General features: G+C 40.9%; 1 protein-coding gene across 2 annotated transcripts; it reads left to right on the top strand.

Annotated features, from left to right (window-relative positions):
• The first annotated feature begins 6,867 nt into the window (after positions 1-6,867).
• On the top strand, positions 6,868-86,647 carry PXDN (peroxidasin). Of its 2 annotated transcripts, XM_032213418.1 has the most exons (23): positions 6,868-7,349; positions 32,262-32,333; positions 33,677-33,748; positions 38,661-38,732; positions 43,514-43,585; positions 47,199-47,270; positions 48,482-48,651; positions 49,934-50,051; positions 50,200-50,369; positions 52,187-52,459; positions 53,619-53,735; positions 56,383-56,541; positions 57,927-58,039; positions 60,266-60,422; positions 62,054-62,162; positions 62,743-62,900; positions 65,301-66,804; positions 69,879-70,013; positions 71,035-71,243; positions 76,483-76,603; positions 78,573-78,705; positions 79,966-80,079; positions 82,269-86,647. In XM_032213418.1, exons 1-23 carry the CDS (start codon positions 7,153-7,155, stop codon positions 82,392-82,394), a joined length of 4,443 nt encoding a protein of 1,480 aa, XP_032069309.1. In that variant the 5' UTR covers positions 6,868-7,152; the 3' UTR covers positions 82,395-86,647. The 2 variants fall into 2 exon arrangements, with proteins under 2 accessions (XP_032069309.1, XP_032069310.1); XM_032213419.1 differs by lacking the exon at positions 38,661-38,732.
• The last annotated feature ends 41,900 nt before the right edge of the window (positions 86,648-128,547 follow it).

Genomic DNA, 128,547 nt, shown 5'->3' with positions numbered 1-128,547 from the left:
CTGGCTGCATTTGCTGCTGGTTGCAGAATCCTGTGATCACATAATTGCAAATTGTGACTTTTTAATCCGTTTCTGGGTGCGGAAATTCATTTGGAAAACTGGGTTTGCTTACTGACTATGTGGCTCACAACAGCTGCAATGAATCACTTAACAACCATGGAAAAATGGTTGAAAAATCAGGACACATGATGATCTGCTTTATGACTGCCCTGATTTTCAATGGAAGTTCTAAACCCAATTGTGATCTCAAGTGGACAACTACCTGTATTTGTGCTACTGTGAGAATTTTATGCTTATTAACCTAACTTTGGAATGGCTTGAGGAAATGCGCTTTGTTGTCAGGATTAACCTGAAGCAAGTTAACCTGTACCCATGTGCTTTATATCTGATGGTCATATTCTTTGTGAAATTAAACTAGAAGTATTTCCATATGTTTTCATAAAAGCACAAGTATTAGATGAAGAATACCAGCAAGTGGCAGTATTTGACAAAAATCAAGACGAAGAGCAGGAATGTTTGAAAGGAAGTCTCATTTGTAGGCAAGGTAAAGAAAGTAGCAAGAATAGATTTTTATTTAACAAAAATGCATTTTTACTCCTCAGAGGTCTTACATTTGATTTATTTGACATTGTTTCAATTTTAAAAACCATGGACTAAGAGGAAGCACTCATTCGCATTAACGTGATTCTACTGTTTTGTGATACAAAGTAAGTAACATGTTTTAGTCAAGAAGCCAGCCACTCTACTTCAGAGGATTCCTATTTACGAGTCCAGATTTTTCAAAAAATCTTTTTTATTCTATACAATTGACTATAACATAATAATTAAAAATATTTTTTTTTCTCACCAATGCTCACATTGCAAAAGATATAACTAGCTGTTACCCTAGTTATATTAAAATTTCATCATGTGAACATATTTAACACTGTTGACTGATCATCTGCTCTGTTCCGAAGGTTGGGTATTATTTGTATCCTTAATGATAGGATCCAAGACTCCTGCTACTTAGATAGAAATGTTGTATTTCTACTTTGTATATCTGATCTGCTATGGCCACAACCTGCCTACGTTTGAAGACAGCAGTGATAGTGATGGAAAATGGTATCATAAAAGATTCTCCGAAAGCAAGAGAATCATCCCTTTCTCACACCCTTTGCCAATTTCTACCAATGTCTTTGAGTAATAGTAATAAATCCTTTTGGCCCAAAACATGTCTGCTACATTTCTTCTAGTTCTGAATACAACTTTAGACAATTGCAACAACTTCTAGAATGTCTTGGAAAATGTCTGGAAAACAGCTATCTTCCTACTTAGTATTAAATTTTGTTCCAGAAAAATTTAGTTATTTTCCTTAACTCATTGCTGATTAGTATGGGTCAATAATTAGTGGGAAGGCAGAGTGCTTACAGTAACTCTCCAACATTTCATCATGTCACAAATTTTATTAATTCAGGACGTCCTGTTTCAGGCTCAAGATAGTATAAATACAACTCCAGTTGTAAATTAGGCCTTTCCAGTGTTATTATTGAAGATTATTCAGCATGAAAATATATCATGTTGCTTCTTACTCCCACAGGAAACAGGAGCCAAGGCCCCCTTGTGCGTTGCCAGCAGATTATATATAAAGTTAAATGTAAAACTGTAGCATCTGCTCAGATTTGTTCAGTATGCTTACAAATAGCACCTTTGGCAGCCCTGCTTATTGTACAATCATCAGAAGATAAAGTTCGCAGTGACCCAGCAACAGCATTAGACTTTATGGTATTTTGTGCATAATACAGTCTTTTCTGATGAATGAATGGAATGTCACCTAAGCTGGAGAAAGGCTTTGTTTTGGAAGACAAATGGGACTGGAGCAGCCACAGATACACTTCTACAAGCACCGCTTTCAATCTTACCTTGCAATGGCAGCTGTAGTCTTAGTATAAATCACTGAACTGTGAAAATACTCACAGACCTTCCTACTATTCTGAATGTTGATAAGCATTGCTTACCAAACTGAATATTCAAAGATGCATCTTAGTTCTATGGGAAGGTTTCTAAAGCAACCAAGTCTATGGTGACTGTTTAAGTGGTTTCCACATTTCCCTTCTTCAGTGTAGCTCTATATGTGGTGCATAGAACCTCTGTGTCGATTTGCATTCATAGCTTCAAGTGTTTTTTAAAAAAATTATAAGCTGCCTGGAGCCATCTACGGTGAGCTTGGTGCTATATAAATTTGTTTAATAAATAAAATAAATTCTGATAAACCACCCCCACCCCTGAAAAGCAGATACCTTTACCTCAGGGAGTGGATTTATGTTTCCCATGGGAAGCTATGGTTAATTTTAAGCCATTAAATGTAAATTACATAAAACATGCCATCCCTTTGCTTATGTTTTCTGCCGCAGACATCAATAATCAGATGGATAGTTGGAAGAGAAGCTTTGCTATTGCCAGAGGTGGGGCAAAACATTAACCGTAATTAAATTATTCTGTGAGGGAAAAGTCTACTTCAGACAACTTTGGCTGTTTCAGACTTGTATGGTATTTTTTTTCCCAAGTAATTGATCTAAAAACTCTGAAATGAGAAGTAATAACTGCATAGTATTTTATTGCTGAAAGGCCACAATCATTTCCAAAATTCCAAAAAGCATCATTTTTCTTTGTATATCAGAACTTTCAGTTTCTCTGTATGTACTGATCAAACCTCATAAAATACAGGTAGTGAGTCCAGAATTTATCTTGCTAAATGAGAAATTTGTTAAGTGAGTTTTGCCCCATTTTACGATCTTTCCTTGCCACAGTTGTTAAATGAATCACTGCAGTTGTGAAATTAGTCACGTGGTTAAGTTAACCTGGCTTCCCCATTAGTCAATGCTCACCAGAAGTTTGCAAAAGGGGATGACATGAGCCTAGGACACGGATCATCAGCAACACGAACCAGTTGCCAAGCATCTGAATGCAAGTCATGTGACCCTGAGGATGCCGCAATGGATGTAAGTGTGAAAAAGTCACTTTTTTCAGTGTCGCTGTAATTTTGAACAGTCACTAAATGAACTGTTGTGAGGACTACCTGTATGTGTTTTTTTCCAGAACAAATAATGTAGTCCAGATACTTGTGCAGAGTATAGATACTGAGTAACACATACTAACTATACCATGTTCATCTGCATAGGAGAACTTCCAATTCAACATTTTCTTGAAACATCACCTCCATAATTACTTTGCCACGTGAAGTATTTCATATTGGATTTCCCTTAAGATGAATATAGGAAAGAAACTTAGCAAATGAATATGCTATCTACCTTGCAACACGTATTCCCACTCAGTTCACAGTCTTAGCTAGAGCCAGGCTTAAGAAAAATCTGGGTGAAGAGTGTAGTCATGACTAACCTTCTTTCTAGGGCGTGCCAAGAGCAGGGGAAGCGCAGGGGAGTCGTGAGCGGGCGTGCCCACACCCGTAATGCTATGTGTGCGACCCCAGCGTGCATGTGCAAGCCCCCCCATGCGCATGCACAGCTCGACAAGTACTCCCCCCCACCCCCGCTTTTGGCATGCTTTTTTCACCCTCCCCAGGCTCCAGAAGTTTTCTAGGAGGGCAAAACAGCCTCTGCTGCCCCTCCGGAGGGCGAAAAACGGCCCAAAAAGAAGACCGAAGTGGAGCTTACAGGGCAACGCCTGGCACGCCCTAACAAATGGCTACACGTGCCACCTGTGGTACGCGTGCCATAGGTTCCCCATCACGGGTGTAGGGAAACCAGCAGCTCCGGTTTGTTGCTGCATAAAAGTAATGCATGAATAAGCATTTTCCTTTGGCACATGTGGGATTTGGAAAGCCTGCGATACTTGAAAATGCTGCCCCGGGAGCCTTTTCTATTTATCCCCAGAATATCTGCTTCACAGCTACCTTCGCAGGCTGGGCAGCTTCAAAACTAGGATGTTTTCTATACCAATGTAGAGATATCCGACTCTCTTTCTGACAGCAAAGCCAGTGGCAGAAGCTGAGACTTTGCATCTCCTGGCTTATCCCAAGGGAAGCATCTGATCAGTTCTGCACACAGCACCTGGCTGCTTATTCTTGCTCCTGAGGAAGTTCTTCAGCAGCCCAAAAGCTACCCCACTGCCAACTTTTCCCTCAAATACGAGCTGAGAAATAGAAATCCTTTCACATGTAATCCTCGGGTCATGACTGTTTCCTTAGCGAACATTCGAAGGTATGTGATAAGCACCCCTACCGTTTGCGAACAAGGCCCGAAAGTACGAATCTTGCAACACCACAGCAGTTGTTCGCCTAATGGACAGCCGCAGAGGTTCTGCAACATTTGCCCTCCACGTTGCTGGCCGATACGGAGCCGCCCCTCAGGAGCTCAATTTGGGCATCCAGAGGCCTCCCCTGGCCTGCTGCTGGCTGCAATGGAGCTTCTGAGGGCCTGATCCAGCCCTTCAAGGCTCTGTCCAGCCCTCTGCAGGCCTCCCCTGGGTCTTTGCCCACCGAAACGGAGCTTCTGAGGGGCAGATCCCTGGCTCCATTTTGGCCTGTAATGGACTGGGGGAGGGCCAAACGGATCGTTGGTCCTACTGGATTTGCCCCTTAGAAGCTCCATTTCAGGCGGCAACTTGCCAGGTGTGGCCTGCGGAATCCCGAAGAGAACTGCAGAGGGGCGCATGCGACTGAGATGCTGGAGGGGAGACTGCCTGCTAGACCTTCACAAGGTACGTGACCTGGAGTGACAGGTTGGGGGAGGAAGCGATTGTGGGGAGCGTAAGGTATTTCAGTGAGTCGTGGAGGCCTTGGTGGTCTTAAGGCAGGTGGCCTGTTCCATCAGTGGGACCTCCATGGCCTTCACCTGAAGTATCTGTTGTTCACTTAATGAGCCTCACATTTGATTAGCAAAGGCACGGGCGAAAGGATCCTGTTCGAGGTACGAGACTCACTCCCACGAATCCTTGAGTTACGAACGACATGGGCAAGCTCCATTACATTTGTAACTCGAAGATTACCCGTATTTAGTTATGATCCTCCTGAGTTTATTAACAAATCTTTGAGAACAAGAACAAATCTACAGTTGTTCAAAGATGGGGAAGAAGCTGACGGGGTCCCTATTTGACAAGTGGACAAATCCTAGTTTTGTTGTTTGTTAAATGGGGAACTTTCAGCTCTTTGAACAATCTGTGCTATTAAAACTCTCATTGTCAGGATCTTTAACTGGGTAAATCAGTGCATCAGTTTTTGAATTGAGTTATTTCAAATGGGCTTAGAGAGAGTGTTCAAAATCTGGGATTCACGTTTCCTGGTTGAAGTTTGGAAGCGCGGCTGCTTCAGTGCTACTGGCTGCTGCTGCTTCGTTGGACTGCTGCTGCTGGGGGGGGTCATGTGACCTTCATTTTCAACATACCGTGGGAGTTTCCCAGCCACTCTTGCAATCCCTCACTTTCTCCACCACCTGGGAGCAAGGAGTTGACTCCTGCAAGATTGGGCACACCAACTGGAAAAATGAAAACAACTTTGACAACTTTCGTTCTCTGCAGCCACAGCTTTCCTATGAAGTAATGGGAGCATCAAGGAAGGTAGGAGGCCTCCTCAAGCCAAAGTCTATGATGTCTCTTTGGCATCTATTTTCGTTCCAAGTCCCAAGAACCGATAAAAGGTTTCCTGAGGAAGGTTCTTTAGGGGACTTGAAAAATAGTCAGTGGTTGAAGAAGAAAACAGAAATCATGTGGCCAAGAGGCTTGGAGGCCTTTATGTGAGGACTCTCTCTTGTGACACCGGCACCTGAGGATTCTAACCCGGGAATTTTCCTTCTGCAATGAGAACTGTTGTATTTATTTTTATTTATTTATTAGAACATTTACATTGCTGCCTATTTGCACGTGGCGACTCAAGGCGGCTTACAGGCAGGGGTGAAATTCAGTAGGTTCTGAAAAACCAGTGGTGGGCAAATGCCATCTGTGGCTGGAGTGGGGTGAGAATGGAGATTTTGCAGTATCCTTCCTCTGCCCCGCCCACCAAGCCATGCCCACCAAGCCCCGCCCACAGAACCGGTAGTTAAAAAATGAATTTCACCACGGCTTACAGGGGTATAAAAATATCATATAGAAGTTTTCGTAGATTTTCATGGGGTGTAGGTATGCTGGCCTTGTTGTATTCGGGTCTTTTCCCCTGTAAGATTGAGATTGTCTTGGCAACGTTTCAGCGGTGTCTCACTCGCCATCTTCGGGCTCGGTTTTGGGCTTAAAGTGTGATCGGAGCTGCCGTCTTTCTACAAATCTTGGTGGGGGTGTGTGGAGTGCTGGCTTTGTTTCAGTAAGTGGAACGATTGGTTGTGTGGTTGTATCATGATTAGTCGATTGGTGCTGGCTGTGTGTCTATTGTGGTTTCGTGTTGTAACGGCCTGGGTGGTGGCCGTTATATATATATAAAGAAAATAAATACTAAAGCAACATAATAGTCCCCCCCTAAGGACACATGCCCTCCCGCAAGCAACCTTCCTTCAACCAGCGTGAACTGGGGGGACTCGGGCGCTTCTCCTCTTCCCAGTCCAAACCAGGAAGCCCAGGGGGGAAACCCTCCAGGCCAGAGGGGGGCCGGGAGAGAAACAAGAGCCAGCCCTTTCCCACGGGAACAAGGCTTCCCTCCTGGAGGCTTTGAGGAATAGCCCGGCCAAGCATTTGGCCGGGATAAAGTCTTCAGCCTGGCGCGAGGGGCCTGGGCGGGAGGCTGGACTAGAAGACCTCCGAGGCCCCTTCCAGGACCTCCGTCCTTCGCCTCCAGCTGCGGGCGAGGGGAGGGGGAGCCTCTGGGCGCCGCCTCTCCTCCTCCTCCCGGCGCTCCCTCGCAGCTGGCGGGGAAGGAGCAGCCGGGGGGGGGGGGGACGGGGACCGGCCGAGGGGCCGAGAGCAGAGGCAGAGGCGCGCAGGGGAATCCGCGGCGGGGCCAGGCGGGGCGGTCGCTCCAGCAGCCCCCTCCCCACCGCCTCCTCCTCCTCCTCCCCCTCCTCCTCCTCCTCCCCCTCCGGCCCGAGCGCTGCGGAGGTTCTCGCTGCTGCAGCCTCTCCGTGCGCGGCTCGCCCAGGCAGCGCTGCCAGCGGGGATCGCCAGCCGGACAGCGCCAGCTTTGCCGCCGCCGCCGCCCCTGCTCGCCCCCCGGCAGTCTCGCTGGCCCTGGGCGGCATGGCGGGGAGCCTCCCGGGACTGCTGCTGCTGCTGCTCCTCTTGCCGCTGGCGTCCCCGCAGCCGCCGCCCCCGGCCTCGCTCCAGCGGGGGAGCGTGTGGTGCCCCAGCCGCTGCCTCTGCTTCCGCACCACCGTGCGCTGCATGCACCTCATGCTGGAGAGCGTCCCGGCCGTGGCCCCGCAGACCTCCATCCTGTAAGTGGGGCCGCGCCCGGGGCCGGCGGGGAGGAGGAGGAGAGCGGCGTCCGCGGCCCTTTGTCTGCCGCCCGCGGGGCTCCTGGGGCTGGGGAGGGGAAGGGGGGCTCGGCTGCGGCTGCCTTTTGTTCGCTCCGGCCGCCACTTTCGGCTCCGGAGAGTCCGCCGGCCGCCTCCCCCCCCCCCCCCGGCTCCAGGGCTTGGAGGGCGGGCAAGAGACCCGGCGACGTTCAGGGGCCTGAAAGGGAGTTTTGAGCGGTGGGAAACTCGGAAAGGATCCCAGAGTCGGCGACTTTCCGGATCAAACGGAGCCTTGGAAAGTTCGCCGCCTTTGGGACTCGCCTGGATTGCCCCACAAAGGCCGGTTGGGGCTCCGCTTGAATCCGCGCTGGGCTTTTCACGCCCCGGCAGAAAAGGCCGCCCGGGATTTCGGCTCTCGGAGTTGTTTGGCGTCGCCTTTCTTTTCTGAGTGGTTGACCCGCAGCTTCAGGTCTTTTGCCTTTGATTTCTGCCCTGAAGCCCTGAAGCCCCTTCCTCTTTCCCCCAGTCTTTGAGAAGCCTTTGTTGCACAGTAGCGACTTTCCCCTTCTCCTGAATCCAGAATATCTCTACGAAAAGATCTGGGATATCCCAAACATCTTACACCCAGGCACCCCGTGATCTTTATGCATATTCGTATCCTCCTTATGGGAATGTGAGCTTTGCAGGTAGGGTTTGTCTTCGGGCCAAGGAGAGTTTCACACGTGAAGCCTTCAGAGGTTTTGTAAACAAAACAGTCAGACATTAATATTTGTATATGAATTCTCATTTTGCCCCTTTTCCCCGTTAGAACCAGTTATGGGATGTTTTAAAACATAAATCTTATCAGTGGCTTTAAGTATGACATTTTTAATCAGAGAGGGAAACAATTATGGGGAATACTCCATTGAGTGATGTAAGGTCTCTCCTCTCTCTCTCTCTCTCTCTCTCTGTGTAAAAGTGAATAAAAAGACAAGCCTAGTTGAACAGTTAAAAATGGTGCAGAATTCTGTTGTAACATCAGTGCTTGACTTCATCTGTTTGTATGCAGTTATCTGGAAGTGATCCTGTAGTTTCCAAAATACTGAAATACATCTGTATCCATTTCAAAAAAAGATGCATAAACCACCTTCCACTTATCTTTACACTTATATGTGTAGATGTGAACAAGATAGTTTCACATTTGCTACAAGCCAAGTCCTAGTCACTTAAGAAACACATTCATATAGTTAACTTGGCAGCAGTACAGAAATGACTGGTCATTGCCTTCTCCAAGTCTCTTTTGTTGTTTTCCTGCCTAACTTCCAGTCCGGAGATTAACAACTAAAGACATCTGCTTTTTCATGTTGTAGTCATTCTCTGACAAAAAGGCATCGCCTGAATTGACTTTCCCCACTTCCAAATGGGATGGACTGTGACCCAGCATTTCCAGCACCCAGCTATATTGGCTGGGAATTTAAGCTATGTTGTCCACGGATGTTCCAGCATATTTGGGCAACAATGGAGAATGGTATTTGTGTACTCCATATGGAGAATTGCTTCAAATTCACAGGAGTTAAAGTCTGCAAGAGCCAGTTCCTTAAGGCTGCTATAGAAATATTTTAAATTTTCTGGCAGTCAGGTATCTGGGATTTTCCAAGAATTGTCTTTTGGCATTTTCTTTTTTAAAAGTGTTTTTCAACTCTTTCTTCTTTACTATATATATATATATATATATATATATATATATATACACACACACACACACACATACATACATACGTGTGTGTGTGTGTGTGCGCGCACATACATACACACCCACACACACACATATATATATATATATACACATACACACACACACACTATATATATATATATATGTATACAAAACCATTGATTCTTTTTTATTATTTGTAATGTTCACGTTCTTGTACACTAACAAACTGCAAAGCTCCAATGTTCAACTTTACTTTCAGAAGTATTCCTGAAAGACAATTACTTTTTCATTCTTTATTTAGAAATAATTCCTCTACATGTTTCAGGATAACTTTTCCAGATAAATATGCTTGGAACTGTGTTTATTTGTGAATGTTACAATAATTAACTATACTTCCTAGTGAAAAATTGCTTTGAGTTTAAATTCCTCTAAAAATATTTTCTTTTGTTTCATAAAACCAAAAAATAAAAAGTGCTATTTTGCCATTAATTGAGCCTTGGCTTCATACATGAGCTTTTCATTGGATGTTCTTCAAAATCCTATAACAGTTGTTAAATAACTGACTAATGTGGAAAATGGGTGCTTAATGTTTCTTGCATTGCATTGAAAAACTACACTGACAGAGAACTTTTGTATTGCTCAAAACGTTCTTTGACATTTCCTGTCATTCCCTTTTGCAAATGAACCTCAATGAGGCTTTATGTTGAAATTTTCTGTCAAGTCAGAAGATTTAAATAGATGTATGAATAATAGTTGATTGATAAAACTACTCATACAGCTAGTCCTTCACCTACGACCCCAATTGACCCTGGAGTTTTGGTTGTAAATCATTGTATTAAAAAGTCTCGATGTGAGCCAAAAGTCATATTCTGTAGATCAAGAATTGACAATCTGGTGATATTACCTAGATGCTTTGGACAATAACCAACATCATCCTAGATTGTAGATCATGCTGGTTGAGATTTGTGGGACATGCAATGCAAAATATTCAGAGGGTATCACATCGCTTACTCCTGATGCATAGGAACCAATTGTTGAATAATGAATAAGCAGGATTTGTATGCATATCTGCCCAATAAATATGAAACACCATTATTTTATCTTCCATGTTACATTATCATAGAGTCTAAGTTTTAATTATAACATGGACTTCGTGATAACATATGTGTTTTCGACATTAAATTATCACCAGATTTAAAATATATGAATGTCGTAAACTGGGTGTGAAATAATCAGGTTTCATCTTCCATACTACATAGAACAGAAGAAATTTTATTTATTTTTTGTTCCGTCTAAAGCTTGTTCATGATATTAGATGTCATAGTTCGAAGGCAAATCTCTGTGACTGAGACAGGAATGAATCATTGTAAGCATTCCAGCAGAAGGCATTCTGTGAACAAAACCACTGTCTTTTATCTCATCGGTTTACAGGATGTTGGAACAGCATTTTATGGCTTGTTAAGTGAAGTGTTATGTGTGGAAACAGTCTTACAAAATAAAAGTAGGAAATTCTTTGTTTTAAGTCTAGATTGGTATAAAATTGTGTAAGATTCTGGCAATCTTGAAAATTGAAGGAGAAATATAAATGCATTCCTCTTCATATTTCTGCAACTTTCTGCAGTTTGAGTGAATTTTATGCTGATGACATAAGATTCCTCCTCTTTCTATTCTTTTAGTCTCTGTGATTGAGGATCGCCAAATCCCATGTTTTCCCAAAGAAACATGAAGGGGTGACACATGGGTTGAAGGTTTTCAAAGTTCTCAGTTGGTTCTCTCTGCACCTCAGATGTCAATAAAATATTAAGGGGACCTTAGCAGGAATTAAGAAAAATGCCAAAGTTGAGTTCTGGTTTAATCGTTTCATTACAATTTGCAGTGTGTGTGTGTGTGTGTGTGTGTGTATTTGGTCCCCCTGAATTTTCTCTGTAATATTATAAGTAAATTAGTCTTTCTAGTAAAGGTTGCACCTCGCTTATTATTGTCAGATCACTAGTAGGGACTTTTATCTTGTTCTGACAACTTTTTTCTATTTCTTCATCTTTGGCAACGTCTTTTGATATTCATCCTTGATGCCTTCTTTAGGTTCATTCCACGGTTCCTCTGGTTCCTGATCAGTAAAGTTCAGGACTTCAAATGATGATGTTCTCTTTGAAAAGGATGGTTGTGTGGTTAAGATTATATCCCAGAAACTTTAGCTTAAATTTGATCTTTCCGTGCTCCGTCTGCTGATATCTGTACAAATAAGCGTCCTTTTGGTTGTTTCAATTGCTGGGATAATAATAAAAGCAGCCCCAGTCACAGTGGAATCCTTCTGGATCAAATTAGGGGAGTGGGAGGAACATTCTTGTGGTCGTCCTTTCTCCAGGATTGTTCCAGGCTGTCTTGGTGCAGGAGGAAAAGTCTTTGCTGGATTCCAGGCACTCCACCTTCTCCTGTCTAATAACTACACGAAGTTCCTGGGTGAGATTGAATGAATTTGAATAAAAGTTCAATAAAAATATGGTATGCAATCTGGAATTTTAAAAGAATGAAATTAATAGAACAAAAAATAGCTGTATATTTATATCACAAGACAAGCTACTCAGAAGAGTTTGGCTAAATTGCCCAAGTGTTCTTTCTTGCTCTTTATCAAAAAGGAATTTATTCACATGTTGATGGAGAGCAGACTCCTTTATTAAGTGAAGAGCCGTCCAGGGAAACATAAGAGCAGCCAAAAAGGAGCAGCCTGATTTCCTTATCACACAAAGAGAGTTACCTTTTTTATAGAAAAAAAAATATGTCTATCGGTATGTGTGAGGGGAGGTTCAATGGCCTCTTGTACCCAGGTTGAGAGAAACCCAGGTTGAAGATAAGCAAAAAAAAAACCTATGAAAGAAAATAGGCAAAACAATTATTGGAGGGAACAGAATCACAACATCTTGTTGTAATTGATTCAGAACAAGGGTGACAAATGGAAATATTGATGCTTTAATTTATATAGGTGTCATGCTTACATTATGTTAAGTATGTGCATTTCCATACAATACTTCCATATTAACCATCAAGTTTGTACATTTGATAAATAAATGCATTTCCACACATTTTGTATTCTGAGTCTGCGCCCCAGATCTTTTCAGTAACTAACAATGCTGCTTCTGCATCTTTTTCTATTCTTTCCCTATTCAATCAAATCCTCGGAGCGCTGAGCAAACAGATCTAAGGTACAGAGCTTGTCATGTGCTTTGCAAAACTTTTTCCTCATGCAGTTAGAAAAAGGAGAGTGCTCTTATTTACGTATTGGTGTAGAATCCACCATTACCAGACCTCATGGCAGGCATGGTAGTAAATACTCAATTATGCAGACGCTTCTCCCTGTATTCTGGAACTTACTAACAACAGGAATTCACAGGCATGGATAAGATGCTTTATTGCCGACAAGATTTAAGCCATATGGATGCAGGAGGTCTGCCTACCATAGAAATTGGAATCTAAATTGATAGGTAGGTTTCTCATTCAAGTCTAGGATTTTTGTCTCACCTGTTTCAAATATGTGGCTGTTCTTTTCCTGGTGTTGAATGGGGAGAGACATTATTTAGTATTGCAGTAATATAAAGATGGATCTAATGGTTCTCAACCTGTGGGTCATGACCCCTTTGGGGGCCGAAGGACCCTTTCACAGGGGCCGCCTAAGACCATTGGAAAACACACATTTTTGATGGTCTTAGAAACCGAGACCCCCGCCTGCCAGTGTTCGGAGCCAGGGGAGCGGAGGTGGCTGGTGGCAGCAGGCGCTGCCTTTGGAAAGATAGGAGACGGGAGCTGGAATTGATCATGCCTCACCTACAGGGGTGGGGCTACTCATAAGCGTTACAGACCTAAAGTTAAGTCATGTATTTTCCGGCGTATAAGGCGACTGGGTGTATAAGACAACCCCCTACTTTTCCTGTTAAAATATAGGGTTTGTCCTATACTCGCCGTGTAAGACGACCCCTCTTCTGAGGAACACCAAGTAAAAATTAAAAAGCATCAGATTTGATTTCAATAGGCTAATTTTAATTCAAGTGTCTCTGACATATAGGTATTTAGCAGTTAAGCCGTCACTTATAAAGGCTGTTTGTCATCAAACATGTCATATCAAACATTGCAAGTGGATTAAACTTTTCCTAATTCACTCTAAAGCTGAAAGGAAAGATAAGATGGTAAACGGGGGGGGGGGGGGGTGCAATGCTGTTTGTTTTCTAAGCTGTCAATCAAACTGGAACTGATGATGAGAGGGGGAAGATGAGGAACAATGGAGACAGAGAGCAACTCCCTGGTGAGTCAGCGACACCTGTCATAGCCCCCCCCAGGCCCCCCGCAACTCAACCGTTGCCTGCTCTGAGTTCTTCCCAGCCTCTTTCAACTGGTATAGTTTGCACTGGGCCTCCCAAGCCCCCTCTGGCCCCCTCAGCTGCACCCCCCTATTCGTCATCTGGCCCTATGACCACTTCTCATTTAATGACTTGTATGTCTTGGTCACATGATGTCGTGTTTTTATGACCACATTCAATCCCTGTCCCAATTCCACTTCTAAGCCCAGATTCTCTGCCTAAAGAATCAATGGACTCTGTCCCTTTGAATTCCGTGTTAGCAGCTGCTATTCAGCCACATCTGTGTCTGTAGCTCGAAGGCTGCTTCTGGTTTTCAAACAGCGGTTCCCAACCTTGGCAACTTTAAGACTTGTGGACTTCAACTCCCAGAATTCTCCAGGCAGCAGAGTTGAAGTCCACAAGTCTTAAAGTTGCCAAGGTTGGGAACCACTGATTTAAAATATAAACTTCCGAGGGAGAGAGAAAAAGGCCAAGTCTATTCAGGGTCCAAGGCTAAGATTTACCTCAGGAAAGATTGGTAAAACCTGTCTAGTTTGCAATATTGCATAAGATGATTTTGATTCTGGAGGGTGTGTTGGGCCTAATCTCTGACGTCCCTCGTATTTCTCTGCCTGCACATACTCAGTAAATGGTGTGATTTTTATACCTCCTGGCACCCTCTTTGATCAGATACTTTCTTTGTTGGCAGATCCCTCATCTTCTGCCTGCCAAGAAGGTTCTCTTCTCCTTGAAGGTTTTCTGTGGAAGGTCCCATTAAGGCTCTGGCTGCGATTTTTATTCCCCTTACTCCTCGATAGTTTACCTTCGACTACTTGAAAATGAGAAGGGGGTTTTCTTGCCTTTTTAAAAAAACGAAGTAATTTTATTGATTGCTTGTAAGATTGCTCCATCTCCAAAAGAAAGGGGGCTGTTTTCCCCATCATGTGCTGCAAAGATGGTGTCATAAAAATTATTTCATTTTAATCATTTGGGTGGGTGGGGGACGATACTTGTCTCTAAGGCTGTGGATGATGGGACTCTTCTTCGTTTGACATGCTGGTGCCAGGGTTAAAGATTTCCCTTGGCAGGAGAGGTAACGGCAGCAGTGAATACCAGGTAGGTAGGAAAAAGGCGGCCAAAAGGGGTAAAACCCAGAGTATTTTGGGAAAGGGGGCAACTGAGAGCTCCTACAAATGTCTTATGTTCACAACCAAGTGCACCCATGTGCATAGAGCCCCATACTCTTTCTTCCCCTTGTGCATCTCTCTGGGCGAGGTGAGGCCAATGGAAAGGAACCTTTCTGAGTGAGCCTGGGGCATCTCTTGGTGCCAATCAATGGGAAGAAATAGGATGCTAGAGCATCGCTGTAGTAAAGCCCTCCACCCAGTGACAAGGCTCCGTTTTCAGGATTTCAGTTAGACATAAGAGAAAGTGGGGGAAATATCGCAATGGCCATAAATTTCAAGGTGGTTCCAAGCAGAACCAAAATGAATCCTGGCCCAGCAGGGACGGCAGGTGTCGGAGGTTGGGGGAGAAGAAGGCTCCTCCTAGGCCACCAACTTCGGATTCCTGTCCTTCTGGGGCTTTTGTTGCTGAGCTGAATAAAGGACTGAGACCCAACCGGAGAGATGGAGAAAGATTTCCTTTCATTTGGGCAGCTGAGACACGACAGTTGTTGCAGCCCCCTATTTACCTTCTGCTAACATTCTTCTAATTTGAGGGAAAGTTATTTTTCATCAAGTAGTGCATATAACACATACAATTCTCTTAGAAAGCCTAGAATGGAAGAGAATTGTATGGTGATGAAAGGTAGGGAGAAATAGCATTAAAGGGCCGACTGCAGTGCATTAACCTTCTATTGAAGGACTGTTAGAACCTATTTCGGTTACTGAGCGGGATTCCTCTGTTAGAATAGCTTGCTTTGAAATTTAAAGTTGGGGAAAACTCAGTCCACTAAAGTCTGCCTCTCGTCACCTTAGAAATCGTGCTGTGGAAAGGGCCACTGGTGCCTATTGCATAAGCCTCCCTTATGTGTACACAGAACGAGGGACGCTATCGGGTCAGGATCAAGAGCCAGAGATGAGCTCCATCCTGCAGAAGGAAGAGGATATGGACTCCAGGCGTTTCAGAAATCACCTGCTGCCACGTTGATGTGGTAAATCCCCTACGTGACCATTAAATCTAGAATTAAACAAATACATAATGCTACTACGGTTTGCCACCTGCTTGCCTAAACTACTTCTGATTGCAGCTTTACTTACTGATGAGATCTGTTAATAACCTTCTATTGTCAGATCTACTTGTTAAGCTTCATTGCTAAAATACAGTGAGTAATATCAACAGCACCTATCTGCTGACTGAACTTCATCTGCCAGAGAATGGATTCTTTCACCCCTTTGTTGATGAAATCTTCAGATTTACTGGGACTCTGATGTCAGCAAAGGGAAAGGGGGGGGAGGAGACGTTTGGAAAGTCTCTTATGAAGGGAACCTAGAGCCTCCATTACATTGTTTGTAAATGCCCCATTAGCATCCATTCCTTTTTTCTTTTCTTTTTAGAATTATCCTGCATGGTTAATTTCCAAATTATAATGATGGTATAGTTAAAAGTTAAGAAGTTGCACCATTAGCAACCCAGGTTATAAATTGAGGACAGATAGTCCTCAATCCTGAGCCGAGGTGGCGCAGTGGTTAAATGCAGCACTGCAGGCCACTTCAGCTGACTGCGGTTCTGCAGTTCAGCCGTTCAAATCCCACTAGGCTCAGGGTTGACTCAGCCTTCCATCCTTCCAAGGTGGGTAAAATGAGGACCTGGATTGTTGTTGGGGGCAATATGCTGACTCTGTAAACCGCTTAGAGAGAGCTGAAAGCCCTATGAAGTGATATATAAGTGTAACTGCTATTGCTACTGCTACTGCTAACTTATGGCCACAGTTGAGCCCAAAATTTATGTAAGTGAGTTTTGCCCCATTTTATGACTTTTCTTGCCTCAGTTGTTAAGTGAATCACCGCAGTTGTTAAATTAGTAACCCAGTTGTTAAGTGAATCTAGCTTCCCCATTGACTTTGCTTGTCAAAAGGTTGCAAAAGGGGATCACGTGACGCAGGGACACTGCAACCATCATAAATATTAGTTGCCTGGCATATGAGTTTTGATCACATGACGGTGGGGATGCTGCAAAGGCGGTAACTGTGAAAAACTGTCATAAGTCTCTCTCTCCAGTGCCATTGTAACTTTGAGTGGTCACTAAAGGAAATGTTGTAAGTCAAGAACTACATATATTTTGTAAGCAAGTTGAACCAAGTGTGCTTGAGGGAATCATCTCTTCATGAAGCACCAGGGCATCGATGCAGTTCAAGTGAGCAGCAGCATCTGGCTAAATGTGGTCCACTTGGGGAAAATTAAACAAGGAGAGAGGGAGGGAGGGAGGGAGGGAGGGAGGGAGGGAGAGAGAGAGAGAGAGAGAGAGAGAGAGAGAGAGAGAGAGAGAGAGAGAGAGAGATATTCTCCCAATTCTGGGAGTTGACGTCCAGACATCCTCAAGTTGCCAAGGTTGAGAAACACTGATCTAAGCTCTCTTCCAGCTTTGATCTTAATGGGCTGTGATCCATCTATATGGCAAGCAAGTTGCAGGATCTTGCCTTCATCTATTGTCACTGGTTTAAGAGGTGGATCAAATACTGGAGGCTTTTTAGGTTCTGAAATGTGATAACATTAAGAAAGCAAGAGGAGGAAACTAGTGAGATTATCATTCATCTTAATTTGGCATCATATGGAATTCCGATTCCATATGATGTTTGGCATCATATGGAATTCCGATATTTAGTGAGGATGTTTTAAGATGATATACAAAATGTTTGAAATGCAATATCCACTGCCTATCTTTTATGCTAAATGTAACATGAATATTCTCAAGAGGAAGGTCATTTTAAATGTGGAAAAAAATCGTAGATGGATGAATACTTCTAGCTGGGTCATCGATGGGAGACAGTGAAATCAATGTACATTTTATTGGCATACTTTTAACTATAGATGCAGATGCTGGTGAGTCATAAAAATTGCATGTATGTATGTATGTATGTATGTACATAGGAATTCTGGGAGTTGAAGTCCACAAGTCTTAAAGCTGCCAAGTTTGCACACCCCTGGGGGTTTTTTTCCCTAAAGGGTTAGGGGTGCAAAGGTCTTGTAACTTGACAGCTTTAAGAATTGCGTGCTTCAAATGCCAGAGTTTCTGAGCCAACATTTTGGTTACGAAGCAAGAGTGTTGTTAAGTGAATTTCACCACAGTTTGCAAGTTGGCCACGCCCACCCAGTCACATGACTGCCAAGCCACTCCCACCTGGTCACATGGCTGGCAAGCCACTCCCACCCAGTCACATGACCACCAAGGCACTCCCACAAAACAGGCCACACCTACAGAAGAGGTTCTAAAATTTTTTGAAACCCACCACTGCCCTTGACTCGCAACTTTTATTGAGCTACTGCATTTCACAGTTCTGCACTCAGGTTTTGTTTTCTTCATAGCCAAAAACTTTAGTTTTATCTTCCACTTTTCTTTTTCTGTAACAACCATTCAATCAGCTTTAAAGTTTATGTCTGGTGAAACAGCTGCATCGTTCTGATATATGAAGTATTCTTCTATTCCACAAAATCAGCAACTTGCATATTTGCATTTAATTCTAATCTTAGAATACAAATGTTTGCATCTGTTTTTGACCTTCTTAATCGTTGCCAGGACACAAGTTGTATTGTTGAGTTGCTTGTTCTAATTTGCACTCAGGCACAGTGGATTAATAGGCTCAGGCTGTTAACAAACGTATATGAGACTAAGAAAACAATCTTGGAAATGGCAGAGAGCGCGGTGGAATTTGCAGGAGTCATATTTTCCCCCTGGCTTTTTCCTGGGGGAGAAAATTCTGGCAGGTTGAGAAGCAAATGATAAAGAAGAGCCTTTGTGTAGCACTGAATTGCTCATTTCTCACAGTTCTAATGGAAGTGGGATATTTCAAACGAGGGAACTTTGAGCTACAGTAGATTCCACCAACATGCTCCAATAAAATGACGCTCCAGCCACCTTTAACAATATCTTTGGATAGACTAGCCACCTTTATGTTAACAATACATTAAAATGATTTGAAGCTTTTTATATAAGGCAGTGATGAACGTTCTTGATTTTTTAAAAAGCTGAGCATTTTCCTTAAAGTTTACCACAGCAAAATACTGTCCTGGAAATAAGAAAAGGGCTTATCTTGATTTTTTTAAAAAAATATTTATCCATCTCACGAGAAGATGCAAAGCGAATGTATTCCCTGGTACTCTTCTTCAACAAAGGAGACGCTCGGTTAAGGCTAAACACATCCGTTCAGATGATAAATTAATAATAATGATATAAAATTGAGAATTACTAACACTTCTATAAAGATTTTGACTGGTTTCTTTAAATTCTGGAACTAAAATAACTATATTTCTTCACCTACTGGCGATGTCTGTTTGTCTTTTATAGAGAATGTGCACCGTGGAAGAACTCTCTTGACTATTGCATTTATTTCTTATTTTGATTGATTTTATAATTTGATGAAATTGTAGTCCACCAAGACTCTTTTGATTATCATTATAATTAAATAAATTATTTAATGGATGAGTGGGCAGATGAATGAATGAATGGATTGATTGATTATTGTTTGACTGTGTGCCAAAAAGTCATTTTCAATTCCTAGCGATCCTATAGACTTTCTTCAAAAAATAAAAATATGGGAAGACTTGATTGCGAAAGTCCAGTGAAAACGATGAAGACATTATTATATTTTCAAATGGTCAGAACTTTCTCCTTTTCCGAGTACTTGAGGTACATAATCTAGTAAAAGTATGGATTATTATACATGCAAGGTTATTGGACGTTTGTGCTAATCTTGCTGCCTTTCTGCAGAATCCAGAGCTACCCAAAATGTCAGATAGGAGGAACAATGGAAGAAGATTATCCTCAGGCTCTGCAGGAGAAATTCTTAGATGAATCGGGAGTTTTTGATATCAGGCAAAATCAACAGTAGCTGCAGAGAAAGTGTGTTTGTGACTCTGACTTTTCAAAAAATAAATAAATAGTGGTCTTTTGCTCAGTGTAAAATCTCCTACTAGCTAGGTAGATCAGACAATGCTAAAGTGACAAAGATTCTTGGTCCTGAGGTTAGTGAAAAATAAATAGTTGTGAGTAGTTATTCCTGACAGATGTTAGTGATTATAATTATTCATGGTTCATGTTATGTGTGCAAGAGAAACACGTTATGTTTTTATGCATGAGAAAGAGAGAGAAATGCTACACTGATTAATGTATTCTCCCTTTGGTTCCCAATTTGAATATAGGAAGGAGATTAAATCTACTCTATTTGATTCTTTCGGGACTCCAATGCTTGACAACTTAAGTTTGGGTGGTGCCCAGCTTTATTTCACATATTCAGAGGTTAGAAATTACATTGATGTGGAAACTTTTCTTGGGGATATCTGTTTCCAGATGATGTATACTTGGGCTAGATAAAATTTATTTTTGTCCTTGCGTTTTCCTCTCAATTAGCTATGGGCATCAGTTGGTGATGACACTGATACAAAATATCTGGAGGGACCCAGATGAGGGAAACTTGCTTTGTGTCTGGAGAAACAACACAGCTGTCTATATAATGGAACAACTTTATTTGCAGCTGGTTATGGGATATTAGCTCTTTTGTGTTGTGCAGCTTGGGTTCCATGGAATTACTAAAAGAATAAAAAGTAAAGTCCTCCCGCAAACTAAGTTTTGTTTTTGGGGTCTATATGTAGAGATTTATATGATCTTTTTGGCAACAATATGGAAATGGTTTCTAATTGCCTTCTTCTGACATATTTTTCAACTTTGCAGGCTAGGCATTTGGGATTTCCTGGTAATGTCCCAAGTTGATCTACACTTATTTAATTTCATATCAACCCAGCTAGGCCAGTTGCTGTGACATAATAATCTCTACTGCAGTACAAACATCTTTCTGTGCTGCCATGGCTCTGCTATAATGTCTCTTTCATTATAATTTCTGGGATTTCTAGGAACAAGTACAGGTATTCCTCACTTAACAATCTCAATTAGAACTGACAACAGTTAAGTGAGACAACAGGAGACAGTGACATACAGCGTCATGGTCATTAAACTGTCACGGTCATTAAAGGGATAACTGGACTATTGAGACATCGTCATCTGAGTGCAACTTGTGATTTTACTGTCTTTATTGACTCTCCTTAGCAGAAGCCATCTGCGAAGCATTCAGATGAACATGTGAACATGCGGCACTGGAACAGTTATAAATGCCTACTGGTTGGGAAGTCCGAATATCAATTACATGACCATAAATGCCAGCACCAGTTGCAAAGTTATTTTTCAGCATTTTTTTTTCATTTGTAACTTCAAATGGTGGCTAAACAGGGCAGTTTTAACTACAGACTCCTTGTGATGTAGCTTTTACATTCGTGGAACCTTTAGAAATTATGTCATTGACTTGCTTCATAATCCAAAATTTCTTTAAAATGCCCAGAATGTTAGTAGTATTTAATGGTAATCTGAAGACTTTGAATTCTACAAACATGTTGTTTGTTCATTATTTAGTATTGACTGCCTAGGCCAAAAAGTGGAATATAAATGTTTAAAAGGAGCCAACTAAATATTCTCCAAATTTCCTTTATTGACAACTTTTGTGCAATATTTTAGAAATGAATTAATGAACAGACAAACAAACAAACAAATTAGTTGTAGACTACACCTAAACTCTCTTGGCATATGCTGATGTGGTGCTTTAGGATTACAGTATTGGCAATGTTTCTCCTATGCACCAAATCTATGCTGCCTCAATTTTTATAGGCCTATATTTGTTTTTCTGCACCTGTGTCCTGTTTCCATAACGGTTAAAAAAAGAAATTCTGTTGACAAGAATTACGTTCTTCCCCCTTCCCTTGAGCATTTGGTGCATTGTTGACCAGAATCCTTTTTTTATTTTTGTTAATTTTATTTCTTTGAGATTTATGTGTGATCCAATAATGAATCACCTAGCCCAGTGGTCTCCAACCTTGGCAACTTTAAGACCTGTGGACTTCAACTCCCAGAGTTCCTCAGCCAGCAAAGCTGGCTGAGGAACTCTGGGAGTTGAAGTCCACAAGTCTTAAAGTTGCAAAGGTTGAAGACCACTGACCTAGCCTATATAGCTTTTTTTTCCTAATTTAGTTTTTCTTAAAATTAAGTTGGAATAAAATAAATTGAAGCATCAATGCTACTGACAGAGGGAATATTTGTATGTAGAATTCTTGGGGTAAAAGAACACTTTACATTTAAGTTATTGTAGGGAAATGTCTACAGCTGAGAAAGTCTTGCATGCCTATGTTGGATATGTGGGAGAAGTAAGACTGATCCTTGTTATTGTGAAAGGGAAATAGCTCTGTAATCAGTGAAGCAAAATAAGAGGAAGGACACTTGGGAACAGGAATGTAAGGAGCATAAGGATGCCGGGTCAGAACATCTGGCCTCTTGAAGCCCTAAAGATTCCTCTCTCAGAAGAATTCCTAGGTCTTGTTTGTTAAGCCCTTCTTTTAGGCGTCTCCCTCCCACCCAGAATGATTGTGGAACTTCCGTCTTGTGATGCTTTGCTTGGAATTGGAGAGGATTGTTAAGAACAGGAAAGCTAAGAAGCAGGTGAAAGCTAAATTAACATTACACAAATGCTTGTTACGTCTTAAAGATTTATTTGCTAGAAGAATTATGTTTTAGATAAAAGCTAAAGGCACCCTTGAGTGCAGGTCTGTTCCTGTTAATGACTACATCTGTCCTGTTTTCTTAGCAGCATTGCAGAAGTGGTATATTATTGCCATCCTCTCTGATTGATTATTGACTGATTCAGTAGCCTTGGAAGACCTAGGGGGGGGGGGGAAGCAATGGCCCTTTTATGACTTGGGAACTCCCAGAATTTCTGAGCCAGCTATGATGGTCATAGTTCTCCATCTCTGAGTTAGGCAGTCTTCCATCCAACTATTAACCAGGGCTGACTCTTATTTAGTATTTGAGAGCAGCCAAGGTTGGTTAAGTGCTACCACATTATATGGGCCTCCCTATTGCATTACTGTATTTTTGTGTGAAGCCACAAAAACTCACGTCCATAAATTTAATAACATTTCCAATTGCTGGAAAATTTAATCTGCAAATATTGTATGTGGTTTCTTGAAAGTAGTAGAGTAATATGCTAAAACAAACTTTTAGAAGGAGTAAATGAAATAAACTGAACACAGGTTTAGAAACCAGAATTACAACGCAACCAGGGTTAAGTAGACCTTTCTTGATGAATATATTGTCAGTAATCAAAGTTGCTTGTGTTACGAATCAGAAGTAGTGCGATTCAAGGACTGAAGAAGGTTGCTTTAATGGGGGGGGGGGAACTTGGATATATGGACTAGGCCTAGGAAAAAGGTAAAACCAAATGTCTGAGCTGGTAGAATACTGGCTGAAATTTTCAGACCATCAGAAAGGTCTGTATTTTCAAATGCAGAATGCAAGTTCTACCATAGTTGGTAAAGAAGCTATAAAGATATCAAATAAAGGAGAATATTTGTAGCTCAAGGTTCCCTGAGGGGCCCTTGGTGCTGATCTCTGAGCTTGTTTTGTGTTCTTGCAGGTGTTTCATTACCCAAACTAGTACTAGTAAGGAAACTACTAGCACTGATGAGGCTACCTAGTTTGGGTAATGAAATGTCTGCAAGAAAACAAGGAAGCTCAGAGAGTACCGTATTTTCACGACTATAAGCCGCACTGAAAATCCTAAAATTTGATCAAAAACCGGCAGTGCGGCTTATAACCCGGTGCGCTTTACATATGGAAAAAAATCGAAAATCTCTCCCTCCCGATTTTACGCTCAAACTTGAAGCTCGCAAGCGAATGACCGCGCGCAGGCACGCACACGTCCCTTGGGTCTCTCCCTCTCAATTTTACGCTCAAACTGGAAGCTCTTGCAAACATTGAGAGGGAGAGACCCGAGGGACGTGTGCGAGAGCTTCCAGTTTGAGCGTAAAATCGAGAGGGAGATTCAGATTCAGTTCGCGGGAGGTATTTGGTGCGCTTCTTTGAAAATCTCCCTCCCAATTCTGCCCAACGCCGCCCCAACCTTACTGGACGAGTGGTGCGGGGGGGTGGGTGTATCATGTAGTGCGGAGTGCGAGGAGTGGCAGATGTTGCAAAAAAAACATGCGGCTTATAACCCGGTGCGCTTTATATATGAAAAAAGTTTGAAAAATTAACGTTAACTGATACTGCGGCTTATAATCCGGTGCGGCTTATGGTCGTGAAAATACGGTACTCAAAGTACCACTCAAAGGTATCAAACTCTAGGTATACACAACATTATCCATCCACATTGGATTTATGCCGGCCTATGACTAAAATGAAGACCTGACTTGACATTTAACCAAAATGGAGCATTCTAAGTTATTTAAGTTACTGGTCTTTAAAATGTGTGTGTGTGTCTGTGTGTATGTGTGTATGTGTGTATGTGTGTGTGTATTATAAACTTTAAGTCTTGTTAACATTATTTAAAACTATACTTTAACAAATACTTTCAAAGTAGCTCACCAAATCTAGCATACTGACATCATGTAGTTACGTTGACTTGGTTGTATAACTTACTTTCTCTGGTTTTACATGGACTGTTCCGAGTCTTGTTTTTTACTATCCTCATGTCTGTTTTTCATTTCCTGCCACACTGTCCTTGAATGAAAGAATAAGCGGACATAAGCAATGTAGACTCGCTGTCTGGGAGCTGGAGATCTTTTATCATTCGCTGCAGAAACACAGCGAAGACATAGTGAGTACATTGGAAGGAGGGGAAAAACCCCTTTTTTCATGTTGACATTATTTTTAGTTGTTTTTTCTTTCATTCGCTCCCACAAATGGCAGATTATTTAATCTTTCTTCCTAGGAAGGCTGTGCTGCAGGGGTGGGTTTCACCAGTATGCTTGAACCAGTTGGTGAAATTTAGCATGCCATTGTCACATTCCGGCGTTCACGTTGCATACAAACAGAGATTCAGTTTGTTTGCTGAAAAACTTTTATCTCTATCTAACAAACTACGTGATTACCAGAACTAAATGACAAAGGTAATCAAATCCAAGTCAGTTCTAACCAAGTTAACACCAGCGCCCATGCATATATACCATTACCCCACCCAGCTCCACCCACAACTCCACCCAGATGACACCCACCCACCACCACCAATCACCATGACCCCCACCCTCAGCCCCACCCCGCCACTCAGTGTCCTCATAGCCCCTTTTCCTGGTTAGCCCCATCCGAGCAAAAGAGTTACATCGGAGGAGGCAGTTGCACCCGAGTAGAAGAGCCACGTGCAGCTACAGGCTCAATCGACATCAGAGAGGCAGCATCATTTGCCCACCAGGGGCAAATATTTCACTACCAAGGGCAAAGGGGATCCCCTTCACCCTCGGCTATCACATGCCTCCTTTCTTTCTTCGCCCGTCCGAATGAGCAGAAAAGGCGGGCCACTAAACTGCCCGCCCCCTCCTCTCTTTCAGCCTGGGCTCTCTGGAGGGGGAGGGAAAATCCTGGTGGCACCCCAGCAATAGCAGCTGAGCAAGGGAAGGAGGAATTCTGGGAGTTGAAGTCCACAACTGGACTTTCTGCCTGTAGCCTGGAACTGAGTACCCGGGATTGTGTTTCAGCCACCCAACCACTTCGGTTGCTGCTGCACTGCAGCCACCAGAGACTTCTTCCTCGCTGCCACTTTATTTTGGGCTGAGAAGTGGAAAATCTCCCCTCTCACTTTCCTCAGCCTGTGTGCTATGCGGGGGGTAGGAGAAAGTGCCCCTTGGCTGCCCCTCCAGGAGGACCACCACATATCCTCCACGGATGGGAGGTTGAAGGGGCGATGGCAGGTGGAGAACGCCAAGGGGTTTTGGCAGTGTGAGAGAAAGACTTCAAAGTCAATGGAGGTGCTGTGTGGCTGATGTGCTGTTCCAACTTTCCCCGGGTGCAAAATGTTTAAAAAAATAAAGTTTTAGGTTTTGGGGGAGGGAGGTTGAAAAGGGTTAGTGGTGCAAGGGTCTGGTAACTTGACAGCTTTACGTCCTGCACACTTCAAATGCCAGAGTTCCTCAGCCAACATGACTGGAGGAGGAACTTATGGTAGTTGAAGTCCACAAGTCTTAAAGCTGTCAAGTTTGAACACCCCTGGGGTTGTTTTTTTTCTAAAGGGTTAGGGGTGCAAGGGTCTTGGAAGTTGACAGCTTTAAGACTTGCGTGCTTCAAATGCCAGAGTCTCTGAGCCAACATTTTGGTTGCTAAGCAAGAGCATTGTTAAGTGAGTTTCACCACATTTTACAAGTTGGCCATGCCCACCCTGCCAGGCCATTCCCACCCAGTCACATGCTCACCAAGCCACTCCCACCCAGTCACATGACTGCCAAGCCACTCCCACAAAACAGGCCACACCTATAGAAAAGGTTCTAAAAATTTTTGATACCCACCACTGCTATGCTGTAAGATACAATATCACTATAGTTAATGTATATAATATACAGTAGTTAATATAACCTAACCCTTGAAACTTGCAGTGTTATTATTTTAGGATACAGTTTTGAATTTTTCCAGCTAAAAATATTTGGTTTATGTGAGAGAGAGGGAGTGACAAATTTGCATTTTTTGATAAAGGGGGGATTGGCATGTTTAAATAGCTTGTTTTGATTAAGAGATGGTGATAGTGATAGCGTCTTCTTCTTATTTCTTACGAAAAGAGATGAATGTCAAAAATGCCCGCAACCAATATTTTAACCTCAGCTTTACAGTTGTGTAGCACAGTTTTTAGGCATTGAACACCAGCCATTTTGACTGATGAGTGCCAAAGTAACCAAAGTAGTTAGAAATGCTAAAATCATACTGTATTAAAGAATAATTCAGTAGCATGAAAAAAGAGAATAATGAAAATATTGGCTGGATAGATATTCTTAGAATGAATTGCAGTCCTAATTTGTTCTGCCTTGTTATGAAGAATTAATTTGGGGACATTTGAGCAAATAAACATTTGGGGAAAGCATGTTTGTGTGCATGCATAGATTTAATACTTGTTAAATTTATATTGGGAGGAAATTTTTTGAAGGGATATGAAAAAATGACTAAAAAACAAGCCGGCAATGGCAGCAGGGACCAGGGAACCAGCTTGGGGGCATGGCCAGCCTGCCGTCTCTGCGGGTTTGGCAACCCAGGCCCAATTTCCACTGCTGGTTTGCCCAAACCGGTGCGAACCGGTAGCAACCCATCTCTGGAGACATTTGTTAATTGAGTTTTGCCCCATCTTATGACCTTTCTTAGCACAGTTGTTAAGTGAATCACTGCAGTTGATAAGTTAGTAATCCGGTTGTTAAGTGAATCTGGTTTCCCCATTGAGTTTGCTTGTCAGAAGGTTGCAAAATGGGATCATGTGACCTTGGGACACTGGGACTGTATAAGTATGAGTCTGTTGTCAAGCTTCTGAATTTTGATCACATGAACATAGGGATGCTGCAAAAGTCGAAACTGTGAAAACGGTGATAAGTCACATTTTTCAGTGCCATTGTAACTTTGAATGGTGACTAAACGAACTGTTGTAAGTTGAGGACCGCCTGTATTTCACGTCCCAGACTTCTGAGTGGAATATATGTTCCCAGTCTCTGTGTAAAATGTTGTTGTCTGGTTCTGATAACTGATAATCGTTGAAGTATCTTTAATTAAATGCAGTGGAAAGTCAAGATAATTTTCTATTACATATTATTTAAATTATTTAAATATTATTATTTTAAAAATTTGCAGTTTGCTGTCAGGAATCCCCAGAGCTGTGAGCTCAAGAGAACACCATGAGGAAGAATTACAGGACCGTCAGTCCTGAAAGAGCTTTCTTCCCTTTATTTTGGGAAATAAGGTTGGTTCCTGCTGTAAAGTAGGATTGGGGAAAGAGAGAGACAAAAGAAGCACATGTATTCAAATTGGGTTTGTCAACTTTTATGATTTAGCACCTTGTATCTTATTATAATGTAGGAATGGGACGCTATGTCTTATGATCAAGATCTTTATTGTAGCATCTTCCTTATTGACTTCCACCTCCTTCATTTCACCATTCAATCCATCATCATCATCAAATCAATCAATCTTTATTCACTCACAGACCAGAAAACACAATTAAATTCTGCACAGGAAGCAGTGAGGCCATTGAATGTGACGCTAGAGCTGTGTTCAAGAGCTACTCGTGGGTTTTTCTTCTCATTGACTCAGTCCTCCTTCCCCTGAACACAGGATACTCTCTTTAGAGCCAAGGTGGCGCAGTGGTTAAATGCAGCACTGCAGGCTACTGCTAGATCAGCAGTTCAGCAGTTCAAATCTCACCGGCTCAGGGTTGACTCAGCCTTCCATCCTTCCGAGGTGGGTAAAATGAGGACCCAGATTGTTGGGGGCAATATGCTGACTCTCTGTAAACCGCTTAGAGAGGGCTAAAAGCCCTATGAAGCAGTATATAAGTCTACTGCTATTGCTATATTGCTATTTAGGACAGGAAGCAGGAGAAATAGCTGAAGATGCTACAGCATTAAGAAGGAAAGAGAAGGGAAAACAGATGGCTTTTAAGAGTAGGAATTGCAAACTTAGTCATAGGTCTTTTGTATCCTGCAGCTGGGAGGGGGAACATTTCAGTCTGGTGACATACAACAGACAGAGCTGCGCACAATCCTTCATGCAACCTTTCCTAATTTGGACAACCTGCAGATTTCAGTTCTTAATATCCTCAAGAAGGATCCTGTTATCTGGTGAATTCTGGAAGGTGGAGTCATACATCAGGAAGGCACCGTCTTGAGGAGAACTGCTCTGATTCAACCGTAGCGTCTATTTCCTGCGGAGGAAACAGAGATTAGGCAGTAGGGCTTCTTCCACATGCTTCAGATTCAAAGGGAAACAATTGGAGTAATACCTGTCAGCCGCTTCTTTTAACAGCTGCTGATTTTTCCTAGGACCGGACAAGGGCCTTCCGTGACTGTAGTACAGAGGGGAGGGAGGGAGAAGAGGAGGAATTGGTTGAAGGAGTTGCCCACACACTTCCCAAAGCACCTTCTTTCCTTTAAGTTAAGAGTACCGTACTCCACGGGGCTAGTTTGCAGTCAGGCAAACGGGCTGAGCTGAATGTAGTTTTGACGTACCTTGGAGAGGCATCACACATTAGTAAAGCACACACCTCTGACCCAGAGGGTCTCAAGTTGAATCCCTGGCATCTTCAGGTAGGGCTGGAGGAATTGTTACCTGTAATCCTGCAGTGCTACAGGCACTTACGGCATCTTTCAAATGAGGATCAAAATCTGACTTTTTGGTGTTTTTAGTCTGCATCGGGGGGGCTGCTGGGGGTTCGCAGGGGTTTGGGAGAACCTCTAGCTAAGATTCTGTCCATTCCATTCGCTGAACCCCCAAATCCCACTCCTGGCTGGCCCCACCCATCCTGCCCCTCCCCTCCCAGGAGTCCCCACATAGCCCGTTTTGGATGCAGGTAAGTGGAGGGCGTGTGTGGAGGCCCTGGGGAGGGCAAAAAAAGGGCTATCAGAAGTTCAGGAAAGCCAGAAACGGGCCTCTTTCCACCCCTCCGGAGCCAATTTTCACCCTCCCAGAGGCTTGAGGAAAGCGTCCAGAGCCCGGGGAGGGGAAAAACACCCCCTACCATGGTGCAGGAGGCTGACTAGGCCACGCCCACGTAGCAGCAACCCAGCAGAGAATCCCTTGCTAAAACTTTTGAAGCCCACCCTTGGTCTGCATGTGGCAACGTTCTGCCTTGCTCTGTCCTCCAGGTATGCTGCTCCGTTGATGCAGGGCATCCTGCCCAGCTTAGAAAGTTTTAGAGGGTTTTGTCCACGTGCTGCAATTTATTTTTGATTTAAAGCAGGAAGAGAAGCAAGAGGCTGCATAGTAATGCATTGCAAAATCCCAGCCTTCTGTAAAATTTCTAGCTCAAGATTAAATTGATATAGAAATGGTATTCCTCTGGGAATGAATAGCAATAGCAATAGCAGTTAGACTTATATACCGCTTCATAGGCCTTTCAGGCCTCTCTAAGCGGTTTACAGAGAGTCAGCATATTGCCCCCAACAATCCGGGTCCTCATTTCACCCACCTCGGAAGGATGGAAGGCTGAGTCAACCCTGATCCGGTGAGATTTGAACAGCCGAACTGCAGAACTGCAGTCAGCTGAAGTAGCCTCCAGTGCTGCATTTAAGCACTGCGCCACCTCGAATGAAGATAAAAGCGTTGTTTCCTTTCCCTGGTAATGCAGTATAAACCTTTTTTTTTTTTTTTAAGGATAAATTTTGAGAGATGTATTCATTGACTATTTTCTTCCAAATAAGGTTTGGGTATAACTGTCATTTTATGAAGCTAATATGAGAAATAAAGAAGGTTAAAGAGGGAAGAGTTTGTGTTTGTAACCAGGATATAGTGTACATCAGGGGTGTCAAACTCACATCGTCATAGTGGCATCACTTGACGTATTGAGACTTTCCCCCCCTTCCCCTAAACCAGGGGTGGGTGTGGCCAGCGCACGATACATCTGCCCCGCGGACTGCAAGTTTAACAGCCCTGTTGTAGATTAAACTGGCCTTTCTCAACAAATCTTATTAATGTGATAGTACATTGGATAGGTACCAAGAGCTTATCTTTAAAACCCCTTAATGACCTTTCTTTAATCTCAGTTCTGTACAGAGATTTTGCTTTTCTCTTTTGAAGGAAGTTTTTTTTTTTCATGCTACGGTGACTCTTGAAAGAAATATCCTGGACTCAATCCCCTTTGAAGTAATAAATGCTATAAGTGCTTGTCTTAACATTTGCTCTGAGTAAAGTTAGTAACATATTCTGGATTGCTTTTGTCCTGAAATTGCCAGGAATTGAAGAATAACTAAAACAAGCGATTATACATCATGCCTGAACCTTGGCATACAGATGGAAATAAGTTTGTCCTCCAGGCATTTTCTTTATTGGAAGAACAAAGAATGTACAGGGGGGGGGAGATAAGATCCCTGATTATTTCCAGGATTTGGAGATACCATTATCTGGAAAATATGTTGGTGCATTCCAGATTTTCTTGCCAAAAGAAAGATTTGTTTATTGATATTTATTGTTACTCTTACACTGATAGCAATGTCTAAAAATACTTATTCATTTCATGTAGGGTGAAAAAAGGTGATGGAAAATATGGTTGCGTTGCAGCACCAGAGGACCCAGGATGAAATAGATTATCGGGAACCTTTTCAGTCGGGTTTCAGGCCAGGCTGCAGGGGGGAAAAAACATCTTTGGTAGATAAACTCTGGGAAGAGTGGGAGAGGGGCAGGGCATCCTTCTTAGTCCTTGTTGACCTCTTGGTAGTTTTTGATATCATTGACCACTGTATCTGTTGGAGCCAGCTGTAAGATTTGGGACTGGATGGGCAGTTTTGTGCAGGTTTGGCTCCTTTCTCGAAGGCTGGTCCCAGTTAGTACATTTAGGGAGCAAGGAGTCCACCCCATGGCTGCTGCTTTGTAATGAGCCACAGGGCTCAGTCCTTTTGCTCATTTTTAACATCTACATGAAGCCACTAGGTGAGGTCATATGGCAACACAGAATGAGGTACCATCAACTCTGCATCTCCGTTCCAGGTGATGCCTTTTCGCTGTGCCTGGAGGCCTGGGGGGAGGATGTCTAACCCTAGTCCCAACAGGCCTCAGCTTGAGCCGTGGGAAGATGGAGTGGTTGTGGATCCATGGAGTTTATCCTCTTTGGTCTTTGATAGGGTTGCTGCACTCCCTGGGGTTTCTCACAACTCCTACTCAAAGAGCAGGTGGCAGTCATGTCCAGGAGAGCCTTCATTTGATTTTGTGTTGTGTGTCAGTTGCGCCATTTCCTAGGTCATGAGGCCCTGCACTTAGTCATTCATGTTTTGGTCACCTCTTGTTGGATTATTGTAAAGAACTCTGCATGGGGCTATCCTTGAAGCCACAGCTGGTATACAGAGTGCAGCTGTGCCGATGCTTCTGGAGGCTTCTGGGGTGGTGCATTTAACACCAATGTTATATGAGCTGCACTGGTTGCTGTTTGTTTCCTGGACCAATTCAAGGTGTTGGTTATTAGAAAATCTTCTGTGCAATTGGACTAGGTAATTTGAGGAATGGTCTTGCCCCACTGGGCTTGGCCCCTTCCATCCAGTCAAGGAATTGAGTTATGGGGCTTGAGGAGAAGAGCTTGGTCTGCCATGGCTCCTGCCCTCTGGGAAATCTTGCAGCCAGAGGTGAGAGTCCTTTGCAGCCTTCTGGAAAGTCCTTAAAACCAGGCTGTGCCAGTGACCTGGGGCCTGGATGATGGATTGCTATGTTAGTTGGTTGAGTAAGAGACAAAAACCCACCCGCTTACTGTCTGTGATCTAGTTTCTCAACCTTTATTTTAATGGTTAATTTTAATGCTTTTAATTTTTTATCTTTATGTTTTTATGCCATTGTAAGCTGCCCAGAGTCAGTTTGGATAGTGAGATGGGGCAGGGGGGAATATAAATTTTGTAAATAATTAAATGTAATTCTTAACTTTGTTTCTTCCATTTTTTTGTTTTGTTTTGGAACAGGGCATACGGAAAAAAAATAGAATAATCTGGAATTCCAGATATAATTTTTTTTGTCATATCACACTTCCCCCCCCCCCCTTTGGCTTTAATTAGAGAGAAAAGCCATCGAAAAGGATGTAATACAATTATTACCCAGTGTTTATTTTCAACTTGTTGAAATGTTAACCATAAAAGATATGACAGTAATCAAGGAATTTTTTTCTCCTTTCCCTAACAGAGATCTTCGGTTCAATCGAATTAAAGAAATCCAACCTGGTGCATTTAGAAGGCTTAAAAATTTGAACACATTGTAAGTTTTATTCTTCTTACAACTTTTTTTTTTGCTTTTGTAAGCTGTTAATCATTTTTAATTGTATCTCCATTTGTATTTTGTCTCATTAAGACTTGTAACACTTGTTTCAACGTACATTAAGTTTTCCTTTCCATAGATTTCTGAGTTTTAAAGATTTTAAATTTAATCAGTGTTTTGTGTAATCCACATGGAAGAACATAAGAAATCTGTCCGTCTGTAATTTTTGTTGACTTCCATATAAATTTATCTAATTTGCAATCATGTAAAAGAATTGACAGCCACTGATCCACCAACAGATATGCTAGGGATCCACCATAATCTATCAATCTCTTAGCACTTTTACCTAAACCAAAAAGTGCAATATATTTTTGAATATTTTTAATTTTTGAAAATATTAATGTAGTGTTTCCACATAGGCTTTTCTAAAGATAGCAGAAATAGTTTATATTCTCATTCCTATTGTTAGTTCCATAAAGACGTATCAGAACTTGCTCATCTAATTCATAATACAGGTAATCCTCAACTTCCAAAATTCATTTAGTAACTATTCAAAGTTACAATGACATTGAAAAAAGTGAGTTATGACACTTTTTCACACTTGCAGCCCTTGCAGCATCCCCAGGGTCTCGTGACCAACATTCGGACACTTGGCAACTGACTCAGATTCATGAGGGTTGCAGGGTCTTTGGGGGGGTGGGGGTGATGTGATGACATTTTGTAAACTTCTGACAAGCAAAGTCAATGAGAAATACCAGATTCACTTAACAATGATGTTAACTGATTTAACAACTGCAATGATTCACTTAACAGCTGTGGCAAGAAAGGTCATACAGGTGTCTCACTTAGCAACAGGAATTTTGGGCTCAATTGTGGCCATAAGTCGAGGACTACAGTATTGATAGATATTATTTCAGTTTCCCCTCTCCGGTGTCCTCCAGATTTGTTGGGCCAGCAACTATTTCAGCCACAGTAAGCAATATTAATAGAAATCACCATGGCCAAAATAGAAAGCATATTTAAATTAATCCAACCAAATGGTTACTAATAAAGTGAGCAAGCTTTTTTCAATTTTCCAATATTCCCATCAGATGATAATAATATTCAGAGAGCAATAGTAGTAATTTTGCCATTGAATGTAACAGCATACTTTGAATGTTGTATCTACTCTAGTTATCTTTCTGAAAAAGAGGTGTCGAGATTGATATTTTGGAATAAAGCATCTGGTCCATATTTCTCTTTTTCAATACATCATTTTAAGAAAATCCTGTTATTGTTATTTTGTAATTAATTATTACAGTTCTTCAGTGGAAAAAAATGCCTCTTTTTGTTTTCTATCCTAGACTCCTCAACAATAATCATATTAAAAGAATTCCAACTGGAGCATTTGAGGACCTTGAAAATCTAAAATATCTGTAAGTGAAAACATTCTCAGAGATATGTTGATACAAAACGTTTTTTTGTGCACTGGGTCTGTGCATGTTGACTATTGTTTGCTTAACGAAGGATTATTTGGTTTCTTTTAAGCTTCCTCTTAGTCTTTGCTGTAGCCAGAAGTACTAGAGATGGCAACCTCTTCTTAGCACTTCTAAATGTTTTCCCAAGCTCTGTGTAAGAGCTGTGTACATCCAGAAGTCTCTTGGCTTTTGAAACTTATTGGGGTGCTGAGGATGGTTTGCAAAGCAATTCCTTTTCACTTTTAGCCGTACCATCTATGCTGTTTTGTGAATTAGCTTCAAGGAAGAAGTTGACCCAAATCTTCACAAAAGCCAAATGCACCTCAGAATTTCCACAGGCCAATTAAACAGTGTGAAAACCCCAAAGAGCTTTAGATGACAGAAAAGGGCTAAGATTACTATAGACTTTTCTTAATTTTTCTGCGGATTTTTCTATTAATAAAGATTAGTATTTAGGATTATTTCTTAAGGCCTTAAAATAATGTTTGTAGCATAGCATTTTCAAAGCATCGTAAAGGCTTAATTTACATCGTAGTAAAAAGTAATAGCTAAGTGAATATATTAACATTAATGTTAGCATGATATCATAGCAACCCCAAACTATGTTATGTGAGTTTCTGAGTTTTCCATTTATGGCTTTTAAGTTAGGGTGTGAGAGTAGTTTATTCTCCTTCAATGATACCATTGCAAAGACAAAAATTAGACATCGGCTCCATGCCCAGAATATATGAAGGAAAACGAATCTTGCATTTGAATGTAAATAAAATTATTTGCATGATGAGGGACCCTAAGAAAGAAGTAAGCAGTAAATTGGATAAAACTTCCCGTTAGATCTCCCTGCTCAACATGGGAGAGCTGGGAATGAATCAGTTGGATGGATGTCTCTGTGGGAAGTAGATTCTTCAGAAATGAAAGGCCTGCATAAAAAGTTCTTGTCTATGATTATATAAAAACTAGTAAACGCAGGTTTCCAAGTATTCAGCAGAAGTTAGAGCATGGGAAAAGGAGAAGGAAGCTTGATTTATGACTAAAGGAGAAATCCTGGAATTAGTATGCTTAAATTAAATGCATGGCTGGGTGAAGGAGCTTTAGCGAATTCGAAGATTGCTCAGTCCCCTCCCCAGGAAAATAGGAATGCTGTCCTGTATAAAGAAGATGGGTTCCAATGTGCTATTTCTGCTGATTAACCCGAGTACTTCTGTGGTGGCCTGAGCAAGATTTTCAGGATTTTTCCTGTTAATTCTTTCCCTACAATTTTGGTAACCTGTCTGCATCATTTGTCTATAGTCTACTCTTCCTTCTATTTTCAAAGGTGGCTTGTTTAAATATGAGCTGGTTAATAACCTCCTTACACAGACACACTGATTTTGTTACCTGTATCACATTTGTCTGGATAGCTTGCAGTTCCACATTTTAAATAAACTTCCATTTATCTTGAATTTCATTCTCCTTGAATACTTATATCTGTTGGACTAGGAAAAAATCATTAATATCTCAGCTTTTTATTTTCTTAATATCCTAAATCTTAAGGTGAAATGTTCACTTCAGACAAAAGTCTCCACTACTTTCCAACCAATTATTTCATATTAGCGAAAGAAATTTTGTGATAGCTGATCTTCCGGTTTATTGGCCTACCTGCAAAAAGGTGAATTTGTTAGCAGATCAAATGAGAAATTTACTACCTCCTCTATATTTTCAACAGAATATTGGAAATCTCTTGTGTTTATCATGCTTTCTCATTGCAGAAATTGGTAATCTGACTTTGGAAAGTATAATACTAATAATCTGTCTAGTATGGTACTCTATGGCAAATGCATGGAATTATATAGCAATTATTATTTCCTGTTCCTTTTATTTTCTTACAAATGTACTTTCTTACTCTGATGTGACTTGGTGTACTATCATGGATATGGTTCTGAATATACGTGCATTTACAAAGGATATTCAAAATGAGTACTTTTTTTTCTTTTTCAACATCTGATTGTGTTGATAACGATGTATCATACTTTCTGTGCCATCTCTTAGAAGCAGATGACCACATCTCTTCATTGGGGTGCTTCAAGTGCATTTCTGTAGAACATTAATTGGAATAAAATGGCCCTTGGGACTCCACTCATGTATCTACTCCTATTACTGTACCTAGTTTATATTTTTGTAAGAAAATATAGTAAGAAGTGAATTACCGATTGACCAAAAAAACTGTGTAATGGTAAATTGGCTAGATAATTTCACAATTGGTTCAATAACCTCTTCCATAGAATAGTAATAGATCAGCAGCATCTTGGAGAGAAATATCAAGTGAAGTACCATATGGCTCTGTCTGGGCACTCTTCAGTTCCATACTTTTATAAATTACTTAGCGAGTTTGGAACTCTGCTATCAAATCTGCAGAGTTAATACAGTTCCAAAGCTAGGAGTGGTGGCTAATACTTCAGAGGAGAGAAAATTTAAATGTAGATGTACAACATTAGACTGAAAAGAATATGATCGAATTTAACAAGGAGAAATATCACGTTGTGTTACCTGGGTAGTAAAAATAGAAGACGTAAGTGGAGAATGGGGAAAACAAAGTTTGTCAGGGTATAGAAAGAGATCCGGATGTCCTTGTAAGACTGTAAGTTAAATAAGAGCTAGTAACATGATGCAGCTGTCCCATACCCATAAGAGCCTCTTTCCCCATCATAGGAAGTAGTTGTTCCATTCAGACTCCACTTACTGTAGAATGCAGTAGCCAGTTCTGGGCATCCCATTTCAGAATAACAGAGTTGAAGGGGACCTTGAAATCACCTGATCAACCAGGAGATCCCCTTCCATTCAAAGTGGAGTCTGTCAAGTTGATGAGAGTTTATGAAGAACAAGTAAAGAATGGAGGTGTATTTAGTCTATAGAATATATTATTGGGGGGGAGATAGGGTAGCAGTCTTTACATATCTGTATATAAGATACGTGACATAAAACTCATGTCACAAAGTTGTTAAGTTCTAAAAAATTGTAGAGAGCTAGGGAAAGATCCCTCGAATCCCTTTAGAAGTATTGCACAATACTTGTTTAGTTAATTGGTATTTTTAACTATTTAAATGCTGAATCTTAGATACAAGATTACAATCAAATTATCATAATTAAAAGAAATGGCATAATGTTTTTTAAACTGCATATAGTAGAATTTTCCCTTTAGAATAAGTTTTCAAAAATTTAAATCCAATATGGCAATAATATAAATGTTTTTATTCTTGTTTCTAAATATTCCCTTTCTTCCCTGAAAATTCATCTATTTCTACAGTGTATCTGAACCTGGTTTCCAGCAGGAGATTTGAATTAAATTGGTTGAATTGAAAATACAAAAGTGTACGAAAATATTTTAAATACCAGAAAATGTATTTCTAATCTTTCTTGGTTTATAGCCCATTTTCTCAGATTTTTCATTTGTTAACCTGAGAAAGAAAGAGTTTTTCAAGTTGCAGATTAATGAATGATAACATTATAGGGAAATGAAATCCATAAAGTATATAATGTTATATAATAACAGTTGCTATTCATAAAACATTAGGTGTGATAGTGATATTAGACAACTTATTAACACATATATTATAATAAAAATATCTGTTTAATCTGTTTTGCTTTCCAGAAGCTGAATAGAATTTCTACCTCTCCAGCCATTCCCCTTGACTGCTGATTTTCTTCTAAATAGAATATTAATATCATTGTCCTGATGGTACTAATATTTAGGAAAATGCTATAGTCTGCAAAAGTCATAAAACACTGTAATGAATCTTTTAGATAAATGTATTTATATAAACTTGGAATTGAGTTTTTCAGACAGAAGAACAGCTTCAGTATGTAATTGACTATTTTGAGATCGAAATATTTTAATCCTATCACAGTTGTTTAATATTCTGTGAGCAGGAAAGAAATTTTTTTAAAAATTCTATGAAAAAACCCCACCCCAAGCGTAATTACCAACATGCTTTAAAACAATAAAGAAGCTAGACTTGATAACAAACAAATCTTTCATTTCTGGAAACCACTCTGCTGCTCTATTTATTTAGCATTAAGTTATCTTTAAATTATTTTATTGATATGATTGAACAATCAGTCTATTTAATAAATACAAAAGGGTTGTGATTGTGCCCACCGTTAACTGTTTTCACTGTGCTTCTTGTGATATCTATTTACTTTTCATTTGTATTATCATATCTCCTATCATGTCAGAGTTTTTCATGCACTCCTATGGTAAAGTTGTACTCTATTAATAATCAAACTCTTGTACAATTACATTTTTAGTCGACTTCCTAAATTCTCCCCAATGACATTTTTTGATCTGCAATTTCTTTAACTTTTAAGATTAAAAGTTAATTATTTTGATAGAATTGTTATGCTTCATATCTGATAATGTATTTATTTAAACTTTTCAAATTATTAATGTTTTGAAGAGAAACAATTAGTTCAGGGAAAATTCGTTCTCCATATTGAATAGTACTAGAATCATGGTTACAAGAGATGAACATACATTACCTTAGTCCTATGAATTCGTGTACGTACCTCTGTAATCACACGGATGGAAGCTTAAGTCGTCATTATCTCAGTTCTATGTCAAGATGGTTCCCAGGCCTGTTCTGAAGCTGCCTTCTCAAGTAGAAGTGAAAGCTACTTGGTGACTACATTTGAAGTCCAGCACAGTTTTCTGTTTGTACCCTAAAGCTTCTGACCAACACTCTCAAATGAGAAATGTTCTGTTGTGTATACATGTCTCGTTTTGTTGCTTTCCATTGTGTATTTGAAAAACTGTCCTCACATTTCAACTTAATTCCTTCACACATTAATGTAACACTTGTTTGTGTATACTAATATTACTGATTATTTCTTGTTTCAGCTATTTGTACAAGAATGAAATCCAGTCAATTGACAGGCAAGCATTTAAAGGACTTGCCTCTCTAGAACAACTGTAAGTGCCTTTTCTCTACTGTGCTGTCATCTGTTTGGTTGCCTCAGAGAAAAAGTGCACGTTTCCCAGCATTTCCTGTCTGCATGCCTTCTTGCATGATTGCACGGAATGGGTTTATGGTCCAGCGTGGTTGCAATCCCTGGCATGCAGAAAAGCATATTTGTCAAGTATGTCATTTCTGTGTTTACATTTGATTTGATATATTATTTCTCCTTCAAGACAATCATGTGGCAGTTTCCAAAGGCAAGCATAATTTTAGCACCAAAGATAAATATTTGTGCATAAGAATTAGGGCTCCTATTTCTACAAACAATTTATAGTTTTGATAAATAGAGCATAGAGAATAGATACATAAATGAGCAAAATCCAGACAAATACTCCACTCTCTACGGCTTACGTATTCGGCTTATTCCATTAGTCATTCAAATGGTTGGACTGTTTCTGGATATCGAGGGAGTAGGAACTTGTGTTGAAAAGATAATTATACCCTGTAATTTTTATATTTGATGAGAGATTCAATTATAATATTGCAAATAGTTGGCTTAGAAAAAAAGCAGGCCAACAATATTATCTTCCTACCTCAAGATAGTCACAGGTAATAGGAATAGCAGTTTGCACACAAAATTCTTTAGAGTTCATTAAAAGGACTTGATTCCACATTGCCGATTTCTGTCATTTAGTGCCATCCCAATAAAAATGTTTAACTTAATAATATATAGTATATATGATGCTTATTTGAACAAACTGCTGCTTCAAGGAAGGCTTTGCCTTTGAAGTGCCCATATTAGTGGGCGTAAGCAAACGCCTGTATATTTTTTGACTCTTATTGGAAAAAAGAGAGCTGTGATTCTAGGGGTCTGGTAGAAGCTACAGCGACAACGTGAACATCATAACATTTTTGAGCAAGTCATTACATCATTTAGAAAAATAAATTTTAGAGCCTGCTGAATATATTCTACCCAATTAGCTGTATTTTAAAATGGTTCCATTTACATTGATTGGCACTTCTAATTCTGATCACTTCAACATAGTGAGAGCAATGGATGGTCAGAATTTGTATATCATAAAACTAACCAGGTTTCCTTCTAATCCATCCCAATCACTCTGAAAATAACCAGGCACATTCCCAGACTTTCCCTCTATCTTCCATCTTCTGGTTGCTAAACCAGCCAAGGAATAATCATAGATATTTCATTTGGAAATTATACCCAAACCATTTTTTGGGGTATATTTTTTTTACATTACTGTTATTTCTTAAAACGTGGAGTCTACATTTGCACAAAATAAGATTGTCATTAGCATATGTGTTTTGAAGGGTTTCATAGTTTGCATAGGACTTATGTGCATTTTAATAAACTCTATTATGGTGCAGACATCCTATTTTTTCTTGCTTGGATCCATCCAGTAGCATGATCAATAAACCATCTATTGCTTAACATATTATCCTACTGTAGCATCCTTTTAAACTCTCTTTGCAAGCTAGAATCATAGAATGATCCTTGGCTGACAAACCTTGGCTTTTTGGGAGCCATAAAGCAGGACTTGGCATGAGTTGAAGCAAGCAATTTCCTTTTCCTTGTACATTCTCCAAAAGAGCCAAATAAGAATGATTCCTTGTAACACTGCATGCAAATGCATCACACAATGTAAATTGAAGAAATATTACAGCATTAAAGTCTTCCTAAATTTGGTATAGTTTATGGATATAAAAATATATTGTTATTAGTTAACAGAATGGCCATGGATATGTTTTAAGCACGAGTGGTTTAACTCCAGTGACATTCTCATGAGGTTGATCTCAGATCTATCAACCTCATTTCCTTTGTAATATAATCCCAGACACTTAATTCTGGCATGGGCTGTTTGATAATTAGTTTAAAGGAAAAAGCAGTGTATGATTTTTGCTACACTTGAAAAATATGCTCGTTACTCAAAGTAAATCCCCCTATTTTTCCCCATTTGGATTTTTTCAGGTTTTGGGAAATAATAATACAATCTTTAAATATGCATGATAGTACTTTAAATTGCATGTAAGATAGAAAGTTTCAGAAACAGCACTGATAGAATCTGTCTTTATTCTCTTGAATATTTACTGCCCAAGGAATGTTTTGATAGTCATTGTTTTCAATTATTACAAAACTTCCTTCCTGAGTTTATTCACTTTCATTTAATAATCATGGAATAAATGAAGTAAATGCATAAATGAGGTTGATTGTAAAGGCAAATGTTCTTCGTGAATCTTTTGTTTTCAAAGTGTCTGAATTCAAAACTTTGCCATAAGAAATTTGCTGCTTATTTTGACCTCTTCATCATTCCTTCCCTCCTACAATTTTCAGGAAGATACCAATGAAGAAGCCAAATTGAAATTAATATAATATATCACTTTTCTTCCCCTCTGTCACAGCAGCTTTATATGGTAACGGGAATTTAATGATTTATTTTGAATCTCATCCTCAGTTCAGAAGTGTGCAAATATTTGCTTCCTAACATGTACCTCAGGTTGTGGTTTCTGATCTTAAGGCTGTTTAATAAACCCTCAATTTCCCCTTAACATCTTCTACACTTCAGGTGTAGCTATGGTGGAACTCAAATAAAGAAACTAGTAAAAAAATCTGGTAAATCTGTATCTAATTTCAGAATTAGTATAGAGAGGACAAAAAATGTGTCACATGGAGGACTTTATTAAGATTACGCCACCCCATCTCATCTACTTCACTGAGTTCGTATTTTCTTTTATTAAAATAGAAGGTATTTCTGTTGTGCAACTTCTGCTTGCAGCCTGATGAAATGCTATCTTGGTTTGCCAGAGAAGTTGGCTGAGACATACCTCTTATAATAGTTAAGGCAGGATACAACAGGCAGAGGGGAACGGCAAGCTGACCTTTCCTTGTCCCCCTGTGGAAACTTGCAAATTCTCCATCAGTAGCAAGCCCTGAAGAAAAATGATTAACTAGTAATATAGATGTAAAGATTGAATGGAAGTAATTAAACATCCTTTCTAGACTTTGCTTCTGTAAGCATCCCTGAATTTGTGTTATTTCAGCCACACAGATTTGCAAATAGATATTTGCTGTGGATAACATTTAGTTCACTCTTTGCGTATCTTTCCTTACTGTGAGCAAATTTTCATTATATTTTTCTACTTTGGATTTACCTTTTTTGCTCTTCTGAGGAGAGAAAACTAATATCTACCAGACTTGCAGCCAATATCACTTAAGTCAGTGTTTCTCAACCTTGGCAACTTGAAGATGTCCGGACTTCAACTCCCAGAATTCCCCAGCCAGCATTTGCTGGCTGGGGAATTCTGGGAATTGAAGTCCGGACATCTTCAAGTTGCCAAGGTTGAGAAACACTGACTTAAGTGACAGTACTAGGAAGAGACTTTTGAAGGCTAAACAATGCTCCTCTTTTACCTGTTCAGGTGTGTCCACAGATGTGGTATGTTCATTTCAGCTTCTTTTGCTAGACTTTTGGACTTCCTCACAGGGAATAGAAAGAGTTGGGATTTTATATCTGATTGTTTAAATGCAAGAAAAATCCTAAGGGGATTCTGGTTCCTACTAGCTAAGAACCTTTGGTTTCTGTAGCAACCTAGGGTAAATGTGAACACAATGGCCTTTTAGACATTAGTGTTCAACCGAGTGAGATTGGGAACAAGAAAAGCAGAGCTTAAAACATTTGGGGGTGGGACAAGTTATTGACCCCCCCCTTCCATGCTTTTTCCACATATTTTCCCATCTTGTCTGGGTATAATATCTAAAATTATCATCATAGCCACCAAAATGGGAACACAGCTCTTCATCCCATAGAGCTGAACTGCAATTCATAGCTTTTGTTCCATATTCTGCTTTATAGCATAGCAATAGCACTTAGACTTATATATACCACTTCATAGTGCTTTAATGCAGTCTCTGAGCAGTTTACAGTGGCAGCCTATTGTCCCCAACAACCTCGATCCTCATCCTCGGAAGGATGGAAGGCTGAGGCAACTTTTGAGCCGGTCAGGATTGAACTCCCGGCCATGGGCAGAGTTAACTTGCAATGTTGCATTGTAATCATTGTGCCACCATGGCTCGATTATTTTCCTATACTTGATTATTTTTTCTTGTTTTGAATATGTAAATGTTTCTTATGTATAATTCACGTTCTATTCAATGAAGAATTGGGTTTATATATCTAAACATATTTAAGCTGAAGCTTTCTGACTAGAGAGGAAATGTACACCTGGCTCACAATGCGAACCCTTAGTTGGTTTTGGCTTAACCCTTTGTGGGAAGGCAGCCAGTTGTAATTTGAGAACCGTGGTTTCATGGGTTAACCTGTTGCATTCACTCAACTAATTGGACTTTATTCAATAACAATTAATAAAACACCGATAATGTGATATGGAATCCCAGTCATACAATTACATTTCTTATTTGTTTATCTCTATTTTTAAATATAAGCTGGGGATAGAAATCTCAATGGGCAGAATATATTTATCAACCATTAAAATTATTCTTACACAGTATATAAATTGCTAATATAACTATAGGTTCACTTTCACCATTATTTTTAGTGTGTAACCTTAATTCTCAAGCTATTGGTAATGTTTCTTAATTATAATAAATTTGTGCGGAATGATATAAATATGAGGTAGTCTTTATATTTTATCACTGATGAGGCTAGGATCTAACTATTTGAACATTTTTAAAAATAGGTTTTAATTTGCATTATTATCATCATCATATTATTTCTTTTTCTATATCCTCTTATTTTTTCTCTCTCTAACTTTTTAACAGATATCTGCACTTTAACCAGATTGAAACATTGGAGCCAGAATCATTCACTCATCTTCCCAAACTTGAAAGATTGTAAGTGTTTGTCTTTTTCATTTTCTTTTACCCATATGTTACCTTTTTTTTTTTTTTTTACCAAGTAGCGCTATTTCCATATAACACTTGAAAACATTAAAATTTCTGTTCAAACGTGGCTTAGATCTAAGCTTTCAGGATCTATGCAGATGTATTTTTAATAGTAGTTTTATTAAAGATTACAATTAGAAAAACAAAAACTTACAGAAACTGAAAACTTGGATGAATAAAAAGAAAACTAGAATATGTGGAAAAGAAAGAAATTAGAGAGAGAACAAGAAAAGAAAGAAAAACAAGAATAAGCTAAAGAAAAAGGAAATATATAAAAATGACTTTTTCCCTTCATCACAAGTGTAAACAATTTTAATAACATATCATCATCTGTTAAAATATAGCACTTGATCTCTTCTTTCCATATCCCATCTCTGCATCCTCATATTTAGCCTTGATCAAATTCAACAACTGTACAGTCCTTTCTTTTACTTCCAACAATCTTAATCTCTATTAATATAGTATTATTATTTATTAAAATTTTATACCATCCATCTTCCCTATAAGATGACTCTGGGCAGCTTACAATTATAAAAAGATAAATAGAAAAGTAATAAAAATATGACTATGCAAAATGTACAATAAAATGGGACTAAGCGACGGGCAGCACAAGGATGATGCCTCCTCAGCTGGTCAAACACCTCCAGTGGTGGGCGGCCCCTGAGACCCCTAAACCAACCAGTAAAACCAAATTTTAATACCCTTCCGGAAGGCCAAAAGAGCGGGAACGGTTCTCACTTCTGGTTATATTATTAGAATCTCTTATTTATATGCCAAAATTAATAACAGATATTGTAGATTAAACAATACTCCTAATCAGTCAAAATAGCCATTAACTTTCACACCAGAAGAAATTACCTATTAACCATAATCAAACACGGTTCCCATTTGCTCTTCTTCTACCCAGCAATCATTAAACCCCACGCCATCCATAGAATTCTAAAATTCGCTTTCTCTCAAAGCCCTTGTCAATTTTATCCAATTTTATCATTTGTAGTTTTAATCTAGCCTCACCAGTCAATCTCTTATTTTAGTTTACATAAATAATCCATATAATGTTATAGAACTTGCTATCTGTTAATCCCTCCTCACAAAATTCTGCAAAACTTTAACAAGTCTCTTTTGTAAATTATTTAGAACACTCTTGGTTTGTTGTTTGTGTATCCCTTTTCATTATAAAGACATCAGCCGATTTCTATTGTACGTCTAGTGTAACATCTTTTTCCATGCCATTTTTGTAGCCTGTCATTTTTGAATCCACTTTGAATTCCATTGCAATCTTGTTAAGTAGAACATGTTCTTCTTCCATAACATCTTTCAGACACGGTCTCACCATAGAGGCAGATGCTATTAAAATTAACTTCTAAAATATCCTTCGATGTGTTCAATGTTAAAATACTTTACTTCATTCTGTAATTGTAAGTCGAGTAAGTATTCTTCTTCTTTAATTATAATCTTTACTTCCCTCTAGTTCCCGCTAGTCTCCAACATTTAAAATCTTACTTTTTTTAAAAAAAAGTTAAAAACAAAAGCATTTTCCCATAGGAAGCTTTCTTTATAATTAATTCCAAAATTTCATTTCAAATTTATCACAATGCTTAGACTGTTTGCAACTTTTAGAAATCAAAGTTTTAATTGCCCTTTTGCTATTTATTAAAATAAAATTTTAGATTTTAAATAAAATATAGCTAGTATTGTAAAATGTGTCAATCTAGAGGTTTCTAATAGCTGAAAAGTTGTTAGCAAGCTGTTTCCAAAAGTGATTTAAAAAGGAAGTATGTGAATTTAGTATCCTTTCAAAGAGATGGTTGCATTTTTACCACAATGGGTATTGCATTGTCTCCCAGGGCTCTAAACCTGCCAGAGATGGGATGTGATGGATGTGTTGTCGTCTTGTCCAGAGGAGCAACTCTCTGGAGCACTTGTGGCTGATCTCAGTTCTTCCCTTTGTTTTGAGAGGAATTATTAAAGAGATGGTTTACTCACCATCTCATCATTCTTCTGCAGTCGTCTGCTTTTCGCTGAACCATCTTCAGTCCTCCAGTTCTTTCCCAGAAACCCGTATTCTATTTGGATCTAGACCTACCCTTACTTGAGTGAAAGATAGTGATGTAAAGTGCAAAGTTTCACTTAAAACATACAATGCTGGTTACGTCTTTCTTATGATCTTACCATCTGGGTAACTGAATTGTTTGTATTTATTTATGTGTTAATTTATTCAGATTACCCAGTACCCTATTCAGTTCCTCTGATTCTACATGGTAAAGGAATCCATGATTGTGGCCCAAGACTTACCTTACTCTTATTAGTAGACTCTATCAAATTAGTAAGGTAAAGGTTCCCCTTGCACATATGTGCTAGCCATTCCCGACTCTAGGGGGCAGTGCTCATCTCCATTTCAAAGACAAAGAGCCAGCACTGTCCAAAGACATCTCCGTAGTCATGTGGGCGGCATGACTAAACATCGAAGGCGCATGGAACACTGTCAAATTAGTACCCATTGCTTACCAAAAGGTCCTGGGACACTGCAACCGTCATAAATATGAATCCTTTGCCAAGCATCTGAATTTTGATCACGTGACCTTGGGGATGCTGCAACGGTTGTAAGTGTGAAAAACGGTTAAAAGTTCCTTGTAACTTTGGACAGTCACTAAATCAACTGTTGTAAGTCGAGGACTACCTGTGCACTCGTTTACAATTAACTAGAACATGCTACAGTTCTAACTGTTCTGCATGAATAAAAACAATAATGTAGCTTTGTAAATCAAAGTTATTTTCTCAACTAAAGCTCTCTACACATTTGTGGTGAAGCCCATTGAATTTAGTAAAATTTAATGTAGTATTAAACATTCATGAGTTTGCACTAAGCAGCACTTTTATTTTGCATTAATATCATTCTACTGAATATGTGTGTGTGTGTGTGTGTGTATGTATGTATGTATGTATGTATGTATGTATGTATGTATGTATGTATGTATTTAGTGTCACAACCCCTGGTATGCCCAAATATGGGAGGAAGCTAACTGCTTCCTTTCTCTGTCTATCGGCTCGTCACAAGAGACCATCCAGACAGAAACCCAATATTTTTACTGTTGCCTTTGTTACTCAAATAGCAATAGCAGTAGACTTATATACCGCTTCATAGGGCTTTCAGCCCTCTCTAAGCGGTTTACAGAGAGTCAGCATATTGCCCCCAACAATCTGGGTCCTCATTTCACCCACCTCGGAAGGATGGAAGGCTGAGTCAACCCTGAGCCGGTGAGATTTGAACCGCTGAACTGCTGATCTAGCAGTAGCCTGCAGTGCTGCATTTAACCACTGCGCCACCTCGGCTCTTTGGCAACTCAATGCCTTTGAGTTGCCTTTGTACACAAATACAACACACACACACACACACACACACACACACACAAAATAGATTAGCCGGAATTCTTCTTATTAGCATAACAGTTTAAGCAGGAAGGTAAGTTCCTTGTTTATATGAATGTGATCCTATATAACAAGAGACCTTGGTTTTCTTTAGTATCAAATTTTTCATTTTTAAATTCATTTTTTTCAACAGATTTTTACACAACAATAGAATTTCTCATTTAATTCCTGGGACATTTAGTAATTTGGAATCCATGAAACGTCTGTGAGTAAACAAAAATCTTTAAACTTTGCACCTGGTATTTTAAACATTTGTTTTATGAAACATCACATTTTGTTTTCCTTATCATCTATTAGTCATTCAAAGTTCCTGATAATTTTGGAATTGGTCGTGTTTGTTGCCTCTGAACAAGCAGCTTTTTCTGGAGTTCACGATTAGACGTATTTAAAATAGTTGGGTTGAACAGAAGCATCCTAGCTATAAACATGTTTCCATGTCTCCTTTTTTTGTTTACGATGATCTGTTCAAAAATATTTCAACAGGGAAGACATTTCCAACCTTGAAGCCTTATTTTGTACTTGCTGGAAGTGTTCCAAAAAATGGAAGAAGCATTTCAGTTTTATTCCAAATTTGTTTTGATTTTATAAGATCAGGAAACAGTGGTAAAAATTGTCAGGTTTGAGTAGGGTGGAATGTCTCAGCCTCAGTAGGCTTTTCACAGCTCCGATCACAAAATGTAAATGGTAGGGATGAGATTATTTTATTTATTTTATTTTTTCAGTATGATTCAATTCAATTTAGGTGCTGCCTGATTCCAGACAGACTTTGGGCAGCCCACAATAAACAGATATGAAGAAGACAAGTAAACAAAAGGAGATCTGGCCACTTGGCATCAAACCATCCGCCTAGTGCATCCACCACGCGGTCCATCCATCCTAATACAAATCCTTGGAGAAGATTCAGCTCTTCAAAGCCTTCTGCAACATCATCCTGATGAGAGCCAGATGGTCTCCAGAGCGATCTTTGTTCCAGAGGGCATGTGCCATAACAGAGATGGCACACCTTCCTTCTCTCCTTTCCTGAAGTTTGGAAAGTGACTGAAATTTTCCTTGGGGTAGCATTTACTACCTAGACACGTATTTTAATATGGCACAGGCTTTGCTTTCTAATATCCCCAATCCTAATTCAGAAAAGAAAGCCACAACGAAAGGAACTGGATTCTGTTTTCACATGCATCTGATTTGTAAGCTGACGTAAGTCTTTTGGGACTTGGCAGCATACAAACACAATGAAGTAACTACATTTTGTACGTCCTGGCTTTTGAGTTTTTTCTGTTCTTCAGTGACTAGGAGGTATTGTAATGTGGTTAATAATATGACTGCATCTCATAGTTTTCTAAACAAGAGTCATAGAACAAACATGTGCAGTCCTGAGCCTTGTAAGTAGAAACAGTGATGATTTCTTGTTTTATCCAGACGTCTGGATTCCAATGCACTTCACTGTGACTGTGAAATATTATGGCTGGCAGAGCTGTTAAAAACATACGCCGAATCTGGCCATGCGCAGGCTGCAGCCACATGTGAATATCCAAGGAGGATCCAGGGAAGGTCTGTGGCCACGATAACACCAGAAGAACTTAACTGTGGTGAGATTGCTTTAAAGTTATGGATATGCTTTCTCCGTATTTTATGAAAGAGATCATATATTTTAGAGCAGGGATCTGCAACCTTCACAACGTTTAAGACTTGTGCACTTCAATTCCCAGAATTCCTCAGCCAGGAAGTCCACAAGTCTTAAAGTTGCCACGGTTTTAGACCATTGTTTTAGAGCCTGTCTTTAAAATGCAAGTTATACATATATAACATGTATGTGTGTGAGTAAAAATCAACAACTCATTAAGTCTTTTGATGCCAGATGGGAGAAGACTACCGAATGTCTTTCGGGCAAGGTAAGTCCTCGCTTGGTTATCACAATTGAGACCAGCAGCTCTGTTGCTAAGTGGACCATGATGGGCTTACAAACGTCACTTCCTATTCAGTTGTTAAATCCCACAGTCGTTAAGTGAGACATCACTTCCTAACCCTAACCCAACTTCTCTGTTGACTCTGCTTCTCAGAAGCTGGTTTTGAAGTAAGCAGTTGTAATCCTAAGTCTGCAGGACACTCTAGCAGCCATAAATGCAATCTTGGGTTTTGTTTTGTTTTTACACTTCGAATGGTCACAGCAGTCGGTAAGTGAGGACTACCAGTATAAAGGCTATACTGGGAAGGAAGGCATTTTTCTAGAGGAGGTTTGCTCCTTGTGTTTTAATCTGTTTACGACACTACATTTTCCTATGATAGCAGCTTTTAATATTAAAAAGTCATAATAATTCAGGAGTGCTTAGGCGGAGAAAATTCCAAGCACCATAGGTTGTCACTTTTGCATTAAGTGGTTGCTTTTGGAATCTGGTGATAGAAGAGGGATGTTTTCTCTTTCTCTTTTAACTTCTGAACAGTGTTTTTATATTATGAAAATATTCCATTGTGCCTTATGCAAAAGCTCCTTCTCAGCAGCGATATCATTAAAGAAGAAATAATGTAATGAAAAATCAAGAATTGTTGGGTGGTTTTTTTCTCCCCGCGCTTTAATACTAAAAATAAACATTTTGTTACAATGTCTCATGATTTATGATTTATTCTATAAAGCTAAGTACTCATCTAGGTCCAGAAGCTCTGATAATATTCAAGGATTACAGAAAATCTGAAATTGGGCAACTGGATACTTTTCTACGGAATTGTATACATTGGCATATTCCAGTGTTTATACTAATTATCACACCAATGAGAAACAGTGATTGATATCCTACTTTAAAATTAAGAACTAAACTGTCTTTAAATCCCAATTTTATAGAGCTTTCTTTTCATATGCTTTGTTGATAAATCCAGAGAGGCCAAGAATTACATCAGAGCCTCAGGATGTGGACGTAACCTCAGGGAATACCGTCTACTTCACTTGCAGAGCTGAAGGAAATCCCAAACCAGAAATCATTTGGCTTCGCAACAAGTAAGATTGTTTTAAAAAGCTTGTGTAAAATAATGGTTCTGATGCTGTATTTGCGTGGACAAAACTGTTTTCACCTTTTTTTCCCTCGGTTTGAACATACTCGGTATTGAAAAGTGGTAATGCTACTCTGTCCTCTCCTTCTCCATAGTAATGAACTCAGTATGAAAGCAGATTCTCGATTAAACTTGCTTGATGATGGGACTTTAATGATTCAGAATACGCAAGAGACAGATCAAGGCATTTACCAATGCATGGCAAAAAACGTAGCCGGAGAAGTTAAAACTCAAGAAGTGACTCTGCGCTACTTTGGTTCGCCAGGTAGGAAGATTTAATAATGCCAACCTTTTTTAAAAAAAATCTGTGTTTCCTGTTCAAAAGAGCTGTTTGCTACTTATTTAGATTTTTCTCCCACCTTTTTTTTATAAAAAAAATGTTTGATCAAGGCAGCGTACATATTTTTTCCTCACATAACAAACTGTGGGATTGGATTATGCGGGGAGAAAGAGAATGTCAGCCTGAGTCAGCCAAATGGCTTTCGTGCCCAAGGGAAGATTGGAACTCAGACTCCCAGTTTCCCTCTCACCACCTTATCCCCACTATACTACCCTGGCATTGCATGTGCCGGTATAAGAGGCCTACAGATAAATTGTGAGATAGTTCAAAATAGCATAGCAAAAAAATATTTTATTGTAGTGTCCTTATGAATCATAGAACCCCTATAATGGTACTTAAGACCAATTAAATTAAGATACAAGGAGGAACAAATACCTTTGCTTTAATTGTGGAATAAGTTATCCTTTTCTTTTCACTCTTACATCACTTTTACTGGATTTGAGTCAGCTGCAAAGGAATACTTTTAGAGAAAATCGTAATAGAAGTAAGAGATCATCTTATTTCTTCTGCCAAACTACAGTATATCAGACTGCTGAGTTTCTTTTTTTTAATCAAAGATTCTTTTATTACCTTTTCATTTTCCTTTATACAATCACTTAAATACTGTGCAGTTAAAAAAAGAAGAAGCAATAAACAACTCATAACACTTCTATCCTACATACACCCTTCCTTCTACCCCTCCAACTTTCATTTCTCCCTTCCAACAATCCCCTCTTCTACTTCCCCTCCCCCTCAGCCATTCCTTTCTCCCCTTCCCACCATCTCACCCTCCTTACATTCCCTTCTCACTCCCTCTTAATTCCCCCCTCTTCTTTCCCTCTACACCTCGCTTCGGTGTATTTCTAGTATTCATTGGTCTATTTGTTTTGTACTAAAACAAAAGGAAAATAAAAGGAAAAGAAAGAAGAAAAGAAAAAAAGGAAAAAAAAGCAACAGTATCCAAGTGCATTCATTGTTCTGAAAATTGAGTCTATACTTCCACCCTCCCCCCCCCACCCACCCCCTGAACCCCCCTCCCTGACCCCCTTCCGACTTCCCAGGTCCCATTCCCGGCATCGTTCTTTATCAAGCAAAGTCTGGAGTATATTGAAACCAAATAGATTAGAAGTTACAAAATAATAAAAAATAATAAAAAATAAAGAACAAAAAAGAAAAGAATAATAAAAAGAAAAAAAAGGGGGGGGAACCCCCCCCAAGAAAGAGAAGTCAATATACTCTCTAACATTAAACTCAGCTTCTCATTATTTTTAAAATCTTAAACAATGTCTTTACCTGCTTCCGCATATAAATTCTATACCTCCCATCCTGCCTTTACCCGTGTCCGCATATATATTTTATCCTCATCCATTGCTCCTCTCATATTTACGGTACTCCACCCTCGTGTAGACTCTCCAGATAAACTTTCTTAACCTTGTATTCAAATAACAATTTATACAAAAATCAGCTTACATTCTGGATCAAGATAATCTAATTGAACTTTCACTACTGAGTTTCTTGTGCATGATAAGCAAACCTCATATGCATTCCATAATGTTGTAGCAAATGCAGTTGTTATTTTAAAACATTTCCCCTTTTTGATGCTCTGTTTAATGTGGCAAAAACAACTGTACTTGTTCAGAGTTTCCTAACCTTGGGAGCTTTAAGGAGTGTGGCCTTCAACTCCCAGAATTCCCTAGCCATCTTAAGTTTGATAAATAATATATCAATGGAAAGTATTATAGACATGCTCTCTTTTTAAACAGCTCGGCCAAGTTTTGTGATTCATCCACAAAACACAGAAGTTCTGGTTGGAGAAAGTGTCACCTTGGAATGTAGTGCAGCTGGGCACCCCCAACCACGCATCACGTGGACAAAGGGTGACAGAACACCTCTGCCAAATGACCCACGGGTCACCATCACTCCGTCAGGGGGGCTTTACATCCAAAACGTGGAGCAGGAAGAGGCTGGCGAATATACCTGCTTTGCAACCAACAGTCTCGATAGCATCCATGCAACCGCCTTCATTATTGTGCAAGGTAGGCAGAACTTTAAAAGGTGGTTTGGGCTTGAAGTTTACTCTGACCTGCAAATCATTTAAAATTTTTAAAGGATGCAAACAGGATTTTCCCCAAATGGAGTTCGTATTTCCAATGTCATCCCATATTAATCAGCTAATATTTGGAAAGTAGAATTGCATATTAACAGCTTTGATAATGACCTAATGCTTCTTTGAATGATTGATAAGTATTTCATAGCCCAAGTGGCGCAGTGGTTAGAGTGCAGCACTGCAGGCTACTTCAGCTGACTACAGTTCTGCAGTTCAGCTGTTCAAATCCCACTAGGCTCAGGGTTGACTCAGCCTTCCATCCTTCCGAGGTGGGTGAAATGAGGACCCGGATTGTTGTTGGGGGAAATATGCTGACGCTGTAAACCGCTTAGAGGGGGCTGAAAGCCCTATGAAGCGGTATATAAGTCTAACTGTTATTGCTATTGTTACTATCTATGCATCATCTATCTATCTATCTATCTATCTATCTTTCTATCTATCTATCTTTCTATCATCTATCTATCTATCTATCTATCTGAGGTGGCACAGTGGTTAGGGTGCAGTACTGAAGGCCACTTCAGCTGACTGTTATCTGCAGTTCGGCTGTTCAAATCTCACCGTCTCAGGGTTGACTCAGCCTTCCATCCTTCCGAGGTGGGTGAAATGAGGACCCGGATTGTTGTTGGGGGCAAGTTGCTGACTCAATTTGCTAAAAAAAATTGTAAACCGCTTAGAGAGGGCTGAAAGCCCTATGAAGCAGTATATAAGTCTAACTGCTATTGCTATATACCATTATTATCTGACAAATATATTTGTATATTATCTGTGTTGTGATTATGTTGTTTTCTTCATAATATCATTTGACTTTTTAAAAAAGAAAAGAAGGTCAGGTATTATGAATCCAAAGAAGAGTTCTACTCTGTTGAGTAACACCTTTACTTTGTATTTTAGTTTTCATTTGTTTTTCATCCAAAGTCCCAAGTGGTCTAATAATCATGGATGGTTGCAAGTCTGCATGTGTTTAGCCAGGAACCAAGGATCTGTAGTAGGAGTGGTTCTCACTCCATAGTTCAAAGAATGCAAAATAAAATATGTTTGAGGTATACATGGTCTAAACTGCTTTAATTATTTGTCTCTCTTTTACACAGCTGTTCCTCAGTTTACTGTGACCCCTCAAGACAGAAGCGTGATTGAAGGGCAGACTGTCGATTTCCCTTGTGAGGCACAAGGATATCCACAACCAGTCATTGCATGGACTAAAGGAGGTCAGATTTTAGATCACAATAAAACACGAGGCTCAAAAAATGACAGAGTAGTTTATCCCCGCATGGAAATGTTGAAGTGATTTCTCTGATAGAGCAAAGTTGTGAATATTTATTATCCCTGCTATTGCTATTAGCTTGGTGTGACTGAATCTAACCAAAATATTCACTATTACTCTGTGAATAAGAGAGAGAGATTGATTAGTAAGAGAGAGTCAGAGGTTTGCATCTCTTTTGAAGTATTTGAAGAACCTTTGGAGTTTTCCTCAGGATAATATGGCTGCCCACTACATTTACTTTATGAGATGAACTGGTTTTCTCCAAGATTATTCCACATGTTCTCTTTATCACACACTTTGTTCCTATCTTCAGGTTAAACATGACAATTTCTGAAATGAATAGAAGAAAAATAAATAAGCTTTTCATTGTGTCTCAGTTTACTAACACTTACATCTACATTATGCTGCTTGCGAAATAGATTTTATTTAAGTACTGTATGTATTGCTTATTTGGCACAGATTCTTGGCAATATATATCCACGTTATTAATTTAATGGCATCAATTTTCAACAAACCTGAATTTCATGCTCATAAGTCGGTTAACTGGAAGATACCGATCCTCTCATATGCAGATGATACTCTGGTTCTAGCTCAGAAGAGTATGAATCTGTCATCCTGGGTAGAAAATATCTCCTGCCCAATTATAAAAAAAATCCAAAATCATGGCTTGGAGTAAAAATATGAATAGAAAATCTAGATTTCAAAGGATCTGTAAGTTCCTTGAAGTGTAAAGGGAAACACGTTGTATATTTCAGGCAGCATAATGATATTTTAACATTAGACACTTCTTTTTCTTCAGGGGCAGGATGATCCCTTCCAGTCTCTTAAAATATATATATATATATATATATATATATATATATATATATATATATATATATATATATATATATATATATATATATATATATATATTTAAGAGACTGGAAGGGATCATCCTGCCCCTGAAGAAAAAGAAGTGTCTAATTTGGGCTTAAACATTTATATATATATATATATATACATATATATATATATATATATATATATATATATATATATATATATATATATATATATATATATATATATATATATATATATATATATATAAATGTTTAAGCCCAAATACTTACTTCTGATCTTATAAGGAGTCCAGGTAGGAATCTGTGTCACAAATAATACCATGGAAACAGTACAAATGAAAATTGAAAGCTGTTCTTTCTGCCCCAGCATTTGCAGCTAATCTCTTACCTGAGGTGTGGATGCCTAAAAATATGTTCTATCTCAGTGATGGCAAACCTTTTATGCATCGAGTGCCCAAAGTGTGTGCATGTGTGGCAGAGACCCAAAACAGAACTGAGGCGACGGCACACATGCCACAGCGAGGGTTCTGCGTGCCACAGGTTCACCACCACTGTTATATCTCATGATTAGTCATTGGCTGAAGATCCTGTTGTTGTTTTTTCACCCACCTATTACCCGTTGTATTGGCAGAGAACAATTATACAAGCCTTGAGCTCTAGGCTAATTAGAATTACTCAACCGCTTTTGGGATGCACCCCACACACACACACACACACCCTCCCCACAACTCAGATGCCTTCATTGATTTATCACTGGTTGATGCCATCAATCTATATTAAATATGTGCAAATGTATTGTAGGAAAAGTATGTCAGAATGTGTGTATGAGAATGAGAGGGAAGGAAGACGAGAAAGATTGTATTGATAACACCTCCTTCATAAAATATTTGAAGGTAAATAGAGGAGGGAGATATTCACTTGGGTTATAACTGTTTTAGATCTATTGGTGACTTGGAGAGGATGGGGAAAAATTCTTATTCTCTCTGCGTTCATCACTTCCAATTGAGATAAGGAGAGAGCTTTGTAGGCCAATCTTCACAAGCTTCCTACCCATCTCTTATGGAATATGGGGGAAATCCTTGTGTCTTTGGAGCACTGCAATTAAGCTGTGGCTATTTACAAGGTCAGAAATCTCCACTTGGAGGCAGGTTTCTCTATCTAACCTTGTCTTGAAGCAGGAGTTGTGAAGGTTTAAAAATGCATTTAGAAGTAATAAACAAGTTGGCCAAGAAAACTTCTTCTTGCTATAGCATTAGTGGGATAAATTGTCTGAAAGTAAGGAGAATCCTTTAGGCCATTAGGAAGCTAAACTTATTGTTCTTAGATCCATAACCTACTTAAAAAATTAACAGGTTTTAGGGGGATTACCGGTAGTTGCCTTCTGCCTAGTCAGTGATCTTTATTGATGGAATTAGGTTTGGTGTGTGAACAGTCTTGAATGATTTGGATGCATTATTTATTGGGGCATCGGAATAGAGGACATAATCCCAGGTTGATTTCTCCAGTGATCACATTGCTGACGCCTTTCTCAGAAAGCACTGGAATGTTACTAGGGAAGGCGTTTTCCTCCAATATCCTTGCAGAAAACTTAAACAAAGTCTTCTGAATATTAGTAGAACTTTTCCCCCATTACCTCTTGTTTTCTTTCTTTCTCTTTCTTTGTTGTAAACAAAAGAATACGAACATGAGTTTGTCTGTCTGTTGAATATGCGGTTCATGATTTCATTCTAAAAATTCTTCTTTCAGGTAGTCAGCTGTCTGTAGATAGAAGACACTTAGTTTTGTCTTCTGGAACTCTGAGGATTTCCGCAGTGGCCTTACATGATCAAGGACAATATGAATGTCAGGCTGTCAACATTGTAGGATCTCAAAGAGTTGCTGTCCATCTGAATGTACAACCAAGAGGTAAACTTGCATAAGGCAATTTGCATGCTGTTATTTCTTCACAGTTTTGAGTATTTAAATTTTAAACTGTCTTTAAATGTTTCCTCTTCTTTTGCCAGGGCAGTGATGTAATTCTATTTTAAAAAGTACTTTTAATCTTTGCTTACTGCGGCTTACTTATATTTGCCATACTGTAACTATGTTGATTGAGTGGTAGTTCAGTTGTTTCAAAGATCTAGCAAAGATCTTTTTCTTAATTTGTTGTACAACTAGACTTAGTATCCCACGACTATCACTAAGTGTTGTATTTTATGATTTATGAGGAATGTATTTTTATGATGACTATGATCATGATTTATCACATATAGCAGTGATGGTGAGTGTTTTTCTGCTCAGGTGCAAAAGGGCGCACACGCAATAATGCACGCATGTGTGCCCATGCCCATAATGCAATGCCCTCCCCCCACGTTTCCCCCACGCATGGGCACAGGCCTCGCTGATGGCCTCCGAAGCCTGTGGATGCCAAAAAATGGCCCCCATGGGCCTACTGGAAGTTTGGAAATGACCCCCCCCCCCCCATTGCCCTCCGGAAGGCCCAAAATCAGCTGGCCAGTGCACGCCCTGGAGCTGACATAGGGCAACACCTCACGTGCCCTCAAATATAGCTCCACCTGCCAGAGGTTCGCCATCAGGGATTTATAGTTTTTATGTACACTGAGAGCTTATGCACTGCAGATAAATTCCTTGTGTGTCCAATCACACTCGGCCAATAGAATTCTATTTTATTCATTGTTTTCTTACAAACAAAAATCAGCATTTTGTTTACTGAAATGAATTGACTGAACTAAATATGTTCTAAGAAAGTGGAGGGGATACAAGAGGGTTAATATCTCATCCCCATAAATTTCTTATTAGTGCTCTGATCTGAGCCAGGTCCCCAAGCTTCCTTTTGAATACAGTAATTGTGTTTTTACTGATTGCATGTTTAAATAAAGCGTAGATGGAATCCAAAATTCAGCTGTTACTGGGTGGATAGAGAACTGAGGAGCAGAAACATTATATGTGGGGAAAATAGGAACTTCATAGTTGTTAAAGCATAACGATGCATTAGTCCTTGTATTAGGAAAGGAATGTTAGCATGAAGAGTTGAAAAACAATGGCTAAGAAACTAAATTAAAAAGTCCTTATCCTGAATCAAGTCTTTGGAATGAGCTCAGGTTCATGTTTTATATTTATTAGATATTTATTAGAAATTTATTTAATCCTTAATTTTAGATAAATTATATTCTGTACTATATTAATTATATGATGTTAGACTGAAAACTAGGTGATTATGATTTGAATAAAAATTGCTTATTTAAAAAAATTATCAGCTTGATATTTCCTTCTGGGAATCTTTATTTTAGTAACTCCTGTGTTTGCTAATGTTCCAAGTGACATGACAGTGGAAGTGGGCACAAATGTACAGATTCCATGCAGTTCTCAAGGAGAACCAGAGCCAGTAATAACATGGAATAAGGTACTGCATGCCAGTTTAATATTTCCTAACTTTCTGCAGAGTTCTTTCTGTAAAAAGAATATGCTTGCTTTGTCTGAAACCACCCATTGTGGAGGCTACTCAAAAGGCAGTCAGATTTTAATTAACAGGCTACTTTGATTAGAGTTTAAAGTGTTACACTGAAAACCTAATTCCTTCCAATTATAGGTAATCCTAAACTATGAGTACAATTGAGACCCAAATTTCTGTTGCTAAGTCAGACAGTTGTGAGTTTTGCCCCATTTTATAACCCTTCTTGCCACAATTGTTAAGTGAATCATTGCAGCTAAGTGACACAGTTTTTAAGTGAATTTGGCTTCCCCATTGACTTTGCTTGTCAGAAAGTCACAAAGACTGATCACATGACCCCAGGATACTGCAACCTTCTTAAATATGAGCCAGGTACCAAGCACCTGGATTTTGATGACATGACCATGGAGATGCTGCAACTGTCGTGTGAAAAACGATCATAAGTCACTTTTCAGAGCTGTCGTATCTATGAATTGTTGTAAGTCGAGGATTGCCTGTATACACAGGATCTACACAATTCTGTTAAATTTCATTAAAGCATTAGGAAACACTATGGGTACTCCTAGGTAGATCTGGGGGAAAAAACTGTTCAAACAAATACAACATTAAAATAACAGTTTTTATTCTATGGTGATTGTGGTGGAAAGCTTGAAGTTAAAGCACATATGCCTTTCAAATTATATACAGATAGTCCTGGTTTATGACAGACTTGGAAAGAGTTGCTTCCAGCTGCCATAAAACATGCCATTCCCATCTCCCCATGGTTACATTTTGGTTGCTTGGCAACTAGCTCACATTTATGACTGGTTGCCAAGGACCTTACAAGCAGAGGGGATGGAGTGAAGCTGGACTCCTTCCCCAGCCCCCTAAAGGATTCCATCTCTGTGCAGCACAGAGGGAAGCTGAAATCCTTTGGTGGGCCGAAGGAACAGAACTGGAATTTTTAGAATTTCAGTTCCATTCACCTAAAATTCTGAAGATTCCAGCTCTGTTCCTGAAGCCCTCCAGAGGATTTCCCTTTCAAGCATGGAAGGGAGGTGAAATCCTTCAATGGGCTGCAAGAACAGAGCTGAAATCCTGAATTGCATATGGGGGGCAGGGGGGGGGGACTGAAATCTTTTGGTGTACATTTGAAAGTGAAAGGGCTGCCTGCCAGTAGGATTCAGCTCCATGTCGAACTGAAATCCTCCCGACAGACAGACAGATCTTTTGCTCTCTCCACTTAAAGACCCAAGAGATTGCTTAACAGTTGAAACATAGAGAGTGCTGGATTGTGGTCATTGAGCAAAGCAGTCATGTGCTTCTTAATCACTTAATCACAAATGATGAGATTCGGGTTTCATAATTTGCACAATTTAATAACCATCAAGTCAATTGTAAGTTTTCAGCACTTTTGAGCCTCTTTATAAACTCTTAAAGTTGAGTCCAAACTTAGTTCTGCCTAGGATAAATTTCCTCAAGGCAAACGGATTCAGTCAGAGAGATAACTTTAACTGTTAACTTAAATGAGTCTCCTCTGAGCATTATTAAATCTGGATGCAAAGCACTGAGTAGGAACCAAGAGGTCCGCTCATATGAATAGTATTTTTTCTCTCTCTCCTCCCTCCACCACTTTCTTACGTTTGGTGCATCTGCTGTAGAACATTTTCTCCTAAAGGAGCATATTTGGAGGGCATATTCTGGGGTGCAGGAAGCAGTGAGGGAATCACATTTTTCTGTTTTGCAGAAGAGGTAGTCCCATCAGTGGTGTTTACTGTTTTCCTGGGAGGCCTTACAGTAGTCTTTCTTAAACTGTTTAACTCAATTACAACTTTTCTAGTCTTGAATAATATAATTACATCCCCCAAAAAAGAAAACAGATTCTTTTTCACAAACTTCTCAGCAGTGGCCGTCCCAAACTGGATCCTAAATAACAATTTGAAATTGATTCATTAACCCCAGGATATATCCAAATTACCTCACGTTTAAAAAACACTGCCTTAGAATAAGACTAAGCTTTCAAAACACAGTTTATGCATATGAATCAAGAATTCCTTACCTGTTAAGAGTTGGAAATTTAAATTTAGATTTTCCTTTGACACAATTTAAAGAACACAAAACAAACACCTTCAAAAAATTTCAGTTCTTCTAAAACACTGCCTAAGTTATGGAATATCTTGGCCTTTTTAATTGCTACAGGATGGTGTTCAGGTGACAGAAAGTGGGAAATTCCATGTTAACTCTGAAGGATTTCTTACTATTCGAGATGTTGGCCCGGCAGATCAAGGCCGTTATGAATGCGTAGCAAGGAATACGATTGGATATTCCTCGGTTAGCATGGTACTAACTGTGAACGGTAAGATTTATACATGAGAATAGACAACTGCAGATTAAGTATTGTGTGCATTGAATTAAATTATTAAAAGTTATCAGTGTAATGCATCAGTATTTTGGAGTAATTATTAAATTTGACTTTAATAATCAACCTCTCCTTTAGTAACTTTTATTTAATAAAACGGCACCGAGTAACATGTTTGTTGGTTGCAAATTTAAATCAAGGACAGATAGTCTAAAACTTAAATAAATGTTTAATGGAGAATTATTTAATGTTCAGTGTAATAGTTTATTTCAAAAGCTTTGGGGAAATTATACTTACCAATGGACACAAAAATACCAAGAGGAGTTTTGTTGGCAGAAAAAGTCTCATTTTCATCATATTCCTTTATCTTTTTCACTTTTTTTGTACCTTCTTTTGTCTAGAGGATGGGTGTCAAAACTCATTGCGTCATGATGATGTCATGTGTTGTATTGCAATGTTTTTTTTCTTTTGCAAAGCTGGGTGGGTGTGGCCTGAGCGTGACACATCTGGGCCACGGACTGCCAGTTTGACACCCGTGGTCTCTAGAGCAAGAGGTTACTAAACTCCATGGATATATTTCACGGGATCCATTTTCATGAATGGGAGAAATGTCCCAGCTTTCTTTTCGCTACTTCACTAATTGAAATTTAGTTTCAATTGTCTTGTTATTGATTTAAAGGATTAAAAAAAAACACATATATTGCATATTTACTATTTTTTATATCTTGATCCTTTTATTTAAAAATAATTAGTTTCCTTTTAGGGCAATGTAGGGCAATATATTTTATTTTATGTTTTTGGATATACTTTTATAAGAATGGATTGATGGGTTTAATCAGATGCTCAGAGGTGGCATGACGCAAAAGGTTTTTCTAGACATAAAATCTATAAGTTCTTCCCATGTTAGGGGCATGATGGGGATAATGGCTGCAATTATTTTTCTTTTTTAATAATGGCAACAAATTACAAAAAGGGAGGAGAACAAGTGTACTATGCTATTGAACAATATATCTTATATTATTTATCTAATAGTACAGTGTTTTTCAACCTTTTTTGTGCAAAGGCACACTTTTTTCATGAAAAAAATCATGAGGCACACCACCATTAGAAAATGTTAAAAATTTTTAACTCTGTGCCTATATTGACTATATATAAAGTAATTTTCCCACGGCACACCTTACACTATGTCACGGCACACTAGTGTGCCACGGCACAGTGGTTGAAAAACACTGTAATAGTATATCAGATAATAATATTGCCATGCAACAAAAGTTGTCCTTCATACTTTCACCTAAAATGAGCACTCCTGTTCAGTGTTCCTGATCAATTGTTCTTTTGAAGGGAATTACAGCCCCAATTCTTCTCCACCTTGCTTATTCTGTAGCTTACTCCCTCATTTTGATTGTTCTAAATATTTTTTTTCTGGAAAAAAAAATGGAAAGTATATTTTTAAATAGTGGTTGTGAAAGAGTAACTTTGTAGTTTTATAACATTCCCATCAGATGAGTAATTTTACAGAAAATTGTAAATAGAATTTTATTTTTAATACCAAAATAATGTTATGTCTAGACTTTGCTTATCTGTGTAACTCTGAAAAAATGTTTAATTTCCCCCTTTTTTCTTCTTAGTTCCTGATGTGAGTCGAACTGGAGATCCCTTTGTAGCAAGCTCAATTGTTGAAGCTATTGCTACTGTTGACCGAGCAATAAACTCCACACGCACACATTTGTTTGATAGGTATTGTATATAATTGGAAGGATTTGTTTATATCATAATAATATATTGGTTGTCTCTTAATTACTTGATTACTTTACTTGAACTTGACTTGGAATCGCAATACCCTAATTCTTATAATCGTTTTAGTTGGTTCTTTCCCAGTTTCCTATCCTTCCACAAATACACCTGTTAGGTATTTGTGTAACATAGTAGATGACAGTAGTCTATTTTCCCATTGGGTGCTGGAACTTTCCTCCTTTAGGTCTTCTGGGTATTTCCATTTTTCATACCAATTGAAGGGGAGGCCAGTTTAAAGCGAAGGCTGCTAAACATTGGAAATGAAACTTAATATTATTTCTTGATGGCTTTACGAAAGATTCCTCTTAGCAGCTGTCAAATGCTAATTTTTTAAAATCTTTTTTTTATTGGCTTGCAGTACTGGATAATTACTTGAGGTACGTACTTGTAAATTGCTTAGAGATATTTAATATAAGCATTATTGCTAATCTTGAATAGTGTTAGGAATAAAACTAGAGCTAAGTTAATCTTATTCTTCTAGACGCTATGTTTATTTTTTGTCTTTTTCTTGTTAATTTTTTAGTCGCCCTCGATCGCCAAATGATTTACTAGCCCTATTTCGATACCCAAGAGATCCTTACACTATCGAACAAGCAAGAGCTGGAGAAATATTTGAAAGGACGCTGCAACTAATTCAGGAACATGTACAAGATGGTTTAATGGTTGACCTTAATGGAACAAGTGGGTGTTTTTCTTTTGCACGCTGTAGGAGTGCAGGACGTGAGGCCAGAGCATTTCGCCTCTTCTTACCACCTCTCTTCTCCTTCTGAATTGTTGCTTCTCTCTTGTGACTGTATATACAAGGTTTGATTTCCTGCGATCAGAGCCAGATTCCAATATATTCTGTGGCCCATTGTGTAACAACGTGTGTGTGTGCAATTTAATGTCTTTTTCCCCCCTCCTCTCCACTGAATACAGTGAGAGAAATATGTTACCCAGCAGTGCTTTTTCCATAAAATTCTGCCATCAAATGCACAGTCACAAGGGAAGGGGATCCATGATTTTGCATAAGCAACGTTTTCCCTGTTTCCATTCTTGTCTCTTCTCGTTTTTGTATCTGATGGGATTACTGTGTCATCTTTAACTTTTTGTAACATGTCGGTCTCCCCAGTTGCATCTGCCAAATAACCATTTTCTGTCTCATGTTCCATCGCATCTGCTCTCCGTCTCTCATGTCAGTCAGCAGATCCTGAGTACAGAATTGTACTCTGTAAAATAAGTAGAAGTCGAAATAGATTTCTAAAAAATTGAGTGAATCATAGATTTTCTGTGATTGAAACCACTGGGTAAAAAGAAGGGGCCAGCTGCTTTCAGTTTCCTTAAAACTGGGGGATAAAATTATAAATACCAGTGCAGTTAGAAACACAAGGGACGAGAGAAGGGGGAGAGCAAGATGAAATTACAGAAAGTAACTAGAAGCAAGGATTGTGGTCTTCAAGATTAGGATCACACAATTGATGATGACGTTAATCTTAAATGAAAGAAAATCAATCAATCTTTCTTAAATCTGTCATGCCGTTTTATCGGGAAAGTCCAAATAAAAATAGATGCTTTGGTATTTATAAAAGCAATATCAGTTTTTGACTTGGTGTTATTTACAATCATCCAGTGTTTCAAAAACTAAGCCTTGCTACATGTCAAATAGAATCTCCAGGATGAGCCTAATTTGGATTTTTCTGATAAATTCTAGAAGCAGCAGAAGTTAAAATTAAATTAAAAAGCAATGGTTTAGTCATTCTTCCATTATCTGGCTGTTATCTATTCTTCTGAGATAAGTTTCAAAGAATTTGATTTAGATTAAAACGTTACAGAAGCGAAATGAAAGGGAGTTGTTAAACAGTCTAGTATTATTAGCCAGATTTATCAGTTGAAAAGAAGTATCTTTTGCTTAGCATATTTCTTGCATTTTGACTGTTTCTACAACTTAAAACCTAACTTCAGATTCTAGATTAGGAAATGTACAAGATTTGTGAGCATCTGCTTTGTCAATTTGGAACATCACCAGATTGAGTAATATAAGTTTCCCAAGGATGTCTGCAGCTGAACAGATCAATTATGCAGCTATTTATCGCATGATTTCATATTCAAATATCAAAGCCAAATTGTTAGAATGTGTTTGACTTGTTAAAATCAAATAAATGCATCTGTAGCAGCACTATTCATGTTTTTTTTTAAATTATAAATTAATGCAATTTCCTTATTAAACATTATTGATGTTAATGTGTACTAAAAGATAATACACAAGTAATCCTGGTAAAAACTAATTTCAGGTTTAATGCTGTTCATTTATTACCTCATGATAGCTAGGTTTTAAATTCTTCTTCACTCTTCATCACTATGCATACCCAAGCACAGTATGAGGAACCTCATAATAACAAGGGTTGCTTGGCAATAGAGTTATTAACTCCAGGCAGAAATCCTTTACATATAAGTAAATTTGTGGATCAGAAAAGATCTCACCTATTTTTTTTTACAAAGGGTGGGGGGCAGAATTCTGTCCAGGAGTCTTTACATTTGCAACATTTCCTAACACATTCTTCCAGTAATTTCCTTAAGAGTCAATAAATTAATCATCCCTGCAAAAATATTTTTTAATCCCTTCATTCTCGAGAATTTCATATCATTTTTTGAATAGACTTAGCAGAGTAGCAATTTTGTAGGGCACCATTTTTACTTTGATTGTCAGCTAAAGAATTTTGATTGATCAGCCATAGACTTTGAACCAATGATTGGATTACATTAAGTGATGCCTTTCGGAATATCATTGGAAGTAGAAATTAAACTTCAGCATTTTCATACTGGTTTCCATACTTAACTTACACACCAAAATATTTTTTAATTTTTCTTCCTCATTTCCTGTTATTGTACAATCTATAGAACTAAAAGACCTTAAAATACAGAATGCCTGCTCAACGTGATCTTTAGCCAGTTATTCTGTCTGCTTAATAAACTGATGAGAAAGGCTCATCGTACTTGAGGTTTTTTTCACGACCTCTCCAGCATTTCTTGATTGATTTGATTTTTAGCCTGCCTTTATTACTTTAGGAGTAACTTATTTTTTCTCTCTCTTGTCTGTTCCAGGCTATCACTATAATGATCTGGTATCCCCGCAGTATTTGAATCTGATCGCTAACCTGTCGGGCTGCACTGCCCATAGGCGTGTGAATAATTGTTCCGACATGTGCTACCATCAGAAATACAGAACACACGATGGGACGTGCAATAATCTCCAGCATCCGATGTGGGGAGCCTCTCTCACAGCCTTTGAACGACTGCTGAAATCAGTCTATGAAAACGGTTTCAATTTGCCAAGGGGCATCGGATCTAATCGACATTACAACGGATACACGCTCCCAATGCCCCGTTTGGTATCAACTACGTTAATAGGGACCGAAACAATAACTCCAGATGACCAGTTCAGTCATATGCTAATGCAGTGGGGCCAATTCCTGGATCATGACCTTGACTCCACGGTGGCTGCCCTAAGCGAAGCCAGGTTTTCAGACGGTCAGCATTGTAGTTCAGTTTGTACCAATGACCCTCCGTGTTTCTCTATCATGATCCCGCCTAATGATCCTCGGGTCAGAAATGGAGCACGGTGCATGTTTTTTGTACGTTCCAGTCCCGTGTGTGGAAGTGGCATGACCTCCCTTCTCATGAACTCCGTCTACCCACGAGAGCAGATCAATCAGTTGACCTCGTACATTGATGCCTCCAATGTATACGGCAGTTCAGAGCATGAAGCGCAAGAGGTCAGGGACTTGGCAAGCCACCGGGGCCTCCTGAGGCAGGGTATTGTGCAGAGATCCGGAAAGCCTCTTCTCCCATTTGCGACGGGCCCTCCAACAGAATGTATGAGGGATGAGAACGAGAGCCCAATTCCCTGCTTCTTAGCTGGAGACCATCGAGCCAATGAACAGCTGGGACTCACCAGTATGCACACACTGTGGTTTCGGGAACACAACAGGATTGCTACTGAATTACTGAAGCTGAACCCACATTGGGATGGCGATACAATATATCACGAAACACGTAAAATCGTTGGTGCGGAGATGCAGCATATAACCTACAGCCACTGGCTGCCCAAAATCCTGGGAGTGGTGGGCTTGAAGATGCTCGGTGAATATAAAGGTTATGATCCCAACGTTAATTCTGGCATAACAAACGAATTTGCAACTGCAGCTTTTAGGTTCGGACACACCTTGATCAACCCCGTCCTCTATCGATTGGACGAGAATTTCGAAACTATTCCGCAGGGCCACATCTCTCTCCATAAAGCTTTCTTTTCCCCATTCCGGATTGTAAATGAAGGAGGCATCGATCCGCTCCTTCGAGGGTTATTTGGCACTGCCGGTAAGATGCGTGTGACTTCTCAGTTGTTGAACACTGAACTGACGGAGAGACTCTTCTCCATGGCTCGGGCCGTAGCTCTCGATTTGGCTGCCATGAACATTCAGAGAGGGAGAGATCACGGGATCCCACCCTACCACGAATTTAGAGTCTTTTGTAATCTGTCTTCCACACACACATTTGAAGATCTGAAAAATGAAATAAGGAATCCCGAAATCAGAGAAAAACTCGAACGGTAAGCTCCCAATGTCAATGTTATTTTTATTGGTAAGTTATTGAGGTGTTCTAACATAAAGGAGAAGCTGTTCATTGCCAGAACTGTATGATGCATACGTGAAACCTCCCATATATTGGTTTCATACACACATTTCAGAAGGAGCTCCAAATCCATTTTTTTATTATATTGGGAGAAGGTTTTAATCTTCTCATGTACAGATAGTCCTTGACTTATGATCACAACTGAGCCCAAAATTTCCATTGCTAAGCAAGACAGTTGTTCAGTGGGGTTTGCCCCATTTTAGGACCTTTCTTCCCACAGTTGTTAAGCAAATCACTGCAGTTGTTAAGTTGGTAGTGCAATTGTTGTGTGAATAAGACTCGCCTACTGACTTTGCTTGTCAGAAGGTCCCAAAAGATGACCACGTGATCCTGGGACACTGCAATTGTCATAAATACATGCTAATTTCCAAGGAGCTGGATTTTGATCACGCAATGGTTGTAAGTGTGAAAATCAGTGGTTACTTTTTTCAGTACCATGGTAATTTGTTGTTGTTAGTTGCGAAGTCGTGACTGACCCATCATGAACCCATGGACAATGTTCCTCCAGGCCTTCCTCTCCTCTACCATCCCCCGGAGCCCATTGAAGCTTATGCCTACTGCTTCGGTGATTCCATCCAGCCACCTCATTCTCTGTTGTCCCCTTCTTCTTCTTTTGCCCTCCATCGTTCCCAGCATGAGGCTCTTCTCCAGTGAGTCCTTCCTTCTCATTAAGGTGGCCAAAGTACTTGAGTTTCCTCTTCAGGATCTGGCCTTCTAAAGAGCAGTCAGGCTTGATATCCTTTAGGAATGACTGGTTTGATTACCTTGCAGTCCAAGGGACTCACAGGTCTTCTCCAGCACCAGAGTTCAAAGGCCTCCATTCTTTGGCGCTCAGCCTTTCTTATGGTCCAACTTTCACAACCATATATTGCAACTGGGAAAACAGTAGTGTTGACTATACACACTTTTGTTGGCAGGGTGATGTCTCTGCTTCCATGGTAATGTCAGTCACTAAATGAATGGTTGTAAATCAAGGAGTACCTGTACTATAAAAGCAAAGAGGTAACTTCTCTGCTTTCTGAGCTGCATTGTTTACCATAGTAAATTTCTATGTTTAAGCTTGGTTATTACTTATAAAGCCTTACATTGTTTAGCGTGATTCTTTCCAGGACTGTCTGTCCTGGAAAGGGATCAAGTCTATCTATATAAGATAGACTTGATCCCTGTAATTAAACATGTCACCTCGAGGGACCCTGGGAGCAGATCTGCGATGTCTGTCCCCTGAACAGCATCCCTATCCAGAGATTAGTTTGGCCTCCACCCGCCTCTTCTTCAAGTTAACATTAAAAACATGGCTCTTTCCTCAGGCCTTGGGTAGCATGTCTGGTGTATCCCTCTAGGTTGGGGGTGATGTGGGGAGGGGGGAGGGGTAATTTCACTGTTCTCTTGGACAGTTTTCCTTCTTATAGAACATTTTCCCTGTTTGGAGTTTAATGAAGCTATTCAGAATCCTTTGGGGAGTTGGGCGGCCTAGAAATTGGACAGATAAATATGTAAACTGTGCAATTCCTGAAGAAGAGGTTGCATTGCTGGTCTCCTCCCCCACCATCCCATCATGTCCTTGACCTTTCTAAGGGATCGAGGAAATATTAACATTTGCAGTTGGAGGCCCTATGAGAATATAAATGTCTCTGTATGCAAGCTGTCGGTTTTCTTTCAGAAGGCTGAATACAAACATTTAAGTGGCCCAGAAATCCATGAAGTTATGTTAAGTAGAATTTATTACTGAGCAGCTAAGAAGTCATGATGAAAAAATTCTAATAACTGTCAAATGTCCAGCGCAAGTGTGGCTCATATAAAGAATGGCCGAATTCCTTGGGCCTGTTTCTCCTCCTCCTCCTCCTCCTCTCTGGGCATAGGATTACGTGACATTTATCTTAGTTAAAACATCTCTGAGACGAAGACTCTCTTGTCCTTTGGAGATAACTGTTTTTTTCTTTTGGTAACAGCAACATCTAGACCAGGATTCTCCAACTTGGCCACTTTAAGACGTGTGGACTTCAACTCCCAGAATTCCCCAGCGAGGCTGACTGGGGAATTCTAGGTGTTGAAGTCCACACGTCTTAAAAGGGCCAAGGTTGGAAACCCCTGCTCTAGACACCCAATTGTTTACTTTTAACCATGTAAGAACTAAATTTCAGATAAGCTTTCACATAACAGATGTTTACCCTAAAATTCATGGTCAATGGGAGATGTAGATAATCAACTCATTCTTCATTGTAGCTCTTTTCTCTAGTTTTCATAATCATTCCCTGGATTTGAAGGAATTCGGTTTTTTATGCCAAAGTAGAGTATTGTTTTGTTACTTCTTGTCTTATACATGAAGACTTCTCACATCCACATATTATTATAAAATCATTTTTGAAAGTTTAAAAAAATATCTAAACTATTTCCTGACATTCTAAATGAAAAATTAGTATGCAGTTCATAGTGTGTTCACATTTGGATGCCTATATAGTGCACAAGCTTTACATATGGAGAATGGTAGTGTACATATTTTGCCAGATGTTTTCCTGGATGAAGTAAGCTACCTACAGAGAAAGTTCCTTGAACCAACCAAAGTTTACTATGGTGGGTATCATATTCTGTACCAGATGTAAAGAACCATGTTTTGGAAATCAGCTGATACTGCATGATGTTTCTTTACCTTTTAAGAAACATTTTTAAAAAGCTAGAGAGCCTACTACTTTTTTCTACCAGTATGCAGTTAATCTCTTCCTTTGAAGACAGTTGCATTCTACACAGGTTGAAATATAGTCTTTCTGTAATACGTGAAGAAAACGCTGACTGCTTGTTTTTAACTTTGTAGATTCAGAACTAAATCCATTGAGCACTGTTTCAAATTAACACATAGTAAATGTGGCAAGTAAAACTTGAGCCAAAAGATATAACAAATCCAAAATAATTCCTGTTAGTTTTAGTTTTTAAGATTCAATATAACACTGAATTCATACTTTGGGTCAACTGCAATCATTTATTTTTCTTGCATAGATTATATGGTTCACCACTGAACATAGATTTATTTCCTGCTCTTATACTAGAAGATCTAGTTCCTGGAAGCAGGTTGGGACCTACTCTGATGTGTCTCTTGAGCACACAGTTTAAACGTCTCCGAGATGGAGACAGGTAAGTTTGGTATAAAACTACTCATCCTACACTTCCAAGAGTTCCAGTCAGAAGATTAACAACCTAGAACCAAACAGGCAGCAACAGTGAGCAATCCTTCTCTTTGCAACTCACTCTATCATTTGTGAAGGGCCATTTCTTCCCACGGATGCCACAGGAGTCAGCAGCAGAGAAGTCTTAATGTTTAGGAGTATAATATACTTTCCTGTGTGAAGTGAATAGCAATAGCACTTTGACTTATATACCGCTGCACAGTGCTTTACAGCCCTCTCTAAGCTGTTTACAGAGTCAACCTATTGCCCCCCCTGAGTCCTCATTTAACTGACCTTGGAAAGATGGAAGGCTGACTCAAACTTGAGCTAGTCAGGATCAAACTCTTGGCAGTGAGCAAAATTAGCCTGCAATACTGCATTCTAACCACGTGCCACCAGACTGTGTGTGCAGGATTTAGGAGTGCAAGGAAGCTTTTGCATGCAAAGCTCTTGTCAAGGATTCCTTGTTACATGCCATTATATTGCCATTATGGACATTGATGCTTTGATGCTTGAAAGATTGATAGAAGGCATAGAGGGGCTTTGCAGCTCATTTGAGTTATCCATAATGAGCTTAGATTTATTCAGATAATACAAAAAAGAATGTCTCTTTTTATGTTTTATGGTATGTTTTTCTAAAAAATAATTTACAACACTTTTTCAAGAACTATCAGAAACAGTGATGGCATAGAGAAAGAGAAAGTCAATGTAATGAGTAATGTTCTGCCATTAAACATAACCATACTTTAAATGTTCTGTTAATGCAGTGTTCCTCAACCTTGGCGACTTTAAGTCCTGTGGACTTCAACTCCCAGCTCTGCTGGCTGGGGGATTCTGGGAGTTGAAGTCCACAGGACTTAAAGTCGCCAAGGTTGAGGAACACTGTGTTAATGTGAATAATATATTCCTCCCTTTTCTTAGTACTGAATCCTTTTCTGTTACCCTGAATGCTGACTAAGAGTTTATTCTTACTTGACGTGAGACTACAGGTTGTGGTATGAGAACCCAGGTGTGTTTACTCCAGCTCAGTTGACTCAGGTCAAGCAGTCGTCCCTTGCAAGAGTTCTCTGTGACAACGGGGACAACATAACCAGAGTGCAACGGGATGTTTTCAGAGTGGCTGAGTTCCCACATGGCTACGGAAGCTGTGCTGAAGTTCCCAAAGTGGATCTCAGGATGTGGCAAGACTGCTGTGAAGGTACAGCCATATATTTTCTTCTTTGGAAAAGCAAGGCTTATGGGTCTCCAATAAAATAACATCGTGAAATGCAGGAAGTCCTCGACTTACGACAGTTTATTTAGTGACCGTTCCAAGTTACAGCGGCACTGAAAAAAGTGACTTATGACCGTTTTTCACAGGACCGTTGCCGTGTCCTCATGGTCACCTGATGAAAATTCAGATGCTTGGCAACTGGCCCCTATTTATGACAGTTGCGGTCGTGGTGGCCCTGCGATCTCCTTTTGCGACTTTCTGACAAGCAGAGTCAATGGGGAAGCCACATTCATTGAACCACCGTGTTACTAACTTAACTGCAGTGATTCACTTTAACAATTGTGGCAAGAAATGTTGTAAAATGAGGCAAAACTCACTCAACAAAGATCTCGCTTAACAACAGAAATTTGGGGCTCAATTGTCGTACGTTGAGGACTCTCTGTACTTGGTGTCCTGTGTAAGCAGGTCTGACCAAATTACTTATAAAGTTGTTCTTTCCATTAACTGTCAGACTTCCACTCTCCATGCACAGATCTCATTGAACGTTCCTGTCTTAGAGGAGACCTGGTTTCATATCCCCCTTGAGGGTCCCTGGGAGACCACCTGGATGATGTGTTATAATTCCTATTTAAACCATTCATTGTATGATGTAGATGTTTCCTAAGCGTTGGGCAAGAGCCGCTCATGCTTTGTAAACAATCTTAAGGCAACATGTTAGTTCCCGTCGCCTTGCTCTTTACGCTTCAGCGAGTTTACATTTCTGAGATAGAAACAGATTGTATCAGCCAAACCTAGTAACAAATAACCTGGCAGGAGTTTGTATGGAATTGGGTCCTTGACCTAGAAGCTAACCTCTCAAATGAAAACTTTAAAAGCCTTTATCATTCAGAACCTAGAGGGCAACCAGTGAAGAGTATTGAATGGAGGTAGGAGAGTAGACTAAGGCTGCTTATTAAAAGACAAATGAAGTTCTTGATCCAAAAATGATAGTTAATGTGCACAGAAATTGTCCTATTTCCTGCCTCTGCGGTTTCCGAGGTAGAAGAGACTTTAAATCTTGTGATTCCACAACTTCTCAACATTTCTCAAGAGCCTCGTTTCCTAGAAAAGATTGGCCAATGTTGTTGCTTACTTCGTCTTTAATAAGCATTCTCCATCATTATGGGGGAGGTTTGTTTTGATGCTCCCTGGGTGGGATAAAGTTTTGGGAAATGGAGCAGAATCATAGCAGAGGTAAAGAGCCCCTTTTGAACAAGGTCTGAATTAGAAGAGGTGTGAACCAGGGCTGGGTTTTGGCAGGCACTACTGCCGGTCCGCTTGTGGCCACGCTGCTTGTGCGCTTGATGTGTGCTGCATGAGCAGTGCAATAAAAATTGTTCTGCGCAGAAGCAAAAAACAAGATGGCAGCGCCATAGGCGCCACCCAGAGAACCAGTTCAGGGGTGTGGCAGGCAGCGACCAGGCCGCCAAACCACTACCGGTTCGGCCAAGCCAGTCCAAACCGGTAGGAACCCACCAGTGGTGTGAACTCAGTTTTAAAAGCAGCCAGATTCCTTGAACTGGGAAAGTTTTAGAGTGTTTTAAAATTGCTAGTTAGATTTGTCTCCGGTGGCTTCGGTTTGTTCTTTGGCGATCGGTAAAAACTGCTCACATTATGAGATGGAGGAAATACAGGCTAATGTACAGCTAACTGTTGTGTAATGGCACTTGGTTTGGGAGTGTGTATGTGCATCTATAGCAGTGGTGGGTTGCAGGTGATATGCCCTGGTACGGGCCTAGTGGAGCCTGCCCGGAGCACCAGATTCCATTCCGGTACAGTGCTCCGGAGGGTCCACCCGCCTGCCTGAGCTCCTTACCGGTCTTTTAAGTCATCAGTGCTTCCGTGCATGTGCACGGCGTGTACAGCGCCTTTACGATACTCCATTGAGCAGCTGGAGAGTTGCAGAGGCACTAAGATGCATGCGCGCGCTGTGTGCATGCGCTGCGCTCATCCATGTGGACACTGACGGAACCCACCACTGATCTATAGCTATGACTTATCTTCTACCTATATATCTTTGCCTATTGCAGGGGTGTGAAACTTGCAGCCCGCGGACCGAATACATCACATTCTGGCCACTCCTACCTCCGGTTTAGCAAAGGTGTAAAAAGTAATTATGTGTCACGTGATGACAACGTGACGCTGCAAGTTTGATACCCCTGCACTATTGGAACAATACATTTTTGATGAAAATTGCTAGCCATCGTTCTAGATTCGTGTGTGAAAATATACTATGGTACAAATTTCTGGGAACAAGCACTTCTTAGTTTGGTATAATTCAAATTCCAGAGTTTATTCAGTTATTCCATATTTATTCTTGTGTTTGTAAAGTATCTGTTTTTATTATTAGCTGTTTTTTTTTACTCTTAAATATTTTTCCAGGTTCAGTATGATATTTTTTTAAAAAATGTTTTGTCTTTGGAACATTTAAGTAAGTGCCAGCTTAATCATAACAACATAAAGACAAACACACACAGCAACATTTCTTCCACGTAATAATAAAACCAGGAAATGGTCTATTTCACTGTGTGATAGATGGTTAGTATTCCAGCTTTGTCTTATTTTTGTCTGTGACCTCTGACATGTACTCTCTGCCTTCCACTCAGCATCAAGGAGTCTAACTACCAAATTTTTCGGAGTATAAGACGCTTCAGAGTATAAGACGCACCTTAGTTTTTGGGGAGAAAATAATAAGAAGAAAAAATTCTGCCTCTGCCTACCAGCTTCCATGGTGCTCAGCTGACACATGGTAACAAGGTCAGCCAATGAATAGGCATAGCAACCGAGTCAGCCAATGAGGGCTATTTGGACTCTGAAATTTGCTGTGTGAGCAACAAGGAGACAGGAAGGAGCCTGATTTAGGCAAGAACTAAAAGTGAAACTGCTTGTGTTTTGCTTGTATTTACTGCTACCTTGGAAAAACCTGCTTTTGGTGATGTATTGTGTGTTATTATGATTTTGAATCCTGCTGAATCAGTTACTGTGCTGTCTGAATGTGATGGCTGCTGCAAACTCTGACCAGCCAGGTCAGCTTTGGCACTTATTGCAGCCTGATTCAGCCCAGCTGATTGGCGGGTGGATCGGACTGCCAGAATACCCCTCCAATCACCTGTTCCAGGCTTCAGGGATTGGCACAGACCATCGCTGCCTCCATGCCTCACGTTTTTGGACGCTGGTGGGGCTACATTCAGTGTATAAGACGCACCCAAATTTTCACCCTCTTTTTGGAGGGTTGAAAGGTGCGTCTTATACTCCGAAAAATACAGTAGGTAGATCTGTGGTATGAAAGCCTCAAGTCTCTGCTTTCATGTCACAGATTTACCTAGTTAGACATCCTTGATGTTTGTTCAGACACCTGACTACCCAGAACAGTGCAGCCAGTGGAGCCTTTTAATGAACAACCCTAGTAAGAGATAACAATTTTTTTTTCATAAAATGCCGTTTCATCGTCAGCTAGGAAGTTTAACACAGAAAACCTCTCAGTATCACTGATATGGGACTGTGAAACCTTACTTTCTGATTTTTTTTTACAGCATTTTTCTTGGGTTAAGAATATTTAATTTTGTTGATTCGGGGAAGCTTGGAACATTGTGCTCCAAGCCGCCCTGAATCGCTTCAAAAGGAGATGGGTGGAAAACAAATAAAAAAAACTGAAGATATTAATTTATACCTTCAATTCTGCCCCATTCATGCCTTCTCCGTGCCAGAGACGGTGTAGCGGAATGCTGTTTCCCAGAGCTTCACAAAGATCGGGATGAAGAGAGCTTTGGGAAAGTGACCTGAAGGAAGTTGCTGAATCCCTTCTCCTGCAGCATCTGCCAAAGCAAGGAAACTTCCTAATTTCTAGACATGCTGGAATACAACACCTCTGTCCTGCTAGGCTCTTGACCCTTATGCAATTGAGCTAGCGCTTATATACTGCTCCACAGTGCTTTACAGCCCTCTCTGCGTGCTTTACAGAGTCAGCAGGTTGCCCCCAACAAGCTGGGTCCTCATTTTACTCACCTTGGAAGGTTGGAAGGCTGAGTCAACCTTGAGCTGCTCAGAATCGAACTCTTGGCAGTGGAATGCAGAGTTAGCCTGCAAAACTGCATTTTATCCACTGCGCCACCATAGCTCATTATGCAGCCCATCATCATATTCTGGTCCTGATCTCTTGATTTCCCTGATTCTTGTGACTCAGATGATATCAACTTCTGTCTATCCCACCAGCCAACTGATAAATGTACTCCATATTTCATATTGACCACCCCAGCAGTGTCCTACGAGTATTAAACAGCACTAGGGACAGAATGGTGGTCTGTGGAACCATATTTCTATGGAGATTCTCAATCATCCATACCATGGCTGTCCCAAAGATAACCAGATTTTCTTGATTTCTTTTCCTTGAAAGCATTTTGCTCCCCATGCAAGAAGCTTCTTCAGTCCTTATCTTGGATGAGAAACAAAACATTTTCAAAAAGAAAAGCAAAAAAAAGGCCAGTTGCCTTTGGGAAAAGCACCTTTGGGACTGTGGAATTATAATTGCGATAGGATGAAGAAATTGACATCCAATCCTATCTTTTGAACACATTCTCATTAGTAAAACTTGAGCATTATACTACAGTGCCTTCAATGTACAAAGTTGCTGCAGAAAGGGTATCAAAACCCGTTGCAGAGAAATTTGCAATTGCCGTATCTCTCTTCCTATAAATGTCATTGGTCATATAAAAAGCAATCCAATATGATTCAGTTCCAGAGCCTGAACTAATAGTGGAATGTGTCCATTTCTTCCAAGATCTTCCTGACCATCCTCATCAGGATAATAGCAATTAAATTATAGTTATTAATATCAAAGGGAGCCAGAAAATATTTTGTAAAGAATCCTATGCTATCATCTTCTCCAGCCTATTCCTCATTCAACAATGCATTTACCATACTCTGAACCCATAATTTTCTTTCTCCCTTGCTTTCCAGCATCAGTAAGTAGTTTTGCTTGCGAACCTATAAAAAGTGCAATGCAATATATATTATCTGGACTAGTTGATTACGTCTGTTCTGGTAGACTCTTTTCAAAAATGCATGAAGTTTCACTGAAAAAACAGAAAGGATATATTTCAATTTTCCAATACAATAGTTTCTATTCTGGAAGAAATGTTATTTGTTCATGTCTTAACAAAGTTTGAGATCTTCTGTTTAATTTCAGATTGCAGAACTAGAGGACAATTCAATGCATTTTCTTACCACTTCCGAGGAAGGCGCTCCCTTGATTATAGTTTTCGGGAAGATAAGCCTTCAAAATACCTAAAAATTCCAAGAGCATCAAGGTACATATCACAATTTCGTTTACTTGTTACTTTTAACCTTTATTGTACCGCTTAGGATTTAGTCGCCTGAAGGATAAAACCCAAAGCATCCCAGCAGGTGTTTTTTTTTTTAATGCGATCTCTGTCCAAGTTCTTATTTCAATCAACTTGATTTTCCCCCCTCCAACACGTCAATTTTGGGGAAATGCCTATAGCTTGCCAACCTGTTCGATAAGTCAAAAAATACTTCAAAAACAATTCCTAGTTAGGTGCAATATTACAACTAATTTTCCAGATTCCAATGAGAAATTCCAGGGAGTAATTTTAAAAAACTTCCTACAACCCTTTTAGAGAAAGAGTTAATAGAGATGCATTTTAGAATCTCCTTTTTCTGGCAATCATGACTCTAATTTTAAAACTCTACAAAATTAAAAAGCATGTTTGGGCTGTTATTTATTTCACAATGCACAAATGTGTTTTCCTTCCCAAATACCGCACAACCGAGGCGTCTGTTAATTATTCACTTAGTGTTAATTGGAATCCATTTAGGATTAGGGCTAGATTTGGATTAAGCAGCCTAGGGTTGCCACTTTTCTTCATTAGGCTCAAGACATCAGCTCTGGTAGGAGTTGTGATCTTGTGACTCTGCCATTATGTGGGAGGGGTTATGGATGCCATAATCCACTCAGGATCCTGACCTGGTGATGGCTGCATCACATGGGGTTCTTTGCTTTGACGGCATCACTGCATTGCATTGCACTCAGAAGCACCAAGAGGCCTCCGGATTGAAAGGATTAGCAGTGACATCACCATTGGCTGGGGAACGCCCAGTTGTGGCTTCCTTTCATGTCTCTGGTATGAGTTGGAGTGAAGGACAGGAGCTCATCTCGTTCCATGGCAGCAGTCGGGTCTCAAACCCAGGCCAACCTAGCATCCCAACCATGCAAACCATCTGTTCTCACATCACTGATTGAAGAAACAGTTAAGGCATCTCAAAGTTAGTATATAGATAGTCCTCAGTTTATGGCCACAAAGCTCAAAATTTCCATTGCTAAGCAAGACAGTTGTTAAATGGTTTTTGCCCCCATTTTATAAGTTTTCTTTCCACAATTGTTAAGTGAATCACTGCAGTTGTTAAGTTAGTAAAATTCAAAGTGCCATTAACGGATTTAGCAATAGCAGTTAGACTTATCTACCACTTCCTAGGGCTTTCAGCCCTCTCTAAACGGTTTACAGAGTCAGCATATCGCCCCCAACAACAATCCGGGTCCTCATTTCACCCACCTCGGAAGGATGGAAGGCTGAGTCAACCTTGAGCCGGTGAGATTTGAACAGCCGAACTGCAGAACTGCAGTCAGCTGAAGTAGCCTGCAGTGCTGCATTTAACCACTGCGCCACCTCGGCTCGGCTGGATTTCTTGCAACCCAGCTTCCTCACTCTATGTCCCAGGCGTTGAGTTCTTCATCATTCCCAGATTTATTCCAAAAAGCATCAGAATTCTCCAGAAGAGATTTTGAAATGGCCAGCCAACCTGTAATAAAAGAAATGGACAAGGCCATTTGAACTGGGTAGAAACCACTGTTTTTTTAGACTGGCAAAAGTCTCTTCTCAGGAAGTATTTATCCTGCACAATGGGGGTCTATTTCAGGGATGGAGTCTCAGAAGCCGTGAGCCATACTAGATTCAACAGTACTCCAAGAAAAAACATTTGAGTTCATTCTGATAATTTAAAGATCTTTGATGTACTTCATTAATCCTGATTAAGAAAGTAATCATAATTCCATGAACAAGTACAACTTACATAGTTTAAATCACTGCAACTTCTGTTGCAGTGATTTAAACTATGCTTGTATTCAGATTTCTCAACCAGCAAATTGGGTGCGATAACGCATTAAAGATAGCCTGTTTGATAAGAAGCTAGACAATCAGATTTGTTCAAATCAACAATGCCTCTTCTGTGCAATATGTGCAATTATTTTTCTTATTCCAGTTTTGCAAGAGGGAATACATTCTTTAACAGCACTACTTCATCCTTTAATGAGCACAAGAAATCCCCCATAATGAATGATTTCAAAGAATTTGTTGGAGATATGCAAAAAACAATTACAGACCTCAGAAAACAGGTGAGTGTGAAAAGTTCTTCCAATAACATTAAACACTAAAATATTTTTGCAGTCAATTTAAGAAGTGAAGGGATACTCCAGGTAGAGTAGGAGGGTGGCAACTTTCACTTATTCCCCATGCCGCCAAAATGTTTTTGGGGCAATTTGTGGACACACTATGGATCTTTAAAGGTGGTGTAGAATTGTGGAAAATCAGCAGAAATGTCTGTTGTATCATCATCTCTTCATGAACGAATTCTGATTATAATTTGCATGCTTTAGGAAAACCTATCTGTGTAATAGTTTAATAGCTTAATGTTTTCATTCAAGCCAGATATTATTTTGAAATGCACTGAGGTCAAATATTATCCTGGATTAGGATTTGGGATTCTCGGGTTTAAGTTTCTCTCACTCATGAAAGCTCATTTTCTCATAACACAATCTAGCTTACAGGGCTGTGGGGGGGGGGGGGAAGTTGGAGAAAGGGCTATTAATGTATAAATTGACTTGAGTTCCTAGGAGAGAGATGCCATATACATCTAGGAAACCCATTACTGTGGTGCAGAAATTACCATTTGGTTTGACCCAGGAAAATCCAGATTCATCTTAGCTTTGAAAAGCTCTATGAATGACCTTAGATCAGAAACGTGTAAGGATAAAGTTGAGGGACAAATTGCACTAAAAAAGGAGAAGAAAAAAATCCAAGGAATCCTTTTCTTCCAATTGTATTTCTGGTCTACAATCTCCTCACGCTTCGAAACCAAGATCCATGTATGACATGCAGAACTGAATATGGCCAATAGTTCTTCCATGATTAAATGTACTTATGGCTGGGTTATCACTGTGTGTCTCCATCACATCCTGCTGGTTGTCCTCTGACTCTTAGTTTAATTAACGGAGAAGCAAAATTCTTCCCAAATCTTTATTTCTTCTTTTGAAGGATGGAGTGGTGAAACAGATTCATATCCTAAATGACATTTTTCCCCAGGCAAGGGACAGTTGGAGGGGGTTATTTTAATGCACAAAATGTCAAATGAATTCCAAAGGGATCTTGTGACTTTTTAGCTTCCGAATCCTCCCCTTTCTTATTCATCGCCCTGCAAAGCAACGTTAGCATCTCGTGTATCGTATGTTGCCCTCTTAGTACAGAATTTCCCAGTAAAAGGGACGTGACCTGCCATGAGGATTTTGAAGGGGGCTCTTTGACTTTCTTGCATTGCACATAAAAGGAAAGAGAAATGCTTTTGGCACTGATGGATAAACAACGTCTCTCCTGTCCAGATAAAGAAACTTGAGTCACGGCTGAGCAGAACCGAATGTACTGATGAAAACGGCAAATCTTATTCGAGTAATGACACGTGGAAAAAAGACCCCTGCACCACATGCGAATGCAAGGTGAGTTTAACATGCTTTTAGGCACACATGCCTGCGTGTCTTCTGGGCCATTTGCCTCCTGGCATTTAGTGAACCTTCCTGATAAACTTGTAGAGGGCTGCAGCTTTCTACATTTATCCTCAGGAGCTTCTTCTCCTTGCTCGTTTGCAAATGTTATTGTTATCATAGTTTCTCAGTCTTTGGGCTCTGCCGCTTTGACTGCCAAAGAGAGAAGCTGCTCAACTAATGATATTGTCTCCTTGCCAAAGGAGTCGCTGCCAGAGAATGTGGATTTGGCAAATTGGACTTCCTGAACAGTCTCAACTGCTGCTACTTTAAAAAAAATTCTTAGAAAACTACAGCAGGTTTCTAGCCCATCTTACACACACACACACACACACACACACCAACAACAACAACAAAGGGATAGTTTAATTCACAGTATTCTGTTCTGCCTTGGGGTTACCACACACTTTGGTGCCTGAATTTTTTCTTGTCCTTTTAATGGTGAGTAAAACCAAAATGGGACATGGTGGCTCAGTGGCTAAGATGCTGAGCTTGTCAATCAGAAGGTCGGCTGTTCGAATCCCTAGCGCCACGTAATCGAATGAGTTACTTGTCCCAGCTTCTGCCAATCTAGCAGTTCGAAAGCACGTAAAAAATGCAAGTAGAAAAATAGGAACCACTTTTGGTGAGAAGGGAACAGCGTTTCTGTGCGCCTTTGGCATTTAGTCATGCCAGCAACATGACCACGGAGACGTCTTCCGACAGTGCTGGCTCTTCGGCTTTGAAACTGAGATAAGCACCACCCCCTGGAGTTGGGAAAGACTAACAGATGTGTGCAAGGGGAACCTCTTTACCTTTAAAACCAAAATAAATGGCTTTGAATCAGGATAAAGTTGGGCAGTTTGCAGGACTTTTACCCTATTAAATTTAACCAATCTTCAAGACAGCAAATTCTGAATTACTGCCTCTATATTTTCTGTACCCACTCGAGTTTGTTTATTTGAGGGGGAAATCTCTTAAGATTGCAGTCCTGCTCAGAACGACTTGGAAATAAGTCTCATCAAACCTGATATGACTCACTTCTAAGAAGAACCCCATAAAAATCCACTGCTTGTCTGTTATGCACAGTCGTATTTGAAAGTTTGAGACAATCCAGCTGTGGCCTTCTCTGTGTGTTTAGCGAGGAGCTTGTGATCCATAAAAATGTACGCATTGTGAAATTTGTTTCAAGTTTTTAAAATGCCTTATGCCTTGGAGGCACAGCAGTGTGTGTGCTGCTGCCGGAAATTAAAACAACTAGTCCCTGGAAACTTTCTGGAGTCCTGACATCAAGAACATTTAATAACATGATGTTTTATCTGGGACTTAGTAATGTAAATATTTCAATTTATGAAATATTGGTGGGGAGCTGCCAAATATGTATATGTAGCTGGGTTCAGAATGTCATCATGCAGCCCTTGGTGCTTCCATTCATGCAAATGGTTGAAAATTTGGAGAAACCCTCCTGGTTCAGAGCAAAGGTCCGTGGAATGAAACATTTTGTCTCACACAGCAGCCGACCAAAGACATGAAAAAAATCCAAGCAGAAGAGCATGAAAGTCCTCAGACAAAAGTGCAAAATGTGTTTTTAACAATTCCTGACTTTTATAAAACCATGAAGTACGCAATGGAAGTAGCCTCTACAAGATTGTCTGCCTGTCTTGTCAAGAGATGACTAGCAGTCATTGAACAAGCTTGCTTATTAATATGTGTTGGGGGTTACAGTTTTATCATCATTGTTACTCCAGTTTATACCTTATCATCCTAGATGATGGCATTTAAGGAACAGAGGTCTCCATGATCTATAAATGGAGTAAGATCTCTTTGTCTTTTGATATTCTGTTTGATCAAAAAATTGATTAATTTCAAGAAAACAGTGACCCGCTCTAGTTACAAACAATTACTACAAAGATGTTTCCCAATTTATCAAGCAATATGAAGCTTTCGCCACTCTTGGTCTGTTGATTTGTGCATACATATTTTCATTCAGAATTCAGCAAGCAAATAAAAGTTAAAATGTTTAGATAGCCTGTACTAGATCCACAATACAGGTCCAAATCCCCGATATACATTCTTCCGTAATGCTCGTGTTCATCTTTCTCTTTTCTTCTTGTTCTTTTTTTTTTTAAAGTAGCTAAACTGTCACTCTGTCTTTTCAAATGCAGGTTGGTCAGGTCACCTGTTACGTGGAATCGTGTCCGTCACTTGATTGTGCTACACCTGTGAAGCTGAAGGGCATTTGCTGTCCAGTGTGCCTAAAACAAACTGTTAGCAAGGAAAATGCACCCTAAGTCCCAATTGTCACGTGTCAAAGTCATATTGATATCTGCTGATGGCAAATACAGGTAACAAATACAGGCTTTAAACCACAATAGAGAACCAAGATGTTAAAGGAGAATAGCATTCAGATGACGGGGTAACAGTGTTTCTTATCCATTGGAAAACCACCAGGTGAAAGCATTGAAAGGGAATACACAGTGTTAGTCAAGATAATTTTGTGTTGAAACTTCTCAGGTTCAAGAGACTAAAAACTGGTGCTATTTTTTTAAAGCATTTGTTTAGTTTTTTTTAGGCTCCCAGGTTGATTTTTCTTTCTTTGCACACTGGTAGGAAATCAGGTGCCATTGGAGGAAATAAGGTCCACGTAACATAACACCTGGGTTTACACATTGTATTATGTGGTTCTGTAAACCATGGCTTAGTGCTAGGTGTATTTTTACTACCATTATAGCTTAGTGAATGCACCATGGTAAAATCATGGCTTAGTGCAATATATGTGAACACAGATATTGCCTGCATTCATATATCATTCAACTGATACTTGACCATGTCATACTGAATAAACTACAGTTGGCTGAATTCAGACAATGTTAGGCCTGCCGTGCCTGGGCTGCAGAACTCTGGAGTACCACTAGATGGCAGCAAAGGATGTATGAGAAAACAATATTTGGATTTTTGGATTCTGGTTCTGTGGCCCTGAATAATATGCTACACTATAAACAAAGTTTTTCAAAGACCAGGGTGGCTGGTTTCACATAATCCGGTAACTAGAACTAAACAAACCAAAACAAATGTTTTAGTATGATACAAACACGAGGTCAGACTTGAAAGGTATTTGACTTAAAAAGCTAATCATGCCAGAATATCATTACCACAATAACAAAATCGTACTTAACTTGCAGTATTAATTCTAATTGAGTCCAAGAATAAAAAAACTGCTTAATTTTGGCATCTGATTTTTACACCCCTGTAGTATTAAATCTTTCCCTATCTGATGCCTGCATCTTTCATCATTTAACTTCCAGTGTAATACAATGTTTCCCAAGTTTGCAAACTTTCATGTTTTTATGAACTCCAGAGCTGGAATTCCTTGGCCAGATTGGCCTTTACTGGTCATTCTTGGAGAGAATGAAGCCCAGAAAAAGATACTGATGGAAAATAAAAATCATATCACATTCTCATACTTCTTGGTTTAAAGGGCAATTTGCTCAGCTGCTTTATATTTTTCACCTATGTTACGTTTCCCTGCTTATTCTTGAGATGTTCAGGCTATCTGTACTTCCGTTTCCCATCTAAATTCGTCTTTCTTATGTATAGTACTGCAAACTTGCTCAAGTTGTCCAAGAAATCTGCCACATCAGAATTTAATTTATAGATGTGTAATAATCCCAGAATTCAAATCTGTCTGGGAACTCTAATCCTTACGATGTGGATACTGTCTGTATTCATTCAATGATAATATTTGACCTTGCCCTTTATCATTACCTTCCAAGGCTGAGCCTCCTATTGAAAAAGGTGGTGAGGATTGTTTCTTGGGTTATTTGTGTTTCATATTAATTCTGGCCCCCATAAATATTCAGCATCTGATGTTTTAGGCATCCATTATTCATTATTCATTTGCTACAAACATATAGATTCTTATTTTCCTACTTTATATCTTAGTAATGCTAAGATATAATGTTATATTTGTGCTGAGAAATAAACCATTATGGAATCTCCTTTATCATAATAAACCTTTGGCACAGAATGATGGCTGAAGGGGCGGGAGGCATTATGCTTTTCTGGAAAATATGTAGTAATGGAGAAATTAATCAAACAGGAGTTAAGAACCATCTTGGGAATATTATCTTTGCATATGCCACCATGATTTTTGAAATCTATTATCTCTTCTAGCACCTTTCTGACATGTAACATACTTTCACTGCTGAGTGCATTCTGACCTCCCAGAATCCATTTTGATTCTTCCTAATAGATTTGGGCTATCAGATCAGCATTTCTTTGTTGCCATTTAGTGGTTATCTGAATTCTAGCCTACCAAATCCGATAGCCTTAAATACGTTCATGTCCTCTTAAAAAATGCTCCAAGAATGTGTTTTACAAACTTGGCAAATGTAGGATGTGTGGACTTCAACTCCCAAGAAATCCCCAGCAACGCATGAGTTACACTCATCTTAACATGGTCAAGAATGAATACATTGTCAAGAGAGCAATGATGTCTTAATCAATTGTTCCAGACTGTCAGGTTTCAACAAAATTGTTCTTTGTATGATCCGGATCCTACAGTTTTAGAAACAGATACAGCTATAGATGTAGATAACAGCATTTTTGGCCTGAGTACCAGGAAGGTTTAAACTATGATTCTGCAATGTGCTTTTCCCCTGATTTACTAACTGAGAAAATACCTTGAAAATGTGAACATTAAAAGCCCCAGGAGGTGAGGGTTTCAGGAAAAGATGACAAACATCACACTGGTTAAGTGTACAGTTTTCCAGGAAAAGACATTCCAAAATGACATCCGCCTTCTGACCTGAATTATTCCGTAGCCTGAAAACAAACGTCATGCATTCATCGGTATATAAAAGGCACCAACCTTTAATGAAAATGCTGCTAAAGCTCCTCTAAAATATTTTGTGAACAAATGAGATGTACTAAAGCAGTGTGCATAGACCAGCACCTAAACTCTATTGATCCTGGATAGATTGTTGCATGATTTTGAAATAAAATCTATTAGTGTGAAGGAACCAAACATTTCAAAGTCTTTGATTACATGGCACCAGTTTTCCCTACTTAATACTTCTGTCAAAATCATGTTAAACATTACTGTGTGTGAATCTCTATACCCAGATATGTGTTTTAAGGACTGTTGTTATTATGTCTACATTAATATACCACTGTTTACCTTTGTTTTCAATATCGTCTTTTTTTTATAACCAGCATGTATTGTTACAGTCAGAGAAGAAAAGCTGTCATACCTCATTTGACCGATGTCTTTGTCTTCATGATGCAAATCATTAACTTGTAGTATTTAGCTGTCTTCTGAAGTGACATTGATCAGTTTTCAGGGGTGAAAGCAAAATCATACAGTTTTAATAAGAGGAATTAAAAAGAGGAATTTGTTTAGTAAATACTCTACCAGGATCTGTCAGTAGCTGCTTTAGAAAAGTATTTTGGGAATACATAGTAATTGACCAACAAATTTTACAGAACTGTTCAAAGAGTACTATCTTAAACATTTTTACTTAAAAATAAGCCCAAACTTAGTAGGACTTACAACCAGATCAACAGGCACAGGGTGGAACTCGAAAGGAAATTCTTAGATAAAGATTTGATGCCCATGAAGTGAAGACATACTTTAAAAATTGTACTTTATTTTAAGGATTACCTCTTAGGCCTTTCAGGACCTCAGTAAATTCTCTATTTCACAATCCAGATCATGTTTTTTCCTGTAGGGGTTTTCACTAGAATTCTTTCATATTTCTGCAAATTAACAAATTATGCTAGATAACCACAACTGAAGCATGTTTCTGCAGGTATAAGACAAGGTTCAATCTTAACAAATTACTAATGACCATTTATTTAGGTGCTGCAGCTACACTAAAAAAAAAAAAAAAACACCCGCTCAGGTATTTTGCAATACAGGCATCTGCAAATCTATTCAAACTAAATCATATTCAATATCTGTAAAGGGGTATAGGGTTACATCATGGACACTGAAGAGTATATTTTCCAAGAATCTGTAACCAAAGAACTCTGGCTTCGTATATTGAAATAAAACAAATATTTGATCAGTAGGGTTAGGGTTATCTCCATGAAAAAGATCCAGTGAGTCATTGAAGAGAAGGTTTGCAGCCCATTTCTGTTAACACTATAATCAGTATTGTTCAAATAGTATGTAAAATGATGTAACTTCCAGCATTTATAGCTAAACAAATAGCAGAAAATGTTTGGTGTTAAACCAAATTAGGAAATAGACCTAATTCTATAATTATCACGTAAATCAAATATTATAAAATGATTTTTTTTACATTTTTGCCAATTAAAAATTCATGTAGCATTTTTGAGACAGTGGCCGATGGCTGAATGATCATTTTTCTCAGTATTTTGTTGGAGGCAATTGTTCCATATTTATTTACTTTGTTAAAATTCCTACCGAAAATAAAAATAATTACTGTACTTACTTTCTTGTACTTAATAAATCTACCAAAGAATTGTTTGCACTGTTATGAATGCTTTTTATTTACAATAAACAGGTCACGTTTTTTAAGTTGGAGTCATGATACATTATTTCAAATGATTTAATCACATCCACCATGAGCTGCACTGATGAAATGCATAGTGACAGAAGCATTGTGGGGAATTCAAATGACAACAGGTGTTGCTCACACCATCCAACCTAACCTTTTCTAAATGCTGCCTGTATCTAGTTTATCTAGGTTAATGAAAAGAAGGACTAGGGGAGACATGATAGCAGTCTTCCAATATCTCAGGGGCTGCCCCAAAGAAGAGGGAGTCAAGCTATTCTCCAAAGCACTCAAAGGGCAGGACAAGAAGCAATGGGTGGAAACTAATCAAGGACAGAAGCAACTTGGAACTGAGAAGAAATTTCCTGACAGTCAGTACAACGTGCCTCCAGAATTTGTGAATGCTCCAAAACTGGACGTTTTTACGAAGATGCTGGATCGCCATTTGTCTGAAGTGGCGTAGGGTTTCCTGCCTAAGCCGGTGGTTGGACTAGAAGACCTCCAAGGTCCCTTCCAACTCTGTTATTCTATTCTTTCTACTGTCTGCAAAAAGAACTTACAACATCAAGACAATGCAAACTACTAGGTTGAGAACAGGAAGATCGATCACTAGGAGAAAAAAGCTTTTCTGAAACAGGCCATTTCCAGAAGTTGCTAATATAACACTTACATAGCTACACGATTACAATTTTGACCAGCAGTGTTTGCAGCAAGCCACAGAGAAATCAAAACCACAATACTAACGCAATGATAAAGGTAAAGGTCCAGTCGGGACTGACTCTAGGAGGCAGCGTTCATCTCCATTTCTTGGCCAAGGGAGACTGTTGTAGGAAGACACATCTGCATGCTTTTGAACTGCTTAAGTGATGGTGTGGCCCAGCAGGAGGCGTTGGAGCTGCCACCAGACTCCGACAGCGAGGGGCCCTATGAGTCGGCTCTGGAGGATGTGGAGGACATTGGATAGGGTTCCGACTCCAAGCAGGGCACAGAGAGGCTGGTTGGCCACCAGGAGGCGCCTGAGCCTTGGACTAGTGGGGAGGAGACAAGGGAGTGTGATCCTGACGTCATGCATTGGAGCAGTGGGGAGGAGCCAAGGGAGTTGTTCCTGGATGCCCGGCAATGGAGAGCTAATAGGCGTAAAGAACAGTTACGCAGTTACAGGAGATAATTGCACTCAGCTGGTGGTAATTAGGCTCCTAATAAGACTTTAAAAGGAATGATTGTGCACACACCCTTTGCAGGAGTCAACGTATTCACTAGAGCTGGAGAACTCTCGTGGCTAGCTTGGCAGGCTGGCTTGCTGCCAAGGTTAGTCTGTGCTGGCTTGCTGCCAAGGTTAGTCTGTGCTGGCTTGCTGCCAAAGTCTGGACTGTGCTGGCTTGCTGCCAAGGTCCTGTCTCTGTGTTAATAAATCCTTGAAGTATCTTTGTCTCAGCGTGCTTTGGTGTAGGACGAGGGGGGTCAGAACAGGTGGGCAGCAACTGGGGCAAGGAACAGGAGGTCACTCTGTTACGCAGCACACGGGTCTCGATTCAAACCCGGGCTGTCAAGTTTCCAGCTGATAAGCTCAGCATCTTTAATTGCTGAGCCACTGCGCCTCCCTCAACATGATACCATTGCACAAACGCCACCACTGCATAACTTGTGTTCTTAAATCTGATGTCTTTGTGTACATTGCAACAGTTGTGTGGTGTCACCATGCATATATCATTTGCTCTCCCTATCTCCAAGCGCCCGTGCTTGTGAGCAGACGTGGTGAGATTCCACTTTCTAGAGTTTGAGGCACATTTTCCTGATCAGCTGCCAGGTTATGTGAAAGGATAAGTCTTCATTCCATGGACTCTTGCCATCTTTCTGATTGTGGACTCCTGTTTGAGTGACTATGTTGGCCTATAGTTGGGTCTTCATCCATGGTTGGGTCTTCATCTGTGGCTGTACCCATATCGTTTCTCAACCAGAGCAATTTGCCAAGATTTTTCTTTTCTCTTCCCACTCTAGCCTAAGAGGTTTGCAACCTTGGTTTTTCATGTGGGTTTCTCATTCAAATATTAAGCAGGGCTAGAATTAATATTTGTATTAACTTTGAGAAGATGAAATCGAAAAACTTGGTCAGATGACAAGATGGGATTGTGGCTTTACAATGTGCAAACTACTGGAAAAAAAGCTCTTTAAGATCTAATCCTAATATAATTACTACATGCACAATCGGTCAGCTTCATCTCAATTTAGAATCTATAAAAGCAGGTGATCTCTGCTAGCTGGAGGCTGTGTGATTCCACTTTGCATTCCAAATGTGGACCATCTTCCCATTTTTATATTTTCATCTAGTTTATTACGAAGGTCCGGGTGAGCCAGTTGTTTTGCACCATTTTGCAAACCAGAAATTAGGACTTTTTTGAAATTACTGAATGCCTCTTAATTGTTATTATGGAAGACAAGCGTCTTTGCTTTGCTTTCTTTGTACTTTAGGTTAGTTAAAATGAGTACCTCTCCCCCCTCCCTTCGCTCGCTTTCTTTCCTGTTTTCTTAAGAGCTCAAGGCAGTAAACACGAGAATTTATCTCAATTTTTTACTCCTATAACAAGCAGTGGGGGCCGGTTGCATGGAGACAATCAACCAGTGACTCCTCATTTTTTTAAAAGTAGATTGTCTGCTGTATGTATTGGGATTTGCTTTAGATCTGGCAAAAAAGAAAGAAAGAAAGAAACTTCAAAGCTCCACTTCTACCTACCTTCAGGATCTGATGTGACCTTTCAGTATCACTGCTTCTGTTTGTTTTCTTAGCTTCTAAGCTTTCCAAAAAACCTGGTTATCATCATCTGTCTTGCAGTTCAAAATGCTGTCTATTCCAGGGCATCCCTGGAAATTCCTGTTTCCCTCAAACTACAAAAAATAATAACTACTCATTTTAAATACTCGTGTTAGACTTCAAAACAATTCTCCCAGGGTGGCTTACAACTCTAAAATGTTTACCATTTAAACAGTAAAAATACAGGTAGCAGAAACTGAATGTATAAGTATTACATATCATAGGATCTGGGACACGGTGGCTCAGTGGCTAAGATGGTGAGCTTGTCGATCAGAAAGGTCGGCAGTTCAGTGGTTCGAATCCCTAGCGCTATATAGCGGAGTGAGCTCCCGTGACTTGTCCCAACTTCTGCCAACCTAGCAGTTTGAAAGCACATAAAAAATGCAAGTAGAAAAATAGGGACCACTTTGGTGGGAAGGTAACAGCGCTCCGGGTGCCTTCGGCATTTAGTCATGCCAACTACATGACTAAACTACAGAGACATCTTTGAACAATGTTGGCTCTTCGGCTGTGAAATGGAGCCTCCTAGAGTCAGGAACGACTAGCACATATGTGCAAGGGGAACCTTTATCTATCATAGGATCAATCCCGCTGCAAGGGATGGTTCAGAAAATCAACTCCACAGAAAGGCTAAAACTACTTTTATTAAGATAGACTATAACAACAGATCCATGCAAGTCTGATTTAATTTAATAAATTAAGGAGGTGCTTCTAAAGTTATTGCTCTGGCCTTTGGGGGGGGGATATTTCAGCCACTTTTATCTTGGTAACAGTTTATTCATGCCTCTGCCGAGGTCATGTGCTGTACTTTCTTCACCCAGTTAACCCAGTAAAATGGCCAAAGGTTTGAGAGAATAAATATCAATTTGTCCAGGGGGTGAAAAAGATGTCAGATTGGCCTCATAGCTGTGGAAAGGAGGTGTGTTGTTCAAGGTGTTGTCCCTGGTGTGTATTTGGATGCTTTGCCAAATTTGACCAACGGTGGATGTCCTCGCCTGGCTTGTTCTTTGCAGACTTGGTTGAGATGTTCTGCAGGAATACAGCTGTCCTGCCATTCCTCTTCCTGAAGCTCTGGATGGAGATTTCTTGTCAGCATCCTCTCTCATGCCGAGTTTCCTCAGATCTGCCAGATGTGTTTCATTTTAATGCAAGTGAACCTAGAACATTACTCATGTGGGTGTCTGGGGAATAAATGCTAGCTAAAAGCCATTAAATCAACATCATAGAATTGGAGAACAGAAAAGTCATGGTTTATGCTCACCTTTCCGCTGGGTTATTAGCTTAAGCAGAGCCACACCTGCAAACAGAGAGGCTCCATTTTGAATACATGCAGGCATTTGGAGCTCTCTGTCGAGCGACCAAAAATATGTTTATATCTTCATTCTTGGATGCTTAATTCCCAAAAGATTTACTGATTCCAAACATGGTAGCTTATTGTTTGAAATGCTTGGGTTAAAGAAGGAAAAAAGGGGGAGAGATTTAAAGCCCTGTACATGCCATTGCAGAGGAAAATAGCTTATTTTCCTTTTGAGGAAGTAAGAGCAGGCTTTCTTCTTACTTAAAGAGTACTTACTTTTCTGCCAAAGCAGAAAGCGTGAAACAGAAAACAAAGGAGAGTTGACAGAACTCATTTTTATATTATTTATTTTTAAAAATTGGCTGCTCATCTTAAGCAACTCTGGGCAGCTTATTTGTTTATTGGTTTAAAAGATTTACGAGGCCGCCCATCTTACTGAGCTTGTTTCATTCCTACAGCAGCCGGGGGGGGGGGGTGTTTAAAAATGCAACGGAAGACATCACTGAAGTGAGTGGAAGGTCAAGGAAGTTTAGGCAAAAGAAAGAAAATGTAGGGAAATGTGGCTTTCTAGGAAAAGACAAGAAACAATTGTTTTAAAACTTCCCCCACAGTGGCTCATTCCTTACAGTGGGAGGCTTCTATTACCTGAATTAATGCACCATCATGTATCCACGTAAACAATAAACCAAGAGATTGGCTACCCTTTGTCCAAAGTGGTATAGGGTCTCCTGCTGAAAAATAGTGGTTTTTTCCCACTGCCTGAATTTAATGAAGGTGTCAAGAGTAACTAAGAGACGGAAGAGGAGATTGGCTAATCGATCTGTTTTGATTCTGAAATAGTTGGAGGGAGAGGGAGGGAGGGAGAGAGGGAGAGATGCAAAAGTAAATGATAAGGATTGTTTACTTATTTGCCATACTTGTAGACCCCTCCAGTAGCCTAATGGCCACTTTCTGTCCCATTGACTGCCCCGGAATAATCTCCCAAAGCCACCCCTCTGTTCAGCTGTAGAGAGCAGCTCAGGTCGTCTCCAGGGGCTGTCAACAGAATTGAAACCATCTGAAGGTAAGCCATACAAAGCAGATCCTGGGGAGTCCTGGGCCGTGGGGGCAACTGTGTTCTTCCCCAAGCCTTGCGCACCCTGAGGAATGGTGAGAGGTGATCTTTTTTGAGTGGGAAAGATGGCATTAGTGGGGAGGCTTAACCTCCATGCTGCTGCCCAATGCCAGTGTCCAAGGTGGCCTAGATGGGGGAAGAGGACGTAAGGGTTTCTCGTGTGTGTGTGTGTGTGTGTGTGTGTGTGTGTGCGCATGACAACCAGCAGACTCAAATTATGAGATCCTTGGTTGCTCTCTCAACTTGAACTTATTTTCTTGGAAATATTTTATTACCAAACCAGGGAACCTCATCAGCAGGAATGTTACCTAGTTGGGTAATGAGATCTGCAGGGAAACCTCCAAGCTCACCCCAAGCTAAGAGGGTGCTAAGAGACCCTGCAATTCAACCCTGAGCTACACCGATTCTCTTCTATCAGAGTCAAATTAGGCATTTTCTGAATTTTGGACACACCAGGTTGAAAAGGTTCACCATCGCTGGTCTAAAGGAACAAGGGCCCTGCTACTAAAGTACAAAGTAGAGCCACGGCATTTGGTTTTGGGGATGCTTTGTGGGTAGACATTCGTGGGGCTAGTCTCTATCAAGCAAAGCTCCGTCCATCCCGTCACCAAGCTGCTGCCAATATTTTCCATTTCTTAGCGGATTGTTCAATCTCCCAAACTAACCAGGGATGGGTTCCGGCAGAGGCTACTGCCGGTTTGTTCATGGCTGCGCCGCGTATTCTTTGTGTGCCCTTGATGTGTGCTGTGAACGCATGCATGGTGCAATAAAATTTGCTTTGCGGATGCGCAGAAACAAAAAACAAGGTGGCCGCGCCTATGGGGTCGCCCAGAGAACCAGTTCGGGAGCGTGGCAGGCCTGGGTCACTTCTGGTTCCAGTGACCAGGCTGCCAAAACACTACCGGTTCAGCTGAACTGGTAGGAACCCACCACTGAATCTCATCCTCTCCAGCTTTAGAAATATTCAGAATCATTGTTCTGTCTTTCTAAGTCATGTTTAACTGATTGTGGTTTCCCAAATAGGACTGGATCTCTTGTTCTAGTAGTAGTTTTCTCCATTGTGCCGAAGAAGTAAAACTACACTTGAAGAATCATACTGAGAAGGACAGAAATATTTTTTTCCTTTTCTCTTAAAAAATATCTATGAATCTGAATGAATAATACTTTTATTCAAGGCCAATTAAATGGCCTGAGAATGTGCAAACTTCTCCAAACTTCTTCATTAACAAAGATGTGGGGGGGGGGAAGCAGGAGGTGGGGAAAGGTTCCCAAATCATCCCAGATGTTCTCAAAACAAATGCCAAAAATAATATTCTTACACTCCACAGTCATCTCTTCACATTCCTTTTTTTTTAAAAAAAACTCCAGTGCCGGTGCTTATCTTGGATAATTTTATCAAGTGTATGCGTGAGGATGGCAGTTTGGCACAAAACAAACGATTCATTAGAAATCCACTTAATTTCTACTGAAGGACTGAAAAAGAGAATTGGAAAATACTGTTGGGTTTGGTTTGATTTTTAACACGAATTATGAGTAGCTTTCTGAAACCTAGGAAAAGTTTGGTTCTCAGGTTTCCTGCTGAAGGTTTATAAAAGGGATTTCCAAGTTTGGTCTCCTTGAGAACTTTCCAGAAACATCAAGGAGAGATCGTAGCTACATTCCTGTTTATGGAAACTGAAAATTGCCAGGACAAATATCTTTGAAGATATGAAAATAATTAGGCAGGAAATACTTGTGGCATTTGGGAAGTGTAGTAGTTAGTCTTCAGCTACTCCACATTTAATGTTTGAACAGTTGTCGCTTAACAACACACATGCACACACACAGTCACTTTAAAAAGACTTTTTATAACTTTTGCCTACTGTACTGTAAAGCTAAACCAGATGGTCAAAGGCTCGTGAGGGTGTGGATTGTTGTGTTTTTGTCAATGAATGTGAGAACAGAACCAAGGGAGAGAAGACCATATTTTCCAGATTCATTCTGGAAATAGCAATAGCAGTAGACTTATATACCGCTTCATAGGCCTTTCAGGCCTCTCTAAGCGGTTTACAGAGAGTCAGCATATTGCCCCCAACAATCTGGGTCCTCATTTTACCCACCTCGGAAGGATGGAAGGCTGAGTCAACCCTGAGCCGGTGAGATTTGAACCGCTGACCTGCTGATCTAGCAGTAGCCTGCAGTGCTGCATTTAACCACTGCGCCACCTTGGTAATCAAATATCTGATTAGAGAAGAGACAATATTTCTTTTATTTATTTTATTTTTATCCAACCTTTATTATTTTTATAAATAACACAAAGCATATATAACTCAACATATGCAACACACTTTCCTCCTCCTGTTTCTCCCCAACAACAACAGCCCTGTGAGAGTAATTGGCCAGAAGTTCACCCAGCCGCCTTCCATTGGCTAAGGTGGGACTTGAACTGGTGCTCTCCCGCTTTCTAACCCAGTATCTTAACCACTAGACCAAACTATGTACATTTTTTGATGACTGGAAACTCCTTATGAACTTTGGGAAAAATGAATTTACAATCTATGATTTTGAGAGGATAGATTATACAAAAAATAAGAATCACTGTGTAACTTTAAAGAAAGAGATAAATGTACAAGTGTACTTGTTAACAGCTGAAAAGAAGATCGGACACTAATTTTTATATCTTTCTTTTCTATTTTTCTTCCACTTTTTTCTTTTTACACTTATTATCTTTTTTATTTCCTCATTTTTTCCTTTTTATTTCTTACTTGATTTCAATTTGTGTTAATTGTTAATTAGTTTGTGTTACTTTTTCCTGTGTGTTTAAAACTTTTAATAACATTTAAAAAAAATAGACTGAAAGGCATTGCAGGAACTGAATGCTGGATTAGATATATTTTTGTCCCAATTCCACACATTACTACATTTTTCTGAAGAGCAACAGGGAAAACGTCTTTAACAGTTGAAGGAAGCTGTGCCATAGAGGCATATTCGGTCCTTGTGTTGGTTCTCTTCTCCTTCTCCTTGTATTCTAATAGGTTGAGACATTTTAAGCCTGAAAATCTTAGGCTGAGTTTTAGGAATATGGGAATCTTTTAGGTTTCTTTTATCTTTTAGGTAAACATTACGTCACAAACATCGGAATACTGTCTTCAACACATCTTTTTCACTGCATTGAGCGAAGGGAGGGTGTCAGTGTGCCCCTGCTGTCAAAAAGCAATCAAAAGAAGCTGTTGGTGGTTTTCTGCATTCGTTAATTCCAGTTCAGAACTATGTTCTGGAAAGGCCGTATTTATAAGCCTACACACCTACACCAAGTTAGATCACAGATTGCAAAGGGAGCATTGAGAGTATTTATTCCCTGTAGATGGGGAAGATAGTCTGGAATGTTATGAGTCAGAGCTACTGTTGAAGAAATGGGCCCTGCAGGAAATGCATTCTTTCTTATACAATGAAAACTTGGCAGATATCAGCAAGTAAAGATTGGGATAAGGCTGGGTCACTGGAACAGATCATACCGTGCTTTGAAGAGGGACCTAAAATATGCTGCCTCTTTCTCTTTGTAAAAATGCATTACAGAAGAAAAATGGCATCACAAACCAGAACCATGGGCCTTAAAAATGGGATACATCTGTGATTGCAACAGATTAATTTAAAATGCCATAAAGTAAGCTAAATTAATAGATACAGTATGATTTCATTACCACAACCAAAAAAAACCCAGAGACTATAAAACTGCGGTCAGTGAGTGAATAGCATATTTCCCTGTCTGTGTTACATGAACTGAGTACATCTGGATTTTTGTGTCCATAAAAGCGCAGACAAAAGAGGGTGTCCAGCTGGAACTCAGTGCTATGCGGAACTTTTAAACCTTATAGGAACTTTGTGTGCAATTTTCAAACGCCAATTTTGGGGTAGGTAGTTGGAGATAATCTTGGAAATACTGATTCTTTCAATGCTTTTGAGGATATGAATATGGAAAATGGGGGTCAGATGACCCTTGCCCTCCTGGCTAATTAAATCGATCAGGTCAATATTGGCCCCATAGTTGAACTAAATGAAGGCCATCTTGCATGAGGAAGTGTTCCTACTTGCTTAAATAAGGTGAACTTTGTAACAGAAGGCATGTGTAATCTCTGGTTACTAAATTTGTGATGGTGCAATGGTTAGAATGCAGTACTTCAGGCTATTTCTGCTGTCTGCCAGCTGCCAGCAGTACAGCAGTTCAAGTCTCACTGGCTCACGGTTGACTCAGCCTTTCATCCTTCTGAGTTCGGTAAAATGAGGACCCAGATTATTGGGGCAATATGCTGACTCTGTAAACCGCTCAGAGAGGGTTGCAAAGCACTGTAAAGCAGTATATAAGTCTAAAGTGCTATTGCTATTCCATTTTGGGGTAAAGTGGTTGAGAAGATGGTAGCTTCCAGATGTTTCTGGATTATCTAGACTGAGATCCATTTTACTGGGACATGGGACTAGCAGTTCTTTGGTAACCTTGGTGGATGGCCTACACCAGTTGTTAGGCAAAGTGTGACCTTGTTAGTTCTTCTAGATCTATTGGCACCCGTGCCACAGGTGGCATGCAGAACACTCTCTGAAAGCACTCAAGCCGTTGCACCAGTTCAGCTCCACCACACATGCGAATGCTATGCTGGCTGGGGGATTCTGGGAGTTGAAGTCCCCAGGACTTCAAGTTGTCAAGGTTGAGAAACACTGTCCTATGATGTGTGACAGTATTACTGGCGTGGTGTTTTTCAATGCGGTGCACTTAATGAGCTGCAGATGGGGACCTGGGGAGCCTCAAAAGAGGACAAAGCAAGACTCCCCTTTGAAGGCTCAGTTCAGAGTGATTGCAATGCTTTGATCCAGACTTTGAAAGTGGCTTCTGCGCATGCGCTCCATATTCATGGAGTGAAGCACCTGGCTGAACAATCGCTTCCCACTGAGCCATTGGTGGAGAAACTTAATTTTCTAAGTCGAAATGTCTCGAATCGGTTCACTGCAATGGGCTGGGTTTAAGAAATGCCTTGATGTGGAAGAGCGTGCTTTGTGCAGTCTTAGTCAGCGTCTTAAAACATGGAACAATAAAGTAATTTGTTCCTTTAGAACCAGAGTCAAACAGGGGGTTAGTTGGGCTTTCGTGCCTTTCAGGCAATGCCTGCTTTGTGTCAGATGATCACCAAGGGATTTCAAAGCAAGACCAATCTTTGTATGACTTGGCTAAGTCTGACTGTGGTCCTTCTTTTCATTGTTGCTTTATTTCGATCGCACACTCCCTTTGGGAGCGCTAACTGGTGCACGTGAAGGACTCTCTTGGGCTAAAATTTCTAGTCTGCAAATATTCAGAACACCTCTCATTGCAGCAGAGAGATAATCTAGTTCTTGGCTGTCATCATGATTTTTGCAGCCTAAACCTGGTAATCCTAGATCTGCACTCATTTTACCTTCCAAACTACAAACATCATCCAATGAGCATCATCCATACAGAGGAGACTTGAATCTGGCTCCCCCTCAAGCCTATCTCAACATCTTAACCAATAACCATTACGTGTCTGTGGAGATTCTCAGACATCCAGGTCATGGTTGTCCCAAAGGTCCTTGTTCAAGGGACAGCCGGACTTTCTGGTTTTTCTTTGAAGGTGTTTCGCTTCTCATCCAAGAAGCTTCTTCAGCTTTGATCCACTCATCTTGAATGAGAAGCAAAATGCCTTCAAAGGAAAACCAGAAAGTCCGGTTGCCTCTTGAAAAAGCACCTTTGGGACAATAAGCATTACAGTATCTTGGCTTGCTTGAATGATCCCCATTTCCTGGATTTACAGGGGCAGCAGGGGGGGGGGGAGTGTAGCGGTGGTTATTAGGGAAAGTCTCGGACCTCAGGAGGTCACTGTGCCTCAGATAGGCCGGTGTGAGTCCCTTTTTGTGAAATGGGGCCTTGGAGTTCAGGTGGGCCTTTTTGTTACATTCCTATCTCCCTGCTACATTCCATAGGCCCTGCCAGAGCTGCTGAATATGTTAGCCAGATTGGCGCTTGATTTCCCCAGGCTTATGATCCTGGGGGATTTCAATCTGCCTTCCATTGGTGAGACATCCGAGTCAACTCGGGAGTTCATGGCTTCCATGACAGCTATGGACCTAACTCGGTTAATTCAAGACCCCACCCATAACAGGGGACGCACGCTCGACCTGATTTTCGTCTCTGGACAGTAGATGAATGATCTAGATTTAGGGGATATTTCTATCCAACCCTTGTCATGGTCTGATCATTTCCTCATCAGGCTTGACTTCCATACTGCTACCCTTCGCTGCAGGGAGGCGGGACCGACTAGCTGGTTCCACCCCAGGCACCCAATGGACCCTGAAAGGTTCCTGATGGAGCTTGGAACTTTTCCTGAATTGCTTGCTCACAGCTCGACCTAAGGAACAGTCCTGGCAGGGGAATCTGTTGAAATTGAGATGAGGGGAATTCTTAAGCTCTAAAGGAAATTCGAAAGGCTCCTCCTAGGATCGGATGCTGCTAGTAGGAGTGTTTGTTACTGCAAAATATGACAAACAAACACAAATATTATAACATTAAACACACTGCAGCAATCCGGAACATCAGAAAAGAGCAAACAAGTCAGCTATAATCTTCTTAAAAAATCAATACTCATAAAACTTTACCAAAAAATCCCTGACTACAGCAGAGCCAGCACAATCTATGAAAAGGATAACACTACCATACATCAAAAACATCTCACAAACAGCTAATGAACTATTACTACCACCTGGCATCACCGTAGAAGACAAATCAATGAAGCATCTTAAATAAGCCAAAAGACCCAATAGTCCACAAAGGAAAAGAACAGGAGTCAGATATACCGTATAGTGTAAGGACTGTAAAAGTCACAATGTAGAACAGAAAGGCAGAAGACTAGCAGAATGCATCCATGAACATCATGAACATCCATCAACTAGCAGTCAGAAGACATTATGAAAAGGCCCCAATTTCACAACAGATGGACAGATTTAACCATAGTTTCAACTTGGAAATTGTAACCATCCTAGATGAAGCTAAATCCAAACAAGCTAGGGAATTTTTAGAACCTTGGCACCTAAACAAATCAGCTATCACCAGGCACATAGAGATAAACTGCATTTACACACCATTCAAAAAAGACAAAAAAAGCTAAAAAGGAAACAAAAAGATCAGAACACTTCTTTGCCACCAATCAACACACATAAAATCGGGGATTAACACCACGGACAACATCAGAGAAACAACTGAGCAGTGAAGCAGTCAAGGGTTTATCAAGGAGAAAACCACGCCCCATTAACAGTTACTACATATAAACAGAGCAAAACTCCACTCCTAACACTTAAGATTTTACTGAAAGTCTGCATGAAAACAACTAGGCTGAGAGAGCACCAAGAACTCCATTTGCCAGAAACCATTTATTATCTTCTCCTTCCAAGATAACAAGAACCAGGTTATGGGTTATATATTTCTTGCTCAAGGAAGTTGCAGAACTTTTTATAGCCACAAAAGCAAAATGTGATCTATATGTCAAAGAAAGGATCAATATGTGAAGGTGAGTAGCATGTTGAAAGCAACTACACACCTGAAGTTAGACTGAGTTAATCAGCATTTCCTTCTCAGCCATTACCTCAATACTGCACTGAAGTTGCATTTCTGTATTAGAAAGACCATCCTGGAATGAGATGGCTAATTGACTATTCGTTCAAAAGCCTCGGAATTCTTCATTTCTATTTCCAAATGCTCATCTCTGAGAGTTGTTTTCCTCTGATGAATCCAGGCTAAATTAGGATTCCTATTCATGTTCTTGGCAATCCATTCCCAACTGGCTACAGTTGTGGTGGTGGGCGGTGGGGCATTATACAAAAGGAGATACCCTTCCCCTTGGGTGATTTATTCCTGCTCAAACGTCTGAGAATGAATTTTAGCAATCTCTCTCTTCCAGATGAATGCCAAAACCAACCCGAACAAAGCTGGTAGTTGCGCTACATTGTTCCCGTGAAAAAAATGCCAAGTATCTTAAGAATTAACTGATTTAGCATGGTATGGTTTATGCAATTCAGTCCGTTTGTTTGCTGGTCTAAATTAGCATATGCACACGTGCCTTTATGTCCATATGGGGGCAGCAACATGATGCCCTTAGGGGCAAAGAGTTCTACAGTATCACCTAATAATGCTGGTATTGCCCCCAAATTTAAAAACAGCAAAAAAAAAGACATCTGAAAAAGAGCTACTATCTCACAAACTTTCCAAATCATTCATATTCTTGTTGACCTTAGCTTCTTTCATACGAAATTAAGGATTTCAGTATTTTCCTGTGACAACTCATCATGGAGAAGGTTTATCTGTGTGGTCGATATCAACTCGTGGGCACACAATCAACTTCAGAGTGGGCTAAATCTCTTAAGATGGCCAGAAATTTCTGAATTGAAACAAAGCCTGGACAGGACAAATAGGGCAAAGTTGTTTGGTGTCTCTCCTTTCTCCAGCCTACAACTCCAAGTACATTCCCACCAGTTGTGCAACCCTATCGTAAAACCTTCCTTCCTTCCTTCCTTCCTTCCTTCCTTCCTTCCTTCCTTCCTTCCTTCCTTCCTTCGCTACCACTCCTGGCTCCAAACAGTATAACTATCAAATGCAAAGGATCAGGACCACACATTAAGACCACATGTTAAGTTGCAGTTGAAAAGATGTATTGTTCAAGCCTATAGAATCTATTCAACTAAAGTTCAGTACTAAAATGGCGCCAGATAATGTCAACAGAATTTAAAAGAGGTTGGACTTGGTTCATTTATGGGAATGAACTCTAAGATAATGAAGTGCTAAACTCTACCCTTCCCCAGTTCTACCTACTCTTCTCCTACAATATCTCACTAGTTCCAATATTCCTACTACTGTTTCTTCTCTCCCTTCTTTGCCTCCCCTAGCAATGAAAGTCCTTGTTCTTTGCTTTTTTCTATAGTTCGTCCTATCTCTTCATCCTCGAACAAAGCATCCCTATTTTATTCTGTGCATGGATCAAAACAAGAGGAACAGGTGTATGGTTGGGTTGAGGCATGGCCCACCAGAAACCAATACAATCCCCTACAGTCCATGTGAGAGAGAGGGAGAGGGAGGGAGATACAGAGGGAGAGGGAGCGGAGGAGAAAGAGAGAGATGGACGAGGCACAAGACTGAAGAGTGAATTGGGGCAGGGCCATTTATTGGCCCTTCCACCTGAGGATGACAAGATCTATATACTTTAATGAGATCCCTGCTTTGAAAGACAAACACCATTCGGGATCACTGGTGGGAGCAGTGTGGCTGAGTACTAATACTGTAGAGATAACTTGCCATATCATTCTCTGGAAAAACGCAGGTCCTTATCTCAGGCTCAAAGCAGGGAAATTGCCCAGTGCCAAAACCCAATTACTAATCAGGAATCTGGACGAATGTTACAGAGCAGCCAAATAACTAAATTAAATCTTGTGGTTTGAGACTGACATCTTCTGTTAGCTCAGAAGCAAAATATTCCTGAGAGCAGAAAAACCAGTTGGGTTTCTATAGCAGACTGGATTAGATTACAAATAAATCAATTACCTTTTAGCCTAGCATGTTGTATGAATGCATCAGAGGTGGGTTGCTGCTGGCTCAGCCCAGATCGGCCGAACCAGCAGTAGTGGCAGCGGGAGGCTACGCCCACCCGCCCAGATGCTTCTGCACATGCACAGAAGTGGTGCGAGTGGAAGTGTAGTTAGGAAATTGGCAACCCACCTCTGGGATGCATCCTGTGTGGCTGCAGGAGTTTATGGTTTGTTGCATTGTACAATCCTCCCTTCTCCCCAAAAAACATCCTGGGTCAGCTGAGACAAGTTAAGTGGTTAAGTTAACAAGAGAAAATGTGGTGTGAACACATTCCCTGGATAAATCACAACATACGCAACACAGGTCCCTTGGGAAGCTGGCAGGTCTTCCAGTTGCTAAGCAACATCCAAGCAGACACTTGGGTCTTTCTCTAGGTGATCCAGTTAATATATTTTTAAGGCAGAAGAAAAGTTCATCATTGGCTTGGACTCTGTGAATATCCAGTGTGTCCACAATCCCAGTCAGGGTCCCCAGGCCTTGTGTCTTTCATCAGCCCTTTGAAGCCTGAGGAGTTGTTTTGGGCTACTTCCTTCTTAGTGGATAAATGCTCGTCCATGCAGGTTAATGGTGGGTGTTGGGGATTTTGTTATTGCTACTGAGGTGTTTGTATATGATGATAATCTTACTGCTAGGTGTATATGCTGCTCATAGTCAGCTCTACTTGGAATAACATACAGGCCAGAGAAAAAGAGAGAGAGATTAAAGATAGTAACAGTGAATCCAGACAATGAAGCTCTATTGCATACCTTCTTCTCCAAGACAAGGGATACCAAGGGCAATTTCTAGATGGCAGCAAAGAGATATAGAAAAATCTAAAGCTATTCTGCCATCTAGCGACTGTTTGGAGTTTTGCAACCCAGATCAGGTTATTCTACACCAGGGGTGTCAAACTTGATTTCATTGAGGGCCGCAGCAGGGTTGGGTTTGATTTGGGCGGGGCAGGGTATGTGTGGCCAACTTGACATCCCTCATGTCGGGGGTGCCTATGGTGAGCCGAATGCTCTACCAGCGAAAATGGGCTCTTGAGCTCCGTTTTCAGCTGCAACGGCCTCCTGCAACTGTCTGCCGGTGAAAAAGGAGCTCAGGAGGACCTCCGTTTTTGGTTGCAGAGGCGCTGCAGGCCGGTCCTTTGCTGCTTTCAGGGCAGCCCTACAGGCCAGATCTAAGCACCTCACAGGCTGGATCGGCCTCCTGGGCCTTGAGTTTGACACCCCTGCTCTACACCAAAATCAGTCCAGTCCAGTGGGGAAAAAAGTAGTGTGCGCCTCCTTCTCAGTGCCTGCATAAACCCCAATACATATTGATGTGCAGTTGTTTGAAACAGAAAACAGCTCTAGCATATTTATATATTGCAGACTAGAGTTTGAGCTCACAAGGAGATTGAAAATAATGAAGCTACCTGTTGATTGCATAGATGTTAAAGTTGTATATCGGACAATGGTTTTTGTCATTTCCAGATCCTGGGCATCTGGCAGGCATTAATATATCCACCCAAACTGGAGTTCTCAGCCTCTGTTTATGCAGAAATTCAGCTTCAGGGATAATTCAGTTCATTGTGATGTTGAATCATTTGGATGTATATAGTTTTGCCATTTGAAGCTGCAATCCAACACTGATCTCATAAGAGTAGGGCTGGTTCCATTCAAGGGGGCTGGTTTCTGAATAGCTCTCCATGTAGCTGAACAGTAAGATGTTTGGTGCCTGCTTAAACAATTTTAGCCAAGAAATTAAAAATTGTTCCTGGGGAGGAAAGCTATGGCAAATCTAGACAGCCTACTAAAAAGCAGAGACATCACCCTCCAACAAAAGTGTGTGTAGTAAAGGCTGTGGTTTTCCCAGTTGCAATGGATGGCTGTGAAAGTTGGACCATAAGAAAGGCTGAGCATCAAAGAATGGAGGCCTTTGAACTCTGGTGCTGGAGAAGATTCCTGCATTGAGTCCCTTGGACTGCAAGGCCATCCAGCCGGTCAGTCCTAGAGGAGAGCAACCCTGACTGCTCTTTAGAAGGCCAGATCCTGAAGATGAAACTCAAATACTTTGGCCACCTAATGAGAAGGAACGACTCACTGGAGAAGAGCCTCGTGCTAGGAACGACTGAGGGCAAAAGAAGAAGGGAGAATGAGGTGGCTGGATGGAGTCACTGAAGCAATAGGCGTGAGCTTAAATGGACTCCAGAGGATGGTAGAGGACAGGAAGGCCTGGAGGAACATTCAAAAATCAACATTCTCAATTAGCTTGATAATCATTGTTGCAAACATGTCCCACTCTCACTTGCCTAATGAACAGTTCTTAAACTTGAAACTTGTAATGACTTAGACTAGTGAGCCTAATAAAAGTTTATTATGTCATGTGGGATTTCCCCCCCCCCCCTTTATGGTCAACACAACTGCTATCACTTTATATGGGAGGGTTGGGGGTAGGATTTATAGATCAACAAAGTCAGTCTTTCTACTGTAGGGTAGAAGAAGTCTTTATATTAGCATGCTGGTATTATTACTTGAGAATCTGTCCAGTCCCCTATAAGTAAATGGAAAGCCTCATTCACCTTCAACTTGACACCTTTGGAAAAAAAGCTCCATGGCATTCTCTTGGCAGAGAATATGGAAGGGTTTTGCCCATTGTCTTATTCGGATGTGGCTTTTTGAACTTCCCAAACAAAACTACAAATTAGTTTTCCAAAAAAAATCCCATCAAAGTACTAACCAAGCATGAAGCTGCTTAGCTTTTGATCCTCGGCAAAGACAACCACATGTTGCTGTTTGACTTTGATTGACTTCTGATTGAGTTGAGATGAACAACTCAAAAGCTATCAAGCTTGGCCAGGATTAAAAGCTGCAGTTGATTTTTCCCTTCCATGAGCTAAGTGATTAATTACCTTGATAAGAAACAGTTTCAATGTTATCAAATGGATTTTTTTAAATACTTGGAACAATACAGATATTATAAATCTATATTTATATGCTGGAAAGCTTCTCTATTACACTGTGTAGCCAAGTAGGATGGTTCAGGGAATGGCTCTTATACTGATGCTAAAGGATTATTTTTAGGATAAATTCATTTATTGAAAAAGTTTAGGTTCCAGAAATTTGAGATAATTTCAGTCTGCCTCTCCAGAAGAGACTCATGCATGTTTATCTCTGGGGGGGGGGGGGGAACAAACCTTAGAGAAATCAATATCTGCATGCTCTTTGTACTTATGTTAAATGATGAGGGGTTTGTGCAATCATACTTACCAAAAGTAATGAAAAGAGAAAGTATATTGGTACTTACATTGTTTCTGAATTACCTCTACGGTTGTGTACCTGCTAATATATCCTGTGCTTATGGGGCTCTACTAAGCCTCCACACACACGCCTATAAGCAACAGTGGCACAGTCCAGTATTGCAGGCTCTTTCTGCTGCCTGCTGGCTGGCTGCAATTTGGCAGATCAAATCTCACCAGGCTCAAGGTTGACTCAGCCTTCCATCCTTCCGAGGTGGGTAAAATGAGGACCCAGATTGTTCTTGGGGGCAAGAGGCTGTAAACCACTTAGAGAGGGCTGTAAAATCACTGTGGAGAGGTATATAAGTCTAACTGCTATTGCTATTCCATCATTGCCAAAACTGGTCTGGGATCAGGTGGCCAATTCAGTCACCTTATAGCAGACCCATCTTACTCTTAACTTTAGGCAGCCGAAAACTTTGGGCCTAGTCTAAGATTAGAAGTATACTCTTTGCTTTTTGTAAAGGGGAATGTGATTTTATGAAGCATGTACCTGACAGTATTAAGTAGTCCAAATAGTCTTTCCAGCAGGAAATAGAGCAGTTACTTGAACATAGGTTTTATTTCAGTTTGGCCCTTACAGGCATCGCTTCAAGGCATCACTTCGGAAAGCACAGCGGGTCCAGCTGCATATTTTATTTTTATGGTTGCCATAAAACATTCCTTGTGAAGATTCCCTTGTTTTCCCAGACCTAAATCTCTTTAGAAATTGGCAGCGGTATCTGAAAACCCAGTTCCACCAAAATTATATCCTTTTACGCCTGGCTGAGAACAAAGGGAGACCTTTACTGAATTGATTTCTACCTGGCTTTTGAAGCCAAGGATCCACAAAACTGCACATGTAAAACTTTACAATACAATTGAAGATGATATCAAATACTACTGTCAATGATTTATACCTAGCTTCAGGTAGGACAAGTCCACGTCCTCCTCCAAATCTTTTTATTACTGAAGACATTCTGGGAAGAGACTTAAGTCTCAGGAAAGTTGCTTAGATGACAGCTGTTCCACCTTCATTGCTTGTCTTTTAACCAGCTTAATTCTGCAATCTTTTCTGTTGTCCAGGGGTGTTGGTGGTAGGTAGGTGAGATAAAAACCTACAAGATGGTGGACATGTCAAGCCATGGCCCATTTATGCACCAGGGAACTGTGATGCATTTAGAAAAGGGGAGGTTCTGGGACCCTTCTGCCATGCCCACCACTGCAAATCTTTGAAAACTCCTGCCTTATGATTCCACTGCTCTTATTTATCCAGGAAGATAACCTAAAGGTATCTAAGGTTTTTTTAAAGTGTGTCTTAAGGAAGATAAGATCTCCTTCAGGCAACATTCATCTCCAAGAGGCTTACACAAATGAAATGTTCTTAGCAACTGTCCAGAATGGTTGTCAAGAGATGAATGGCTGGCTGGAGAATGCTGGGAGTTGAGGTCTTAAAGTTGCCAACAGTGGACACCCACCCGTGGTCTCTACTGTGTACACAATTACTAGGCAAGTGAGTATTTTGACCATATCATCCTTTTTATGCACGTTTTTCACCTCCAAGCTGTATGAATTTGAATGTTTATGGATATAAGAATGTCAGGTGAGGTGTATTTGTGTAATGATGGAGGGAGTGGTCAGAAGAGATCAAGGCTATCAAACATGCAGTGCAGATGTGTGACCTGCAGGCCACCTCCACCCAAACTCTGTAAATGGGGGGGAGGATTGCAAAACATCATGTGGTGGCAACAAGATGCGGTGAGGTTGACAACTATGCCCTGTATCAAAGTGTGCATAATTATTAGGCAGCTTCTTTTCCTCAGGCAAAATGGACAAAAAAGAGATTAAATTGACCCTGAAAAGTCACAAATTGTACAAAGCCTTTCACAGGGGTGCAGCACTCTGGAAATTGCTAAGATATTAGGGTGTGATCACAGAACCATAAAATCGCTCTTAAAATTTGCAATAGTGGCAAATATCTGTAGTTGGGGTCTAGGATGACAGTGAGGGTTTGTTATTGTTCTCTGAATCCTGGGATTCAGCAGTGGTTTCCTGGTCTCTTGTCTAATGAACCATAAGACTGCTTAGCTCTTGAAAGTGGACAAGATTGACTAGGCTCCTTCCTAGATCTGTGGAGGGAGGGTCCAGGACAATTTGCTGGGCCAACTTGCCATACGGCAACTTGCCACAATACAATTCAACACTGTATTAATCATTTCATTCAAGTACTTTTATCATTGGTGACCTTTTTTTTAACAACAATATTCTACATGTATTTATTATTTTATTTCTGGATTGACTTTATTTTATTATTATTGGCCACTTTCCAAAATTAATTTCACTTTTGTATTTGTTGAATTGTTCTGCAGCGAATTGTCCCGCGTCGAGTGGGCTGTGGTGACTCGTCCCATTCTGGTGGAGATACACTATAATTGCATCTGCTTAAACTACCATCTCCAAATGAAACGGATAATTTTTATGGAGGCCTTCTGCTTTGAGTTTAGCCCTATTGAGAAATCAATCTATTCCATCCATATGCAACTTTTTGAAGTAATTGCATTATTATTAATGTTGCATATTTAACATATGAAATATTTAACACATATGCAGAAAGAGAACAAAATTAGAATTGAAGGGAAGTGCAGAAATAGTTCAGATAAAATACACAGGAGAGGTTTAAACGGCCCTGATGTCCTATTGTCCTTGGCATAGGACCTGGTTACCCGAGGGACCACCTGTCTCCCCTAGTATCTGCCTGACCTCAATTTGATCTGGCAGTTTTGGCGTCCTCTGAGTTCCTTTGAGTAAACAATGTCATCTGCCAGGTCCCTGGAAGGAAACTTTCCCTGTTCCAGCATCTGCTCTCTGGAATGGGGTCCTTCCCCCACCCGATATCTGAGTTGCCTCCGTCCTCCTCTTGCTTAGAAGGACCTTGAAGGCCTGGGTCTTTCCCAAGGCCTTGGTGAGGGTGATCACCACCCTCACTTCTTTAGATTTGTCTGTTTGCTGTCTTTTATTCCTTGTTCTTGTCAACTATTATATTCTTTTATTCTTTTTAATATTGTTTATTTGTAAGCCATCCTAAATTATTAGGAGTTGAGCAATGTCTATGGAGATTTTCAGTCATCCAGGTTTTCCCAAAGCTGCTTTTTCAAGAGGCAACTGGACTTTCTGTTTTTTCTTTGAAGACATTTCGCTTCTCGGATGACTTGTAGTGCATTAAATCAGGAGATCATTAAATCAGGAGATTTAATTTGAAACTGCAGAGATTAGTCTAGGCAGTTACAGGACCCAACACTGAATTGAATTGAATTGAATTGATTTTATTTGTAGGCCGCCCTTTTCCCTGAGGGGACTCAGGGCGGCTCACAGAAAACCAGGGAGGGGGGGAATACAGCACTAAGACGACAACACATAATAAAATAATAAGCAACATGCATACAACATTCGGGCGGGGTAATGGTCCTTATCCCCAGGCCTGACGGGTGAGCCAGTTCTTCAAGGCTGTGCGGAAGGCCTGGACGGTGGAGAGGGTACGAATCTCTACGGGGAGCTCGTTCCAAAGGGTCGGGGCCGCTGCTGAGAAGGCCCTCCTCCTTGTGGTTGCCAGCCGACATTGGCTGGCCGATGGAATGCGGAGGAGGCCTAACCTATGAGATCTTATAGGTCGTAGGGAGGTAATTGGCAGAAGGCGGTCTCTCAAGTATCCAGATCCACTGCCATGTAGGGCTTTATGGGTGATCAATAGCACCTTGAAGCGCATCCGGAGATCGACAGGTAGCCAGCGCAGCTCGCGGAGGATAGGTGTAATGCGGGTGAATCGGGGTGCACCCGCGATCACTCGCGCGGCTGCGTTCTGCACTAGCTGAAGTCGCCGGATGCTCCTCAAGGGCAGCCCCATGTAGAGCACGTTGCAGTATTCCAGCCTAGAAATCACGAGGGCCCGAGTGACTGTTGTGAGGGCCTCCCGGTTCAGGTAGGGTCGCAACTGGCGCACCAGGCGTACCTGGGCGAATGCCCCCCTGGTCACAGCCGCTATATGATGGTCGAATGACAGCTGTGAGTCCAGGAGGACTCCCAAGTTGCGAACCCTCTCTGAGGGGTGTAAAATTTGACCCCCCAGCCTGAGTGTTGGATTAATGGCCAAATTTTTGGGAGGAAAACACAACAGCCACTCGGTCTTTTCTGGGTTGAGCACAAGCTTGTTAATCCTCATCCAGTCCATGACGGCTTCAAGCCCCCGGTCCATTACGTCAACCGCTTCATTGATTTGGCACGGGGCGGACAGATACAATTGAGTATCGTCCGCGTATTGATGGTATCTAATCCCGTGCCTACGGATGATCTCTCCCAGCGGTTTCATGTAAATGTTAAATAGTAGGGGGGACAAGACCGAACCCTGCGGCACCCCATATTTCAGGGGCCTTGGGGACGATCTTTGCCCTCCCACTAACACCGACTGCGACCTGTCCGAGAGGTAGGAGGAGAACCACCGTAACACGGTGCCTCCCACTCCCACCTCCCGCAGTCTTCGCAGAAGGATACCATGGTCGATGGTATCGAAAGCCGCTGAAAGGTCAAGGAGGACCAGGATGGAGGGGTGCCCTTCATCTCTGGCTCTCCAAAGATCATCCATCAATGCGACCAAGGCGGTTTCAGTGCTGTAACCGGGTCTGAAGCCTGACTGGAAGGGGTCTAGGTAGTCTGCTTCCTCCAAGGACCGTTGGAGCTGGAAGGCCACCACCTTCTCAACAACCTTCCCCAGAAAGGGGAGGTTGGAGACCGGGCGGTAGTTGTTAAGGACAGCTGGATCTAGGGATGGCTTCTTCAGGAGGGGTCTCACCACCGCCGCCTTCAGTGCGGCGGGGAAGTTCCCCTCCCGAAGAGAGGCGGTTACAACCGCCTGGATCCAGCCTCGTGTCACCTCACTGCAGTTAGAAATCAGCCATGAGGGACACGCATCCAGGGCACAGGTGGAGGAACTCACAGCTCTCATGGCCTTGTCCACATCCCCGGGGATAACCTCCTGAAACTCAACCCAGAGCTGTTGAACTTGGTCCCCCTGAGTCTCGGCTGGAACTGCGGGTGTGGAGTCCAAGTCCGTCCGAAACCGAGCAATTTTGTCCGCTAAGAATTGGGCATATTCTTCAGCTCTGCCCTGCAAGGGTTCCCCCGCCTCCCTTTTGTTCAATAGGGAGCGGGTTATCCTGAACAGGGCGGCTGGGCGGGACTCAGCGGATGCGACCAGGGAGGCTATGTGTGATCTTTTAGCTGCCCTAAGTGCCCTAGTATATTCCCTGGTGCAGGTGGTTACCATTGCTCGGTTCGATGCGGACTTGTCGGACCTCCAACGGTGCTCTAGGCATCTCCTCCGGCGCTTCATTTCCCGGAGTTCCTCGGTGAACCAAGGGGGTCTCCGGGATCCGCCGCCTCGGAGGGGCCGCAGTGGCGCAATCCGGTCGAGGGCCTCTGACGCTGCCGAGTGCCACGCAGCAGCCAGAGTTTCTGCCGGACTGTGGGCGAGAGTATCAGGAATAACCCCAAGCTCTGTCTGGAACCTTACTGGCTCCATAAGACGCCTGGGGCGGAACCACCTGGTCGGTTCCTCCTCCCTACAGTGGGGGTTTGGCCTCCGGAAGTCGAGCCTCAGTAGGTAATGGTCTGACCACGACAGGGGTATGATGTCACTCCCCCTCAGACCAAGATCACACATCCACTGCTCCGAGAGAAATACGAGGTCAAGCGTGTGTCCCGCTGAATGGGTTGGGCCTCGGATTACTTGGGTCAAGCCCATGGCTGTCATGGAAGCCATGAACTCCTGCGCCCCATCAGAGTTTTCACCGAGCGACGGCAAGTTAAAGTCCCCCAGGACCATCAGCCTAGGGAACTCAATTGCCAGCTCGGCTACTGACTCGAGGAGCGAGGGGAGGGCTGCTGCAACGCTGTTGGGAGGCAGGTACGTTAGCAGCAAACCCACTTGACCCTTGAGGTCCAACTTTAACAGCAAAGACTCACACCCGACAATCTCCGGAGCAGGGACCCTACGAGGAACTAACGACTCCCGGATAACGACGGCCACACCCCCACCCCTTCCCTGGGCTCTCGGCTGATGTAGCACCTGAAATCCTTCTGGGCACAGTTCTACAAGGGGGACTCCTCCCTCTGGGCCCAGCCAGGTCTCAGTAATACATGCCAGGTCTGCCCTCTCGTCTAAAATTAAGTCCCGGACGAGAGGTGCTTTATGTACAACAGACCTGGCATTTAGCGACAACAGCCTGAGACCAGGGTCCTGATTACTTACGCCATCTGGTCTTGGAGTGGGGCTCCTAGGGCCGGAAGGAGGGATCTCTGTGATGTAGCGAACCCTCCTTCCCCGGTAATGGCCTGCCCTAGAGTCCCCGCCGTATCTGCCCCTCCCTGTCACGACCGCAATACCCCGACCCTCTCCCGTGTCTTTAGTCCCCTCAACCACCCCCATAGCCCCCGCAATTCCCGGCAGGTCCTCCGAATCAAGCACACCCATTTATACACTCAAGCAGTCCCCACGTAATAATTAAAACACATAAAAATACAAGAATCATAGGGTAATAAAAGTGGGATCATCCAATTCACACATACAATCACATGCACTCACCATACCATTTAAAAGTTTGCGCAGTGTGCGTAGATCTTGTAAAAGAGTATATCTAGAAGGGGAAGTAGCCTTTCTTCCCTTCTTATGTAGTTGGGAAGATCCCAAAAGTCCAGGCGACTAAAAGAAATCGTCAAAGATGTTAAAGTCCGATTTGTCAATAATGTCAGTAGAGGCAGAGTCTGGGTAATTAAGATGGTTGCCCTGGGACGATGAGGGGTAGTGTTAACCAGATGGATACAGTTAATTCGTACGTGAAGAAGCCCAACAGATGTAATTATAGATGTAATTATAGGAGGGGTGGGTAGGTGGTAATTAAAGAGATGGTAAAGATGGCAAAGATGGTAAAAATGATGAAACCAGCCAAAAGATGGAGGAAGTGTCGGTAATGGCCACTGGAGGGAGTCAGAGGTCCACATATGCTGCCTTTCCGGAGCAATGGTGTCCAATGCAAGATGATCCGGTGGACGATTTTGCCTAACGTGGCCCTCCTGAGGCAGCAGCAGCAACAGGTGGTACCCAACACAACAAAGGGCTTGTCGTTGAAATCCTGGGATCACAGTCCAGGTGGATAGATGATAAATAAAACGTTGCAGAGCCCAGTGAAAGCAGCGGCAAAACACAAAGGGGATGCCGTGCCAAGGGGAAAGAAAGCAATCAGCAGGGCCGCAGTACAAAGCAACAAAGTTGCGGTGGGGGTAAAGAGCTAGTCCTCCAGTCCAAGCAGGCACTTCCATACAGCTCCCTACCCTCTGTTCAGGGCACAAATCAAGCCTCCCAAGGTAGCGGGGCAGCCTCTTGAGACAGCGGGGCCAAAGCCACCGCCATTCGTACAACGCCGCCACCGCCGCCGCCCAGCTGTTCGAAAGGGAGCAGTCAATAGGACCGTAGTGCAAAGCACCTGGGTTGCGGTGAGGGTAGAGAGTCAGTCCCCCAATCCAAACAGGCACTTCAAGGCATGAATCAAGCCTCCCAGGGTAGCGGGGCAGCCTCCTGAGGCAGCGGGGCCGAAGCCGCCGCCGCAACGCCGCCACCGCCGCCGCCCAGCTGTTCGAACGAAAAATCACCAGGGGAGGTAACGCCGTCCAGGAGCCACCTAAAGGCAGCCCCCTCCTCAAATAATTACCTCCCCGGGAAGCCTGGATGTTGATCACTTGCAAGGACCCCTCCGTTGTCATGTTCGGGGTCCTGGTCGTCTGGAATTTATCGCTATTACTTTTCAATAACCGGAGCGTTGGAGCTCGGCGGCCATTCCCATTCTCACGCATGCGCATCCACTGACTTGGAAGGTACCAACAAAACAACAAACACATTAGGAGATGGAGAATGGATCATGCCAGACTAATCTTATTGCATTCTTTGGCATAGTGACAAAATGCTGTTGATATAATTTACTTGGACTTCAGTAAGGCATTTGAAAAAGTAGACCATAACCTACCACTTGATAAAATAGAAAAATGTGCGTTAGAGAGCATCACCACCAGATGGATTCATAACTGGCTGATCAACCGCACTCAGTGTAGTCTTCAATGGAACTGCATCTATATGGAGGGAAGTATGCAGTGGGTACCCCGAGGCTCTGTTTTAGACCCAGGGCTCTTCAACATCTTCATCAATGATTTGGATGAGGGGATAAATGGGGAACTCATCAAATTTGCAGATGACACCAAGCTGGCAGGAATAGCCAACACTCCAGAAGATAGGTTAAAGATACAGAAGGATCTTGACAAACTTGAACATTGGGCACTATTCAATGGTGAAAAAAGTAAAGTTCTACATTTTGGCAAGAAAAACGAAATGCACAGGTACAGTATAGGTGGTACCTTGCTCAATAGTAGTAACTGTGAGAGGGATCTAGGAATCCTGGTGGACAACCATTTAAATATGAGCCAGCAGTGTGAAGCAACTGCCAAAAAAGCCAATACAGTTCTAGGCTGCATAAACAGAAGGATAGAATCAAGATCACGTGAAGTGTTAATACCACTTTATAAGGCCTTGGTAAGGCCACACTTGGAATACGGCATTCAGTTTTGGTCACCACAATGTAGAAAAGGTGTGGAGACTCTAGAAAGAGTGCAGAGAAGAGCAACAAAGATGATTAGGGGACTGAGGCTAAAACATATGAAGAACGGTTGCAGGAACTGGGCATGGCTAGTTTAACAGAAAGAAGGACTAGGGGAGACATGATAGTCAGGGTTTGCCACAAAGGTGAGGCAGTCAAACTATTTCCCAAAGCATCCAAAGGTAGAACAAGAAGCAATGGGTGGAAACTAAGCAAGAAGAGAAGCAATTTAGAACTGAGGAGAAATTTCCTGACAGTTAGAACAATTAATCAGTGGAACAGAAGTTGCCTCCAGAAATTGTGTGAATGCTCCAACACTGGAAAGTTTTAAGAAGATGTTGGATAACCATTTGTGTGAAATGGTATAGGGTTTCCTGTCTAGGCAGGGGGTTGGACTAGAAGACCTCCAAGGTCCCTTCCAACTGTGTTATTCTGTAATATATTCTGTAATAAACAGAGTCCTTTCTGGTTAAAATGCATGTTTGAATAAAATGGAAAGAACTGCACAGGCTTGTCGAGGTTGTTGTGTGTAGACACACTAAAGTTCTTTGCAGATTAAATAGTAGCACTTTATTTAAAAGTGACCATGTACTTTTGTGAGATCAGTATGTATCTCAGCTTTATTTTCATTCTAGAGTGATTCACTACCTGCCCCTCACTATTCCTCCATCCCTCCCCCACAGGTATTTTGGATTTGCCCTGATAATGAAATAACTGTGATTAAAAGGGTTGTTTTCCATCTTAAAAGAATCTGATGGTCAAAAGAAATAGCAGTTCTACTCCCTAAATCCCAAAGAACAGCGGGCAAATTGTTTGCAGGCCTCAGATGAAATCGGAATGACTCACCTGAATTGAGGGGATTGTTTTGATGGAAATAGGCAGCCTGCCAAGAAGTAATACTATACTTTTTAAACACAGCCCCTCTTCCCCTTTTCACAAAACAGCTTGTGTAGATATGTAGGGGGGGGGGGGGCTGAATGAAATGTAGTACCTCCACTCCCTATGTTTGTTTTCAATGGGAATAATTTAATACATTAAATAGTAAACTGACCATTGAGGTGCTTGTTACTTTTATTTGCAAATCACAGGTTTCCTTAAGCATTTTCAGAAGAAACCCAGGCTTTGCCTCTTCAACCAAGCCTTGCTGGTCCTTTCCATCTCTTCATCTGAGTTCAACAATGCCCGTAAAAGGATTATTTCCATTTTGGACGAAGCTGGGCGTCTCGGGGTGACATTGCTGGGCTGTGTGGTGAATCGGGTAACACAAAGAGAAGGACCTTTGCAGTTGTTTCTTGGGTGTCTTGTGAGGTGTGGGATCTAATACAACATTGTCGCGGAGTTTCCTTCTTGGGTTCTTTAATTGTTACTTCAAAGTTTGGAGCCTTGGAGGGACACGATCTGGTATTTGGTTGGCATGCTTACCTGTTATTCAACAAAAAATTGGATAAGAACTTTAAAAGTCATATTTTGAGAAATGCTTTATTGCGGGTTTGGAAGAAATACCAATATAAATTAAATGACAAGATACCCATGTGGGCAATTCCTAGACATGCAATTGAAAATATGAATACAGCACAAAAACAGGACAGATTTACTTACAGACAGCTTCTTACCTCGGAAAGGGGGGTATTACAATTAAAATCTTTAGAGGTATTAAAAGAGGAGAAGGTAGTTCAAACATGGTTCCAGTATGGGCAATTACAGGCTAGGTGGAAAATAGATAAAAAATTGGCTTTATTCAAGTTGAGGATAATCTGTTTAAACAAATAAGAGATCAAAGCTTAATGCATATAAAGAGGATATATAATGTATTAATACAGATGGATTCGGAAACAGAATTAGTTAAAGATTGTATGATAAATGGGCTCAAAATATTGAGGAACCAATAATGTTGGATACATGGGAAAGAATTTGGGTAAGAAATGTGAAATTTACACAAGCTCAAAATCTGAGAGAAAATTTTTACAAGATGTTTTATAGATGGCATTTAGATCCTAAAAAGTTGGCTTCTATGTATCCGAATGTACAGCCTAAATGTTGGAGGTGTGGTTCTCTCGATGCTACATATTATCATATATGGTGGACCTGCCAAAAGGTTAAGGCATTTTGGATAAAAATATGGTGGGTCATGCAAAATGTTTTTAAAAAAAGGATAAAGTTTATTCCTCAGTTATTTTTACTAGGTATATGTACTGATTTTACAGTGGTAGAGACCAATTTGATTCTGCACCTGATAACTGCAGCAAGACTGTTGGTGGCGCAATATTGGAAGAAGGAAGACTTGCCTACAATCCAAGAATGGACATTGAAAGTAACAAACTTAGCTGAAATGGCTAAAATATCGGCATATCTCAAAGATCATTCAAATGAGAGATATAAACGAGACTGGAAAAAATGGATTGACTATATACGGGACTAAGAAATTCCAGTTAGCCTATGCTTAAGATCAGAAATGATTTAAACTGTTAAAAGTTAGTTCAGTAAGAAGAAGCTAAGTTCAATCTAGAATGTCATTAATTTCTTTATTTCTTTTTTCTCAATAGATTTTAGACTGTGTTAGTTAAAAATCCATACCGTGTACGGGTTCTGGGAAGTCGGGGGGGGAAGGAGGAGGGGGGATGGGGGGGTGGAGGGAGGGAGGGGTACACACAACAAAAAAAATTGTATTTCAATGTCTTAATGATTGACAAATGATGACATATTTGTGTTTGTTTTTTTTTAAAGAAAAATAAAAAAGTTCTCTTAAGAAAAGTTTGGAGCCTTGGCTTGGAAGGCCATGCCAGGTTCTTGGAAATCTGTGTGAATAATGCCTGCATCCTCCAAAACTGTGAACCTGAGTTTTCCTGAAGAATCCTGGGGGTTTTGTTTGTCTGTTGGAGTAGTTCTCTGCTTTTGTAGATGACACGTTGTGAGGATATTCCACGGAGCAGCTCTTCTTTCTGGGTCATAATCATGTGGACCCCATGTGAAGAATTTCCGTATCTTTACATTGATAGCGCGACAACAATAGTAAGGAGACCCCATTTACACAAACTTTCCGATATTGAAGAACATCAAATTATGTGACTCACGCAATCGTTTCCTTTTGATTTGCATGGATCACATTTTTTTTTTATGTTCTTCAACATTATGAGCAATTCCCATGATTTGGAAAGAAAATAGGATGGTATATAAATCTCATCAATAAATAAATAACTGTTAGCGTTATTATCTGGCATCATATACACTTCTGCAAGTGACAGAAAAATAGGCTTATTAAGATCCCAGAAAAGAGTCAACAATAAAAGCGTCTCAAGAGAAAACAAATCTAATTCATCTCATTGAAATATTACTCACCCAGTACAAACTCTCAGTACTTTTGTTTTAAAGGAAGTCAAGACGTGTGTTACGTTTGCAACATTTCCCCATCTCTCCTGGAAGCAAGAAGTACAGCCCATGAGTTGTGGCTCAGAGGGAATTGAAATTGCTTCCCAGATGTTGTAAAGTACAAGTATCTAGAGAGCGCATTACTGAAAGCTAATGTGGTCTGGAAATAATCTTCTGCATATTAAGAGCCCATTCTGACTTATTGCAAAGTGCCCGCTGAGGAGGGTGCATTCAGCCCAGGGTTAACGATGTTCCTTGACTTAGAACAAATAGTTCAGATCTGTCTTGCGTAACAGCACCGAGTGGAATTGAGGGAATTGCACAAAGAATCATGTATGTTAGGGCAGTTTTGAACCAGCAGTTCCAGGGGAATTTTGCCCGGAACAAAAGGAAAAACTCTGCTGCAGCTGTGCTTCATTTAGTTTGAAGAATGTAGGAATTAGGGAAGCACAGAGTTCAGTCTTAAACCCATTTCAGGGGAACTTTCCAGGTTTGGCTCTGACTCCATTCTGTCCCTTACTTTGCCCTTTTCTTGATTCCAGTTGCTCTCCTACACGAGAGTCTCTAACGCAGGGAGCTTAAAGCTTTGTGCGTAATATTTTTTTTTAGTACAACTTTACAACGTGAAGCTACCTGAAGCTGTGGGTCTTTTTAAAAAAAGCCCACAGTGTTATCCAAATCTCCCTTTTTTAATGGTTCCAAGTCACATTTACTAGAATGCTGTTTTTGTCCAACAATACTCTTCCTCAAAGCCAAGGAACCTCTCTGGTAAAGCAATATGTGTTTTTGTAAGACAGGAAACGATCATTGCCATACACTTGGCAAAGCTCATATCATGTATTACAAACATATGTCCTGCTTTGGTAAGGGAAGAAGAGAATTAGCTGAATTAGTGTCTTGAGTACTGAGACCGCAAGACACCTCTCAGTCCGACAGTGCAACAAATGGACAAGAATAGATATTGATTATGCAAGCTGCACGTTGACCAGCAAAGTAGATTTGTGCTCTTCACACTTCACACTTTCCCATCCCTTGTTCCTGGAGAGTGTAATCAGCACTGTATCATTGCTAGAGAACTGTGCCATCGTCACCGTCATCTGTAACTAATATTAACAATATCGATAAGATTATATATTACTTTGACATATATAGGGAGGAGGTCAATAAGGCTGTAGACTGAATGGGGACTAGTTAATTACAGGAAGTCCTTGACTTGCAACCACAACTGAGCCCAAACTTTCTGTGGATAAGTGAGATGGTTGTTAAGTGAATTTTGCTCCAGTTTATGACCTTTCTTGCCAAAGTTGTTAAGGGATTCACAGCCGTTAAGTTACGGTTACTAACCCATTGACTTTGCTTGCCATAAGGTCCCAAAAGGTGATCACATGACCCCGGAACGCTGCAACCATCATCAATACGAGTCAGTGGCCAAGTGGGTGAATTTTGATCACGTGACCATGGGAAGGCTGCAATGGCATCAACCACATTTTTCAGTGTTTCTGTAACTTCAAATTGTCACTAAATGAACTGCTGTAACTTATCGACTAACCTGGATTCCCCATCTCTGTTGCACCAGGCTCAGATTTGCCATATTTCAAGCAAAACCTGTAGGGCTTTTTTTTTTTTTACATCCCTGGGAAGTATTTAGGGTTTAAGATAGGAAAATCAAAATCTTATAAACAAATCCTACTGAATTGATTGGGAATTGAATTCCCACATAAATCTTGTCCTTTAACGGACTGCCACAGATGCATTAGGTAGCTTTGGGTTAGAAATGTCAACCCAGAATTGAAGGACACCAAGCCATCTACTGCTTCATCTCTTTATCTAGTTCATAGTTATCTAGTTATTGGGTTGGGAGAAAGGATAGCAGGACGTATGGACGTTCAACTCTTGCTAAGAGTTCTTAAATACCTTAGAGAGGCACTTTTGAGCCTCAAACAGTGTCCCCTTTCAGTGGAATTGGATCTCTCATAAATACCATCCAGCACACTTAATTGGAACGTCCTCCGGGATCCTCAGCTACAGGACATCTGCTGCGTGGGTTCTACTAAGGTTTTGTTTCACATGAGCTTTTCTGCAAAGATTCTGCTGGTGTTTGGCATCGGTTTGCAGTTTCTCTCGCTCTCTTTCTCCCCAGATTCAGGTTCTTTTTCTCTGGGAGTTGCTGTGCCTTTGTGTCAGTAGAAGAGCAACAGGATCTCTTTGTTTGTGCTATCAGACTAAATAGCATCTGGCTGTGCTATTGTTTAATCTCAAGGGAAATTCTTCTGACAGATATGGAAAGCCTCTTAGGATAAGCAGACAAAATAAATGCCTTCATTTAGCAAACCAGGCAATGAGATCTCAAGCAATGCAGGGACGAGAGCCAAGAATTTGCCCTCTTGGTTTTCCTAGAATAATATCATAGTTTTAATGCCGTTCTCCTAATATCTTTACTATCAGCCAATCTTTACTATCTTTACCAAACTGCTGCCTTTTATGGCATGTTAGACAGAATATTCCTACCTGATTCCTGAGCTTCTATTATCAGGTGGTATTTCTAGTAATCATTAGTGAGTTCCAATGTTAGAGTCCAACGGAACTCCAAGTTCCATACAATTGATCTTGGACAAATGTGAAAATCTGGGCTGCAAACATTTGGATGACCACTAGATGCCAACAATTTATTTCTCTTATATTTTTTTCCCCGCGATTTAGATGTTTAGGTTTTGGCATTGATGGGACCCAGTAAATTTTTAAAATTAATACTTCCAGCTTATTCAGCTCCATTTACTGATTTCCAACAGTAGACGGATTTAGATACATTATCTGGCAGTTGGAGAGAGAGAGGGAGAGCACAAAAGCTCCATATTTTGGAGAAGGATATTGTTTAATCGAGCATTTCTTGCTGGCAGTGATCCTGCTTTCCCAGGATGTCATGACTTTCTTTGGGTCTAAGTGGCTGTTGTTGTTTTTTAATTGGCTTCTGCTGGGTCTCTGATGAGAGAGAAAGGGAGATGGAAGCTATTCCATTAGGGAAGGAGATGGAAGCTATTCCAATTGCATAGCAATTATTCAGTAATAATTACTCTGAATACTCTTATTATTGTGGGATGTCCTTGAGTTGTAAATCCAGCCTAGATAGGACCGTACTGGAATATTCTAGATAACCGCTCAATTTATGCAATTATATTGTTTATTAAAACTATAATGCTGCCAAATTGTTGTCTATAATAGCAGCACAAGAGACATGATAAAAAACATTAAATACCCAAGGTAAACATATTCCCACTAACTTCTACATAACCCCCAGCACTGAAGCAAACACAGTAAGAATAGCAATAGCAGTAGACTTATATACCGCTTCATAGGCCTTTCAGGCCTCTCTAAGCGGTTTACAGAGAGTCAGCATATTGCCCCCAACAATCCGGGTCCTCATTTCACCCACCTCGGAAGGATGGAAGGCTGAGTCAACCCTGAGCCGGTGAGATTTGAACCGCTGAACTGCTGATCTAGCAGTAGCCTGCAGTGCTGCATTTAACCACTGCGCCACCTTGTCCAAGATCAAGAAGAAAAGAGACCACATTCATTTGAGAAATAGTATCACTGAATAATAATCTCAGTCCTAAAATCCATTCCAATAATCTCATCTAAGATTTGGGTCTAAGGGCAAAAGTTGCAGGATGTTCCTCATGTGGAGACCGGGAGTTCTAGTCCCACTGTGGTCGTGAAATCCAGCTGGGTGACTTGGGCTTCTTGCTCTTTCTCAGCCCAAATCACCTCACAGGGTTGTTGTTGTGGGAAAAATAGGAAGAGGAGGTGCATTGGATATATTTGTTGTCTTGAGTTATTTGTAAAAACAATACAGCTGAGGTAAAAATCGATTAATAAACCACCAAATTTGGCAAAGGCCCACTATGGCTTCTACTGGTCCTTCCGTCAGGAGCCGAGAGAGAGGAACCGCTCTCTCCTCTTTCAGGACTGGTGCTTCCTCTTTGAGAGACTTTAGGGCTGATGAACAGAGGACCAGATCTATTCACCTCAAGGGCGATTCCCAGCTTTTCCTGCTGTTGTTGTCTCCTCCTTTTCTTTTCCTTAACTTTTCTGTGCTTTTTTCCCTAGTCCATCATTGGTCCATGCCATGTGTAAATTTCTTTTTGCTAATAATTTCCTTTCCTTTATTCAATTTAATTTTCCCCACTCTGGAAGACTTTACAAACTCTCTGCAACTGGACTTCCTTGTTTTTTCTTTGAAGATGTTTTGCTTCTCATCCAAGAAGCTTCTACAGCTCTGACCGATGGTGGGGGATGGAAGGATTTAAATTCCCCACCATCCAGTCAGAGCTGAAGAAGCTTCTTGGAAGCTTCTTCAAAGAAAACATCTTCACAGAAAAACCAAGAAAGTCCATTTGTCTCCTTTGGGACAACTACGAGCTGAATGAGAATCTCCATAGACTTTTAGCTATGTACTCTGGGATGAACATCTTTCAAATGAAAGGATTTCCAGAAGAATTGCAGACTACAGAAACCATTTGCACTACTCAGGTGGCCCTGAGGACACAGATAAACCTCCAGGTGGTCTCAATGACTCTCTAAAAGAAGGGTACCAAACTCAATTTCATGGAGGGTTGCACCAGGGTTGTGTTTGATCTCGAGGTGGCTGGGATGGGGGTGGCAGCTAGCTCGATGTCACTTCTATCGTGGGCCCGAGCACTCTGCCAGCGAATATGGGCTCCCAAGCTCCGTTTTCGCTGGCAGAGGCACCATGGGCCGGTCCTTCGCTGTTTCCAGGATGGCCCTGCAGGCCAGATCTGGCCCTGAGCCTTGAGTTTGGCACGCCTGCTCTAAAAGGAGGCAAATGTCCAGCTGTCTGGAAGGAATATAAATCCTTCCATTTCTCACCATCCAGTCAGAGCCGAAGAAGCTTCTTGGATGAGAAGCAAAACGTCTTCAAAGGAAAGTCCAGTTGCCTCTGAAAAAGCACCTTTGGGAAAACGAAGCTTTGTTTTGCTAGAAATAGTCTTATCTTTCGTGATTTGTCATTGCCTTCCTCCTCAGGGTTAATCTCTTTGCTGCTCTGCATTCTTTTTATGCGTACTCTGAGCCCAAGAAAATAAAAGCTGTTTACTGCTTTCACTTATTCACCTTAATCTCTGATGGCATTTTAACAGGAAACCTGCTTGTCAGCCCCATTTGTCTCCCCCTGCTTACCAACCAAAACAATTTTGTTGGAAAAGATAGAAGCAGCTAGTTTGGCATACATCCTAGGAGGTGATTTGAAACTAATTCTGTAAAAGTAGATAAGCTTTGAGGAGAACTTTTCCAAAAGTTAACACTTGGGACTCCTCTGCTTTCCTCCGAATGACTCAATCCCAGCTTCTCTGAATGTGCTTTGACTTGTTTTGACAAGTACAAAATATTTGCATTGATTAGAGAAGAAAGCCTTCAAAACGGCCTGGGAAATTTGCTTCGGTAACCTCATGGTCCGCTTACCATAGTCAGCCAAATCCCCTCACTCCCCTCAAGGCCTCCTCGTTTCCCCCCATCTTGTCACTCCCATAGAAACTGGTAGCAGATTCACCTCAGAGGAGGCCCCCCTTCATTGTCAGGGATTCAAGGCAACATGGGTTGAGCTGAGCCAACCAGGAGGAATTAAACCTCGGAGTCTGCCACCCACGTGATCTTTAAAGCCTCTTAGGAAAGCTTTCATTTGCTTTCCGGGGATACAAAGGAGTCACGGATTTGACTCATTCAGCAGTTTGAAAGAGAAGAAAATCCCTAGAAGAATCAAATGTTGTGTTTGTATATCAGACAAAGGATTGTTTTAGAAGGTGAAAGATTAAGCTGGTGCTGAACCCAGATGTCACCGACTCCTCTCACCACAACGGATTCACCGCTAGGTTGCAAAAATAAAAGGCAACGGAGCTTCCCGTCGATCTCAAACAATATTGGCAAGAAATTCAGGCAAGCCTTTTTATGGCAGCTTTCACATTAGAGAATGTAGAGCACTGGGTGAACCCACCCACTTGAGAAGGAAAACAAAGGGAATTAAATCCAGAATAGAGCTGGAAGGGACTGTGGAGGTCTTCTAGTCTAGTCTAATCCCGTACTCAAACAAGGGACCCTATTCCAGTGATGGCTAACCTTTTTCTCCTCATGTGATGAAATGGTGCATGTGCGTGCTATCACGTGTGCTCTCACATGCGGGTGTGTACCAACACCCTAAATGCAACACCCCCATGCAACACCCCCCCACTTGTCCTCCTGCACCACGGTGGAGGTTGGGGTGGTGTTTTCATCCTCCCCAGCCTCCGGAAGCTTTCCTCGAGCCTCTGGGAGTGTGAAAATGGCCTCCCCTGGGCTCCGGAGACCCTCCTGAAGCCAGAAACAGGCCTGTTTCTGGCCTTCCGGAACTTCTAGGAGGCTCGTTTTTCTCCATTCCCAGGCTCCGGAGGCTTTCCTCGAACCTCCAGGAGGGTGAAAACGGCCTCCCCTGGGCTCTGTAGGCCATCCCTGAAACCTCCTGGCACCAAAAGCAGAGGGGGGGGCATCACACCCTGAGTGCACTCCCCTCCCTTGTGCATGTGTGTGTGTCTTCCACGCATGCGCATGCATCTCCCGCATATGCGCAGCAGAGACCCCAAAATTAGCTGGCCGGCGACGGCTCGTGTGCCCGCAGAGAGGGCTCCGCGTGCCACCTGTGTCACGCCTGCCATAGGTTCGCCATCACGGCCCTATGCCATTTGAGACAAGTGGCTGTCCAGTCTTCTTCAAAACCTCCAGTGATGAAGCACCCACAAGTTCTGGAGACAAGCTGCTCCACTGGTTAATTAAGCTTCTCCTTAATTCTAGGTTGCTTCTCTCCTTGATTAGTTTCCATCCCTTGCATCTTGTCTTGCCTTCTGTTGCTTTGGAGAATAAGTTGACCCCCCCCTCTTTGTTGCAGCCCCTCAAATACTGGAAAACTGCTATCATGACACCCCTCGTCCACCCCTCCAAGAGCCAAGATGGCACAGTGGTTAGGGTGCAGTACTGCAGGCCACTTCAGCTGACTGTTATCTGCAGTTCGGCTGTTCAAATCTCACCGGCTCAAGGGTTGACTCAGCCTTCCATCCTTCCGAGGTGGGTAAAGTGAGGACCCGGATTGTTGTTGGGGGCAATTTGCTGACTCTGTAAACCGCTTAGAGAGGGCTGAAAGCCCTATGAAGCAGTATATGTCTAACTGCTATTGCTTTGTTTCCCTAGACCAGCCATACCCAATTCCTGCAACTGTTCTTCATATGTTTTAGTCTCCAGGCTTTTAATAATCTTAGTTGCTCTTCTCTGCACTTTTTCCGCACAGAATCAGTGGTGAAATCCAACATTTTTACTACCAGTTCCGTGGGCATGGCCTGGTGGACGTGGCAGGGGAAGGATACGGCAAAATCTCCATTCCCACCCCACTCTGGGGCCAGCCAGACATGGCATTTGCCGGTTCTCCGAACTACTCAAAATTTCCACTACCGGTTCTCCAGAACCTGTCGGAACCTGCTGGATTTCACCCCTTAACAGAAGTTAAAGTAGGAAGTTAATTTAAGGAGGGTATCGTTTTAAAGGGGCATAACAAAATGTAGCATCGAATGGAGAAATATCTGAAAACACCTCTGTCCACACATGAAACCTCAGTAAGCTGAAAGATTCAGGTACATCCATTCACAGCCTTCTATAGCAGCCCCAAGACCATCTCCACACGGCAGTAGTTAAATTTGGTGGTGCTATTGTTTCCCATTGTTCCTAAAATAAGGGACATTTCCCCTTTTAAAACACTTTAAACAGGCGAACCATTTCACTCTCTCCTTCCTAGAATCATTGACCCGGGCAATAGAAAGAGAGATGTAAACATCCTTCATTTTTTTATTGCTACATAGTAGTGTTTCAAATGGGTCTTTTACTTTGCTCATTATAGTTATAGCATAAAGGTATATAGGTATTATATATACCTATATAGGTATGTACTGTATAGCAACCTTCAAAGTCTACTGTATACATGCTGACCTGACTGAGCCTTTCACCATTTTGTCAGTGGCTCCTTTTGCCAGGATGATTCCCAGTTAGGTAGAAAAGGGCAACGGAGCTTTCCATTCACCCTCAAACAATATTGGCAAGAAATTCAGGGGTAGGCAACTTTTTTATGGCAGCTTTCTCTTAATATAGAATACCAGAGTTGGAAGACATTGGAGATCTTCTAATCTGACCCCCTGCCCAAGCAGGAGACCCTATGCCATTCCGGACAAATGGCTGTCCAATCTTTTCTTAAAAACTCCAGTTGTTGGAGTACCCACAACTTCTTGAAGGCAAGCCATTCATATTCATTTATTCAAGAGTAAATTTATTTTTAAGGCCATGGGGATTGTGACCAATCTGGCTGAATGGAGAGATAGATACAGAGACGGCAGACAGTCAGACAGTCAGACAGACCTACATCATAACAGATTCCTAACTGGTCTTTCAGGCCTTCCAATGGTACACGCATCACCTCTGTAATTGAGTCCTTGTTGCTGGCTGTCCTCTTTTCTTCCATTTCCCCCTTCTTCAGAGCGCTACCACAGGTATTTACACATTGTGTCTGAGGATGCCTTGACTGAGAATTGTGAGTTGCTTGAAGATCCACTTATTGGTTTTCTTGGCTGTCCATGGTCTTCTCTGGAGTCTTTTTTCAACGAGAAAGTACGAAAGCATAAATATTCTTCCTAGGCTGCTTCCTCAAAGTCCAACTCTTGCTTGCATGATTCTGACCTTTGTAGGAATATAGACCTATCATGACATCTGAATATATTTTCTAAGGTCTTCATGGCTTCCATATCAAGCATTAGATTGTGGCATATTTCTTAACAACCCTTGAAGAGCATTCTGAGACTTAGCTTGTCCAGAATGCAGCCGCGCGAGCGATTGTGGGTGCACCTTGGTACACCCACGTTACACCTATCCTCCGCGAGCTGCACTGGCTTCCCATTGGTCTCCGGATACGCTTCAAGGTGCTAGTCATCACTTATAAAGCCCTTCATGGTATTGGACCTGGGTACTTGAGAGACCACCTCCTGCCAATTACCTCCAACAGACCGATTAGATCCCACAGATTAGGCCTCCTCCGAATTCCATCCGCCGGCCAGTGCCGACTGGCGACCACCCGGAGGAGGGCCTTCTCTGTGGCTGCTCCGCCCCTCTGGAATGAGCTCCCCGTGGAGATTCGGACCCTCACCACCCTCCAGGCCTTCCGCAAAGCCCTTAAAACCTGGCTATTCCGACAGGCCTGGGGCTGATGAGTTCCTGTCCCCGCTCGAATGGTGTGTCTGTTGAGTTGTTTTTAAATTGTGGTATTGTTTGTCCATGTCTTTTTTTCCCCCTATTTGTATCCCTTATCCCCCCCCCCCGACTTGGTTTGTGAGCCGCCCTGAGTCCCTTCTGGGAAAAGGGCGGCATAGAAATATAATCAATTCAATTCAATTCAATTCTTTGCTGTTGATGGTTGATCCTAAAAAGCAGAGGCTTCCCCCACTTCATTAGTTTCATTAATGCTGATTGTTCTGCCTTTTATCATTAGTTGTCCTCATATTTATTTTTTATTCCATTTTTCACTGTGTTCCTTGACTTCTCTTACTAGACCTTGTAGATCTTTTGCATTTTCAGCTATTTCTTCCTCCAATTTAAAAGCCACACAGGTCTTCCAGCACTCAGTTTCCCTTAATATATATTCAACATCGAAATTGAATGAGGGAGAATTAAATGAAATTAAATAGGGCTGATCCTTGATCCTTACCTGCCCTTGGTTTTACAGAACTTTCGTATAATTAAGTTGTACAAGTGGTGACACTCTCTGAGCAAGTCATATTTGGTGACAATTCAAAGCCTACATTACATCTTATCTTGACTACTACAATACATTTTATTGTACTTCACTGTGTTTACTGTTTGATTGCTTATTTGAGTTGGCAGTTCCTTGATTGGGGTATAATTCACTATGTGATTGTGACAGTAAACAACAGGACCGAGGACTTCACTAAGCGCCCTTTTGCTACATGGTCCAAGAACAGATACATTTTCAAAACTTTTAAAATCAGATTTACACCACCTAAGGAGGAGGAAACTCAACAATGAGTATTATAAAACCTTGTCAGTCTGAAGGGCCTTAATCTTGCCCATAAGCCATAAAATAATATTACTAAAAAGTGATTGGGAAACGAGGCTTGGTTGATCTTAGTATATGTAAAAGGATGCTATGTTGAGTATGAGTTTAATGAAATCTCAACTCCCAGATACTACACTCAGAAGTGGGTCACAAAATGGCAGCTGTCCAGAGCAATGTGGATAATCGCTCCTTCTTCCAGAGTGGTTTTGATGGTTGGGAATCAAACATCCAGTTACAATTTTCATCAGAAATTCTGCCCTGCGAATGAGCAGGACGTTGGCTCGTTATGGCCATCCCAGGAAGTATCCTCTGAAAAGCTCCAGTTCCATGATACGTGTCCATCCACATTGCCATACAGGTCTGCAGAATTGTGGGCACACACCAACATGCATTTCCTTGGATTTGCAGGCATCCGTGCATTTTTTTTCTTTGTGTGACCCAGAGCTAGCATTGTCTGTGAAAAGGACATCTTCGTTGTGGATACATGTATTGGGTTCCCATGAACGGCATGGCTTCTAAACTGAGACAGGTAGAGACAAAACTCTGGCAGCTTTACTGCCAGAACCACCAAAACATTGTAAGCCCGCCAGACTGAAGAAGACAGGTATAAAGCCCAGGTAAGTTGCATTACCATCCTGCCTAACCGTCAAGTCAACTGACTTCAAACATTAGTCTTCTAGCAAAGATGTACCAGTTGTGGTTCTCCACTCCTAGCAGAAACTGTTGGAAGTAGTAGATCAACACATTCTTTAACTCTATGCCACATCCTAGATTCATACAGAACAACGTATATGTCTGTGTCTTTAAATGTGTAAGAGAAGACTGCAAACCTCCTGTTTCGGTACAGTGTGCCTTCCTATCTGCCTGGCATCTCTTTCTGATCTCAGAAAATGACTTTTTAATTATGTCTTGAGAGACCTATTCAGATGAATGCAGACAGATGCCACATGACCAAGGGCAGGTCACTCCAGATGTTCCTAAATTACTACTCCTGCATCTATCCTAATTGACCACACTTCCCAGGGATGCAAAAGCATAATTCAGTAACAGCTGGACAGCTGCACTTTGCCTACCTTTACCTACAATGCTATCAGCACGCACATTATTAAATGCATAATAGGTTATGTACAAGAAATGTACTCTATTTGTAGAGATGCTAGCTGAAGAAACCATCACCTGATCATACACGAACATTCTCTTCCTTAAACTTCCACTTTTTAATCAACTAAGAAACTCTGACAGCAAATTTCATTCACTGCTCAAATGGCATGACAGGCTGTGGCAGCAGAAGGCAGGAACAGATCTGGAAAAGCAATAAATAGAAATGGCGGGGGAAATATTGTGATCCTTCATGCAGAGATAAAGCAAGCAGCAGACTGAGCTTGTTCAAAGAAACACCTATAAAATTTTAAACAGTTTTTACAGCCGCAGCTACTTGTGCCCTAGAACAGAACTTTTTCATTGAAAGCTAAAGAGTGTCTGATCGTAATATTTTGCAAGTGCCCATTCTGCACACACAAGCCTTCTTCTGGAGAACTTCATAGGCCTCTGCAAAAGCCGTTTATTCATTTTGAAGCCTAGATAAATCTTGCTGAGGGATCAATGACACATTTGCTCTAATACATGTTCTCTCTCTCTTTTCA

The sequence above is a fragment of the Thamnophis elegans genome, chromosome 3, assembly GCF_009769535.1.
Source record: "Thamnophis elegans isolate rThaEle1 chromosome 3, rThaEle1.pri, whole genome shotgun sequence".
Lineage (NCBI taxonomy): Eukaryota > Metazoa > Chordata > Lepidosauria > Squamata > Colubridae > Thamnophis > Thamnophis elegans.
The sequence above is the reverse complement of the archived record's forward strand: the minus strand, read 5'-3'. Positions and strand labels throughout refer to the sequence as shown.

What these genes read in the sequence shown, in the direction of transcription:
- PXDN (XM_032213418.1), top strand. Translation starts at nt 7,153, where the DNA reads ATGGCGGGGAGCCTCCCGGGACTGCTGCTGCTGCTGCTCCTCTTGCCG. An exon ending in CTTGCCTCTCTAGAACAACT is followed by an intron (nt 38,733 to 43,513) that starts GTAAGTGCCTTT and finishes ACTTTTTAACAG; the next exon opens with ATATCTGCACTTTAACCAGA. An exon ending in AAAATTCCAAGAGCATCAAG is followed by an intron (nt 76,604 to 78,572) that starts GTACATATCACA and finishes TTCTTATTCCAG; the next exon opens with TTTTGCAAGAGGGAATACAT.